The following is a 144179-nucleotide window of genomic DNA, read 5'->3' on the forward strand; positions in this document are numbered from 1 at the left end:
CTAACATGACCAACCTTAAGACAAACAAAACATACAATCTCACTTAACCATCTATTTTAATTTCCTCTAAAATATATTCTTATGCAGTTTTAGAAACATGTCCATATACCTTGCAATAGTGACAACCATATCTTGTGTTGCAATCCCAATTGTATGCATTGTCATTATGATAAGCCTTGGTTTGCTTCTTGGATCGCCACTTGGGGTTTGGATCTATATTCATATGCCTTGTGTCTATGTGTCTAAAAATTGTAACAATAACCTTCAAAGTTTTGATTGTTGGTGGTCTTGTTCTAGCATTCATGTGTTTGATGTCCTTTCCTTTTGTAGTTAATGTAGTATCCTCTATTTTTCTACTTAGGGTTTTGATTTCTAGCATTGCTCTTGTAGACATTTGTTGTATAACCTATTTTTCCACAATGATGACAAGTGGTTTTATTTATATTTCCCTTATTACTCCTTATTTCACCACTCTTAGATGATTCTCCTACCTTAGTAGCATAATATCCCAATCTAGTAGCATCACCATTTGTCCTAGATGATTTGATCAATTTTTCAAAATGCTTTTTGGCTTCACTAGGCTTGTTGATATTCTCAATGAATTCCTTTTCTATTTTCAATTCATTTTGTAGTGAGCCATTCTATGATTTCAATGTTGTGATCTCAATGTCTTTCCTATTTAGTTCTTGATTTGTAAGAATTATTTGATTCCTCATGTCTAGTTGAATGTTTGCATGTTTCTGCACATCTGATGTCTTCTCTTCAAGTTTTTTTGTTAATATCTTTTGTCTTCTTCCATCATGGATTTTTCTTCTTAAACTTTCTTTCTTTTCTTAGACAATTCACATATCATAATTAATTGAGTTTCTTTCTCTCTCTTTAGATTTCTAACTTCTTCATTTAGGGCACCATTCTTTTCCATTAGATTTGTAATTACTTCATCAAATTTTTTAGAGTTCTTGTCTTCAAATAATGCTACAGCATTTATGTCTTGATATTGAGTGTCATTTTTTTGTATGGCTATTTTCTTTCTTCTCTTCAATGATTGTTGCAATTCATATGTTCCTTCTTTCAATTAATGTAAGATAAGTTGTATTTCAATCTTCTAGTTCTCAATGGTCTTTCCCAGTTTGTAGACTTCCATCTTCAAGATTTTACCTCTTAATTGCCAAACTTTCCTTCAAGAGAACATAGCTTTGATACCAGTTTTTGGAAATAACAATGGGAATGTAAGTTCTAAGAGGGGGTGTGGGGGGAGTGGTGGGGGGTTTGGGGGTTTGGGTGAATCAACACTTAAAACCTTTTACCTCTAAAACATATCACCTTCATCCATCTCATAACTTAACATGTAAATTAAAATAACTAAAGATGCATCACATCCATAGCATAAAATAAACAACATATAACATAGTAAATTGATTATCGAGAAACCCTCCAATGAGAAAATAAAACTTGGGTGGAGATGACACCCACAAATATTCACTACTGTAGTAATAAACTATGGCCAATTATTGATACAAAGTTTTGATCATAAACTATGGTCTACCTTGTTAAATGTTTTCCCTGTTAAAAGCTTACAAAGATTGTTAGGTGTCACCTTGATAGAGGATTTAAAATCACAATTGAGTAAGAACTCAATTAAGAGAATTACAAAGTTTGTTTGGACTACTCTATTAAGAGATTTACTCTATACCACTTATTAAAATGATTCAACACCTAATCCTTTAGTTAGCACCATTCTACTTGATGCCAGATCTCCTCTTTACTGGTTGTCTCTTGATCCTTCTGATTAGATCTATCTTCTCTAAACCTTTAACTGCTTCTCTTTTTTCCTCTTAGATGGAGTCTGCATTGCATGACTCTATCTTAGGAATCTTTTCTAGTATGAATTCCTTATACAATATTTGAATTCATCTCCTTCACAAATTCATACACTCATTCTCTGATACATATATCCCTTTAGGGTTTTCCTCCTTAAATAGTAATTATTAATATGGGCTAGGTCAAGATCAATGGTTGTGATTGATTCATATTGCCACCCTAAGCTTCCCTTAATCTAATTGGTTACATGCATTGCATAGAAATTCATAATATGACTCCATACTTATCTCTTATAATTGTAAATTCATGATTATGTCAGCCCAAAAATGGTTTACATAGTATTTTGTGCCATTAAAAATAACTGTCACTCACAATTCACTCAATATCAATAGGCTTTTCTTTACTTACAAGTGACTCTTTACTTACACTCTTTTCTTTCACAAAAACTCTTTTGCAGCTAGCTCAATGATTTCACACATGTAGGGTAAACATCTAGGATGTCATCCCTACACAATTAGGCAATTGTTTCATGACCAAAATAATTCCTTAACACTTTATTCCTCCATTTCTATTGCACTCTATTTTACTGTGTATTTTGTGTTTATTGGTGTTTTACTTGTAACTTTGTCTATACTATCCATACTGATTTACACTCTTAGGTACATCATCAAGATACTTTTTTCTATCTATCGTTAACTATAGGCATGTTAAATATCTCTATAGCCTTCACATTAGAAAAAAAATCTCTTTATTACCAATAAAACTGTCTAACAACCAGATAATTTTCTATCTCTAACTATAGAATCTCCAACTGTACATTCTACCAACTCTTCTTGAGATATATGTTTCCATAAATGACAACCCTAACTCATCTTACCTAGCCATATTTCCAAAATTTCTGTCATCATTTTAATCTTGGTTATGTCATAAGTACTAAATGACTTGACATTCATGTCAATATCTTTAGATAGTGATGGAGTCACCATTGTAATAACTTCATCAACATTTACTTCATATTGCATTAGCTTGAGCCATGAAACTCTTGGTAATACTTCCTATGGGGGTGGGGGGGGGGGTTGCAAATCAGTATTCTAAAAACTTTTTCTCACAACTAGATATTATTAATTACTTTATAACATGCATATCAAAGTAAAAAAATAATGTTGAATAGCAAGTAAAACCATACACAAAGAGAACTCAGAAAACCATTTTTTGATAACTAAGGAAACCCTAGCCAAGGGAAAACCCTGGTGCGGATGACACCTACAAAATGATCCACTAAACAAAAGAATTATGTTAAGGATATTGACCCTATTAGGAGTCTATTAATTACATATATTGTCTTGGTCCTTGTCAGAGGACTAGGCCCTATTAAAATTATCAACCCTATTAGGAGTTCGTAATAAAATTAAAAATGTATGCAAGAAGAGCCCATTTCCCTAACATGAAATTGTACAATATAGTGTCTTTTATACAAAATGAGATAGATACAAAACCTTTGATTTGTAACTTGTTGTACTTTTCATATCTCTAATCTTATATCAAAATTTGCATCAAGGATTTATCATATAAGTTTTCATGTCATATACATAGTTCATATACTCACCATATACTTCACATTTCACTCTCCTATCCATTCAAACACTTTACATGTAGTGACTCTTTAATTACACTCTTTTCTTTCACAAAAAATCTTGTGTAGCTGGCTCAATGATTTCACACATTATGCCAACTTTAAGGTAAACATCTAGGATGTCATCCCTACACAATTAGGTAATTATTTCATGACCAAAATAATTCCTTAACACTTTATTCCTCTATTGCTATTGCACTCTATTCTATTGTGTATACTGTCTTTACTAGTGTTTTACTTGTAACTTTTTCTGTACTATCCATACTGATCTGCACTCTTAGGTACATCATTAGGATACCTTTTTTCTACCTATCCTTAACTGTGGGCATGCTAAATATATTTACAACCTTCGTACTAGAAAAAACTATCTCTATATTACCAGTGAAACTCTCTCACACTTAGACAATTTTCTATCTCTAGCTGTAGAATCTCCAACTGTACATTCTACCATAAAATATATATCTTCAAAATAATTTTGTACAATTGACTTAGGTATGCTCATCCTATTTTTCATCTTATTCTTAAATTCTTCAAAGTAATTGTCCATTATAGCTGCAAAATTTTCTTCGAAATGATTGATCAAATCACTTATTTGCTCAATAGTTTTTCTACTTCTCTCCCATGAAATTGTTCCTATTATGGGGAATGAATCCTATACATAGAAAAATATGTAGACAAGTATGGAACTGAACTTACATGATTTATTCTCTACATTCCTTATCTCTCCTAGTTCTCATATAAATGTTCTAGTTGCAGCTTGACAAGATCATAACTATGATATTCCTTTAATATCTTATATCCTAGGTCCACTACAATGCAAGGTATGTAATTTAGTTGACTCAAATGATAGAACTTGTGTTCAATCAAACATATTTCAAACTCAATGAATGGATTTGTAATCTCATTAATCGACATACCATGACCATTCCATTTTCCCTTTATTTTTGATGTAGAAGAATCGAGATTGGATTTTCCTAGAGTTATTATATTCATGGTTATGGATGTTTTGGATACACATTGGGAACCTTTCCTCATGATTTCATAGAGATTGGATGGATTGAGTTGAAGTTTGAGTTGTTTGAACCTTGTTGCTAAAACTGTGTTTTTCTAGTTTCTAGGTGCCTATTGTGGGTTGTATAACTATTTTTTCACAATGAATGAGATTTTTTGCACTTCAAAGATTGAAGAGGACTTAGATTAATTCCTTGAATCAATGATGAAAATTCTAATGCCATATAAGTTGGGAGATATGGAAAGTCTCCTAAAGTATCAATTTTTGGGAGTTCTAAATGATAGTTTTCTATGCTTGACTTTCGGGATGGATGCACACTTTCACTTGGGGAATAAAACTTTGTGCATTTAAGGGGTTATAGAGGACCTAAATTTCTACATGAGTTCTAATCCAATAAAAGCTAGGATATATCATGATTTTACTTAGACATCAATTTTGGGCATTTAATTTCTATTAGAGACTGACTTGTGGCATTTAATTTATGTATGGGCATTTAATTTGTGTTCTAGGATGACTTGTGGCTTAGTTGGGTATAAGTAGGGGGTATTGTGGAGTATTTTATTCATTCATTCATAGGGGGAGTAAATGTAGGAGTAGTTGAAGGGAAAGTTTTCTTGAGTTTGTGGACAGATCACTGAATGTGAGGCGGTTTATAGTAGGATGTGAGGAAGTTGTGAGTGTGTCGACATAGCACCGAATGTGAGGTGGTTTACACTTAGATATTGGATGTTGGAGAAGAGCTAGGGCTATGACTAGAAAAAAATGAGGTTTCTTGGTGGGCTTGCAAGCACAAGTTTATATTTGCTTGTTGGTTTCTTCCAAATTGTTGTTATGTTACAGATCTAGGGTAGCTAGGATTAGTTTTTGTAAGTTGGATCTTGAGGGATCTTGCAGAATTGATTTGTAATTGCTATTTGTATTTGGTCCTAACCCAAAAGGCCTTATAGTCAGGCATATTACATGTAATCAGTTACATATTTTATGAACAAATTATTGTGAGTTGGTATTAGATCTTGCATTTGTTGCTTCTTGCTATTGTGTTTCCATTGCATGGTTATATTTCTTGGGGCTAGGACATCTCCTTTGGAGATTATCCTACCTTGTGCTACATCAATTTTCTACTTGAAAACATCCCTTGAGGCAGTTCTCATCCTCTTTGGGCTATCCAAAGTAGAATAACTAGTAACTTAGTGAATGATAGCCTTGTTTATCTTCACTAGTCCACCTTCTAGCCATATCTTCATATTGTGTACTCAACTCAAAAAAATCTTTATCCACTCAACCTTAAAACCCCTTGGAAAGGCTAGGTCATAGGTCAACCCTTTCTTGACAACTATTTTTTTCTCATCTCCTAACACTTCATTGTCACACAATTTCTCATATGCTCGTTGAACTTCATAATCTCCAATTTCTACAACTTTGCACATGTAACATGATCTTACATTGTCAATCATCAATACTCAAGGTGGAATTGATGATAGGGCATCGAATTTATCACCAATCAATGAAATGTTAAGATATTCCTTGAAATTTGGTGGAGGAAACTGATCATTCCTCATAATTTGTGCATTTCTCACCCTCAACATTTCCTTAGTAGACATAGATGTTGAGGATGTCCTTTGCAAACTAGGGTTTGGACAAATTTTCCTCAACAATTTCAAAAATAACTTAGAGATTGAATACTTTACTTATTGAGTTCTTCCAATTCACCAATGACACATTTTAATTCTCTTGTTATGTCACTAAAATTGCCTTAATAATCTTGAATCACTTATGCACTGAAAATTTATTGGTAAAATAAAAATAAATACCAAATTTTGATATATATGTCTTCAATCTTGTCCATTTAGGTCTTTAATAAATGTGTTTGTACTCTTGCAGTTGCACAACAATTATCTCAGCCTTCACAAATTGTGTTCATCCCTCTTTTCAATCAAATACTCTATCAGTATCACTTCTCTTGGTTAATACCATTTCATTTTTCCAATACATTAGCCTGATCGATGTAAGCTCTTAGTCTATATTGCAATGCTCATTTAATACAAAGTATATTATTGATGCTCAACACTTGTTTGTGTAACATATTCTTTTACTCAAGTCTTCTCTTAGATCTATCCTAATACATCTTGATTCATGCTGATGTAGACTTTTAATCACATTTCTTGTTAGGAAATGATGTATGATATAACATTTAAGTATATAGTCCCTTACATACCTCTTTGCTTAGTTGAATGTGGTATGATCACTTGATCTATTGGATTGGATGATCTTAGTTTCACTTGATCCACTACCTTTAGCTTCTACTATCTTTTTCCATGATTTACTCATCTTGACTTCCCCTTTTCTTTTTTTTCTTTCATTGTTTGGTGTTGGTGCTCAGGTCCTACAATTGTTACTAATATGTCCAACCTTGAGAAAACTGAAACAAAATAGGTTTCCATTTAATCATTTCTTATAATTTCCTCTGAAATTTTTCTTAATATAATTCTCTAGAATGTGCCCATACTCTTCACAATAATGACAATTATACCATGTGTTGTAATCCCAATTGTAAGAGTTACCTTTCTTAGGTGCATGTGTTTGCCTTTCAAATATCTAGTTGGATTTTACTTTGGATTTGCATTCATGAGCTCTATGTCCATATTTATGATAGTTGTAATAATATCCTTTAAATAATGGTGTAGTAGGTGCATCACTTGTCATTGACCTGCATTCATGTTCTCGGTGCCCTTTTTTCTTGCAATTATAATAGTTACCAGTAAACTTAGATTTAAATTTTTGCATATCATTCTTGCTTTTACAAATTTTGGTAGTGTGTCCAAGTTTACCATGATGATGACAAATAGGTTTTCCTTTGGATTCTACATTTTTTTTCTCTCCAATCTTTGATGAATCTCCTTCCTTAGTAGATGAAGAGTGTTTGATATGTCCTAGACTAGAAGTATCACTAGATGACCTTGGTGATCTCATTAGTTCTTCAAAGTATCTAATATCGTCACTTGGTTTGTTTATTCTTTCCAATAGTTCTTTCTCATATCTCAACTCATTCCTTAGTTGGTCACTTTGTGATCTTATATTTGTGATCTTCATGTCCTTTCTCTTTAACTTGCAATTTACAATTAATAATTCATTCATTATTTCAAACTAATTTTTTGTAATATTATTCACATCAAATGATCTTTCTTCAAGTCTTGTAGCCATTTGTCTTTTTTCTTCTTCAACCATCATCTTGTATTTACCATCATCTTGTATTCCTCAACTTTCTTCTTTTGTTTAGTCACTTCTCATAGTCTTACTACTTTAATTTCTTTTTCTCTTTTGAGTTCTTTGAGTTCCTTAGCTAGAATGTTGTTCTTCTCTAATAGATATTCTATAGATTCATCATTATCATTACTATTTCCCTTGTTGAGAAAATCCTTAACATCAACCTCCTTATATAGTGTGGTATTCTACTGAATGGAAACATTTTTCCTTTTCTTTATGTATTTTCTTAACTCCTCTTTTTCTCCTTCAGCTAGCTATAGTATGATATGGATTTCAATCATTTGGTTCTCAATGATATTTCCCAATTTGTATTCCTCCATTTCCAAGATCTTATCCTCTCAAGTTGTTAGACTTCTTTCAACATAAATAAGCTCTGATACCAATTACTATAAGTCTTATTGAGAAAATAGATACTAAGAGTGGGGGGGTGAATCAAAATCTATAAAAAAATTCACTGATAAAACAATTAACTATATTCACATGTAATCCATCTCATATTTTAGATATCATACCATATAATCATAACTTGTAATATTGAAATGAAATCTATCTAAGAATAACATCCATGAAAACATAAAAATATAACACAATGATTTTGGTAACCTAGAAACACTTCAAGATGAAGGTAAAATTGAAGTGGGGATGAAGCTCACTATAAATATTTACTATTGTAACAACAAAGTTTTCTTGTTAGGGCTATAATTTGATCATATCTGATGATCTACCCTGTGATGGATCTTCTCTTTTAAAATATTTTAAGAATCTTAGGTCTTACCTTGATTAAAGAATTTTACACTTGCAATAAAGTAAGAACTCTGTTAGAATATTTAAATACGTATGTTAAAATGACACTATTAAGAGATTTTCCCTAACTCAATCTGTCAAAATTGATTTAGTACTTGATACTTCAGTTTTCTCTAAAAGTTGTTAATAAATATCCTCTCTTCAATATGTCAATGTGATCTTCTTATTTGATATGCTCTATTTTTTCTTTGATGCTCTTTTTCCTCAGTATGAACTCCTATCTAACTTAGTCACCTTTCTCTATACTTTGCTTATTTTCTCCTTCAAATCTTCCCCATCATTGATCTCATCCACATAATGATTTATGGTTAACAACCCTTCTTAAATAGATAATCATATAAAGTTATAGATCTTGATCAATGATCCATATTTCATCCTTTTGTCATTTTAATCTTCTAATTTTTTGATTGGTTAATATTCTTTCTTGGGAATAATGCCTTCTAAAAAAATACATAATCCACTCCTTAACTATCTCTACAATCTTTAAATGTTTTCTAGAAGTAAGCTAACATTATTTACATAAGTGTTTCTACCATTGCAAACTCATATGTCAAAGTTGGTTTACTCAACACTTGAATGTTCTGACACTTGGTCATAACTAACAGCCATGTTGGCATTCATCTTCTATACACTCAACCTATACTAATTCTTTTGACATTAACTAAATTTTCAAAAGCTTAGTTTTTATTGTATTACTCGACATTTATGTTGACTTCATCTCTACTGGGGTGTTTGGCAACCTTTTACTTGCTCAACATATAAAGAAATCTAAATAAGTCCTTTGTAGCTTAACCTTTTCTAGATGGCTCACTTGCAGTGATGATCATCCAATGCTACCTTGATAATAATTAAGTCTTGGACACTAATGGGCAACTTGGGCTTAGAGATCAAGAAAAAATACACTTCTTTATATTTATCATCAATGTTCCCTTCCCCAACCTATCAAAACCCTTACAAATCTACATCAAATGTTTCTCCAGTGTCTTACTAAATATTAAAATATTATCTAGGTAAACAATAAGAAACTTACCTAGAAACAACTTTATTGTCTCATTCATAAACCTCATGAAACTTTTTGGTGCATTGGTTAGGCCAAAAGGCATGATTAATCACTTATACAATCCTTCTCTTATCTTGAAAGAAGTCTTCCACTCATCTCCTTCTTTGATGTAAATCTTATGGTACCCACTCTCTAGATCTATGTTTTTCTAATACATGGCTCCAGTCAAAGAACTTGTAATATCATCCTTTCCACAATACTCTTTGGTGCTAATACTACTAGTATGACACATGGACTCAAGCTCTCCTGAATTAACCCCTTATGTTATAACTCATGCATTTTTCTATTGAACTCCTCACTTTCTATTGGTGTCATTTTGTGTGCTACCTTATTTGGAAAAATCACTCCTAGAATCAAGTGCATTTGGTGATTGATCTTTCGCACTCAAGGTAATCCATCAGGTACATTATCTGACACAATATCAACAAGATCTCCCAACAAATCAAAAAATTCTACAAGTACCTCGTTAACTTCTTCTTTACCATCTTTTATGATTACAAAAAAACACATATGTTCATGCTTCATACCCTTGATAAAATCCTTTCCATCGACAAAACATATTCTATTAGCACTACACACCTTCTCCTCTTTCTCCTTCAATGACTTCAAATTATGTTTCACTCCATCCTTTGTCAGAGTGTAGGTATTTGCATGCCCATTATGTACAACATGCTTTTTAAAATTCCATGACCTACCCCATAAAATATAACATATGTCCATAGGTATGATATCATACAACACATTATCTTGATAACTCCAAATATTTAACTTCACTAAGAATTTCTCATTAGCCATGATCTTGTGGCCATCCTGCACCTAGGCAATAGAGTATGGGCATGGGTAGTTTTTCCTCTTGAGATTTAACTTTTTGGCCATCTATTTTGACACTAGATTTTCATCTCTACCAACATCAATGATCACATCACAACACTTATCTTCATATTTGCACTTGGTGTGAAACAAACTCCTTGTTTGATTGGGTTCATTCTCAGCATCCAACAATACTCTTTTCTTAACTAAAACTTATTCTCTTTCAGAATCTTCATAATATGATGATTTGGAATCTTTATCAACATAACCTACTATGGCTTGGCCTTCAGTTCTTCTATCAGTCCTTTCTTCATGCTAGAAACACTCAAATTCTTGATGCCCTTCTTCTCCATAGAGAAAACATTTCCCATAGAAGCCTCCTCTTCATAGTCCTTGTCCTCTGCCTCTTCCTCTTTGATCTCTAATATTTTGATGATAGAAATGATTTGAATTTTTTCTCCTCTCACTATTGCTACTTTCCTTATCCTTGTTCTTTTGATCATAATTTCAGCCTCCACAAGACCATCATCTAGATCTTATGCCTCAACCTCCTCTTCTATTTTTTATTATTAAACTTCTTATTTAGCTTGTCCTAAACTCTTAGGGAAAATTGTTATGTCACATCAATAATGGTCATTCAAACTAGACTTAGCTCCCTTGAATGCTTGGCCTTAACCCATTAATATGATGGGAAATTTTCTCCTTATCAGATTCTACATGATCAATTCTAACGAGAACTCGATAGAACTCTGTGGTATATTGTTGAACCAATATTCATACTTGTTTCAACCCTTGTATTTTCTTTAGTAGATCAAGATCATATTCTACATGAATGAATTGTTACCTCAATTTGGTTATCATCCAGTCCCATCTGGTGATTTTTCCCTTCCCTCTTCTATTTTGTTCCAATTGAATCTCTTGCCACCAAATCTTTACATGACCCTTCAACTTAGCCTTTGCAAATTCTACCCTATCCAAATCTTGAATATCTTTGAATTCTTAAAGTATTCCTCCAATTCTTGTTCTAATTAATCAATTTCTCTAGGTTAAGATTTCCCTGAAATGTGGCAACCTCAAACTTAAGTCTTTTCCCAATCTTATAAATGGCCTTAAAAAACCTTTCTTCTTCTAGGTTCAAAGTTGCCTCTTCTTCTTCTTTTTCTTCTTCATCATCATCATCATCATCCTTACTTTCATCTCTTATGGCAAGATTTTATTCCTCTGTGCATTTGTTCTTCCAATTCTTGCATCTATCTTTGTAGGGCTATAAAACCCTCAAGTGTAACACCTATGACTCTTCCATAATGCTCTCTTTATGGAGGAATTTTTTTTTCTTCCATAAAACCCTAGTGCAAACTACCTCACAATCAATGATCTATCCACACACTCAACCCAAACCACAATCCTAGTGAAAACTGCCTCCCAATCGGCAACCTATTTACACACTCAGGAACTCCTTCTCTAATATCACTTGATGAAGGGTTCTCCCCTTAACATCACAAAAAATAATAGAAAAAGAGAAAAATACAAATTATGATAGTAAAATATGGGCTTCTTATTATTGCCAAAAATGTGGAATTATAGAATTAAAATATGAAAACCCACACATGGATGTCTTCCTTACAACAGTCGATAATATAGAGTTGTGGCTATCACCGAGAACTGCCCTAGACAACCTACAAGCCTACCTTATATAGGCACTTTTAACCACCTAGGAAGGTTCTAGACACTAAACCCTAACACTTGAGGCTGACCAACCTTATACTATATTATTCCATTGCACTTTATTACATATGATCGACACAAGTTAATTTACAAATTACATTTTTAGATGGGTTAACTTCTAGAGACCATAACTTATAAACTATTGACTCAATGGTCTATTATAGCCCCATTCTTGAATCATTGGCTAGTGATGCATTATGCCTGATCATGCAAGCATCCATTAGCATATGTTTCACTCCTTTTGGATCTATTTAGGCTTTCATCACTGGACTTGAAATTTGGATAGCCAAAATTCATTTCAAAAATATGTAGTAATTGCACTAATACATAGTATATGACAATAAAAACTCATCCAATAGGATAATATATCAAAGATAAACCTTTATATATGAGATTAGAATAATTAGAGCACATAATACCAACTTACTAAAAATAGAAAGCTCCCACAAATAGAAACTTTGTATAGGAATACCCCTTATTAAAAACACAAAAACTAGAAAACTAGAAATAGAAATATTTTTGGGTGATGCAAGATTTCCCTTACACCTAGGATGCTCCAGTATCACTCTCCCGCTCTCTCTATATATCTCTCTAACTTCCCTACTACTTTTTCTCTCCCACTGGTTCTTTTTCTATCCACCTCACCTACCCTCTCTCACTCTCCCTCCCCTCCCCTACCCTCTCTCTCTCTCCCTCCCCTATTGTTCACCTCTCTTTCTCACCTAATCTCTCTCTCTCTCTCTCATAGTCTTCCTCTCTCCTACTCTCTTTCTCTCCCACTCTTGTCCTCCTACTATCTATCCTACTCTCTCACCCTACTTTATTTTACTCTCTCACCTACTATTTCTATCTATCTCTCTTGCTCACTTACTCTTTATATCTCACTTACTCTCTCTCTAGCTGTCTCTTTTACTTTCTCTTCCCTCCCATACTCTCTCTCCTACTCTTTCTCTTTCCTAATATCATTCCATCTCCTCTTTCTCTCTCTCCCCTACTTTTAATGTCTCTCTCTCTCTCTCTCTCTCTCTCTCTCTCTCTCTCTCCCCTACTCTCTCTTCCCTTTTCTCTCTCCCTCTCCATTACATTTTATAGCTCTCTACTCTCTCCCTTGTCCCATAATCTCTAGCTCCCTACATCACATAGTCTATGTCTCCTTATCTCTCTCTGTCTCTCCTACTCTCTCTTCCCTATTCTCTTCTCCCATCTCTCTCCTATGCTCTCTATCTATCTCTCCTACCCTCTCACATGTGTACCTACCATAGTTACACCACTCTATGAGATGGGGGGATAAGTTTCTAAGATGGAGGAATAGAAGGGACTTAATTTGGTGATGGCAGGGAATGATGGGGGGATGACAATGGGGGATGGGGGTGGCAGGGGGAGCAAGGGTGTATATTCTATACATATGGTACTTAAAATTCTATTTATGAAAAGATGTACTACAATTCTACAATATAACTTGATATAATCATATAAAGATATAGAAAACAATAAACTTAAACAATAAAAAATTAAAATTGAATAGAGTTTTGAACTGGAACATCATGATTCATGATCAAATGAAAAACAAACAATGAACATTGGCATTGAACATCAACAAATATTACTCTACATATTAGTCTTCAGATCAATAGTATGAGTATCTAGATTCTTCTATCTAGAAGTAATCAATAATCATATGATTCATGACTCATGACTCATGACATAAAGATGATTACAATAAGTATCATGTGCCATGAATCATGATATCAAAATAAGTATGTAATAATATAATGCAAACAAAAACTGCAATTCTCCCTACACCCACAATAAAGGAGACTTTATCGCATCCCCCTGCACCCACACAAGAGATGTCTCATTATCTCCGGAAGAGGTGGTGCTCTAAGTGGCACTGTTTGAAACTCTAAGACATCGTCCCCCATCCCAGGGATGTCCCCATCTCTGAGATGACCCAATTTTTTTTGGGGGGGGGGCATCCTTGTGTCACACTAGTATTCACTCTCTGAGGTTTTCTCTCCTACTCTCTAGTACTCTCTCTCTCCCAGATATTATAATTATACTAAATTTAATAATACCTATAATACTAATCTAAATAATATAATAATAATAAATATTATAAGTGAAAACTTATATCAATAATAATAATATGATAGTAATATATATTATAATTGAAAACTTCTATAAATAATAATATAATAAAAATTTAAAAATACTAATGCTAATATCATTATATTAAAATAATAATAATACTATTTTAAAAATATATATAACAAAAATAAAAAGATATTTTAGAATTGGAAATATGAGTGAAATGAAAATATTGAAATTTCAAATGAAAAGAAAATTATGGGTTGTCTATTTAGGGGAGAGATCAAATACTTCATAATTTAATCACATATCCACTTCTAGCTAAAATCAAATTATTATTATTGGTTTTATGTGGATATTCGATTGCTTTTATTGGTATCTAAAACCAAAATATTATTATTTGGATCCCTCAATTTGAGAACCATGTAATTTGCTAAGAATTTTAAAAGATTAGAAATGTGGAGGACAAAAGGAAAGTTTTTCCACCCTTTTTGTTGGAAATTTATTGATTATCAAAAGGTTTTGTATCACATTTTTGGTCTTAACATGGGGGTAGAAATCACTAAAAGCATGAATAAAAGAAAAAGTTTAGAAATGAAGAGATTGATTTGTATAAAGAAATAGACAGAGTTATCTATTAGAAGAAGAGATAATGTATGCTAAATATTAATGAAAGTGAGGCCATATGCCCATCTATAAATGTGGTTTAAAGTGAAGAATAAATCAAATTTAAAATAATTTATTAAAATAATCTTGAAAATGAGAATGTGTGGATTGTTGATTTAAAAACATTAGATTTAAAAATGAACATGTAAATGTGGAAAATGGAAGTCTAGATATTGGCAATGACAATCTTATGATTAAATATTCACATTTAACCACTAGATTGTCATTGCCAATGTCTACACTTCCATTTTCCATATCTAAATTTTCATTTTCAAATCCGATGTATGAAGGAGCTAACAATAATAATTGTGCATAAGAGTGAAATCAATGATATACATCTCTAAATTATGAGAATTACAAAAATGGTTACTTAGAATTTATGAGAACATAATGAGCTATTTTGATGGAAAGAAATCACAAAGAACCATTTGGTTGTGGGCTTTAAGACTATTTTATCTTTCTTTTTTGCCACAAGACTTTGGTTGAACAATGCTTAATATTTGTGTAATTTTTAAAGATGTAGAACATAACACGTATACTAGTCAAATTGAAGATTCATGTGAATGTGAAAATAGAGAGGACTACTATTATTGTGGTAAATAATTGTAGTGATCTCAATTCCATTGGAAAGACTACCAAGAAAAAAGACAAGAGAGTTATTCTGAGGGTTATTACAACATCCTTTGTAATTCATCATTTGAGGAAGGCTCATTTGATGAGACAATATTGTTGACTTGAATCTAAATCATAAAACTTGGGATAGGGCACTTAGAAGAAGAGAAAGACTTGGTGATTCTCTTCAAAATGATGCATGGGCTTATGGCGAGATACTTCCACATTATGACAATAAGATTACTGATTTTGTGAAGGATTAAATTCAACTATTTTGGTAATCTAACTCAAGATTGTCACCAAATGTGAAGGATGTCTTGAATTTAAAAATTGGCATTTGAGACCACACCTCACACCTTACATCTTGAACATTATTTGGAGGTGAGTTAAAAATGTTATTCCAAATTTTTTTTTTCAGACACATCTAGTATTGCAAATATCACAAAGGGATTTTGAAGTCTTCAAGTCATTTTTTGTGTACCTCTTAACAATTGAAATACATTTTATTGCAAATATAATGTGGAGTTTCCAATGTACAATGAACTATAATGATCCCTTTGTTCTACTTTGCATACTAATGAAATATTGGAGGAGTGTGTCGCAAGTACTATTTTGAAATCATCAAGAGACATCATAGATCATTTGTACTATCCTACAAATGATGGTTGCTTCTTTTAAATAGAAATAATTTCTTAAATGACAAGAAACTAAAATGTGGAGGATTAAGAAAGTTTCTTTCATGTTTTCAATGGGCTACAAACACAATTTTGGTAAAGACAGTTATCCAAAAAAATGTATATCAAATAATTACCTAGTTTTATTTCAAATTTTAAGAAGATTTTGTTTACAAATATAGAAATCATAATCATAGGTCGATGTTGCAAAGAGCTATAAATTAATTGTGTCATTTGAAAATAAAACAAATTCATTAATTCTACTTTTTAAAATTGATGATAATACATTTAATGCTAAGTATGGAACCCTATAAATATTTATTCCTTTTGAAACTATATTTTCCACCTAATAGTTAAAGGTGGAATCACTTAAATTCTTACATATGTTTGATAGTCTTAATTACTATTATTTTCACTATAATACCCATGAAGAGATCTAATTGATATTTAACATTAGCATTAAGTTGTATACATACAAATATAAATATATGTGGATATATTCTAGTACTACTTCCTTTATCAACAATTGGCATTCGAATGGTTTATAAAGAGCCCACTAGGAATCAAGTGTTGCTGAGTGCAAGATGGACCCTCAATTTGTACACTTGGAAAACTACACTTCTATCACTATTTGTCATTATTATTATTTGAAATAAAAGAAAGAGCAAGCATCTAACAACCCTATCAAGATATTCTCATTTATTTCTTGTCAAGGGTAATGCATAACTTAAATATAATAATTATATTTGGGTGATTGCCTTGTGTAGTTAATTAGATATTGTGAATATAACATGCATGTGGGGGTGGTTTGTAACTCCCAATTTTATTTGTAACCGTTTGTCTCTGCAATGTAAACAGAGTTAGAGGGTCTAATAATCTAGCCATGGTGGTGCTTCCTATTCCTATCACATCACATGGAATAGCTTTAAATGTTGTGATCTTCATAGGACAAGAATTGGTTTCCTTCGTTGCTAGTGCAAATATGGATTTCTCATCTCTTTTTTTCGTTTCTTGCATTGGATATTCCTTCATAATCAAACTTTGATTTAATCAGTCTTTGTAGTAGATTCACCGCTGGTAAAGTTTATATTACATTGTGTTGAATCATGAAGTATTGCAGATTACAATTCGAATCGTGTTTATGAATGCTAGAAATGCATTCTCTTTGCAGATTCTCTCCATTATAATTGATTTATGTGAGGCCTCACCTCAACCCATTGTAGCATAGTGATACATTACTATTATTTTGATACTCATGACTCAAGATGTCAAGACATTATTTGATGCTTAGAACATATTATATTATTTCATGCTGTATGATGTTACTTTCAGACATTTGATGTTTGTCATTTAATGTTTCATATATATGTATGTTGATGAAATTAGTAAATGTAGGATTGAGACTGTGATTTAAGAGATTTTAAATGGTTAAGAATTAAGCAGGATGAAGAAACCCTTATTGATGTATGTTTCAATTTATGTGAATTTCTTATACATATACATATATGTACATGTGATTTTATGGGACTACTGATGTGTGCAATGAGTGTGTAGATATTTTAGCTGAGAAACCCTACGAAGGAATGGAACTAATCTCTATGTGCTAATTTTGGAAACCTTGTTGTTTGTAATTAAAGTATTGTATTTTGAGATGTATGTATGTATCTTTCTGTGTTCAGTGAATGCTAGTGTTCGTAACTATGTTCTTTTAGTGTTGCTTGACACTCATAAATTATTTATGTTCTTCGGTGTGCTAGTTAGGGTTAGCTATGTAACCCTTGGACCTAAGTCGGATTAATTTAGTGTCTTTTTGATAATTTGGTTCTTAATCAAGTTTAGTCACCCTTAATCTAAATTAGTGCTTAATCTGCATTTTTAAGTTGTTAGATGGTCTTATTTAATTCCTAGCTTTTGTTTGGCTCTAAACCTATTCCTAAGGCATTAAAACATGAAATATTTATACCCAAGGGGTATGGGTATGGGTTGGGGGTCTTTTCCAACCCCTAAGCCCCTTTTATTGACTTTTGAGATCACTCAAAAAGTCTCATTTTACCTTTGTGCGAAAATTGCAAGTGGTTATCTTGAGTTGTCTCACCTCACCTCCACTTAGTGTTTAACCATAGTATGGGTTGAATTAGGAGTTTCTAGAATTGTAAGTGGGTGGGAGAAGTTATTGATCCTTTTGGTGGTTGAGTTGGAGGCTTATTTAGAGGCCCTTCTTGGAGTAGTTTAGGTTGTTACCCAATCTCTACATTTAGAGAGGAGTCTTGGAAGATTGGAGCAAGAAAGGGAAAAGCTCTACTCAAACTTGTTCATTGCCATTACCTCTTTTGAAGGTAGGAATTCTCATCTCCCTTGTGCAGTTTTTCATGTTTGTTTCATGCTTATGCTACCTTGTTTTTGTTTGAATGTTTGTATGTTTGTGGGTAAGTTGGGAAGATTTTAAAACCATGTTATTTTGGATGATTTCCTTTCATGTTTATGTTTACAATTTTGAGATTTTCTTGCATTGGTGTTTTGGTATTACTCACCCTTGGATAGGGCAGAAGTGATCAATTTTGGGAAACGTCTGTTTAGTTGGACTCCAACCAATGTAAAATCTCTTCTCAGGATGAGAAGAGGGAGACATGGTAGGGTGTTATGGGCCCCTACCTATCAGCACAAACCTTGTATGAGTATGGTATGTTAAAATGGCAGAACAGAAGTTCTTGGTTAGTAGCCCCGATTGGGTATCTAATTTGGTGTTGTGCTTGACTTCTCCTATTGGAAGAATCCACCTTTTCCTAGTGTCGATTCATTGTGAATCATATTGTGAAAACCTTGTATGAATATGCATGTTTGAATTGTTCTTGGTCATGCTTTTGGTCACCTGATTAGATTATGTTCCCTCCATGGTTTTAGAAATGGGTTGCAAAAAAATTGTAATGAATTCCCTTGATGAGGGTCATGAAGAAAATTCAATTAAATTGATGTAATTTGGGATTGATATCCTATGTAATTCGTATTTTAAACTTTGTTATTATGGAAATGAAGTCAGGTTTTCTTCCTGATTCTTTCCCGGCTGAGCCTTTGAATCAGGTTTGCCAATAAAATTGGTGTTTAGGTACAATTGTTCATCATGTGATTCAATCGCAATTTTAAATTAGATGGATGCATATCAGAAATAAGATGTTAGGATGATGGTTTAATTAAGCAAAAATTTTAAGTTTTCTTAAATATGAAAACTATGTTGAGAAAAAAAAAATGATTATGGTTGATGGTTCATTTTAAGTTGTTTGAGATATCAATAAATCTTGTATGAATGTGTCACAATGATTAAATCTATGTTTTAAATCCATCAAAAAAAAAGAAAAGAAATCATGTTATGGATGTAGATTCAGCTTTCATGATTATCAGAATCAAACAATTCTTACATTATTGAATAAAATGGATAATTCAAATCCTTGGTTTATTAAGTTGCATCAATCCTTTTAGATTTGTTTTTTTTTCTTAAAAAACACCTCTTCGTAAATATATCAACTTTAAAAATCTATACTTAGAAAAACTTTGGCAAAAAAAAAAAATGTTCTCAAGAGAGTAAAACTCCTTGGTTTTTGTATGGGGAGCAAATTTAAATTCTCCCCTTGAAACAGAGAATCTGAGGAGAATCATAAATATCCATAAATGATATATATTTAAATGTGCTTTGAATATTTAAAATTAACTAACAAATTAATATAATTATTTGGAAACTTAACCTCATGTCCTTATTCACCCACTTTGCTTTATGCATTTAACCCTCCCTTTCTTGGTGCCAGCCTTTGGTGATGTATTGGAAAATTTTTGTAGCTAAGTCAAATTATGCTGCCACATGGTGATGTCACTGTAACCCCCTCCCATCTTATCCTTACACAATGATTTGATTCTCAAAAAAAAAAATTGCACTTCATCCTTGCATTAAGGTTGAAAGTTTGAACTAAATTAATCTTTGTACCCTCCTTTCACCTTTATCCCAAGTCACCACATCTTTTGGCAGGCTTGTGTCAGCATGTACTTTCTTGGGTAGCGAGTTTCATTCCTTCCATGCGTAGGCTTTGCTTTATCATGGCTAAATTTTCCTTTGGTAAAACTTGTTTTTGTCCATCATAACTTTGGACGCCACTTTTATTGGAGGAAGGGCCTACGCCAAATCTCCTTGGGCAGAGCGCTGTTTCTTGGATCAGCACTTGGAAATGCGCAGGTGGCTGAAGTGATGTGGGATGTGTGGTGGGTTTGGGGGGGGGGGGGGGGGGTTGACTTGTCTTGTAGAGAGAGTAGAGTAGGATTAAGGGGATAGGATAGGTGTAGGCTTATGTTTAGGTTAGTGGTGATTAGTTTATATTTTATGTAGTTAAATGTTATGGTATTTAGATAGTTTTAGATTTAAGTTATAATGTTAATTACATCTTTAGGTTAGTTATTTAGTTTTGTTTTAAAAAGTTTTTGTTTAAGAAATTTTTTTTAGTAATTATGTTTGTTCAATTGTTATTTGATTAAAAGTTATTGTTTTAAATTTTAATATATATCTAGTAGAGTAGTTTAAGTTAGTAAGGTATTACTAATGTAATCTAGTTTAGATTTTGATTTATTCAACTTTCGTTATATTATTAATGTCATCATTATCTTAGGAAAGTTCTTAAAATTTTAAATGTATTTAGTTTTAATATTAAAGTTAGTTTAATTTTTTTTGTGTATTAATTAGTTTTAATTTAAAAGTTATTGGCTATTTTTAAAGTAAGTTTAAATGTAGATTTTATTCGATTAGATAATTTCAAATTAATCTAACTCAAAATCATTTACATTATTATATAAATAATTTTAATATATTATTGAGAAATTTATGTAATAACGTACCTAATAACTATTGTTGATATCAGCTTAATAATGAGAGTAAAAATTTAACAGTGTAGAGAACCTATTCTTAAACTATAATCACAACCTTTTTAAACTTAGAGCTTTTCAATTATTAATTTTTTTTTATTTTTTATTTTTTTTAAAAATTGTGTTCTTGCCTCATAGTTTGGGCATGACATTTTGGTATCAGAGCCTGTGTTTCAACACTAGGAACCTTCAACCATTGTGCTTCCTAACCTTAACACAAACTTTTAATTGTGTAGATGCCTCCTGTTACTCGAAGCAACCGGCGAGGCAGAGGTCGTAGGGCTAGGGGTGGTAGAGTGGGACAGGAGAATGGGCCACCTCCACCACCACTACCTCCACCTCCACTACCATTGAACCTAAACCAGGACATTATAGATGCACTTCAGACTTTGATCGGTGTAGTTCAGAAGAGAGTAGTACCTGTAGTTTAGCCAGTTTAGCAAATTCTAGTGGTGGAAGCAGAGGGACCCAGAGGAGGTGGGCCCGGAGTCAGAGAGAGGACTAGGAGTCCCCCATCGAGATAGATAGAGGGTCAGGGTGAGCACGAGGAAGAGTCCATATACCAAAGAGGACCCCCTTTTGACAGACCTCTTAGACATATAGGAGATGACATTAGGGAATTGATTCGACTCGGACCACCATTGTATATCGGTTCCACTAAGGGGTCAGTAGCAAAGGCATGGTTATAGAGCCTACAGTGGTGCTTTGGGTTACACCCTTATGGGAGTAATCTAAAGGCATGCCTAGCAGTTCATCAGTTGAGAGGGGATGCCTCCAACTAGTGGCATCAGGAGGAGATCATAGGTGAGGTGAGGATGGACACCCTCACATGGGAATCTTTCCTAGAAAGATTTAAAGAGAGGTACTTGTTAGAGAATTTTTGATAGAAATAGATAGAGGAGTTCCATTCTCTTTATCAGAGAGGCCTTACAGTGGCTCAGTACGAGAGTAGGTTTCTCAAGCTCCTTCCTTATGTGGAATATATGGAGGATGAGAAATTATGGGTGTATCACTTTATCATGGGTCTAAATTTCTCACTTCAGGGCCCAGTTCGGATGGCCTTCCCTACCACCTTCAGATAGGCAGTGGAGATAGAACTAGTTGCTGAGGATGCTTGAGGTAGGTAGGAGTCATAGGATCAGTCTCAAAACTAAAACTCTTCTGAGCAGAAACCCCCTTGGAAAAGGAATCTGAACTATACAGCAAGGTCCTCTAAGGGCCAGCAGTCTTAGCAGCCAAAACCCCAATAGCAGCAATAGAAAAAACCTTCTTAGGTTTATTAGGGCTTCAAGCCCAAGCAGTGGTAGTCATAGGGTCCCAGGTAGGATCAGAAAGTACAGGGCCCACAATCACAGTCAGTGAAGACTCAACAGTCTTCTAGGGGTGGATATAGTGGATCTAGCAAGTCAGGGGGCCCACAGTAGTCTGGATCATAGGGTGTACGACCTTATACTCATGGACCATGCTATATTTGTGGTGGCATGGGTCATATAGCTAGGGAGTGTCTGCAAGGATAGGCATCCAGTGATCAGAGCAAGGCTTTTTCAGAGCTGACAATTGGTGACATGGGTAGATCCCATAGAGTTTTTGCAGCGGTTGACAATTGCTAGGCTGAGCATTAGGCCACAGTTATCGAGGCTAGAGGTATTATACAGGGCCGTATGGTTGTAGTTTTATTTGATTTTGGGGCTATTGACTCTTTTATGTCTCCATTTGTGGTGGAGCATTATGGGCTAGTGGTAGTTAGATAGGATGTTAGTTGGGAAGTAGAGTTAGCCTCAAGAACTAGAGTGTTGGTTAGTTCCATGGTGCAAAGTTGTTAGATGCAGATTGGAGACATGTCCACTAAGACTAATCTACGCATTACCCCTCTAGGTTCTTATGATGTTCTTGGCATGGATTGGCTTTATGCTTACAGTGCCAAGATGGATTGTCGACAAAAGAGGGTGGAATGTGTGGATGATGATGGTATCTCTAGGGAGATCTTCGAAGTGAAGAGGTTGGTGTCCCTTCATATGATTTCTACTATGCAGCTTAGATGGTGCATGCGAAAGGTTTGTCAATTGTTTGCTATCACCATTAGTGACAGAGAGGAAGATTCAGAGGGGGAGCGGTCCCTCGATGATTTTCCAATCCTGCAGGAGTTTACAAATGTGTTTCCTTCAGAGCTTCCTGGTATGCCTCCACCCAGAGTAGTGGATTTTCACATAGACCTTATGTGAGGAGCCGAGCTAGTTTTGAGAGCACCATATAGGATGACTACTCATGACCTTAGTGAACTAAAGGCTCAGTTGGAGAAACTTTTAGAGAAGGGGCATATTCGACCTAGTGTCACCTTAGGGTGCACCAGTGATCTTCATCAAGAAGAAGGATGGATCACTTAGGTTGTGTATTGATTATCGGCAATTGAAAAAAGTGACCATCAAGAACCGATATCCTCTTCCAAAAATTAATGATCTCTTTGATCATTTGTAGGGTGCCCATGTATTTTCAAAGATAGATTAGTCGGGTTATCATCAGTTGAGGATTGTGGATAGTGATATCCCAAAAATAGCTTTTCGTACTAGGTATGGTCACTATGAGTTCACCATGGTACCATTTGGCCTCACAAATGCTCCAGCTGTATTCATGAGCCTCATGAATGGAGTATTTTGTACCTTTTTGGATAAGTTTGTGGTAGTTTTTCTTGATGACATTCTAATTTATTCTCATGATGAGAGAGAGCATGAAGAGCACCTGAGGCAGGTATTGTAGAAGCTGAGAAAGAATCAGTTGTTTGGCAGTTTTTTGAAGTGTGCATTCTTCAAACCAAAGATACATTATTTGGGTCATGTCATATCACGTGATGGAGTCTCTATACACCCATCAAAGATTAAGGTCATCATGGATTGGCCAGCACCCTCCAGTGTTACTAAAGTGAGGAGCTTTATGGGGCTAGCAGGATATTACCGACGCTTCATTTCAAGATTCTCTAGATTGGCACACCCCATCACATCTCTTCAAAAAAAGGGGAAGAAGTACGAGTGGAAAGAGAAGTGTGGTATAGCTTTTCAAGAGCTCAAGAGAGCCCTCACGAGTGCACTGATTCTTGCAGTACCAAATCCTATTGTAGATTTTGTGGTGCACACCGATGCATCTTTAGATGGTTTAGGGGTAGTCCTTATGCAGGAAGGATGACCTATTTCCTTTGAGTCTAGGAAGTTGAAGACTCATGAACTCAATTATCTTACTCATGACCTAGAACTTGCGGCAGTGGTTCATGCCTTGGTGAGATGGAGACATTTCCTTCTGGGTCATAGATTTGAGCTCCATTCCAATCACCAGAGCTTGCAGTACATATTTTTTCAGCCAAACTTTAATCCTAGGCAAAGAAGGTGGATGGAGTTTCTATGCGAGTACAATTTTGATGTTTATTACATCAAGGGAAAGGAGAATGTGGTTGCAGATGCCTTGAGTAGAAGGCACCATGAAATTTCATCTGTGACTACTTGCACTGACTTGAGAGAGGGGATCCTATAGCACTTACCAGCCGATGGGTTGTATGCAGAAGTGAGTCAGTTAGTACATTCTCAGAGACCCTTGGAAGGGAAGTTTGCAGACTATTCCTTGGAGTCCGATGGACTTTTCCATCATAGGGGACATATGTATGTACCTTCCATTGGGGGTTTGCACGAGCTCATTTTACTTGAGGCTCACAGAGCACCTTATGCAGTGCACCCCGATGTTAAGAAGTTGCATGCAAATTTGAGGTAGTTGTATCATTGGCCAAGCATGAGAGTGAAGATTGCTAGCATAGTTACGAGATGCCTTGAGTGCCAGAGGGTGAAGGTGGAGCATCATCATTCTGGTGGGCTTCTCCAGCCACATGAGATTGCAGAGTGGAAATGGGATACTATATCTATGGATTTCATTGTTGGTCTTCCTATGTCATCTTATCGCCATGATGCTATTTTGGTGATAGTTGACACATTGACCAAGGTTTCCCATTTCTCACCCGTGCGTACTACATTCATAGCACGAGACATAGCTCAGGTGTTCTTGTGGGACATTGTAAGACTTCATGGTGTTCCCTGTAAGATCATCTCTGATAGAGACTCATTGTTCACTTCTTCATTTTGGAGAGAGTTGGAATCAGCATTGGGCACTAGGCTCAATTTTAGTACAGCGTACCATCCTCAAATCGATGGCTAGATTGAGCAAGTAAATCAGGTTTTGGAGGACATGCTACGTATGTACGTGATGGACCATCAGGTCAAATGGGAGGAATACCTACATCTTGTCGAGTTTTCCTATAACAATGGGCACCATTCTTCCATAGGTATGCCACCTTATGAGGCCTCGTACGGGAGACCATGTAGGATACCCTTGAGTTGGGATAGGATCAAGGATTGAGTATCTATTGGTCCCAAATTAGTAAAGGAGATGGAGCAGCAGGTGACCCTAATTAGACAGCACTTGAGAGAGGCACAAGATAGGTAGAAGAAGTATGCTAATGCGAAGAGGACGGATCAAGAGTATCAGGTTGGTGATAGAGTGTTCTTGAGGGTGCGACCACACAAGATTTCGATTCGATTTAGAAAGGGCTCTAAGTTGGCACCCCATTTTGTTGGGTCGTTCGAGATCCTAGAGAGGATAGGACCTGTTGCATACCATTTAGCTTTGCCACCTAGCCTATCACGCATCCATGATGTGTTTCATATTTTAGTACTTAGAGGATACATTTATGATGAGTCTTATATTATAGATTGGGATGCTTTACAGGTGGAGTCAGATGAATAGCTAGCATTGGAGCCTATCCGCATTATTGCCTGATGGACCCTAGCACTTTGAGGCCGAGAGCTGGACCAGGTTAGGGTTTAATGGGATTGTTACGATGAGGTCACAGCGTCATGGGAGGATCCAGCAAAGATGAGATCTTAGTATCCTTATCTTTTTTATGAAATCCAGGAGGAAGTTCATGCCTAGTGGGGGAGGATGTGGGGCCTTGCCCCAACCCATTGTAGCATAGTGATACATTACTATTATTTTGATACTCACGACTCGAGATGTCAAGAAATTATCTGATGCTTAGAACATATTATATTATTTCATGCTATGTGATGTTACTTTCAGATATTTGATGTTTGTCATTTAATGTTTCATGTATATGTATGTTGATGAAATCAGTAAATGTAGGATTGAGACTGTGATTTAAGAGATTTTAAATGGTTAAGAATTAAGCAGGATCAAGAAACCCTTATTGATGTATGTTTCAATTTATGTGAATTTTTGATACATATACATATATGTACATGTGATTTTACAAGACTACTAATGTGTACAATGAGTGTGCAGATATTTTAGCCGAGAAACCCTATGAAGGAACATAACTGATCTCTATATGCTAATTTTGGAAACCTTCTTGTTTGTAATTCAAGTATTGTATTATGAGATGTATGTATGTATCTTTCTGTGTTCAGTGAATGTTAGTGTTCATAACTATGTTCTTTTAGTGTCGCTTGACACTCATAAATTGTTTATGTTCTTCAGTGTGCTAGTTAGGGTTAGCTATGTAACCCTTGGACCTAAGTCAGATTAAGTTAGTATCTTTTTGCTAATTTGGTTCTTAATAAAGTTTAGTCACCCTTAATCCGTATTAGTGCTTAATTTGGATTTTTGAGTTGTTAGATGGTCCTATTTAATTCTTAGCTTTTGTTTGGCTCTAAACCTATTCCTAAAGCTTTAAAACATGAAATATTTATACCCAAGGGGTATGGGTATGGGTTGGGGGTCTTTTCCAACCCCTAAGCCCCTTTTATTGACTTTTGAGATCACTCAAAAAGTCTCATTTTACCTTTGTGCGAAAATTGCAAGTGGTTATCTTGAGTTGTCTCACCTCACCTTCACTTAGTGTTTAACCATACTGTGGGTTGAGTTAGGAGTTTCTAGAATTGTAAGTGGGTGGGAGAAGTTATTGATCCTTTTGGTGGTTGAGTTGGAGGCTTATTTAGAGGCCCTTCTTGGAGTAGTTTAGGTTGTTACCCAATCTCTACATTTAGAGAGAAGTCTTGGAAGATTGGAACAAGGAAGGGAAAATCTCTACTCAAACTTGTTCATTGCCATTACCTCTTTGTGAAGGTAGGAATTCTCATCTCCCTTGTGCAATTTTTCATGTTTGTTTCATGCTTATGCTACCTTGTTTTTGTTTAAATTTTTGTATGTTTGTGGGTATGTTGGAAAGATTTGAAAACCATGTTATTTTGGATGATTTCCTTTCATGTTTATGTTCGCAATTTTGAGATTTTCTTGCATGGGTGTTTTGGTATTACTCACCCTTGGATAGGGCGAAAGTGACCAATTTTGGGAAAGGTCTGTTTAGTTGGACTCCAACCAGTGTAGAGTCTCTTCTCAGGATGAGAAGAGGGAGAGAGGGTAGGGTGTTATGGGCCCCTACCTGTTAGCACAAACCTTGTATAAGTATGGTATGTTAAAATGGCAGAATAGAAGTTCTTGGTTAATAGCCCCGATTGGTCATCTGATTTGGTGTTGTGCTTGACTTCTCCTATTGGAAGAATCCACCTTTCCGTAGTGTTGATTCATTGTGAATCATATTGTGAAAACCTTGTATGAATATGCATGTTTGAATTGTTCTTGGTCATGCTTTTGGTCACCTAATTAGATTTCGTTCCCTCCATGGTTTTAGAAATGGGTTGCAAAAAAATTGTTATGAATTCCCTTGATGAGGGTCATGAAGAAAATTCAATTAAATTGATGTAATTTGGGATTGATATCCTATGTAATTCATATTTTAAACTTTGTTATTATGGCAACGAAGTTGGGTTTTCTTTCTTATTCTTTCCTGGTTGAACCTTTGAATCAGGTTTGCCAATAAAATTGGTGTTTGGGTACAACTGTTCATCATGTGATTCAATCGTAATTTTAAATTAGATGGATGCATATCAGAAATAAGATGTTATGATGATGGTTTAATTAAGAAAAAATTTTAAGTTTTCTTAAATATGAAAACTATGTTGAGAAAAAAAAAATGATTATGGTTGATGGTTCATTTTAAGTTGTTTGAGATATCAATAAATCTTGTATGAATGTGTCACAATGATTAAATCTATGTTTTAAATCCATCAAAAAAGAAAAAAAGAAATCATATTATGGATGTAGATTCAGCTTTCATGATTATCAGAATCAAACAATTCTTACATTATTGAATAAAACGGATAATTCAAATCCTTGGTTTATTAAGTTGCATCAATCCTTATATATATATATATATATATATATATATTTTAAACATTTACCCCTCTTGGTAAATATATCAACTTTAAAAATCTATACCTAGAAAAACTTTGGCAAAAAAAAATATGTTCTCAAGAGAGCAAAACTCTTTGGTTTTTGTATGGGGAGCAAATTTAAATTCTCCCCTTGAAACAGAGAATCTGAGGAGAATCTTAAATATCCATAAATGATATATATTTAAATGTGCTTTGAATATTTAAAATTAACTAAAAAATGAATGTAATTATTTGAAAACTTAACCTCATGTCCTTAATCACCCACTTTGCTTTATGCATTTAACCCTCCCTTTCTTGGCAATAGCCTTTGGTGATGTGTTGGAAAAGTTTTCTAGCTAAGTCAAATTATGCTGCCACATGGTGATGTCACTGTACCCCCGTCCCATCTTATCCTTGCACAGTGATTTGATTCTCAAAAAAAAAAATGCACTTCATCCTTGCATTAGGGTTGAAATTTTGAACTAAATTAATTTTTGTACCCTCATTTCACCTTTATTCCAAGTCACCACATCTTTTGGCAGGCTTGTGTCAGCATGTACTTTCTTGGGCAGCGAGTTTCATTCCTTCCATGCACAGGTTTTGCTTTATCATGGCTAAATTTGCCTTTGGTAAAACTTGTTTTTGTCCATCATAACTTTGGATGCCACCTTTATTGGAGGAAGGGTCTATGCCAAATCTCCTTAGGCAGAGCATTGTTTCTTAGATCAGGGCTTGGAAATGCATAGGTGGCTGAAGTGATGTGGAATGTGTGGTGGGTTTGGGTGAGGGGGGAGGGGGGTGTCGACTTGTCTTGTACAGAGAGTAGAGTAGGATTAAGGGGATAGGATAGGTGTAGGTTTAAGTTTAGGTTAGTGGTGATTAGTTTATATTTTATGTAGTTAAATGTTATGGTATTTAGATAGTTTTAGATTTAAGTTATAATGTTAATTACATCTTTAGGTTAGTTGTTTAGTTTGGTTTTAAAAAGTTTTTGTTTAAGAAAAAGTTGTTAGTAATTATGTTTGTTCAATTGTTATTTGATTAAAAGTTATTGTTTTAAATTTTAATATATATCTAGTAGAGAAGTTTAAGTTAGTAAGGTATTACTATGTAATCTAGTTTAGATTTTGATTTGTTCAATTTTTGTTATATTATTAATGTCATCATTATCTTAGGAATGTTCTTAAAAATTTTAATGTATTTATTTTTAATATTAAAGTTAATTTAATTTTTTTTGTGTATTAATTAGTTTTAATTTAAAAGTTATTGGCTATTTTTAAAGTAAGTTTAAATGTAGATTTTATTCGATTAGATAATTTCAAATTAATCTAACTCAAAATCATTTAAATTATTATATAAATAATTTTAATATATTATTGAGAAATTTATGGAATAACATACATAGTAACTATTGTTCATATCAGCTTAATAACGAGAGTAAAAATTTAACAGTGTAGAGAACCTATTCTTAAACTGTAATCACAACCTTTTTAAACTTAGAGCTTTTTAATTATTAATTTAAAAATAAAAAATAAAAAAATTATGTTATTGCCTCGTAGTTTAGGCATGACAATTTATTTCAAACTTCTCCTTACTGCTGGTCACATCTTATCAATCCTTTTTTTCACGATTTTGGCAGCTTTGATTTCACTTATTATTGTCTGGACTTCCGTTCCATCATTTAAATGGACCAAATTTCCCTTGGTTTTAATTTTTAAGTTTAATAGGCTATTATTTTCCTTCCAGACTTTCACTACTGTGGACCCATCACATCAAAAGTAACATCTAAGTCTATAGATAATAAAATAAGAATCAAAATTAGAACTAATAGCAACTATCAAATAGAAACTAAAACTAAAAACCACTTTGATTAATGTTAATTGTAATTTTTCACACTTATTTTTTTAATTGCATTTTTTTTAACAAACTTGAAGTTAATTTTTCTGATTTTAATTTTTGAAGATATAGAATTTACTGTGTACATTTCATTCCTTGTAGCTTAAGTTAAAGTTTATAAGTCTTACCTTTAAATGTTCTTCCCTTGAACAAGTCCAATTATATATACATATTACTTTTAGGAATTGTATCTTAATTGTAATGTTGGAATTTAGAAAACAAGAATGACACTTATTTATTTTAGGAATATATTCTTTTTTTCCCAAATTCTATACCTGTATTAGCTAGCTCCAGTGAAATATCTCTATTTTTTAGTTAATGTTTAATACAAAAGGTTTTAGGTTTAGCTTCATTTCACTTATATGAAAACTTGATGGTTATGAGTTTCTTTTAGAATGATACTTATATAAGATTTATAGATTACGTCTCATTTGATGAGACACTTGTTTCGGAATTATGGAATAGGTTACTTATTATAATAAATTTAGGTAAATAACGTATAATAGTTTGTAGATTAAAATATCTATTTTGGAATTTTCTAAAAGGTTAAGTACTAAGTTTTAGGAGAATATTGTAATCACCATAGACAGAGTAATTATTTTAATAACCCTATTTTATTGTGGTATTATCAAATTAAAATTGTTATAGATGAATAAAATAAATTATATTTAGTTAACTTTGAGGGGTTGATATTGCTTGGCAATGTTGTACTATTTAGGTTTTTTTTTATTAATAGAGTTTCTTCTAGTAAATTTATTGTACAGTTATAAATTTACCAAAAGTAAGATTGAGTATTGAGTAGTTATAAGTTTGACACAATAATATTCATTTTAGAAATTATAAGGAATGAAATGCTGCTAAAAATAGACCAGAGAAGTCAAATTAAAGGAAAACATTGCTGATTAGAGAGGCTTGTTCAAGGTCTAAAACAAATCTTTGTGAGCCTCTGATGTTCCTTAGGATATCTTTGTGTTGGTAAATAGATTTGTCACTGTAGAAATTGGCCAACGGAGTGTATGTGGCAAATCATTCACAACAACTTTGGATAGGCCCTTGATATTCGTCCTTCCTCTGCGTTTAGAGGGGCAACTCCCTCGTAAGATGAAATTTTAGATTTTTCAATAAAGATAAGAAGAACTTAGAAAATAGGAAGGAAAACCATTGACAGTGAATGCAACACACACCTCTGACGTTTTCATAAAAATGATGTAAACTATTAACGAGAGCTATCAAGGACTACGCTTGAGAACTTTCACCAACACAATGCTAATTCAACCATCCACAAATACTCACATCATACCATGAAAGTAATCATAGATGAATCAACACTTTAACAATCCAGATTCCTTGGAGAGAGAATGCTAAATGTACTTCCTTTTATTTCTTGTACCAAGAAAGAAAGGAATAACTGATTACACAAAAACAACAATTGTACATACTTTCCAAAAATTGCTTTATGATCAGAGCATAAGTGTTCCCCTGTATCCAAGTCCAAAAAGTCCCTTATTACATTGATTTCTAGGAATTTATAGCCAATCTAGAATAACCAACTTTTCGGGTTCGTAACTACCCAAAAAGTTAGAGTTTGGACTACTTGAAGATGATTCATAACCAACTCTAACCCTTGAAGCTTAACCACGGTTAGAAAAAGAAAACTAGAGTTAATTCTAAAGTTGACCTTTTTACAAAATACATCAATAAAATTCTAAGAAAATCAGTGATGAGAATGGTGATCGGTAACAGCAGCTTTGATAAATTTGAAAATTCCACACCTACTACCTAATCTTTCTAGTTACATTCATTGACTTTCCTGAGAAGAACAAACCTCTTTGAGAGCTTGCTTTGTGACTGTTCTATGTATTCTTGTGCAGCAGTTTAGAAGTGCTTTATTGGCATTCAAGGTTGCTCATTTTGTCAAACGAATAGTAGGCACCTTTAAAAATATGTGCTTCTTCTTGATGGCAGGATTGTCTACTTTTTCTTGGTCTTCAAATTATCTCCAAATGTCCTGCTCATGTGCTTGTCTATGCTTTTATAGTGTCCATGCATCTCTTCCCATATGTCTTTTCATACGCTGCACTTATTCTAATCAATTGATGATATTTGGTTGGACCACATGAGCATACTAGCTTTGAATGTATTTGCTCCATTATTTTGCCAACTGTTTGAACTAATTAGTGACATGAAATTCTTTCTATGGATACCATGGGAGGGAAAAGTCGGGGGTTACCCGAGTGTTGGAGATTAAAGAATTCTATCAAACGTTTTAGTTATATTCTAAATGTGCATTCCATCAAATAAGTCAAACCCACTGCCTTTGTATTTCCATATATGATTCTAAACTCAGTATTCAAATGCATTGTGAGTTTTTCAACTCCAAACACTAGTGCTAATGTGGCTTGAGAGTATAATAATACCATTGCTATGCTTTGACAAGTTCGAAATACCATTGTCTTTGATAGTATCGAGTGTCTTGGAGCATCTTCCTACAATTTTTGTTTAACAATGCACATGCTTTGTTAGGGGCAGCTTTTCTAAATAGATCATGATTCTTGATCTACATGGGACGGAAGAGCAATGTGTACATCAAATAGCACACTCATTTTCATGCACAATCTTCCCACGCTTAATACTACTCACTGTACCACAATCTGGAGATAAAGTATTTTGTCAAAAAATTCTCATGCCTTGCTTATGGTTACTTCAATCATCACCTTCTACATCTGCCTCATTTCTTTCTAAGTGCTTGATATCAGCCTGAGCAAGCTTCAAGACATGGCAGATCACACCTCTTGGTTTTTCCTCTCAACTTTATGCATTTCAATTCTATTTTTCTAATGTCACAGGTAAGAATGGTGTGGTTTTTCACAGCCAAGCTTTTAATTAAACCTGTTCGCATATAATATGGTGTATCATCATTATGAAGACCATGTAGTATCTCTGCAGCAAGGGCACCAACAGGATGGCAATGTTAGTTTTAAAATCCGCACACATACTTTAGTAACTTACGAGACAACTTTGATGTGAATTATTTTCTATCATTCAAGAAGCCACCACCTTCTATTGCTAATGAATATTAATAATTTCACTCCATTATAGATTGCATCCTCATCCTCATTTGCACAGACATTATAACTGCCATTTCATTTTCTGGGAAATACAGGAGTTTGGGTTCTTGCAATTTCAAGGCTTCTTCAAACTGGCCTCCAATGAAACAACATACCTAAATTATTTCAAACATCTGTGAACTTCATCTCCAGCCAGTAGTTATCTTCAAGTTGAAGTTTAGGTTAGGAGGTTTGGGTTAGGATTAGGTTAAAAAGTTGAAGTATGGGGAGAGAGAGAGTGGCAAGTATGTGGAGAGAGAAAAAGTGAAACTCAAACTTAAAACCTTAACTTGTACTTCTCTCTAAAGGTTTTAGTACATGGAGAGAGAAAAATTGGAGGAGAGAGAGTCAAAACTCAAACCCAAAACCTTAACCCATACTTCTCTCTAAAGGTTTTAGTACTTGGAGAGAGAAAAGTATGAGAAGAGAGGAAGTTTGAATTTTCTTGAGTATTAATCTCTCTCTTTTCAATTAATTAATATAATTAAACTCTCCGTAAAATGTTGGGGAAACACTTTGATATCTTAGCTCTATGCAGATAATGTATGCTATTTGATGTTGTAACTAGGAGTACTATTAATATTTAAATGTATTTTATGAATGCAGGTAAGCTTGAATGGAGGTGGATAGCAGTGGAAAGAGATATTAAAAAGATGGGGACTACACGTTGGTTTTTAATAATGAAATTGCTAATGCCCCAATCACAGACGTAGAAACAAACGCTTCACGTAATTCTTCTTATAATCAAAGGCATACCCAGCCGAAATCTTCATCGGATTTTTTTTTTGAAAAAGTCATGTAAGAGAGTTTCATGTTTTACATTTGGTAAGGTTAAATTTGGTCAAATTTCTCACATACGAATGTCTACTGTGTACAGCGCGGACATTACAAAGTTCCCCAAAAAGCCATGGAGAGATCCCAGAGTAGATTTGTCAGATTACTTCAACTGCAGTTTTGATGAATACACATGGTGGCAATACTCTAAAATTTTGGTATTTTCTTCACCTTTAATGTTGGGGAAATTTGTTTCATCATATATGAACATACTTTAAGTTTGATTATTTAAACAACACATTAACTTCTATAATATGATATGTACATTAGTGTGATTTGAGATGAGTTATTTAACTAAGTCAAAGTCTAAAGTGTGTTATTCATGTTAAATGTGTAATGCTTAATACAATATAGTGAGCCAAATGTATAGAATCTACAGTTAATCATTAGTCTGGTTTGAGATAAGTTAATTTAGAAAGTTTAAAGTTTAAAATATACTATTTAGGTTGAGATATATTGAAACTATTAATCAACCAATTAGATTGACTTGGAAATACTTTGCAATAGTTACATGAGATTTGTCTGAAAAGATTGATAAAAATAGAAAATATCAATAGGATCTCTCAATGTTTTTGTTATTAGATTATTTATGTATTTCCTTCATCTAATATTTGGTTTAAATGTTATTTGCAATAGACTAGAGGTAACTCTTGAATAGTTGATAATTTTTTTTCCATATAATTTAATCTTGAAAATATCCAAGCTAATGATGTATGGACATACAAGTTATGTGTTTCATTATGTGTGAAATGGGTAATTTTAAACAACATAGTTTAAATTCAGATTTGTTTAAAAGTAGTTCATCTGAAATCATATTAGCTTCTCCAATATAACCCATTTGATTAATGTGTTTTGAACTCTTTATATATCTATTAATCAATCATTATATTCAACTAATTTCTATTATCTGAATTTTTCCTAAAAATACTCATAAACGAAGAAATAGTCACATAATCTAGATTATTATATGAATTTGATTTTGTGAGTTTTTTCCTTCATCAATATTTTAGTATGTGGACTTGTCCCTTATCTAATACAAGAGATGTGTGGGAGAGCATCCCAAGCACAATCTTTGAATATGTTCTACATTAAATTAAATTTCTATATGTACTTGGATTCTATAGCGTGATATTAAGAATTATGGAGCTTGTGGGGATGCATTGTATGCTCCAGTTCAAGGATATAATGAAGGAATTCCAAATTTTTTTGGATTTCCTTCTGATAGGTATGTGAAATGTGATATTTTATCTTTCTAAAATCATTTGAAGCTCCTTTGATTCTTATTCATGTTGTATGTTCAGAACACTTTTTGATATTGATGTTAATGCACTCGATGAGAAGCCTTGGTTGATTCCTAGAGCCGATCCCTCAGACTTCTTTAACTATGGTCATAGTCCTACCACTTGGAATCACTAGAAAAATCTAATGCTACAGAAGCCTAGAAAATGGAAATATTATGGCTGAGAGATCGCTTAAATGAGCTTGTTATTTTATTTCAATTAGAAAATTACTCTTGGCTTATTGTAGATTGATTTGGATAAATTAATTAAAAATACATATAAAATAAGCTTATTATTTTAATTATGGGGATCAAAATGGAGGTCCCATCTCCATCGTATTATCTAGGCTTGAGAGTGTGACATTTTCTCAAGATGTTTCACACAAAAGACTTGTGGTCTTGTAAGCGGATTAGTTGTCATATAATAAGTTTATTAATAAATATTTTGTTATTTTGTTATATTTGAAAAAGTTGTATAATGTCATTATTTCAAAGTTTTATAATAGTGATATTTTCTCTTAGAAATAAAGAATATTTATATACTTACAAATTACATAGATGAAAGCCTATTTTATAAATATATAAAAGAATAAATGCACAATTTTAAGAAATACTTAGTTTAGATTAATTTATTTTCATACATATGATCAAGAAAAGTATTTTTATGATAATTGTTAATTATTTGTAATGTTTATTCATATTGGGCTATCTTAATTTTTTCACCGTTATTAATCACATCCTCATAATCATTTGAATCTTCTAAGACCAAATTATCCATTTCCTATTTGAATCATCTCTTGTAGTTGTTATGGCCTCTAAATTAGTCATATGGTACCATCTTATGTCCATTAATTATTATTTTATCTTAAAAGATATAACAATGTTGAATACTTACAAATTGTACTCTTGAAATATTTTTTTTGTTAACTCACAAATTGTACTCCTAGAAATATATTTTATGTTTACCTAATCCTTAGATACTTTTAGAGCTACTTCACTCCACCTTAATTTGTATCACTTCTTTTTGCTATAGGTTTTTTTAATTTGTGTCCCCTTTGACTAGATACCATCCACTCTTTCTTCTTTACAACATACAATTGTAACATTATAGAGGTTTATCATACTTAGCTTCTAGTCTTGTATTTGTCTATAATATATATTTTATAGGTCATTGGTTTTTGCAATACACTATTTTTTTTATTAGTATCATTAGGACACAACATCAAACCTATATGCACCACCATCCACTAATTCCTTTTCTATTTTACCAACATGTGTCCTCTATGACATACCATTAGATGAATTAATTGAAAATTTGACAATCAATTTTTTCTTAATGTAGGGAACAACATTGTGTTGTTTTTCAAGTATTAATGGGAATATTGTGCTCATAGAGGCATAGGTAAATGTACAAGACTCTATACAAAATGATGAAAGAAGAGTCATTAAGTTGCTCGATGGGAAGAAAACAATTGCAATTATAGTTCATAATTTTTTAAAAATTGGCTTGATCTTATCATGGACTTCATCATATAATAGGATTCATTTTTCATTTATTGAAATATAATATTGTTAGAGTATCTATTAAAGTTAGGTAGGTAACTAAAATTAATAAGCTAGCGCCTAATATGGATATGATGACATCTAAGTAAATTTATAGCTATCATAAAATGAGAAGATCTTAATATACAAATTTCGATCATAATAATTGAACAACAAATATAATATTTTTTAAGAAGCACAATATAATTATAGTTCAATGTTACCACTCATTTTTATCTGGCTCCTTCGTAAATATAGTTTATAGTTTGAATGTAGAAAATGAGAATGATTTTTTATCTTTTGAGAATCCTAGACCAATCACTAACAATAAACTGATGAATGTTGATAAAATATCAGGTGGAAATCCTAAACTTGTATGCTCTATTAATATTTTGACAAAGCTATAAACTTGATGACCTTGACTTGTTCTTTATAATTAGAACTTGACATATTATGTCATTATGATCTCTAAAGAATGCAATGAGTAGCATAACATGGGCCATTTGTGTAATCATAACGTTACTATCCCATGGCTCATAAAAGGATCTTGAGTGTTACCTCTAGCATAAAATTAGAATTTATCATGTATTGTGAAGTGTTATAGGAAAGTTGGACAGTAAGTGAAATATAATTCAATCTTATGGAATATCAATGTAATAGGTACCCAAATATTATTGGTTTAATATTAATGTGGCTTTTAATATAAAAAAGATTATGAAGGTTAAGAGATAAAGATTTTAATATTAAAAATATTAATGTAGATTTATATTGAGAAGATTAAAAGATGCAAGAATAATGATATCATTTAGAGAATTGTATTTTAGCATTAATATTGATAGTAAGTTCTAAATTAATGTCAAATTGCTCTATTTTTCATGGGATAATAGTATATACTTAATAAATTTAAAATGATATTTGGTTAATAGGCTAAAAGATTTTAGATAACTCTTATATATTTATGTTTCCCTTCATGGAATAGTTAGCTCCAACTGATAAACAACTATCATATCAGTAGTTATGATGTCATTGATGTCAAGCCTTAATTGGTAAGACATTATGCTAATTCAATAGATTTTTGTATAATTTGATTGATGAAGAGGATTTGTAGAAAGGAACAAACAAGACACCATATGAACTCTAGTATGGCCATACACCAAATCGAAATTAGGTCAAGATCTTTAGAAGTAGGTATTATATTCATAAAGATGAAAAAAGTGGAAAAGTGTTTAAGGCCTATAGGAAAACTAGTTAAAACTAGTTCACCCCCCTCAATTATTCAACAATTGGTATCAAAGTTGAGTGCTTGAAGAATGGAATTTTTGATCCAAAAGGACACCAAGGTATATTCCTAGGTCACTCTACAAGAAGTAAGGCATATAAATATTTGAATAAAATGGCTGACACAATGATTGAAAGTCCAAATATAAGAATTGATGAGTTTATAGATAAGAATTATGAGGAGAGAAAGAAAGAACATGAAGATTACAATAGATTTTTATATGTACAAGATGATGCACCTAAAACTATACTCATGCACTTAACTAATTCATTGCAATGGCACACTAAGAAACAACAAAGACCTACCAAAAAACATCTAACATTACTCAAGTCATAGATAAAACACCCCTAGTAGAATGTTGAGACTTGACTGAGTGATGATAATGCTAGAGAAAATTGAACAAGGCCATTTTAGAAAATTATGTGAGAAGAAACGATTCAAAAGATCAAATTATTTGAGACAAGAGTGTTAGAGTCATGACAAGAAGTAAGTTGAAGGATAATATATGTTTTATTGCTGATTTTGAACATAGAACTATAAGAGATGTGCTTGAGAATGATGAATGGATCAATGCTATGAATGAGGAGATAAATCACATTGAAAATAAGAATACATGGACATTGGTACTGAGATCCATAGCCAAAATGTGTTTGGAACATAATGAAGATTCAAGAACAAGTTAAATAAGAAAGGAGAAGTTGTGAGGAATAAGGGCAAATTTTTTTTGTAAAGATTATGCACAAGAAAAGGAAATTGACTATAGTAAGACCTTTGCATGTGTTGCTAGATTGGAAGGATTCTAAAAGCTATTGGTATATACATCTTATAAGAGATTCAAATTCTATCAAATGGATATTAGAGGAAGAGGTCTACATTGAACAACCTAAAGAATTTGTGGAGCCAAATTAGGAGCACTTGGTATGTAGAATATTGAACAAAGGCCTTTATGGATTTAAGTAAGAACTAAGAGCATGGTATGAGATATTTTATTCATTTTTTCTTAGAATTAGACTTTTTGAACAAGTGATAATAGTAAATTGTATTTGGAAAGTGGAGTTAAAGATAAGGTATTGATTGCAAAAATATTTTTTGTGCAAGTCATTTGTTGATATGATGAGTAAAGAATTTGAAATGTCTATGTTTGGTGAGATTAAGTTCCTCATTGGTTTACAAGTTCATCAAACAAATGGAGTAATATATGTGGCTCAATCTAAGTACATAAAAGATATATTGAATACATTTGGCATGGATGAGTCAAGATTAGTTGGTACCCCTATGACCACTGGATTGCAAATTATATAAGGAGGAAAACACACATTATAGATCATTAATTGGAAAGTTCTAGTATGTAGTAAATAAAAGACCTAATATTGCACATATAATTGGTATAGTTGCAATAGTTTCAGTCAATCCCAAGGAGATACATATGATTATATTAAAGAGAATATTCAAATATTTGAAAGGGATAGAATATTATGGATTATGGTATAAGAGAGAAAGTTTTTAAACCTAAGACTATATAATAATGTTGATTGGGCTAGAAATATTGATGAAAACAAGAGTACAAAAGGTGGAACTTTATTTTTAGAAAGGTTGGTTACATGGTTAATCAATTTGAGTATGTTTTCATTTCTATTAACTATTCAAATATTATATGGATCAAGTGACTATTGGAAGGTATCCAATAGGAATTCACTAAACTTGGTGCTATCAATTGTGACAATACAAGTGCTATTAATCTATCAAAAAACAATGAGATGCATGAAAATACACACACACACACACACACACACACACACATATACACATATATATATACATATACATATATATATATATACATATATATATACATATACATATATATATACATATATATATATATACATATATATATATACATATACATATATATACATATACATATACATATACATATACATATATATATACATATACATATATATATATATATACATATACATATATATATATATACATATACATATACATATATATATACATATACATATACATATACATATATATATATACATATACATATATGTATATGTGTATGTGTATGTGTATGTGTGTATATATATATATATCTTTCAAGCATCACTACTTGAAAGAGAAAGTATAAGAAAAATGAGTTAGATTGGAGTATGTGAAGTCTAAGGAGAAGATTGTAGATATATTCATAAAGCCACTACCTAAGGATTAGTTTGAGTATTTGAGAGGTAAATTAGGAGTCATTCCGCTATCCAAGATTCCTTAAGAAGGGATGCATATTGCATCAATTCATGGATGATTGAAATATCTTTATGGAATTGATACATGAGTTCACTCTTTAAGAATCATCATAGAGTTGTGAAAATAATTTTAATGTAGAAGATATATTCAATACATGCAAGGTACAAGGTATAACTATCAGGTTTTAAAAGTTTCTTATTAAAGCTTATAGTTACATTTGGCATTTTTTCAAAGGGGGAGGATATCAGTCAAGGGGAAATAAGATATGAAGGGAAGGAAGATAGGAAACAAACATCAAAGGGGGAGAAGAACAATAAGATGGAGTTGAAGTTGAATGAATGAGTAAGTATAAGATGAACTAAATGTGCTAAGTACTACCATTGTATATGGTATGTATTTTCCAAGTGGAACAATCTCTTAGATTAATATATTAAGAATAGGCTATTAATAGAAATGTCCCTTCATGGGACATGTCTAATTGATATTTAGATAGTTAATATAATAATAAAATTTAATCATAGTTATATATATATATATATATATGCCAGTCTCAGATTGGTTTTGACAATTGAGTGTCAACACACTTAACTAATTCTCAAGATGATTTCGAGTGTAATATAGAAGCCAAGCTATAGTGTATGTTGAGTCAGAGAATTCAATAGGTACCGAGTGAACTTCAGGTGCCGAGTGAAGTTCAAGCCAAGTAGAGTAAAGATGTCAAGGCACTACAAATGACAAGTGAAATAGAATTATTATAGGAGCCAAGTGAGGCAATTTTCCAATATGTTTTGAGCATCAGCAACTAGTAAGTTTCGAGTAACATAGAATCAGTATATGAGTTTGTATCTTCACAAACTCAAATGTAAACCATTTTCGGAGCCAACATGGGATGAATCTTGAAGGATCTTGAAGATAAGATTGAATCTTTTGCATTACCTATGTAATTAGCATGCAACCAATAAGAAAAATGGAGAAGGCATGCGACCAATAGGAAAAGTGCAAGAAATGAGTGGAAAATGAAGATTTAATATTGATTGTAGATTCATACCCAACCCTAAGTCTTTGAAATCTTTTAAAGGAGATCAAGACCCCATTATGCAAGAGAGAGGATATGTCAGAGAAAAGTGTATGGGTGAATTATAAGGAATTGCAGAAGGGTGAAAAGACTTAGTGAAGAAGATAGTAGCATTGCAAAATCTAGTTGATGAAGAATAGAGTATTAGAGTTACATAGAGTGACATGTCAGATCAAGCAAGGATCAGAGCAGACAAAGTAGAACAAAGATCTGAAATTAACAATTGAGGATTGCAAGTTATCAGGTCAATTTTTTTTTTTCTAATACTTTCTAGCAATTGTATTAGATATGGAAATCCTATGGACTAAGATTGGCCTAGCATCCATTTGTAAATCCTTTAACAAGGTGGCATTCCAAGTGAATGTACTAAAGTCCTTTAACCAGGCCTACTTTTAGTAGGGTAGTGAAATTCTTTAACCAGATCACTTTTAATAGGGTGTAAAGTCTTTAATAGGACAGGCCTTTCATAGGGCAGACCATTGGAAGTGGTCAAACATTGTAACTTTGAACAAGTTACACATTGTTGCAGTGATATTTTGTGGGTGTCATCCCTACCCCAATTTTACCTTCTCATTTTGGAGGGTTTAAGGGTTACCAAATTTGTATGTTATCTATTTTCATGCATGTCTAAGTTACTTTCATGTTTATTAAATGAATTAGATGCATGTGGATGATATTAGTTAAAGGGTTTTGAAAAGCTTAAAAGTGGTTACTTTAGATTCACCCCCCCACCCTCTCTTAGAAATAAATCTTCCCACTTGTTAATTCTAACAATTGGTATCAGAGCTAAGTTGTCACAAGGAGGAGCCTTACAACTTGTAGAAAAGATCTTGAAATGGAAGTCTACAAATTTGGGAAGATCATAGAGAATTAGGCAATTGACATACAACTTTCTTTGCATGCCTTGGAAGAAGCTAGAGAGGAACTGAGAAAATCCTTAAAGAGAAGAAGAGAGATTGCCATAACTGAGAATGATTCATAATAAAAGGAGATTGACACCACAAATCTACTTTCAAATGGAGATTCCAAAGAGTTTGATGCAACAATAGAAGATTTGATGGAGAAGAATAGAGCTCAAGTAGAAGAAATTAGAACACTCAAGCTTGAACAAGAATCACAAGCCATGATGCTTTGTGAAGTGATTGGATAGAAGAAAAGAGCCATTGAAGACAAAGCTATGCTAGAAGAAGACAAGATAAACCTTGACAATAGATTGGAAGAAAAGTCAATTGAGCAAGAATTTTAAACATGCAGATAGACACCCTAAGCCAGATGATGAATGCACATCATGAACTGAATTTCAAGGATATTGAGATCTCTACACTAAAGATGTAGAATGAACAACTATAAAATAACCTAAAAAGAGAAAAGAAGAATGCAAAAAGCCTCAAGAAACCTAATGAGGCCATCAAGTACTTTGAGCAGCTACTAAAATCACCAAGAGCTAGCAATGATACTTTAGGACTAGGTCACATTAGCACTGAACAAGGAGAGTCTTCCAAGACTGCAGAAGAAAGGAATAACAAAGGTAAGAACACTAAACCTACTTGTCATTTATGTGGAAAAAAGGGGCATACCTCTAATGTATGCAGGAGCAAGAATGCCCATTAGCATGACAAGCCTAAAAATGTAAGTATTGTCATAAGTGCAAAAAGAAAGGACATTAAGCACACAACTACAAGACTAGGACTCTCAAAATACCAAAATTTGAAGGTCACTGCTACAATTGCAAGAAGTATGGACATAGAGCTTTTGAGTGTAGATCAAAACCTATGTGGACATCAAATCAAACAGCTACATGAAATAACCATGGACATCACTTCAATTGGGACTACAACACCAGGTATAGTTGTCATTACTATTAGGAATATGGACGCATTCCTAAAAATTGCATAAGGACACATTTCAAAGGAAACTATAGCAAATGGTTGAGCCAAACCACATGTTTTAGTTGCTTGAAGACTAGTCATATTAGCAAGAATTTCCCAACAAAGTCAAAGGCACCCAACACAAAGAATGACAAAGGGAAAGAGAAGGTAAATGTTGAACACATCAAGGGAGAAATGAATAAGACGTCAAAGAAGAAAGATGGGTGTAGCACATCAATAAAGGGATCACTTCACCTAACAGGTCAAGTGGTCACACTTCATCAAACTAAGCAAAGAGAAGGCACGAGGGACTAATTTATGAAGTTTTATCATACATCAATTCCTAGACAAGTAAGTACTAAAAATAAGAGATCAACGTGAACAAAGATGCAAAGTTAAAATTTCAAGATTTTGCAAGTGTTGTCAAATTGCCATTAGATGCTGAGTAAAAATCTAGTACATGTTGAGTTGTTTGTCAAAATAGTAGGAGCTGAATGATTGGTTGAAGCCAAGTTGGTAGAAGAAGCTAAGTGAAGAAGAAATCTCAGTTGAAGCTGAGTAAAGAATACTCCTATGGAAGCTAAGTAGTGGAAAGGAAATGGAAGCCAAGTAATGTAGAAATTCTTCAGATGCTGAGTGAATAGTTGTAAATGCACTAAGCATTTAATGCAATGAAAATAGGGTATATTATCACATTTTCAATCATTTTTCCTCATCACGAAAAAAGAGCAAAGACAAGAAAGAGCGTAGAGTGAGTTCAAAGAAAAGAATACTGGTGATTAAGCAGATTTCAATAGCATTTTAGCATGATTTCATCGAACTTGAGGTATTTACATCTATGTTGAGTTATGCAATTTAATATTTTCTTCATGTTAAAAACCCTAGAACTAAAAAAATGGCTTCTAGCTCTAGGAAAATCTAGGAGAAGGAACCTTTTGAATTCCAACTAGTGTCAAATGAGGTCAAACAACTAGATTTTTGCCCAATCTCAAAGGTAACATATAAGAATGACCCAGTTGGAGCCCTATCCATCATACCCCCTAAGGTTGTAATGGTTCAAGATGTAAGAAGATGCTACAATTGTAAAATTGGAGCCATAGGTGATATGGAAATGAGGGAAGCCTATGAGAAACTGTGTGAGAATGGAGTTTTGAAGGAAACTTTTTAGATTGTTGGGAAGAAGGATTTGACACGAGCCCTAGAATTTCCCACCATTTTCAAGACTAAATGGATCAGACTAGTGTTAAGCTGAATACATGATGGAAGCTTATGGTTGGAGGATGGGCTAGTAACAATCACCAAGCAAATTTTTCATAGAGTGATAGGGTACCCAACCCTAGATTGGTCGAAGACCCTTAGGAGTGATTCTAAGGAGGCAATTGAGAAGAATACTAGTGCAAAGTGGAACAAGAGAGGGATGACAATTGATACAATTCAAGAACCTCTTGTTGATTTTTCTATTAGAGTTATAGTACAAAAATTCTACCAATCTAGAAGACTCAACAATGTGCCTTGCATTGTAGTGGATGTAAGCTATAAATTGGTAAAGAAGGATCATACATATGATCTTGCAGAACTACAACTGCAACAAATTAATGAGAATCTAGCAACTATCAAGAGAACTAAGGGAGCCCAATGTAAATTTGGTGCCATTTTGATATGTATATTCTTTTATTTGTAGAATTAATTTCTTTCTTTTGGTAAAATAGCCCGGAAGACAACTAGGTCAATCATAGCTCAAGTCAACGAATACATAGAGCAAATGGGAGCTAAATTTGAGACCTTGATGAATAGCTATTTTGAATACTTCAAGAAGTCAATGAAGTAAAGGCTAAGAATTCTAGTGTCATTAGTAGAAAAATATGTAAATTATGTATGTTTTGTTGTAGATATAGACTATACATACATTCAACCTCTTGGTTATGAAATAAACATAGATGAAGCATTAGCAATAATAACCATATTATTAGCAGAGGAGATAGACAAGGATACACCACATTTTGGAACCTATGATGTGCTGAGATCAAAAGTGGATATGAATTTAAAGACTTCCTTCACTCTAATAAAGGAGGGATAAGCTTGTTAAGAAGCTAAAGGCCAAATTTGGTGAGGGTACTACAGAAGAAATAGAAGAAGAAGGTGAAGATGCCGAGGGTGATGAAGAGGAGCAAGGTCAAGGACCACTTGCTTTGACCCAAGGAATGGGGGAGGATGCAGATGAAGAGGAAGGTGCCAAGAAGGAAGCACCCAAGGCTAAGACAAAGAAAAGGAAAGCTCACACATAGCTAGCTACACAACCCAAGGGAAAGAAGAAGGCTACAAAGCCAAGTCTAGCCAAGTCAATTACAAGGATTGATACCAGGGCTACTACTCAAGGAGAAAAAGAGTAGGAAAAATAGAAGGAAATAGAATAAGGAGGGCCTTTAGAGCATAAGAAAAGAAGAAATTATGTTGCACCTCCTGAATTAGACGAAGAAAGAACAGAGTCTGATGAACAACAATTCAGATTGGTAAGACACTCTACCACATCTAAATTGGAAAGCATTTTTAATAACATTAGAGATAATGCTCATTTAACTAGTCTAAAGACCATTGATTTCAATAAGTTGTCAAAGGAATAGTAGAATATAGTGGAAGAATCCATCTACACTATGATGGCTAAGTTCAAGACCACTCCACTTGAATTAGACAAGTCAATGCCTAAGGAGCTAAGTTCATTAGTTGAGAATAAATAGTATTACTATCTCAAAATGGAGAAAGAAATAAGGGAGTCTACATTGGCTCATGTAATGCTAGACCTTACTAAAGGTCAAATTACAAAGGCTAGCAAAAAGCATGGGAGAAAATTTTCACCCAAAGATAGAGCCTTTAGAGATTGCAAAAACAAATAGAAGATGTTGTGCAAAAGTCCACACAAATGTGGAAATTAATATATGGACTAAAAAAAATCAAAGAAGGATAAGAAGACCCATTTGAAGGAAGAAATGATGAAGAATAAGAAGAGAATGAAAAAGAGGAAGAAAGAGAGAAAGAAAAAGAAAAAGAAATAGTGGAGAAGATATAGGGTGAAGAGGCAACAGCTGAAGAGCAGAAGACTAAATAGAGTGTCCAAGACACTCAACTGCCACCACCAAGTCCTCCACATACATCACCTATAGATATATTAATTATAAAAGATGTTCATGACACTTCAGCTCAAAATAAATCCATTGACTACAGAGGATCGCAAAAAGATCCTTCACCAAACCACAATGCAATCATGGCTTTGTGCTAATCTAGTTTCGATGAGTATGGATGAATTAGAAAAGGTTGTAGATAAGATAACAAGGGAGAAGGAAAACATTCAAGTACCACCTAAACAACCTCCCACAACCACATTAGATCAACCCAAAGAGCAAGAGGAATAGGATAAAATTGCTAAGGTTGACTATATAGGAACAACAACAACTGTCAAGGAGCAAGAAAAGGAACAAACAGGACAAGATATTCCTACTGTACAAAGTCAAGGTGCACCTCCTCAAATCATCATTATAGATCAAGGAAATAGAGAAGAGGAGAAAGAAGAGGAGAAAACCCCTAAGGAACTAGAGGCAATACAAAAATTAGCAAACTTTCCTACCTTAGGAACTTCTAATAAGAAGTTGAGCACTGATGTAGCACCATTGCAGATTTCAGCACTAGGCTTGAGCTCCACCAAGGTTGCAAGGGTACTTCACAATGGATACCTTGCACTTGATGAAGAAATAGTTATACCTAATTATGACTCAAGGACTATGAACCTACAACAAATAGATGAAGTGCAAGAGGCACTAGAGAGAAGGAAGAGACGAGAGATACTTAGAAATGAGTATAGGTAGAAGCAAGCACTAGTGGAAATTAAAGATATATTTCTTGATGATTTCAACTTGCAAGTACCTAATGAAACCCAACCCATCATGGATCAATTATCCAATATTGTGGACCATGTATAGAATGAAGACCTAGACACTAATGTTAAATTATTAGAATGGTCAGAAAAAAAGTTTCAGATGAATGTGAATGAGAAAATATCAAGTGAAATAGCACTTTCACAAGTTGAATTGGCTAAGAAGATTGAAAAGGAAAAAAAAGTACTTGGGAATGTATTCTCATTATATTCCAAGTTGTGTGATTCATCCTACTTCATGCAAGAAACTAGCCAAAGGATACTAAGCTTGGAACGAAATCTCAAGATTTCTAGCAGATAGCTACCCAAAGATCCAGCTTAGAGTGAAAAGCATTTTGCAACTAGGCTTCACACACAAAAAGAGTTAGTTGTATTAACAACAAAAGAGGCCAATAGTAAGGCCAAATTGATTCAAATTCAATCTTCCATTACCCCACATCTAGAAGCACTCCATAAAGAAATGGCCTATGCAGAAATTGTTCTAAAGAAAGATCCTAATCTTTCTACTTTAGAAGGCCTTGTACATCTTGCAGCAAAGATAGCCATCTAGCACAAATCATTGAAGATTTCTTTAGATAATTGGGATGCTTCTCTCAAGATGATTATGGAGGTAAATAAAACATTTTTGGAAAAGTATTCAATTCATTATTAGGACCCTTTGACATAAGTGTCAAAAAGGGGGAGATAAGCATTGCATAAAAAAGGGGGAGATAAGCATTGTATAAAAAAGGGGGAGATAAATCATTCTTGCATCAAATAAGAATCGGGAGATATAATTTTTTTGGGGAAATGTGAATAGGAATATCCAAAGGGGGAGATATTCAAGTTTTGAGAAGGTTGCAAAAACTATAAGAAGATGTGAAAGGGGAATAGATATAGAGTACAGGAAGCAAAAACAAGGTACACAAATATAGAAACAAAGGTAGACAAGGCAAAGAGTATCAGATACATCAGCATGAGACACATTCAACACAAGAATTTTGGTTGTAGGAATGAAAATGGCACATCAACCTAAGGGGAGTTAAAAAAAATTTGAGGTATATAGTCTTCTACAAAATTTTGAACAAAATTTTGAAGTGTTGTACATATGTTGAACAGAATATGTAATATACTCATAAGAGTAGATTCACAATATTTAAGTTAAGCGTTTTTGCCACTCATGTCAAAGGGGGAGATTGTTAGTCTCGGATTGGCTTTGATAATTGAGTGTCAACACACTTAACCAATTCTTAAGATGATGTCGAGCATAATACAGAAGTTGAGCTGCAATGTATGCCAAGCTAAAGAATTCAATAGGTGCCAAGTGAACTTTAGGTGCCAAGTAATCTTGACATAGGCAAAAGGATGAATAACTAGGGCCAAAGGGTCACCAAGCTATCCAAACCACCCTACAAGAGTCAACACAATGGAAATGGACACAAAGAACAACAACCAAAGGAGGAAGAAGAGAGAAACACTTTATTGATTCATCAAAATATCTTCATACATGCCTAGCTGTAAGGCCTTCTGAGTTACGGCCAATTAAAAATACATTCACATTTCAAAATCCAACTATAAATTTGCATTTTTAGTTTTGTTCTCTTTAATATTCTCTCTCAAAACTTCTTCTCTTCAAAAACTTACTTATCTCTAAACCTAAACTCTCTATTTATACTTGAAAAAATGGTTTATAGAACATTCTAGAACATTACATAAGAGGAAGCTTGACCCAACAATAGTCTCGACTCATCCCAAGAAAAGATCTTAACATAAATGTCACGAATGAAATAAATCTCGCAAGTCGGCTCGCAAAATCATGTCCAAATATTGACACTCAACATACACTAGGTAACTCGGCACATGAAGAATCACTCGACATCCACTGGGTAACTCGGCACATAAAGGAATGCTACAGTAACTCGGCACATGAAGGAATTGCTATAGTAACTTTGCACATGAAGGAATTGCTACTGTAACTTAGCACATGAAGAAAACAAGGTTACTAGGCACATGAAGAAAATAGGGTTACTAGGCACATGAAGAAAATAGGGTTACTAGGCACATGAAGAAAATAGGGTTACTAGGCACATGAAGGAATTGCTAAGCACATGAAGAACTGCTAGGCACATGAAGGAATTGCTAGGCACACGAAGAACTGCTACGCACATGAAGGAATTGCTAGGCACATGAAGGACTACTAGGCACATGAAGGAATTTCTAGGCACATGAAGAACTGCTAGGCACATGAAGGAACTACTAGGCACATGAAGGACTGCTAGGCGAAAAAAATGAGCAGGATAACAAGGCAACCTAGGATGCTCCTGCATCAAACAATCGGGGTTGAAAGAAATGATTCTCTTGAATCATTGAGATGTCCCAACCTGAGCTAAATCCAACTCAAATTGAGAAATCCATGAAGCATCTTCAATAGGTCTATTCTTCCACTTCACCAAATATTCCTAGTAATCTTTTCCTCTTGTACTCTTGCCAACTCTTTGATCCAATATCTATTCAACTTCCTCAATCTTTTTCTTAGGATAATCATCTGGTGTAACAACTTCATCCTTTGACTCATGATACTTATACAAATCAACAATATTAAATATAGGAGATATATCCATGTCATCAGGTAACTCAACTTCATAAGCATTACCACTATCAAACTTCTTTAGGATCTTACAAGGTTCAAATTTCTTCATCTTCAATTTATTGTATATTCCAACTAAGAATCTTCCTTTATTTAGATGAACCATCACCTGATGACCAACTTGAAAATCATGGCATCTTCTAGAATGATCATCATTCTCTTTATACTTCTAATTGCTTTGTTCCAACCTCAACTTCACTTCCTTATGCAAAGACTCCATAAAATCAGCAAATTCTTCTTCTGTAGCACTTTTCTTTTCTTCACTAGCAACATCTCTCAAAAGGTGTCTTCCCTGTACTCTTATTCATAGAATTGTTGTATGCAAGTTCAGCTTGTGCCAATACCATCTCCCAATTACTCGACTTATTCCTAACTAAACATCTTAGCAAATTTTCAAAGCTTCTATTCACAACCTCTATTTGTCCATATGTTTGTGGATGGAATGTAGAACTAAACTTCAATTCAGTACCCATCTTCTTCCACAAAGTCTTCCAAAAATAACCAACAAACTTATTGTCTCTATCTAAAATAATGCTTCTTGGTAATCCATGCAATCTCACAGTCTCTTTAAAGAAAAGTTCAACAACATGCTTAGCATCTGATGTCTTCTTACATGGTATAAAATGAGTCATCTTAGAAAATATGTCCACTACAACAAATATGGAATCATACCCTTTCACTATTTTAGGCAATCCAAGAACAAAATATATACTGATATCAATCCAAGGTTTCTCAAGAACAGTAATAGGTGTATACAAACCAATATTTTGACTCACTCCCTTTACAACTTGACAAACTCCACAACTCTTTACAAATTTTTGAATATCCTTATACATTTGTGGCCAATAATATTTCTCTTTCAGCAAACTCAATGTCTTATCAATTCCAAAATGTCTAGCTAATCCACCACTATGTTTTTCCTTAATTAGATTCAACCTCATAGAACTTCTAGGAATACACAACTGAATGCCTTTGAACAACATATCTTCTTGAATGAAATACTCATCATACTTACTTATGTGATCTATCAGATTTGGTGCTCGGAAATCTATCCATGCCTTAGAAAAATCAGGATCAGCATCATATAACTCTTTCATCTCATCAAAACCAAGAACTTCAACCTTCATTTCAGTCAATAAAGAATGTCTTCTACTCAATGCATCAGCAACTTTGTTAGTAACTCCACTCTTATGCTTGATCACAAATGTAAAACTCTGCAAATACTCAACCCACTTCATATGTCTTTGATTCAATTTATGTTGACTTCCCAAGTATTGTAAAGCTTTATGATTAGTATACAACACAAACTCCTTAGGCATCAAATAATGTCTCCACTTCTACAATACTTGAACAATAGCATAAAACTCTTGATCATACATAGAATATTTCTTCTTAGCATCATTCAACTTTTCACTAGAGAAAGCAACAGGCTTACCTTCTTGACTTAATACAGCTCCTATTGCATTACCACTTGCATCACATTCAACTTGAAATACTTTGTTGAAATCAAGTAAATCCAATATAGTTAATTCAGCAACCTTTTGTTTCAAAGTCTCAAAACTCTTATCAGCTCAATGTGTCCACTTCAATTCCTTTTTATCTCCCCTCATTATTTCAGTCATAGCATTACAAACAGCACTGAAATTCTTTATAAACTTTCTGTAAAAACTAGCCAACCCATGAAATGATCTTACCTCACTCACATTCTCAAGTGAAGGCCATTCCAAAATTTTTTTAACCTTCTCAGGATCCATCTTCAAACCATCAACTGAAATCACAAATCTCAAATACACAATCTCCTCTTGCATAAAAGAACACTTTCTCAAATTAATCAACAACTTTTCCTCTTTCAACCTCTGCAATACTTGCCTAATATGCTAAAGATGTTCTTCCTTAGTCTTGTTGAATATCATAATATCATTCAAATAAAAAATCACAAACTTACCCAAGAATCTTTTCAGAACTTCATTCATCAACCTCATGAAAGTACTAGGTGCATTAGTCAAACCAAAAGGCATAACCAACCATTCATACAAACCATCTTTTGTCTTGAAAGCAGTCTTCCATTCATCACCTTCTATGATTCTAATATGATGATAGCCACTCTTCAAATCAATCTTGGTAAAATACTTTTCTCCACTCAAACAATCCATTATGGCATCCATCCTTGACATAGAAAACCTATATTTCACTGTTATCTTGTTAATGGCTCTAGAATTAGTACACATTCTCCATTCTCCATTCTTTTTAGGTGCTAATACAATAGTTACAGCACATGGACTCAAGCTTTCTCTGATCAAACCTTTATGCAACAATTCATGCACTTGTCTATTAATTTCTTCATTCTTTGTAAGTGTCAATCTATATGGTGCTTTGTTTGGTAAACTAGCTCCAGGGATCAGATCCATACAATGATGTATACTTCTTACTAGAGGTAAACCATTAGGGATATCATCAACAATAATTTCTTTATACTTATTCAACAACTCTGCAATTTCTCCTGGCACTTGGTCAATACTACCATCTGTCACTTGGTCACAACTATCTGGCACTCGATTAACATTTTTTTTTGGTGCTCAGTCTCCATTGACAAAACTTGGTTTTCTTGGAATTATAGAAAACCAAACCTGATTCTTCTTCACTTCCTTTTCAAATTGTTTTCAATTAACCATGCAAATTTTTATAGCAATACAATTAACCTCATTTAGAACTTCAATCAAAGGCAACAATGTTTGTTTCTTCCCATTTACCCAAAGAGTATATTGATTTAATCTTCCATCATGTACAACATATCTATCATATTTCCAAGGTCTACCCAAAAAAATATGACAACAATCCATTGGCATAATATCACACAAAACTTCATCAACATAGTGTCCAATTTTGAATTTCACAAGGCATTGCTCACTTACCAATATCTTATGCTCATCTTTGATCCATGAAACACTATAAGGTTTGGGATGTTTCAGCCTCTGCAATTGTAACTTTGTAACCAACTCTTATAATGCTAGATTTGTAGAACTTCCACTATCAATGATCACTTTACAACATTTTTCAGCCATCTTACATCTTGTCTTGAAAAGACTTCTCCTTAAAATAGGTTCCTCATCACCTCCCTTATTACATAAGATTCTTCTCACCATGAAATTTTCTCTGCCTTAGGTCCACTTGGTGAACTCTCAATGTCTTCTTGAATCGTAGCATTTCTATTATTCTATCCACCTTTAGAAGATCTACATTCAAAGGATCTATGCCCTTCTTTTCCACATCTAAAACAATTACCATGAAATCCACCTCTAGAATAAGAAGTACCTCTTCCTCGGTAAGAATTACCACTTTTCGATTCAGTCTTGCCTTTGTCATCATTCTTCCATTTAGATTTGCCTTTATCCTACATAGAACTATCAGATCTTCCACTTTCTCCATAAGATCTACCTCTGCCTCTCTGGAATCTACCACCTCTACCTCTCTATCTTTGTTCATGCTTCTTTGTCAAGATCTCCTCAACTTTCAAGGCATATTAATATGCTTCTTCTCCACTTTCTAGCTTCACAAAACTTATTTCATCTTGTATTCCAGATATCAATCCATTAATGTACCTTGTAATTTTTTCAACATCATCATCCAAATGTCTAGATCTGATGTCTAATCTAGAGAATTCCTCGGTATATTCTTTTACAGTCATGTCCTTTTGTTTCAAATTTTGCATCTTTCTCAACAAGCTAACTTGGTAATCAGTAGGAAGCAATTTTTTCTTTACCTTGTTCACCATCTTTGGCCAAGTTTTGATCTTCTCCTTTCCTCTCCTTTGTCTATCAGTTTGCAAGTGCTCTCACCATAGTGATGCATGACCTTTCAACCTAGTGACTATAATCTTCACCTTTCTATTATTAGGAGTGTTTTCATACTCAAAGAAATTCTTCATATCAGAGATCCAATCCAACACAGCATTGGTATCCAATTTTCCATCATAAGGAACAACTTCTATAACAGGCTTTGAATTTTCTCTAGACAGTACTCTTAATAATCTTTCCTCATCTTGATCTTCTTTAGGTTCTAGATTATGTTTTGGTGCTACTGCTTCATCATCACTTACATCATCAAGATGTGCTCCTCTCCTCTAGGATGTCTCCACAACATCTAATCTGGCTTTAATTTGTCTCAACTGATCCAATATAGAATTATCAACATTATTTCCTCTACCATGAACTATCTCCACAAGTTAAGTTCCTGCAAGATCATAACCCTCTACAAGTTATAGGTCAAATTCGCAGATATGCCACCCTACAACCAAATCCAAATTAGGGTTCTACATGATCCAATCTCCACAAGGATGAACCTCAAGCTCTGATACCAACTAATGCAAGAAAAAGGAAATAATTACTAGGGCCCAAAAGGCTCACCCAGCTATCCAAACCACCCTACAAGAGTCAACACAATGGAAATAGACACAAAGAATAGCAACCAAAGGAGGAAGAAGAGAGAAACACTTTATTGATTCATCAAAATATCTTCATACATGCCTAGCTATAAGGCCTTCTAGGTTACGACCAATTACAATTACATTCACATTCCAAGATCCAACTGTAAATTTGCACTTTTAGTTCTGCTCTCTCTAATCTGCTCTCTCAAAACTTCTTCTCTTAAAAAACTTACTTAGCTCTAAGCCTAAACTCTCTATTTATACTTGCCAAAATAGCTTACAAAACATTCTAGAACATTACATAAGAGGAAGGCTGACCTAACAATGGTCTGGACTTATCCCAAGAAAATATCTTAACATAAATGTCATGAATGAAATAAATCCCACAAGTCAGCTCACAAAATCACATCCAAATACTGACACTCGACATACACTGGGTAACTCGGCACATGTAGAATCACTCGGCATCCACTGGGTAACTCAACACATCAATGAATGCTACAGTAACTCAGAACATGAACGAATTGCTACAATAACTTGGCACATGAAGAAAACAGGGTTACTAGGCACATGAAGAAAATAGGATTACTAGGCACATGATGAAAATAGGGTTACTAGGCACATGAAGAAAATAGGGTTACTAGGCACATGAAGAAAATAGGATTGCTAAGCACATGAAGGAATTGCTAGGCACATGACAGACTACTAGGCACATGAAGGAATTGCTAGGAACATGAAGGATTGCTAGGCACATGAAGGACTACTAGGCACATGAAGGAACTACTAGGCACATGAAGGACTACTAGGTGAACAAAATGAACAGGATAACAACGCAACCTAGGATGTTCCTACATAAAATCTTTATGTACTGAGTGAAGTTCAAGTTCCAAGTAGAGTATAGATGTTGAGTCACTATAGATGCTGAGTGAAATAGAATTAATGTAGGAGCTGAGTGAGCTGATTTTCTTATATGTGTTGAGCATCAACAACTAGTAAGTGTCGAGTAACATAGAATTAGCATATGAGTTTGTATCTTCACAAACTCAAATGTAAACCATTTTTTGGAGCCAACATGGGATGAATCTCAAAGGATCTTGAAGATAAGATCGAATCTTTTAGTTTCAAGATAGTATCGACTGAGTTGTCTAGTGTCAACCGAGTTCTAGGAGTGTCGACCAAACTATCCAATGTCAACTAAGTTCCAACAATGTCGATTGATCTATCCAATGTCAACCAAGTTGTATAGTGTCAACCAAGTTCCTGTAGTGTTGACTGAGATGTCCAGTGTCAATTAATTTGTTTAGTGTTGACCAAGTGTGCTTTCATGCATTGAGTGAACCAATATTTGTTGATGCTTGGGTCCTTCATTGACCAAATTTTTTGTGTTTTTGGTTCTTAGTTGGAGCCAAATATTGTATTTAATTTGGGTCATAAATTCAATGATAAGATCTTGTCTAGGGATGAGTATTGACCATTTGAGGTTGACCTTTCTTTTATATAATCTTCTAGAATCTTTTGTAAGACATTTTGGCAAGTATAACTAGAGGTATTTGGTTTAGTTTAGGAGAGAGTGAGGGAGTACTTAGAGAGTTTAGAGCAAATGTTGTGAACATGAAGCTAATTGTAGATCTTGAAGCTGCATTTTGTAGTTGGCCATAACCCAGAAGGCCTTACAACTAGGCATGTATGTTGATAATTGGATGAATCAATAAAGTGTTTGATTCTCTCTCTCTCTCTCCCAGTGATAACTTTAAGAAACCCCTCCCAAAAAAAATCCTAAAATGCTAGCAAATCCAACATTTTGTGGGCAGGAAAATTTTAATGTTGAGGGTGATTTTACATTTTCTCAACACTTACTATGGATTCACTTGGCATCAACTAAGTTTTATTGATGCTCGACACCTATTACTTGCTTGACACCTGAACTTGCTCAACTCCTTTTGTCTAACTTGGCACACACTAGATTTTACATTTGCTTGGCACTTACTGAAAATCTGCTTGGCATGAACTAGCTTGGTTGACTCTCACTCATAAATTTAGTCAAGCTTTGCAGATAGCTTTGTTAGAACTTATCTTCTAGAGTTTCTAAGTGTGACCAACCTTTATAACTTCAAGTGTATTGTCAATACATCATTTTACCAATGTCTTAACTGATCCTTGTACTTCATTAAAAAATCATAACTCAACCTTTTCCTTAGGTGATTTCATTACATCTTATTGATTAAATCCTCTTCATCAATCAATTAATTGATAGTACTTGGATCTTATAAGAAATTATCATTCTAGCAAATAGAAAGTTTGACATCAGTGACAAAACCATGATTGAAAGCATTCTTTATATCAACAATCTCTCTCTTTGCAACAGTCTCCCTTTTTCAGTAATGATCTTTTCAATCAAATTTCCAACAATCTCCCTTTTTGGCATTGATGGAAAACCAAATTGATCAACCAAGTTATCAAAATGCTAATTAGGTTAAAACAGTAAGTCAAATGCCAAAAAGAAATTGTGTTACCATTTGCTATTTTCATCAGCTTTCACATCTTCCTCTTTGTTGATACATTGTCTTTTCTTTTTGTTCTACTCCCTCTTTGATCCGCTATCCTGATTTCCTTGCTTCTACTTCTCCCTCTTAACTGTTGTTTCCTTTCTCTTTCCTTTCTACTATTTCTCCCTCTACATATCTAATTAGTTTCTATATGCCTCCCTCTTTTATATGGCTTATCTTGTTTTGATCAGTTGTGCTCTTGGTTCTTTCTCTTAACTACTATTTCTCCCTCTTGCATTTTTTTCTTTTAAATGTGTCATTTCTCCCTCTACACATTGTTTCTCCCTCTGTATGCATTGATCAATTTTTTCTATTTTTCCCTCTTTGACAACAATGTCAAAGATACATTATTCCAGCATCTTACCATCCAAGTATAGCATTTGCAGGAACTTCAATTTCTTCCTTTGTCACCTTGCTTGTGACTTGTTTGGCATTTAGTACTTTGATTACTTTAGGTAATACTTAAATTAAGTATCCTCTACATCAATTTATAAGATTTTAGCAATCAACTCATTTTATGCAGAGCAATCTTGTTGTTGCTCAAACAATTTTGGATAGGGTATCACCCCTAACTTAGCTCTAAGATATTCAAATGCATCTTTAGGTAGTGCTTTAGTGAATATGTCAAAAATTTGTTCCTTTGAACTAACATATTCCATTATCACTTGCTTATCTCCCCACCAATTCTCTTACATAGTGATACTTAATTGCAATGTGCTTTGTTTTAGCATGCATCACAAGATTCTTTGATATGTTGATGGCACTTGTGTTATCACAATAGAGTATCACAGGTTTAGTCATCTCTTCCTTCATACCTTGCAATAGATGCTTGATCCATACGATATTGGTGCAATTAATAGTAGCAGTAACATATTTAGCTTCTATTGTGGATTGTGAGGTACAACTTTTCTTTTTGCTAGTCCAAGTGACTAATATTTTACCTAAGAAAAGTGCTCCTCCATGGGTGATTTTTCTATCATCTATATTACCTCCCCAATTTGCATCAATGTAGGCTTTCAACTCAAAATTTTTAGTCCTTTTGTAATATAATCCAACGTCATCAATTCCTTTTAGGCATCTCAATATTCTTTTTATAAACTTAAGATGATTTTCTCTTGGATTTGCAAAAAATCTTGCCTCTATTCTAATAGATAATGCAATTCTTGGTCTACTATGCACAACATACTATAACTTTCTAATCATTGATCTATACATTTTTTGATTTACCTCAGCTGACTCATCATTCTTGGATAGCTTATGTCATGTTGCCATTGGTATACTGACTGGTCTTGAATCCTCTAAGCCAAATATTCTGAGTATCTCCTTGATGTATTTTGATTGAGTCACGAATATGCCATGTTTTAGTTGATGTACTTGTAATTCAACAAAGAATTTGATTTCTCCAAACATTGACATCTCAAAGTCATGTTTCATTTTATTCGCAAAATCTTTGCATAGAGCATCTTTTCCTCCAAATATTATGTCATCAACAAAGATTTCAGCTATTAGAATATCTTTACCTTTTTTTCCTTGATATATAGCTTATTTTTTTCATCTATTCTCTCAAATCCTATCTTTACAAGATATTTGTGAAGTCTCTCATACCATGCTCTAGGTTCTTGTTTCAAACCATAGAGTTCTTTATGTAATTTGAAAACCATATCCTTATTGTTTTCATCAAAAAATCCCTCTAGTTGTTCTATGTAGACTTCCTCTTCCAATATACCATTCAAAAAAGTAGACTTTACATCTACTTGGTAGACTTTAAAACCTTTGTAAGTAGCATATGCAAGTAGAGTTCTTACTCCTTCTATTCTTGCAATAGGAGAAAATGTTTACCCATAGTCTAGTCCTTCTTGTGCATAACCTTTACAGACTAGTCTTGCCTTGTTTCTTTTGATCTCACCATTCTCATCTAACTTATTCCTAAACACCCAATTGGTAAGAATCACATTCTTATCAGTTGGTCTTGGAACTAAGGTTCAAGTTTTGTTCTTCTTTATCTGCTCAATTTCTTCTTCCATAGCTTTATACTAGTCATCATCTTGTAGTGCATCTTTCACTATTCTAGATTTAATCCTTGCTTAGTAGACATGATTCATTTCTTAGTCTATTCCTTATCATCGGTCTAGCTTCCCTGTCACCAATGATTTTTTCTGTAGGGTAACGTCTTCTCACATACTTGGATAACCTTGGTTCTTTCCTTATTTCCATGTTTGGTCTTTCAACTTCAGAGTCATTGTGCACATCTCTTTTAGATATTTCTTCATCTCTTTCATGTGTACTAATTTCATAATCAGAATGTGTATTTTCTTCATTCTGCAACTTGGCTTCTAAATGCAACTTTACATTCAAAAATTGTGACTTGACTAATACTGACACTTGTTGCCGATTCCCAACTTGATTGGTAGTTGGTTATTTAGCATGTATTCCTTCACAGAAATATGTAAAGGATCTATATTCTTCTAGTTTCTTAGATTCATCAACTTTAACTTTTGCATGCTCATCAAAATTTATATTTGCACTCTCCACAATTTTATTAGTGTTAGCATTTAAACACTTATATGTTTTACTTCTAGTGGAGTATCCAAGGAATATGCCTTCATCACTTTTTGCATCAAACTTGCCATTTCTAGAATCTTTAAGAATATAATATCTACAACCAAACACTTTGAAATATTTTGCATTGAGTGAGTGACCATACCATAATTCAAAAGGTGTTGTATTTGTACCTTTCTTAATTTGTGCTTGATTCAGGATGTAGATAGTTGTTCTTACAGCTTCTCTCCAATATTTTAGAGCAACGTTCTTCTCCATCATTAATGTTCTAGAAAAATCAATCACTGGTCTATTCCTTCTCTCTGCAATTCAATTCTGTGGGGGAGTTCTTGGTGCTAATGTTTGTCTTTTAATTCCTTTATCATTGCAAAATGTCTCAAATTCTTTTGATATGAACTCTCCTCTTCTATCTAATCTCAAGCACTTTAGACTCTTCCCTATTTCCTTCTCAATCCTAGCCAAATACCACTTAAACATTTGAAAAGATTCAGATTTTTTTTTTAAGAACTTGACAGTCATCATCCTAGAATAGTCATCCACAAATAGCATTATATATCTATCTCCTTTGTAACTTTGCACTTCTATTTGGCTACATGAATTAGTATGGACTAATTCTAGTACTTTTTTGGAAGTGTAGGTTTTTCTTTTGAAACTTGACTTGGTCATCTTTCCTAACTGACACTATTTGCACATTGGATTGTGAGACTTCTTCAGTTTAGGCAAACCTCTGACTTTCTTCATTTTTTTAATGTCAATTAGATTATCAAAGTTGACATGACATAGCCTTTTATGCCATAGCCACATATCATCAAATTTTACAATAAGACAATTTGCATTTCCCATATCTAGGTAAAACAAATTACTCCAAGTTTGACCTCCTTTTCCTATTAGATTTCCATCAATGTCATAGATTTTGACAGTTTTTTTTTCAAATTCTACTTTGCAACCAACAGTACTTAATTATAACACAATCAGCAGATTATAGCTCAATCCTTTAACATAATATGCATTATCACATGAAATTTTCTCTGTAAGCTTAATGGAAACTTTTCCTTTGATTAGACATGAAGCATTATTTCAAAATCTAACAATATTTCCATCATATTGAGTAAAGGTAATAAACTTACATTTATCTCCTATCATGTGATGTGAGCATCCACTGTCTATGATCCATCTGTCATTTTTGTTCACATAGGTTACTAGTGTTGTTGCCTCATCTTCATCTAATTTATCCTTCATGGCTACATAGACTACCTCATCATCATTTTCATCAAAATCCTCTTCTTCAATAATATAGCACTTTTTGCCTTTGTTTTTGTAATCTCTGCTATCATCTTCTCTTTTGTTCTTGTGCTTGTTGCCTTCTCTATAGTTCTTTTTCTATGTGCACCTTATAGCAATATGTCCTAATTCATTGCAATTTAAAAAAATGATAGGCAACTTACCTTTGAATTTACCTTTTCCTCTTTGAAATCTTCTGGCTAGCAATGCTTCCAATTGTTCCACATCTTCTTCATCTGTGCTACTATCACTAGATGCATATTTTATCTTTCTTCCCTTCTTCCTTGGTTTCACTTCTTCAGTGTCTTTCAATAATAGCTTGGCCTTGAAAGTAGATTCAACATTCTTAGGTCTATATTTATCAAAGTTGGATAACTCAAATCTAGTAAGTATTCACACTATACCTTCAAGAGTTAGCTTGTTTCCTAGTACGCATCTTAACTCTTGGATGACTAATACTCTAATAGCATAAATAGGAAGTAAGGTTCTTAAGAATTTTCTATTGATAGTATCATCATCTAAATGACCACCCAAACTTCTTATTGAACTTACTACTTCCTTTATTCTAGAGTCATACTGAGCAATGTTTTCACCTTCTTCCATTCTTGGGCATGTGTAGGATCATGGTGTACCAAACTATGGCCTTAAGTGGCAGTGAAAAATCAGCAAATCAGGGTTACATCAACTTGACACATAATTTTGAAGTGGTTATGGACTTTATATCAAAAAGTTGTAAGAAAATAATCTGTAGAAAATTGAATGTAGTTTCTAAACAACTAGGCTTTATTAGGAGAAACAAAAATTCATTATTCAAAAGTTTGAATTTTAATGCAGTACTACGAAATTTTCAAGGCAAAAATAAAAAGTAGGTGTATGTCTAACCACCTTAATCAAAATCAAATGATAATATTTTTTTAATATAATTATAGATATGAAAATTAGACTTATGCTTGGATGTTATGCATATTTTTTGGTATTTTTATTCCAAATAAATAATTAAACATGAATTTTCTACCAAAAACTTTTGGAAAAAAAAAAGTCTCATTTCTGACCAACTTAATTAATAGAAAATTTTACCAAATTTAATTAAAATTTATTTTTTCTTATACTAGGCGAAGCATAGAAAGTGACGCCACTTTTAGATTTAAAAAATGTTATACCATTTGAAAGTTATAGCTATTTTTTAATCAGTATGTCAAACAGCACTTGATGATTAACTAATAAATACTTATTGAACTCAAAATTTGACAGAAATTATATTGATGAAATCTCGACAGCGATATTAAAAAATTCTTTTTGTTTCATTCAATTTTGATCAAAATAACATTATCATACTGCTACCCGAAGTCTGAGTATCACTAAAACCCTCTTCAAACATGTCTTTTGGATTGACCGGGTAAGCTTGGTAAATACCAAGCCTAATCAAATATTCGATTTGAAATTGGATATCCGATATGCTTCACGAGAATATGGGTGAGAAATTTCAAGTCCCAACCCATTTTGAAAGGAAAATTGCGTTTAAAAGTTATAGCTTATGATTTATAAATTATTCCACTTAATATATATATATATATATATATATATATATATATATATATATATATATAAAACGTAATGTAAAGATATAAGATATAATCTATTAATATATAATAATATATTATATTAATCTTATTACAATCTATAAATATAATTTATATTATTATTATTTTTACTAAATATAATAACGTAATATATTATATATAAATATATAATATGTATTATATATTATTATATTAATATGTATGTTATTAATATATATATAATAATGTAATATTTTCATTAAATATAATAACGTAATACATACACACACACAGATATATATATATATATGTTATTAATATATATAATAACGTAATATTTTTATTAAATATAATAATGTAATATATATCTATATATATGTGTGTGTGTGTGTGTGTGTGTGTGTGTGTGTGTGTGTGTGTGTGTGTGTGTGTGTGTTATTAATATATATGTATATTATTAATATATATGAGTCAAAGGGGGTCATAGGTAACCCATTGACCCCCTTTGACGTATTAAATGATGACATATGTTCCTAGGGGTCCTAGGACCCCTAGCGACATATTACAATGGTTAATATGGATCAAGGGGAGTCATAGGGTGACCTATGACCCCTTTTGATCCATTAAATGATGACATACGTCCATAGGGGTTCTAGGACCCTTAGAGACATTAAAATTGTTCATATTAGTCAAAGGGGGTTATAGGGTGACCTATAACTCCCTTTGACCTATTAAATGATGACATATGTCCCTAGGGGTTCTAGGACCCCTAGGGACATATCAGAATTGTTTGTATGGGTCAAAAGAGGTCATAGGGTGACCTATAACCTCCTTTGACCCATTAAATGATGACATATGTTTCTAGGGGTCCTAGGACCCCTAGGGACATATTAGAATTGTTCATATAGGTCAAAGGGGGTCATACGGTGACCTATGAACCCCTTTGACCCATTAAATGATGACATATGTCCCTAGGGGTCCTAGGACCCCTAGGGACATATTAGAATGGTTAATATGTGTCAAAGGGGGTCATAGGTTGACCTATGACCCACTTTGACCCATTAAATAATGAGATATGTCCCTAGGGATCCTAGGATGCCTAGGGACATACTAGAATGGTTAATATGGGTCAAAGGGGATCATAGGGTGACCTATGACCCCCTTTGACCCATTAAATGATTAAATATGTCCCTATGGGTCCTATGACCCCTAGGGACATATTTGAATTTTTCATATAGGTCAAAGAGGGTCATAGGTGGACCTATGACCCCCTTAAACGAATTAAATAATGACATATGTCCCTAGGGGTCCTAGGACCCCTAGAGAAATATTTGAATGGTTAATATGTGTGAATGACCCATTAAACAACGAGATATGTCCCTAAGGGTTCTAGGACCCCTAGGGACATATTAGAATGGTTAATATGGGTCAAAGGAGGTCATAGGGTGAACTATGACCCGCTTTGACCCATTAAATGATGACTTATGTCCCTAGGGGTCCAAGGACCCCTAGGGGCATATTAGAATGGTTAATATGTGTGAAAGGGTGTCATAGGTCAACCTATGACCCCCTTTGACCCAATAAATGATGACATATGTCCCTAGGGGTCTTAGGACCCCTAGGGACATATTAGAATGGTTAATATGTGTGAAAGGGAGTCATAGGTTGACCTATGACCCCCCATGACCTATTAAATGACGAGATATGTATTAGAATGGTATATATGGATCAAAGGGGTCATAGGGTGATCTATGAGTCCCTTTGACCCATTAAATGATGACATATGTCCCTAGGGGTCCTAGGACCCCTAGTGACATATTAGAATGGTTAATATATATGAAAGGGGGTCATATGTTGACCTATGACCCCCCATGACCCATTAAATGACGAGATATGACATATTAGAATGGTTAATATGGGTCAAAGGGGGTCATAGGTCACCTTTGACCCATTAAATCATGAGATATGTCCCTAGGGGTCCTAGGACCCCAAGGGACATATTATAATCATTCATATGGGTCAAAGGGGGTCATAGGGTGACCTATGACCCCATTTGATCCATGAAATGATGACATATGTCCCTAAGGGTCCTAAGACACCTAGGGACATATTAGAATCATTCATATGGGTCCCTAGGGGTTGTAAGACCCCTAGGGACATTAGAATGGTTAATATGGGTGCTTTAACCCATTAAATAATGACGTATGTCCCTAGGGCTCCAAAGACTCTTAGGGGCATATTAGAATGGTTAATATGTGTGAAAGGGCATCATAGGTCAACCTATGACCCCCTTTGACCCATTAAATGACGAGATATGTCCCTAGGGGTCCTAGTACCCCTAGGGAAATATTAGAATGGTTAATATGTGTAAAAGGGGGTCATAGGTTGATCTATGCCCCCCTTTGACACATTAAATGATGACATGTGTCCCTAGTGGTCCTAAGACACCTAAGGACATATTAGAATGGTTAATATGTGTGAAAGGGGGTCATAGCATGACCTATGACCCCCTTTGACCTATTAAATAATGACATATGTCCCTAAGAGTCCTAGGACCCTTAGGGACATATTAGAATTGTTCATATGGGTCAAAGGGGGTCATAGGGTGACCTATGACCTCCTTTGACCCATGAAATGATGACATATGTCCCTAGTGATCCTAAAAAGCCTAGGGACATATTAGAATGATTAATATGTGTGAAAGGAAGTCATAGGTTGATCTATGACCTGCCACGGCCCATTAAATGACGAGATATGTCCCTATGGGTCCTAGGACCCCTAGTGACATATTGGAATGGTTAATATGGGTCAAAAGGAGTCATAGGGTGACCTATGACCCCCTTTGACCCATGAAATGATGACATATGTCCTTAGGGGTCTTAGGACCCCTAGGGACATATTAGAATGATTAGTATGGGTCAAAGAGGATCATAGGTTGACCTATGACCCTCTTTGATACTTTAATTGATGAGATATGTCCCTAGGGGTCCTTGTAGCCCTACTGACATATTAGAATGGTTAATATGTGTGAAAAGGGGTTGTAGGTTGACCTATGGCCCCCCACGACCCATTATATGATGAGATATGTCCCTAGGGGTCCTAGGACCCCTAGTGACATATTAGAATGGTATATATGGGTCAAAGGGGGTCATAGGGTGACTTATGACATCCTTTGACCCATTAAATAATGATATATGTCCTTAGGGGTTCGATATATTAGAATCGTTAATATGGGTCAAAGGGGGTCATAGGGTGACATATGACCCCCTTTGACCCATTAAATGATGACATATGTCCCTAGAGACATATTAGAATGGTTAATATGTGTGAAAGTGGGTCATAGGTTGACCTATGACCACCCACGACCCATTAAATGATCAGATATGTCCTTAGGGGTCCTATGAGCCCTAGTGACATCTTAAAATGGTATATATGGGTTAAAGGGGGTCATAGGCTGACCTATGACCCCCTTTGACTCATTAAATGACGAGATATGTCCCTAGGGGTCCTAGAACCCCTAGGGAAATATTAGAATAGTTAATATTGGTCAAAGGGAGTCATAAGGTGACCTATGACCCCCTTTGACCCATGAAATGATGACATATGTCGCTAAGGGTCCTAAGACCATTACAAACATATTAGAATGGTTAATATGGGTCAAAGGGGGTCATAAGTTGACCTATGACCCCCTTTGATCCTTTAAATGATGAGATATGTCTCTAGGGGTCTTAGGACCCCTAGTGACATTAGAAAGGTTAATATGTATGAAAGGGGGTCATAGGTTGACCTATGGCCCCCCACGACCCATTAAATGATGAGATATGTCCCTAGGGATCCTAAGACCCCTAATGATATATTAGAATGGTATATATGGGTCAAAGGGGGTCATAAGGTGATCTATCACCCCATTTGACCCATTAAATGATGACATATGTCTTTAGGGGTCCTAGAACACCTAAGGACATATTAGAATCGTTCGTATGGGTCAAAGGGGGTCATAGGTACCTTTGATCCTTGAAATGATGACATATGTCCCTAGGGGTCCTAGGATGCCTAGGGACATATTAGAATCATTCATATGGGTCAAAGGAGGTCATAGGGTGACCTATGACCCCTTTTGACCCATGGAATGATGAAATATGTCCTTAGGGATCGTAGGACCCTTAAGAACATATTAGAATGGTTAATATGGGTCAAAGGGGGTCATAGGTTGACTTATCACCCCATTTGACGAATTAAATGATGACATATGTCACTAGGTGTCCTAAAACCCCTAGGGACATATTAGAATTGTTAATATGTATGAAAGGCAGTCATAGGTTGACCTATTACTGTCCACGACCCATTAAATAATAAGATATGTCCCTAGGGGTCCCAGGACCCCTAGTGACATATTAGAATGGTATATATGGGTTAAAGGGGGTCATAGGGTGACCTATGAACCCCTTTACCCATTAAATGACGAGATATGTCTCAGGGGTCCTAGGACCCCTAGGGACATATTAGAATTGTTCATATGGGTCAAAATGGGTCATAGGGTGACCTCTGACCCACTTTTATCTATGAAATGATGACATATGTCCTTAGGGGTCATGGGACCCCTAGGGACATATTAGAATGGTGAATATGGGTCAAAGGGGTCATAGGTTGACCTATGACCTCCTTTGATGAATTAAATGATGACATATGTCCTTAGGGGTCGTAGGACCCCTAGGGATATATTAGAATGGTTAATATGTGTGAAAGGGGGTCATAGGTTGATCTATGACCCCCCACGACCAATTAAATGATGAGATATGTCACTAGGGGTCCTAGGATTCCTAGTGACATATTAGAATGGTATATATGGGTCAAAGGGGGTCATAGGGTGACCTATGACCACCTTTGACCCATTAAATGATGAGATATTTTCCTACAGGTCTTAGGACCTCTAGGGACATATTAGAATCATTCATATGGGTCAAACGGGTTCATAGGGTGACCTATGATCCCCTTTGACCCATGAAATGATGACATATGTCTTTAGGGGTCCTAGAATGGTTAATATGGGTCAAAGGGGGTCATAGGTTGACCTATGACCCCCTTTGATCTTTTAAAATACGAGATATGTCCTTAGGGGTCCTAGGACCACTAGTGACATATTAGAATGGTTAATATGTGTGAAAGGAGGTCATAAGTTGACCTACAACCCCCCACGATCGATTAAATGACGAGATATGTCCCTAGGGGTCGTAGGACCCCTAGTGACATATTAGAATGGTATATATGGGTCAAAGGGGGTCATAGGGTGACCTATGACCCCCTTTGTCTTATTAAATGATGACATATGTCCCTAGGGGTCCTAGGACCCCTAGGTACATATTATAATCATTCATATGGGTCAAATGGGGTCATAGGGTGACCTATGACCCCCTTTGATCCATGAAATGATGACATATGTCCCTAGGGGTCCTAGGACCCCTAGGGACATATTAGAATAGTTAATATGTGTGAAATCACCCGTTAATTTATGAGATATATCTCTACGGGTCCTAGGACCCCTAATAACATATTAGAATGGCATATATGAGTCAAACGGGATCATAGGCTGACCTAGGACCTCCTTTGACCCATTAAATGATGAGATATTTCCCTAGGGGTCCTAGGGACATATTAGAATGGTTATATGGGTCAAATGGGGTCATAGAGTAACCTATGACCCCTTTTGACTCATGAAATGATGACATATGTCCCTAGGGGTCCTAGGACCGCTAAGGACATATTAGAATGGTTAATATGGGTCAAAGGGGGTTATAGGTTGACCTATGACCTCTTTTGATCCTTTAAATGAGAAGATATGTCCTTAGGGGTCCTAGGACCCCTAGTGACATATTAGAATGGTTAATATGTGTGAAAGGGGGTCATAGGTTGACCTGTGGCCCCCCATGACCCATTAAATGATGAGATATGTCCCTGGGGGTCCTATGACCCCTAGTGACATTAGAATGGTATAAATGGGTCAAAGACCATTAAATGACGACATATGTCCCTAGGGGTCCTAGGACCCCTAGGGACATATTAGAATCATTCATATGGGTCAAAGGAGGTCACAGGATGACTTGTGACCCCTTTTTACCCGTGAAATGATGACATATGTCCCTAGGGGTCCTAGGACACCTAAGGACATATTAGAATCGTTCATATTGGTATGTTTGACCCATGAAAGGATTAAATATGTTCGTAGCATTCGTAGGACCCCTAGGGACATATTAGAATGGTTAATATGGATCAAAGGGGGTCATAGGTTGACCTATGACCCCCTTTGAAAAATTAAATGATGACATATGTCGCTAGGGGTCTTAGGACCCCTGGGGACATATTAGAATGGTTAATATGTGTGAAAGGGGGTCATAGATTGACCTATTACCCCCTACGACCCATTAAATGATGAGATATGTCCCTAGGGGTCCCAAGACCCCTTATGACATATTAGAATGGTATATATGGGTCAAAGGGCGTCATAGGGTGACCTATTACCCCCTTTGACCCATTAAATGATGAGATATGTTTTTAGGGGTCCTAGGACCCCTAGGGGCATATTAGAATTGTTCATATGGGTCAAAGGGGGCCATAGGGTGACCTATGACCCCCTTTGATCCATGAAATGACAACATATGTCCCTAGGGGTCATAGGACACCTAGGGACATATTAGAATCTTTCATATGGGTCAAAGGGAGTTATAGGGTGACCTATGACCCCTTTTGACGCATGAAATGATGACATATATCCCTAGGTGTCGTAGGACCCCTAGCAACATATTAGAATGGTTAATATGGGTCAAAAGGGGTCATAGGTTGACCTATAACCCCCTTTGATGAATTAAATGACGAGATATGTCCCTAGGGCTAGGACCCCTAAGGTCATATTAGAAAGATTAATATGTGTAAAAGAGGTTCATAGGTTGACCGATGAACCCCCACGACCCATTAAATGACGAGATATGTCGCTAGGGGTCCTAGGACCCCTAGTGACATATTAGAACAATAAATATGGGTCAAAGAGGGTCATAGGTCACCCTATGACCCCCTTTTACCCATTAAATGATGAGATATTCTCCTAGGGGTACTAGGACCCTTGGGGACATATTAGAATCATTTATATGGGTCAAAGGGGGTTATAGGCTGACCTATGACCCCTTTTGACCCATGAAATGATGACATATGTCTCTAGGAGTCCTAGAATGGTTAATATGGGTCAAAGTGGGTCATAGGTTGACCTATGACCCCCTTTAATCTTTTAAATGACGAGATATGTCCCTAGGGGTGCTAGGACCACTAGTGACATTTTAAAATATTTAATATATGTGAAAGGGGGTCATAAGTTGACATATGGCCTCCCACGACCCATTAAATGGTGAGATATGTTCTTAAGGGTCCTAGGACCCCTAGTGACATATTAGAATGGTATATATGGATGAAATGGGGTCATAGGGTGACCTATGACACCCTTTGACCTATTAAATGATGACATATGTCTCTAGTGATCCTAGGATCCCTAGGGACATATTAGAATCATTCATATGGGTCAAAGGGGGTCATTGGGTGACCTATGACCCCCTTTGACCCATGAAATGATGACATATGTCCCTAGGGGTCCTATGAACCCTAGGGACATATTAGAATGGTTAATATGTGTGAAACCACCCATTAAATGATGAGATATGTCCCTAGGGGTCCTAGGATCCCTAGTGACATATTAGAATGGTATATATAGGTCAAAGGGGGTCATAGGCTGACCTATGACCCCCTTTGACCCATTAAATGATGAGATATTTTCTTAGGGGTTCTAGGACCCCTAGGGACATATTAGAATGGTTTATATGGGTCAAAGGGGGTCATCGGGTGATCTATGAGCCCCTTTGATCCATGAAATAATGACATATGTCCCTAGGGGTCCGAGGACCCTTAGGGACATATTAGAATAGTTAATATAAGTCAAAGGGGGTCATAGGTTGACCTATGACCCCCTTTGATCTTTTAAATGACTAGATATGTCCCTAGGGGTCCTAGGACCCCTAGTGACATATTAGAATGGTTAATATGTGTGAAAGGGGGTCATAAGTTGACCTATGACCCCCCACAACCCATTAAACGATGAGATATGTCCCTAGGGGTCCTAAGACCCCTAATGACATATTAGAATGGTATATATGGGTTAGAAGGAGTCATAGGGTGACCTATGACCCCGTTTGACCCATTAAATGATGACATATGTCCCTACGAGTCTTAGGACCCCTAGGGACATATTAGAATCATTCGTATGGGTCAAAGGGGGTCATAGGATGACCTATGACCCCCTTTGACTCATGAAGTGATGACATATGTCCCTAGGGGTCCTAGGACACCTAAGGACATATTAGAATGGTTAATATGGGTCAAAGGGGGTTATAGGTTGACCTATGACCCTCTTTGATCCTTTAAATGATGAGATATGTCCCTAGGGGTCTTAGGACCCCTAGTGACATATTAGAATGGTTAATATGTGTGAAAGGGGATCATAAGTTGACCTATGGCCCCCCACAACTTATTAAATGATGAGATATGTCCCTAAGGGTCCTTGGACCCCTAGTGACATATTAGAATGGTATATATGGGTCAAAGGGGGTCATAGGGTGACTAATGACCCCCATTGACCCATTAAATGATGACATATGTCCCTATGCATCCTAGGACCCCTAGGGACATATTAGAATCGTTCATATGGGTCGAAAGGGGTCATAGGGTGACCTATGACCTCTTTTGACCCATGAAATGATGACATATGTCTCTATGGGTCCTAAGACCCCTAGGGACATATTAGAATATTTAGTATGGGTCAAAGGGGGTCATAGGGTGACCTATTATCCCCTTTGACCCATTAAATGATGATATATTTATATACTATTAACACTATTGTAGCATAGTAATAATAATAATAATATAAATAAACACTAAATATTAATACTGTTATATCTATAGTAATAATAATAATACTATTATAGTTATAATAATAATATATATATTAATACTATTACGGCATAGTATTAATATATATATTAATACTATTGTAGCATAATAATAATAATATAAATAAACACTGAATATTAATACTGTTATATCTATATTAATAATAAGAATACTATTATTGGTATAATAATAATATTTATACTATATATTGATACTAATAAACCAAAGTCAGTTCCCCTCCAATTATTATTCTAATATTAATACTAATATATCAAAGGCTATTTTCCCTCCAAATCTCATTGGATAAGATCGGATATTTGATTTCAAATCGGATAAACAATTTTCCCTGGCACCAGTTTCCAACATATCCCTGTCCCTGCAGACTCGACAACATCACTTTTTCTGTTCTTTTTTCATAGATTTTGGAAAAAAGTGTGTTTGGGTCCAACCAATCGAAAAAAATTTGATAATATAACCTTAGGTGTTCGAATTTTTCATCTCAATGGGGAGCAGCAGTCGTCGAAAGGATAAATGCAAAAGGAAGATATCCAATGAAGACATTGCAGCATATAGAGAAAGAGACAAAATGAAACACCGAAGAAAAAGACAAGGTATGCTAAATATTAGTCAAGTTGACAATGAATTAGTCGAAGGTGAAATCATAGAGTCAGATAATGAGTATGTACAATTGGGGAATGAAAATGTACCTATTGAAAATGATAATGCCGAAATTGAAAATTTAGAGAATGAGTATTTTGAAGATGAAATGCTACCAAGTCATAATCCAAATTGCATAATTGACCATGTTGAACATGACAATGCACAGGAACCTAATGCACAAGAACGTTACATATCTCCTAATTATAATCAACATAAAGGTTCTAAAATACCAAAATGGATAATTAAAATTGATGAAATGATTATTACTAGTTTGGAAGGAAAAAAATCAGAAAGAACCATTCGGTTATGGGCTTCAAGATTATATGAGATTTTTTTCGGCAACAAGACAGTGGTAGAGAAATGTCAGCTTTTCATGCACTTATTAAAGATGCAAAAGATGAGAGCTATGATTTCCAAATTGAAGATTCGTGTCAATAAAAAGTTGGAAATAAATGCCATTATTGTGAAGAATCTTTTTAGTGCTCTCAATAGCATTGGGAAAAATAACAGGTAAAAGAATAATAGAGCTGCTCGAAGGGTTATTACAACCTCTTTGGTAAGTCATCGTTTGAGAAAGGGTAGATATATGAGACAAACTTGTATTGATTTGAATCTAAATCATACTACTTTGAGAAGAGCACTTAGTCAATGAGAGAAAATTGATGATCCTCTTCAAAATGAAACATGGGCATTTGGTGGGAGACGTCCACATTTTGATAAGAAGCTATCCAATGATGTGAAGGAAGAAATTACACAATTTTGGCACTCTAACTCACGAGTATCACCCAATGCTAAAGACGTGTTAAAGTTGAGAATTGGCATTAGAGACCGCACGCCACATCCTAAACACTATTTGGAGGTAAGTCAAACTATGTTGTTCAAACAATTTAGAGAGAGTCATCCAAGTCTTCATATATCACAAAGGGATTTTGAATCTTTGAATCCATTTTATTGTGTGCCACTCAAAATTCGAAATACATGTTCTTGCAAATATCATATTGAGTTTTCTATGCACTATGAACTATTACGCTCCACCCATTCTATTTTGCATAGTAAATAAATGTTGGAGGATTGTGGTGCTAGTGAGCTTCCAAAATCATCAAGAGACTTGCTAGATCAATTTTTATGTCGTAGAGTTTATGGTTGTTTCTTTTATGGAAATGCTTGCTTAAATGAGAAGTGTTCAGAATGTGGTGGCTTATCCAAGTTTGACACATGTTTCCATGAGGGGTGCAAACAAGATCTTGGAAAGATAATAGTGAAATAAAAGGTATATGAAACAGTGACATACACATTGAAGAGTGGAGGTGAGAGCTCTAGATGTGAACTGGTTGGAAAAGATATCAGTGTGGCTAGTTTTACTTTAGATTTCAAGGAAAATATTTTTTACAAGTATGGAAGACATAGTCATGGGTCTAAGTGGTTAGATGAACAATTTAGAATGTGCAAGGAGACTTTTCCCATTGGCACTATTATATCAGTTGTTGATTTTGCTAAGAACTACACATTGCAACCTCAAAATGAGACACAATCTCAGTATTACAACTCTATTCATATTTTTATTTTTGTTCACATAACATATAGACATGCCCCTGATAGTGCAGAAGATAATCGGAAGATTATTAGAGAGTATCATTTTTATATGAGTGATGATAGATCTCACTCTCATGAGTTTGTGCAACATTGTTTCGAGAATTATTTTGATTTCTTACATGAGCATGCAATTGCTATGGATAGACATATCATTTGGTTAGATAACTATACAGGTCAATTCAAGAATGCTCGCATGTTTTATTGGTTGTGTAGGATGCATGTAGAGAGAGGGGTGCCTCATATTTGGAGTTTTTTTGAGTTTGGCCTTTGGAAAAGGGGAACATGATGGAGCGAGGGCATGTGTGAACAGAGCTCTAGTCAAGGAGCAACTGAAGATTTCAGCAGCAGAGCTTCTTGATGCTCATAGCATTGTTGATTGGTGTAGTTTAACATTATCATAGGGGGGGACTCTTGATTTAGTGGTACACAAATTCTTTTGGTTCTTTGAGGAAGGGTTCGTAGCTGATAGATTAGATTTTTCTACAGTGAGAGACTCGTCAAAAATGCATTCATTCTAGAGCTTTGATTCTAGTACATGGACCATTTGGACACGATAGCTAGCTTGCTTTTGTCCTAGTTGTTTTCAGTGTGATTGGGATCATTGTGAGTCAAGTGAGTGGGTGGAAACATGTGCTCCACATTATCTTACTTCATTGTCTATCATATCCTCTATCAAAAATGATGACATGGAAAGTTCACTTGAGCATAAACATCTATCAGATCTACTTCAACCAAGACATTTCTTTGCATTGTTTGCACCACAAGGAAATGATGAAAAATATGATTATTGGTTAGCACATTGTATAAGAGGTAAACAAAAACTTGCACAACCAATCATAGATGATGATGGATTCACATATCCTACTGGTTTAGTGGTTGTCGCTGGAACATGGCTGTAGACATACATGCTTAGAAGGAACAAAATTCCTGCATTCGAAGACTATCAGAAGCACAAAATAATTCTCATCTTATTATAGAAAAAAATGTAAAGTTGTTGAAGCATCAAGGAAGAGAAAAAGTAAAATAACTTTTTACTATTGCTAATGTTGATCATGAAGCCCTGTTGGAGACCCTAAAACAGAGAGAGGACCCTATTGGAACACTCGACTAGGTATATTTACTTCTTATGTTATTTTCTTCATAATGATTCAATGAACTAATGATTATCTTGTTTAATATAATAAGTTACTAATTTTTTTATGATATTGGAATGTAGGTACATCATGAAGAGTTGGGAAGGGGTGGTATTGGGGAGAATTTCTAAGATTTATGATGTATTATGATGTAAAATGTGAACTTTTTTTGTATATAGTTTTTGTAATAATGAAAAAGACGGGTTAAATTAGTTGCACATTTTAATTTGTATTTTGGTAGGTTCTTTGTAAGGAATTATAAGAGGAAAATATTGAACAAGTTCTTGCAAATCATATTTGCATGTGATACAAGGCTATAAGGACAATTTTAAGAGCATTTATAACTATATGAAAGATGCTTGCAGATATCTTATTACAAATTTGGTTTTTTCCTTATTTGACATAAAGCTAACATTATGATTATTAAAACTATTTTTATCAAACTAATCAAATAAGAAAAATCTAGAAAGTACGGATGAATATTTAGAATACTTGATTTTTTCCATTTTGCAACCAATGATGGCATTTGAAAGCATAAAGAGTCATAATATTGTATAATGTTTTGAAAGACTTTCATATTGAAAAGTTGTAAAGGACCATGAGATTTGAACTTTAGTAATGTCTAAGTTTTCATAGGGTAAGTGAGTCATTACATAGGTCTAATAAGGTCTCATAATAATCTCAAGTCATTTCATAAGTTGAAACATTCAATAAGTCACTTAAAATTTAGCTTATTGCTTTAGAAAATTCAAATCTTGAATGTAATAGCTACATGAGCATTTTGGAAGGAAACTCTATAGTTTAAATTTTATGAAATACAGGGAACACTAGTACAAAGCACCTAATCATTTTTATTTTCTTGATGTAATATGGTCTAGGGATAGATCTAATGATCTCCACGTGACCATCCACATTTGTAATGGACATAAGACCCCATGGTGCAACTATAAGCCTTGGTCATCAATTGGTCCAATAAAGTGGATTTTTGGTAAATTCCATGTTTTTTAGGTAAGGCTAGATGTTTAGAACATTATTAGGGTCCCTAGGAGTTTGTAGAGTCTATTTGCAATCAAATTTGCAATAAAACTTGTCTTAGTGCAAAAATTGCAAAAAGTTGCTTAGCAAATTTTGCATTTTTCTTGACAACTTTTCAAAATCTAACTCCTAATGGCTAGAACTATTTGAATATTCAGTACCATTAGCTCTGAGTGGGTGGGTGAACCCTAGTGACACCCTTGTTCCAACCACGGAGACCCTCTATCATCTGTGGCCACCCCGTACTGAGGAGTCTCCAAGGTTCTCTAAGTGCGTTTTGAGGTCGATCTTCTGAGGGTCATAACTCAGAGCTCATGAGGGATATTGATGAACTATCAAATGCTACCAGATAGTGATTTTGAGGCCTAAAATAACCTATCTCATTTTTGAGAGATCACATTCCATTTGGATTTGGCACAGCAATCTCACTCGATGCCAAAACTCACAGTGTGCCTCATTTCATAGGTGCACCATAGTGTAACTTTGAAACCGCTGATCATGGCATCAAATTGTTAGTGCCATTAGCTCCGAATGGGTGGGTGAACCCTAGTCACACCCTTGTTTCAGCCACGAAGACCATCCATCATTTGCGGCCACCTTGTACCGAGGAGTCCCCAAGGTGCTCTAAGTGCATTTTGAGGTAAATATTTCGAGGGTCATAACTCGAAGCTCGTGAGGGCTATCGATGAATTGTGACAGTGATGTTGAGGCCTAAAATAACCTATCTCATTTTTGAGAGATCATATTCCGTTTGGATTCAGCACAGTGATCTCGCTCGATGCCAAAACTTGCAGTGTGCCCCAGTTCATAGGTGCACCAAAGCATAACTTTGAAACCGCTGATCATGGCATTGAATTGTCAGCGCCATTAGCTCCAAATGGGTGGGTGAACCCTAGTCACACCCTTGTTTCGGCCATGGAGACCATCCATCATTTGCAACCACCTCATACCGAGGAGTCTCCAAGGTGCTCTAAGTGCATTTTGAGGTTGATCTTTCGAGGGTCATAAATCGAAGCTCGTGAGGGCTATTGATGAACTATAAAATGCTATAGGATGGTGATGTTGAGGCCTAAAATAACCTATCTCATTTTTGAGAGATCACATTCTGTTTGGATTTGGTACAGCGATCTCACTCGATGCCAAAACTCGCAGTGTGCCTCAGTTCATAGGTGCACCACAACGTAACTTTGAAACCGTTGATCGTGGCATCAAATGGTTAGTTCCATTAGCTCCGGATGGGCGGGTGAACCCTAGTCACACCCTTTTTTCTGCCACGGAGACCATCCATCATTTGCGGCCACCTTGTACCGAGTAGTTCCCAAGGTGCTCTAAGTGCATTTCGAGGTCGATCTTTCGAGGGTCATAACTCAAAGCTTGTGAGGGCTATCGATAAACTATCAAATGCTACATGATGGTGATGTTGAGGCCTAAAATAACCTATCTCATTTTTGAGAGATCACATTCCATTTGAATTCAGCACAGCAATCTCACTCGATGCCAAAACTCGCAGTGTGCCTCGGTTCATAGGTGCACCACAGCGTAACTTTGAAACTGTTGATTGTGGCATCAAATTATCAGTTCCATTAGCTCTAGATGGGCCGGTGAACCCTAGTCACACTCTTGTTTAGGCCACAGAGACCATCCATCATTTGCGGCCACCCTGTACCGAGGAGTCCCCAAGATGCTCTAAGTGCATTTCAATGTCGATCTTTCGAGGGTCATAACTCAAAGTTTGTGAGGGCTATCGATGAACTATCAAATGTTGCAGGATGGTGATGTTGAGGCCTAAAATAACCTATCTCATTTTTGAGGGATCACATTCTGTTTGGATTCAGCACAACGATCTAGCTCGATGCCAAAACTTGTAGTGTGCCTCAGTTCATAGGTGCACCACAGTGTAACTTTGAAACTGCTGATCGTGGCATCAAATTGTCAGTGCCATTAGCTCTAGATGGGCGAGTGAACCCTAGTCACACCCTTGTTTTTCCCATGGAGACCATTGATCATTTGCGACCACCCCATATCGAGGACTCTCCAAGGTGCTCTAAGTGCATTTCGAGGTCGATCTTTTGAGGTTCATAACTCGAAGCTCATGAGGGCTATCGATGAACTATCAAATTCTACAGGATGGTGATATTAAAGCCTAAAATAACCTATCTCATTTTTGAGAGATCACATTTCATTTGGATTCGACACAACAATCTCACTCGATGCCAAAACTCATAGTGTGCCTTAGTTCATAGGTGTACCATAGCGTAACTTTGAAACTGCTGATCTTGGCATCGAATTGTTAGCACCATTAGCTCTAGATGGACAGGTGAACCCTAGTCACACCCTTGTTCTAACCATGGAGACCATCCATCATTAGCGGCCACCCTGTACCGAGGAGTCTCCAAGGTGCTCTAAGTGCATTTCAAGGTCGATATTTTGAGGGTCATAACTCAGAGCTCATGGGGGCTATCAATGAACCATTAGAGGAGACAAGTTTGTAAGAAGTAGTGGCTTAGTGTTTTATCTAAAATAAGTTAGTGGGAAAGCTTTATTAGAGGTTCTTGGCCAAACTAATGGGGTGTCTACCCACTCTCTAATTTTAGAGACAGTTAGGTTTTGGAGGGAGATTAGGGGAGCTCTACTACAACTATCCTTACCCTAGCTTGGACCAAGGTTGGTATCTCAAACTTGCTTCTTTTCCATTTCTTTCTTTTAGCATGGTTAAGCAAATATGCAAGTGTGGATTTTATCAATGTAGTATGCATTGCATTGCATTGTGGAGTAGCATTCATGTGAGTGCTTGAATGGTGTTCATTCCATGTAGATTAGTGTGACACCATTGTGCATCTTGTTGTATTATGTGGAGTATTGTGAGTATGAGGTTTGGATTTCCTCTATTTCCTTGTTGTATTATGGGTGTTGTATTATCCATTGTATGCCATAACCATTCATATCTTGCTAGGGGTGATAAGGAAAGTATGGTGTAGAAAGGAAGTTTGAGGAGTTACAGCTGATGGTAGTGGGTTTGGAGGAGGAAATGTGAAGGCCCCGAGAGGGCATTAAATTATTGATTTATGATAGCCCCGAGAGGGCATGAAATTTTCTAAATTATGATAGCCTTGAGAGGGCATGAAAATTGTTTATTGCAGATATGGTTTGGTATGGCAAGTCTCCATTTTAGAACACACCTCCACCCTATGTTTATGGTTCCATCTGTGAAGCCATTATGAAATAGCCTTGGGGAGAAATTGTTCAAGTTTGAAATGTAATGTTTATGCATTGAAAGATCGTATGTGTATCCCAGTTTGAGCCTTGTTCCCTAGCGCAGGGGTGGTCTCTTTGAGGCCTATGGTTGGGTGAAAAGCACCCATGGTCCTTGTTATTTTGTTGTGTTGCATATGCAGATTTGTGTCCAAGGGAGCAATGGAAATGGCTTGGAATGATCATCTTGCAGATTTATGTTGGATGAGAAACTTGACATTGTGCCCTCATTTGTGAAGGAGGATTCACCAACTTGTTCACATTCTCAAAGATCATGTTGGACAATGTTCATGCTACTCATTGTCCATATCTTTCAAAGTTCATGTTCCTTATAATTTTGAAAAGTCCCTTATGTTGCCCCATTTTGATGGAAGGAGATTGTATCATTGTTACTTAATGTACGTGTAGAGGAAATGATTGATAAGGTTGTATATGCATGTTTCATTTGGAGTTTATATTATTATGAAGGCATTGGTATGAGTCACATATTTACTTTGACATCATTGTTATCATTTGAAAATGTGAAAGAAAGTTTTCTCCTTGTGGTATTGTAAATGAGTAGTTGATAATAACAATCCATAGATGTTATGTGATACCATTGATTGTATAAATTTAAAACTTAGTAGATTGCTTACAATCTTGTTGTGCACTCAATAATTTGGAAGGAAAATTTTATGTTCATATCACATGCACTCAATAAAAGCCAAGATTGATCTTGACCGCCCTTCTAGAGTAGCCCCTAACATTTCCTAAGCCATCATAATGCAAAAAAATTTCTCCACTCCCCAAGGCATATTTTTAAATCTGACATTCATTATGACATGTCATGTCAAAAATTTTATCCTTGAGCTTGCCTCCTTGAAAAGGGGTTTCATCCCCATTAATATACTTGGGTGCATAGGAGAAAGGGTTTATGTTGCATCCTTGTCTTATGCACTAGTTGTCCCCTCCTTGCAACAGTGGTCACTGTATAAGAGCAATGTTAGTATGCTAAAAAAAATGTATATGAGCAATGTTAGTATACTAATAGAAACCAAATTTAAATAAAGCTTCTACAAACTAAACAAAATTCATAAAATTCAAGATAGACTAAGATGAACTCTCAATTGAGAATATGAGCCATTAATGGACTCTCTCAATGAGAAGCTCTCTTGTTGAGTGGCTGTCTAAATAGATAGGATGTATGCTCAAGCTTATGCTTCAAAAAGGGCTTCAAATGGAGTTGGAATTTGGGTGTGAGTGTATGGTTTTGATGTAAAATGGCTTCTTAAAATGGCATTATGACTTTACTTCATGGATTGTGTTATTTTGCAAAGGGGAAGGATCCAATTTATAGGCAAGAGGCTTGAGGGATTGAGGGCTAAGATGCAAGGATGGGAAAAAGCTCATGGAGGGCTCAGACTGCATGAGAGGAGAGCACATGGATTGTGCTTCCTTACAGCCAATCAGGGAGTGACACATGTCACAGGGTGAGACGATGGAGGAAATGGGAAGGATGAATCAACAAAGGAGGCTCAAGGGATAAAATCTTCATAAAGACCCTCATAATGGCTTGTAAGAGCAATAAAAGGGCTTGGAAGAGTCATTTATGGCCTAGTGGGCTTCATAAAGTTTTATGGTTGGGATATTTTGAAGGAGATGAGAGGAATTTTGACTTGGGCTTGATTAGGAAATTTTTAAGCTTGCTTAGGATTGTGCAAATGATTAGAGGATGGATTAGGATGGTTTAGGATTAGCTTAGGGATAGGCAAGTGGATGGCATTTAATGAGGGTGGGTGAAGGAGGAGATATTTGTTAACTTTGGCTTGGGTTAGTAAGTTTTAACCCATGTTTAGGGAATGTGACAAGGTTAGGAGGGGATTAGGATTAGGTTTAAAGACATCTTCTAGAAGAGTCTAGACTTTAGATGAGGATAAAGACTTTCTAGAATAGTCTAGAACTTCCTAGGATGAGGATGAAGACTTTCTAGAAGAGTCTAGAACTTCTTAGGATAAGGATAAATTAGATTTTTAGGAAATAAATAAAGTTCTATTTATTTCAAGGGTTTGGATTGAGGAGATATTTATTAAAACTTTTTTAATAAACATGAGGATTAATATTTAATCTTAATTAAATATTTTGAGTTGGGATTAGGGGTAGGAAATGATGGGATTAGCCTTTAATCAAAATTAAAGAAGGATTAGAAGATTTTGGAAGAGGTTAGTGGTCTTAAGGAAATTGGCCAAGTTTTGGGCAAAAAATAAATTTTTTATTTATTTTGAGTTTTTTGGTCAATTTATTAATTAAATAATTAATAAATAAGGAAATAATGTTTAAATAAGATTTAAACATTTTTGGGAGGGATTCCTTAATTAAATATTTTTAATTAAGATAAAGGGATTTAATGGCATAACAATAAATTAATTAATTAAATAAATAATTAATTAATAAATGATGATGTCATCAGGAATTTTTCAGAAAATAAAAATACTTTATTTTCTAAAGGTTTTTAGGTGTCTACAGTCACATGTTCCCAAGCATAGGTAGTCGACTTGAAATTTCTTGCAGCAGTGGTCACGTGTTCCCAAGCATAGGTAGTCAACTTGAAATTAAGGGGGAGTGGGATAGCAATCCCAAGGGATTTGTTCTTAGGAGAATGTCAAGTTGACATTTAATATGACTTGTTCACATTAGGATTGCTGATTGGAGGGATGGGAAAAAGATGTCCTAAGGCTTGGATTAGTCAAAATTCTGCACATGACCCATGTGGGACCTTGTGGGGACGACGTGTAGGAAGAAATGTGGCCTTGGTAAGAGTTAGGGAATGATGAGGATTTAAGATAGATAGGAGATTCACCCTTTAGATTTGTTTTTATTTTTATCAGATAATTATTTAATCATTTCAAGTCTTGAGTAGAGGATAATGGCACGTAGTGTATTTGAGCTTAGTTTAAGGGTAATGTTTATGTCAAGGGGCTCATTTAGAAACATGTAACAATTAAACCATATGGTAATGGAAAAGCTCAATATAGGAAAATAAATTAAATGAAATAAATAAGTTTACGAGAATGCATATATAATTGAACATGATGTTAAGTATGAAGGGTTTAATTAAATTAGTGTTAAGACTATAAATTAGGATAGTTGGATGTAGATATAATAGGGTTAATATGAAGTAAGTTTTCGGGATGATTGGATTGGAGAATCAAGGATAAGGATGGATGGTGGATTAAAATAATAACTCAAATCTAGTTTCATCTAGTCAATAAAGAACATTGATAGATAAGAGTTACTAGATAGAATTGAATGCATGGCAAACCTGTGTAGATGTTGGATTTAATGACAAGTGAATTTTATAGTTGGCTTGAGGGAATGTTAGTTAGATAATGAATGTTGTGGATTTGATTGAAGATATTAGTAGAATATCAAAGTCGATAGAATATATATACCAATTTGAAAATGTAGTGTAGGAATAAAGCATTAGTTAGCTAGTATGTAATAAGGGTCAATAGGCACGTCATTAGAGGTAGCTCGTCAGCTCATGTACCCTATGTATAATTAATGATAATATGATTCATGTAAACCACATTTTACTATGTTAGTTGCATGAAATGATGAATACATATATGTCAGAATGACAAGGTATGTTATATACAAACGTTATTTATATGCTTGCACCTAATCCTTGCATAAGCAATTCATCTAACAAATTTAAATTGACACACACAATACGATGATGTAGTAGGATGTGTTTAAATACTGATTGTGAATTATAATTGAGTTAAGTACTTTGAATTGGCCCTTAGACTTACTAAGAGTTTCTCATTTTATGTGCTTACTAATTCGTACTAGGAAACTACTTTGAATCTTAACATGCTTTGATAATAATAATATTGATAGTGAGAAAGTAAGCTTATGGTAAATAATTAGACATAATAATGTAAAAAGTAAATGTAATAGTATAGTAATTATAGTAATTAAAATAGTAAATGTAAAAGCATGGCAATGTAGCTAGATTAGTTAGTAGTTGATGAGCTAGATAGTTAGTAATTGTCTTTTGTTAGAGTGAGTTTAATTTATGTATTGAAATAGTAATTTTTGTGTTTAGGAAACTGTAGTGAGTGCTAGTTTAGTGAGGAAGCAATGTTGATAGAATGCATAAGGATGACTAAATAGAGTAAAGAGGGAGAAAATGACTCAGTATTGGTCCAATCTTCGAGAGGACCGGTAACCAGTAAGATATGGATTCAAGCACATGACACACGTTTGGCACATAAAACAAATTGTTTATTCTATAAGTTGTGTATAGTATGTGTTGAATGATGGATACTATCAATACAAGTGGCCCCTTGTCCATCATGTAGACTTCAAAGCTACCTTTGGGGCATATCTTTTCTAATTTCCAATGGTTAGATCCGATATAGTGTGGTAGATAAGTGCACATTTTCTTATTTGACTAAGGGTGCTCATGTGATGAGTACTAAATCTAAATTCTCTAGATACATGTGTTTAATCGATTAAGATATACTACACTTCCACACCATATAGTAATTGTCACATTAATATATATTGTAATGATTAATGAATGTGTGTACATCGGTAATGAGGATAATAAGTAATTTTGATCCCCTTCCCTTACATGCTAGAATCACGACCTAGTCCATATGATACAACCAACAGACCTTAATAGAATATTAGTATCAGAGGCTTGGTAGGATATGAATTACCTCACTAATTTATGAGTGTTGTATCTTGAACTTTCTCTTTTGACTCATGATGCTAACTTGAACTAGATTGTTATCCAATCTATTTGAAAACCACCTGTGATTAAAATGTTACAACCGCATGACACTATCCACATGAGTCTTGAACTCCTATTCAATGATAACCTTGTTTTAAAATATGTAATTTCTTATGCGACTTCATAAGCTACAAAAAAAAAAATTGTTGTGTTTTTACTAGTAAAATTTAGGGCATGACACATGATCCACGATAAATTGAACAATACTAGATACTAAATTAATATGTATATCATTGTGCACATAAATGACAAAAATATATATCAAAATACATGTATCCATAGAAAAAAATTTACACAAATATATATCAAAGATCATATATCCATAGACAAAGTACTCAAATATATTTCAAAATACATAGATCCATATACAAAATGTGGCTGATCATGCCATCAGAATGTGTATAATATCAATGTTTCTATATACAATGTGGCGTATACCATCTCAAAATGTCTCATGATGCATCCTGCGACAACTATACTATCCTAGGGTGCTGGTGGATGATCAAAATGTAGCCTCTTCGCTGCACTAGGTGGATCAGATGCCTCCTACATAAACAAAAAAGGAAAACCCAAAGTTAGACTACTAAATTTATATGATTCTACGAATCTAACATTGAATTACTCAAGTGCATAATGATCTTTTTTGTAATGGAGATTAACACTATCTAAATTTCATAATAAATACCTCTCTCGTCAACCTCCTGTACCAGTTAGGAGTCCTCTCATATGCCCTCAGCAATGCTAGTACCTCTCTGATTGTGGGTTGTATATGTTCAAATACCTTTGTCAGATGAATCTACAATTTAAACTATAACATTATAATTCATAGCATGCTAAATTTATAACATATTTAATCATGAATTCAAACTACAACTTACTATTGTAGGCTCCTCCTCAGGAGTGAGTGGCTGCGTCATCAAATCTACATAACTCTCCCGTTGGACCTCCTATGCACTAGGAGTCTCCCATGAGATACAAAATAGTAGTTGTTAATATTAAGGAAATAAATTTTGAATTTATTTATGAAGATAAGGATAATAAAAAATAAATGATACTTATACATACAATGGGGCTCTCAATGCGAATCGAAATCCCTGATGGTCTACGATGCGGAATCTGTACAGGCTCATCACCAGTAGCGACGCTCTATATACAATAAAGAATGTAATTAAATGAGATTACCACAAACATTTTACAAGAATGCATCAATATTTAATCAAATAGAAAGCATCTAATTACCTTTCCTTTGTTAGTGAGTGCTGGCTCACCCTTTGCACTTTGTCCCTCTAGGACAGGTGCTACCTGCAAGATAAAAGAAAGATTAGCAACCATATATGCTACAATATCAAATAGAAAAAAAAATGCGAACACAACATAATGTATCGTAGATGTCTCAAGGCCAAATGAAATGGCCGAGAGTGTGGCATCATCAATCTGTCTGAGCTCCTCCTTGGTCATCAACTAAACGTGAATGAAGATCACATACATATAAAAGTCAATATGGCTTAAAAATTAAAATTACTTTATTATAAAAATTAACTTTAAATCACATATGTCATAACAAAAAAATATATACATGTACCGACACCGAAGGAGTCCATCCCTTGGCATTCCCCTCCTCTCTCGCATCAGGGTCTGTAGCCTCTGCGTGTGTGTCTGGTGTATCCTCGTCTAATACAAAATGATACTCAGGAAGAGCACCTATGGGACCTAGGAAAATATTCTTGCACGTAATGCAAGTGTGAGGCACACAAACATGTGATGAGCTAGCCGATGATGAACTAGCACTAGCATCATCAACACGAGGAGGCGAGATTGACCTAGCCTGAGATATCATTAGGCTACTCAGCCTATGAATGGCTCTGATAGTCTGAGAGCTAGCCTCTATCATAATATCTAGATGTTGCACTTGAGGAGGAGGGGAGATATCAGTGGGGGGGACAAAAGTGCCAGCTTTCTTTCGTCAGGAAGAGGGTCTACCTTGAGGAGCTCCTAGTCCTAAGCCCATGTTGGGCTTCATGCTGAAATAGTTCACTTTAAGTTTCAACACAAATTCAGCATATAATTTTCTAAGGAAATAAAATGGTATGTCTAAATTGCCATGTGGAGGGATATCAAAGACCATCCACCAACGATCCCAAAAGTTTGCACGTATGGCATCATTTGTGTACCATTTAATCAATAGTTTGGATTTTTTTGGGTCAACTGGTAAACCCATTTTCGGGTTCGCAAAAAGGCTGGCCAAATTGTCTTTGCTTATGTTGAGGGCCACAACTTCATCATAATCCAAACCATCATCAAACATCTTGTGCATTTGATCATGCCATTGAAGAGCGGCATTTTGTTGGTTTGTAAGGGTTTCAATGTTATCCACTATGGTGTTTAACGTCGATAACATAGGAGCCAATGCGGGTACATTATTATATGTTCTATGCAAACCTCTCAACTCGGTGAGATTTTCATTTATCAAATCCTCGATTCGAGGAGGGTTTTGAGGGGGTAGAGGATCGTTTGGTGGACGGTTTTGTGGGGGTACTAGATTGTTTGGTGGGGGGTTACGAGGAATATTATTCCTTGCCTTAGTGTCATCATTCTAATCAGCCATTCCTATTGAATTGCAAAACGTAATATATATTAAAAAAAAAAACTTAATTTTAAAAAAAAATTCAAAAAAACCCTAGATTCAACTAAAACAAACAAAATCATGCTAAAATCTATCGAATTTAGATTAAAAATTAGTTTTAAAAAAAAAAACCATACCTCAATATTTGATATCCAATTTTATATTTGATATCCGGTCGCACGTTGATATTGGCCCCCAAAATGTGAAAAATAAGGGCCCACAGGTCTGTTCTTTTTTTTAAATGTAATGCTGCAGGTATCGGATATCCGATTACCTATTATATTTTATATATAGGATATATAACATATAGCTTTGAAATATTATATTATATTATATTTTATATATATTATATTACATTAATATATATTATAATATAAAATATTATATTATATTATTATAGTTTATAATATATTATACTTTTTTATTATTATATTATATTATATTACATTACAATATATTATAATATTAAATATTATATTATTTAATATAATACATTATAATATAATATTATTATTATAGTATAATTATTATTATTATATTATATATTTAATAACAATATTATATTATAATATTATAATAATATTATATTATAATGTATTATACTGTTATAATATAATGTTTTTATATTATTATAATATTATTATAATAATGTCATGAATATCGAATATCTGATATTAAATCGAATATCCGATGTTAGATCGAATATCTGATATATCAGATATCCGATAAGGCTCGGCCTTTCCTTCCAAGCTTGGTACCTGGATAGGTGGAAAAAAGTCAGAGTGGATTTTGAAGTGCTTTTAGATGTGTTCAAACTCTATTTTTTTCACATCGCCACTTTTTGGCACACCATGATCCTGCACATACCCTCCCATGTCATCAAACTTTCCTCTGACACTTTCTCTCTTTGCTCTTTGGACATTTTGATCTCCTCCATAAATATCTGTCAAGGCTTTCCACATCTTGAATGAAGTGTCACATCCCTTGATGTCATCAAATTCAACATAGTTGAGGGCATAGGCAATCTCCAATGTTGCTTGATTATGCTCCTTTTTATTCAGATCTTCTATAGTAGGGACTCCAGTTGGATCAACATGTTCCACTACAATTGAGGCTTATGCATGATCACCCATTGATCCAAGGTGTAGCTTTATTAGACTTTGCCATGCAACAAAGTTATCTGTGTTAAGCTTGGGAACTTCTCTCTTGGACATCTTGATCTTTCTGCTTCTAGTACCTTTAAACTAAATTAGTAGATGGATCTAATACCAATTATTAGAAATGCTTTAGAATAACTAAGAGGGAGGTGAATCAATTATTCAACGTCCAAAATGTCCTAATAAAACTTTTTTTTTTCACCAAGTATAGTGAGCCCAATTAAACTAATTATGCATCCAAGCTAAACATTTATCTTAGCAAGTTATTGTAAAATCAACATGCAAGAATAAGACATGAAAGATTAACACATAACATAGTGATTTACGTGGAAACCCAATTTGGAAAAAACTACTAATAACATGCTACTCAATTCTCATTCTTCTGAAGTGATGCCCTATGAAAGGCCTGCCCTATTAAAGGTTACAACACACTGTTAAATGTGACTTGGTTAAAGGATTTCAACCACCTTGTTAGAAGTGGGCTTGGTTAGAGGATTTTAGAACATCCACTTGGAATACCACCCTATTAAAGGATTTACAAATAGTTGTTAAACTAACCTAAGTCCATAGGATTTTACCCTAACTAATACAATTGCTAGAGAGTAACAATAAGGGCTTTTGATCTGATACAACTCACAACTTAAATTGTAGATTTCAAATCTTAGTTCAACTCTCAAATTTGTCTGGCTTTCAATCTCTATAGCTCTAACAACTTGTCCTCCTTTCAAGATTTGTCTCCTTGAGTCTACATGCTCGATGTACCAATGCAATCTCCTATATGGCCACTTATCGAAGTAGAGTCTCTGTACTCTATTCTTTCTTCTCAATACCTTCACCTTGACATCCTTCCAACCACTTCAACAACTTGGCAACTCAACAACTCTTGCTTCTTGACCTGTAACTCCTTAAATAGAAGTCTGGAATACTTTTCCCTCTCGAATCTTCCCACTTTTAATTTTAGTTTGAATGGATTAGGTAGGATTCAATGAATCTACCCCTTATCTTGTTTCTTCTAGAAACATCATGAAGAATCCACCAAAATTTTCCCAAAAATGGTTTACCTAAAATTCTGTGCCATCAGCTCATCAGCCTTATCTTCCATCTAGTTCACAAACTTCAAGGTAACAAACTTGTCAGCTTAGATCTAGTGAATCTTTGACTTTTCAAATAATGCAGCAGCTTGACACTATTGAAATTTTGATCCTTGACACATACTGTGTTACTCGACACCAACTACGTTTTACTAATGCTCGACACTTACTATGGATTCACTCAGCATTAACTAAGTTTTACTAATGCTTGGCACCTATTACTTCCTCGCACCTAAACTTGCTCAAATCCTTCTATCTAACTTGGCACACACTATAATTTACATTTGCTCAGCACTTATTGAAAATCTGCTCGGCATGAACTAGCTTGCTCAACACTAACTGATGAATTTAGTCAAGTTTTGTAGATAGCTTTGTTAGAACTTATCCTTCTAGAGTTTCTAAGTGTGATCAACCTCTATAACTTCAAGTGTATTGTCAATACATCATTTTACCAATCGTCTTAATTGATCCTTGTACTTCATTACAAAACCATAACTCAACTTTTCCCTTACGTGATTTTGTTACATCTTATTGATTAAATTCTCTTCATCAATCAATTAAGTGATAGTACTTGGATCTTATAAGCAATTGTCATTCTAGAAAATAGTAGGTTTGACATCATTGACAAAACAATGATTGAAAACATTCTTTATATTAACAATCTCCCTCTTTGCAATAGTCTCCCTTTTCCAATAATGATCTTTTCAATCAGATTCCCAACATGTTTTACTTGTTGTTTGTATAGTTACTTGATGTATATGTTATGTATCTAATTTTGTATTCTCATGGTGATTAATTAGAACATTAATTGAGAGGATTGTGCTTTAGATGATAGTACTTGTTGTATTTTGAGGATTATGCTTTAGAATGCCTATCTCCTTGATACACATGTTTTTGGTACTCCGTGTTGTGGAGATTTTACTTATGTTTGATTTTGATTAGCGTCTTAACTTGAGCTAGATACTTAATTGTACCCCTTTTGTGTATCAAATTGTATGATGAAATATTGGATGGTGCTTCATTGCACACACTTAAGAATTTCATCGTGTGTACTTAGGGTTGTATTGTGTGATACTAGAGTTTGTACACTATTCAAGGTTGTATCCCACAATAGAGGTCCTTGTATCCCATGTAGTTCCATCTTGTCACATGTCTTGTGAAATTTTATCTACGATGTCATAGGAGAAGCATCATACCTCAAACAATGAGCATTTCTCAACTTTTTTGGAGGTTGCAAATTGATGTTTTACATACCCATTTGGGAGTTGCACCTCCCCAAACTAGAACATATTGCCTATTGGTCATTTTTGGGATTCATTGAAATGTTGTCTCATGTGTTTTAGGTTTGAGACTAGTAAATAAACTTGTATGTTTAACCATGTGGGAATTTGTATTTGGGCATTAAAATGAACGTTGCATATAAGGTTAATATTTATTTAACAAAAAAGGTATTGTTTGTGTATCTTATATCCTTGTTTCTGGATTTCTAGGTGGGGCATTACACAAGATTACTTTGATGGAATGACCGGGTGCTTGTATTGGAATACCTATTTAGTCATTGATTCTGAAATCAATGTGTCAAAGGCTATTTGCCAGTTTAGGAAATTGAATTTGATGGGTGTGCCCATTAAGCTAAATATACTTATAAATTTAATGAAAATTATTTTTCTCTAAAAGACTAACATTCTTACTAATCAAACTTTCTTTCAAGAATTTCTCAATACAAAACAAAACATGGACTAAATTTTCCATTCTTAGTGTTATAAAAATTATTCAAAGCTTAATGAAAGCTAAATGTCTCATATTCCATTACCTCATTGAAGCGTAAAACCTTTCAATTTTCCCTAAAAAATACTCTAATCAAAGATAAAGTTATTTGTTGAAAGCAAAAACAATCCATAGACCCTTGGCATATATCTCTAAGCTTTTTGATCCCCTTCATTTAAGAAACACAAATTCTAAAAATTAGGATCTCCAATGCTGTGGAACTTCAATATAAAAATTCAACTCCATCAAATGTAGAGTTAACAAATATGACAACTTTAAATTAGATAAGAAACAATCTCACCTATATTTGAAGATGTTCAAATGTATTACACAAAAGAACAATAGAGTCTATTCTGTCCCAAATTCTTTATTCATAGTATAAGAAAATCCATAATTTTCTTGTTCAAGTGTAATAAAATCTATCAATTTATTGTTGCAAGCACAAAAGAACACAACTACTAGTAATAGCTTTTAATAAAATGAAATGATATACAAAATGGAGACATTCCAACATATGCAGATGGTACAATGTAAGCTTTCCTTTTCCAGTCATACAATAAAAAATAACAATGTGTGCCTTTTCAAAAGATCCCATATTTTCAAATTTAAAAACAGATTTAAGGGTATGTTTCTTTCTGTATGGATATGGATACACACAACAGCAAGCAAGCCATAATGTTTGAGCAATGTAGTATTTCATAAGGTATCCCCAATTCCATAATGGGTTTACAGTGAGCATAGATAGGAGACAGTAAACCCACTAGTCTCCCCGTTAAGAATTTTAATTTTTTTCGGCATTTGGTACTGTATAGCATTGTTACATTCTCCTGATCAGCAACATCCCTAATATTACCACCTGAAATTCTCAATCAGGATTAGTTAGTTTTCACATACATTCAATGTCATCAAGAACTTTGCAGTAGACCCAACTAGCACTTAACCACACAATATTTGAAATCAATTAAATTAAGAGTGAGAAACTTTCTCCTTTGCAACTAGAAGTGTTTTGGTTGGCGCCAGTACCTGCAACATTCTTGACTTTACAGAAGCTGAAAAAGTTTTTGCAAAGCAAAGAGGAAATTAGAGAGAAGTAAAATAATAATGATAACTGAAACACAAATTCTCATGGAAATGAAAAGAAATCTATCAATAAAATAAAATAAAAATATTAATTATTCTCACCATGAATAACTTTGTAATAGACGGAACTGGCAGTTGGGTTTACAACATTTGAAACCACTTGAGATAAGGGTGAGTTACTTCTGTCCTTGCAATAAGAAGTAATTTGGTTGATGTCTGTGTCTGCAACATTCTTAACCTTTGCAGCAGCTGAAATGATTTCACAAAACAAAGAGAGAATAAGAGACAACTAAGATTAGTATCATAACCAAAATTTAAATTCTCATGAAAATGAAAACAACTATATAAAAGAAAAGCTAAAAACATTTATATATTCTCATAGTGAATGTTCATGTACTTTGTGGGAGCTCCAAAGTTCACTAAAGTTGGGATTGCATTTCCACAACTTGACTTGCTGCTAATAATTTTCTGTTTAAACATGTAAAAATCATCAGAAATAATAAATGGTATCAAAATAATTCTTTGGCTTTCACTTTAGTAGCCAAATGAAGATCTTTCAAAGTAAAATAGGGAGATGTCACAAAAAGATACTGCTAGCAAATTACACAGAATTCTCTATTCTATGAAATGCACAAAATGAAAGATCAATGCCTACAGAATTTTCCATAACAGTCAGTTTTCTAAGCCATTCCAGAAACTTCCATTTTGCAACCAAGAAATATTCTGATATGGCTGAAATTCATAATGAAAAAAACTGCAAGAAAAGCTTCATAGGCTAATAAATACCTGAATTCAATGATTGGGAAACTTGATTTAGCTCATCTGATTGCTTCTGAGCTAATTTGTTTGCCTGCAATTCAATCTCAAGCTCTACAATGCGATCCTGGAGCCTTGAAATTATAACCTCGTGCAAGCGTCTTTCCAAATCCCTTGGTGAAACAGAAAAGGAAAAACTGCTATCTTCTTCTGATTCTGCATTAAACCTAAGCCCATCCTCTCTTAGTTCTCCATTAACAACATCAGCAATGTTATATGGATCAATCTGCCACATCAATAAAATTCTGAGGGTTATGCTGCGTGATCATAAAACACCACTGGAAAATCCTAAACATGAGACTAAAAAAAGCTTCGAACAGCTTTGCAAATATGTTACAAGAATGGAATGGCTGCCACAAATTTTGGGCAGTTAGCAGTAGCACAACTTTAATATCTATCAGAACAAATAAATTAGGTCAGTTTCCAAGAATGATAAGTAGCTAACCTCATTGATTCCAAAATAACTTCTTTGGTGATTAGAGGAACACAAGTTGAACTCTAGCTTCTCCAACTCCGCTTCAAGCTCTGCTTCAATACTGTTCATGTTCTTCATTTTCTTCACAGTGTCATCAACTAGAGTTATCTCATCGGCCTCATAGGCAGCGTCACTTTGCCCTTGCTCTTTTCCCAAGAGATTTTGCCATGTCTCCAAACAATCATGGGCTTCATGAGTGAGGTCTTTCACAGTCCATAAACCTCGCATCTCTACCTCTTCCTCTAAATCCTCAATCAACTCTTCCTTTTGTCTCAACAAACAGGTAAGCCTCTCCACTTCCCTCCTGCTTGAGATAATTGTGGACATTAGGCCAATGCCAACTCCAAACAAAACCAACAGATGGCCTGCAGATGTACCTGTGATGTATAAACATTGTAGACAACCCAAAAGTCCAAACAATTATAATTCGAACTTACAGTAGCGAAATATCCTGAAGCTGAAACAAGAAATGTATTTTAATCGTACCTGACAGACCAGGGTTGCTACTGACATGAACAGCTTTATTTTCTAGAACTTGCGATTCAGAGCTAGAACTTGAGTGTTCTTTCTCTGAGCCTGAGGATAATGAAGAATAGGGTCCTCCATTAATGTCAAACTTGTCTGGATTTGCATCATCCTCTACCTGATCTGCATAAGAATTTAGAGCATTTCTTGTTCTGTTTCTTGTTTTCACTCTAGGTTTCAAATCACCATCTTCGATTGCATTCTTTTTGCAACAATTCCCTAAAAAACCACGCGCTGCAGCCGCTAAACCTTTCCACATTTTCATCTTTCAACCAACTTCAGGCTTGAAATTGTCAATGCAGAGGATTTCTTCATCTCCGCAAATACAATCACATATATTTCTCGTCTCATAACTCACTCTGAGGCATTTTGGCAACGTGTTTACTCCGCCAGCATCGTCAGACTGGTTGAATACTCAGATTCCTCCCAACGGTTCAAAATTTTAATGAGGTGATGCAGTTCCTGAATACCGAATCCTCCAATTTATTCCTTCTGTTGCCGGCAACAGCCCTCGGTATAATTAGCGGTTGATAATGTAAGGAGCGCGAGCGTAAGAGCTAATGCCTGAGAATGTTGGTAAGAGAACACCATGGCACTATTTAGAGAGTACATGCGGTCAGATAAATCACACACTTTAATTAGATTAGATTTTATTACAAAGCAGAATCGTATGAAATTCTCTATAATTGTCCATTGTAACCTGCTAACATCGCCAACACCATCAAGTATTTTAAATGCATTTCAAAATAGAAATCTTCAGCAAAGTTTAAGGACCCCTGAATCAAAGCAAATTTAAACTCCCAATTAATATATTCTTTTACGAACTGCAAAAATCTTGTTTCGAACTCAAGAATCTGTTAACTCTAGGACTCAGATATTTTTAGTTCCCTGCAATATGTTATTTACCAACAAATTATCTATGATTGGGTTTGAAAAATTTTGTTCAGTATATGCATATTTTGGGATTTTAATTTTTAAACTTTTGAGATTTGCTATTTGATCCTAATTAGGATCAGCTACTGCGTTTCCTTTAAAGGCTTTCCTCGTTTCAGATTTTGTTTAAAACCCTAGGTGCTAACAGAGCCTACTGATGTATCATAGTTTTTATTTTATTTGTTTTGTTTTTATTTCTGGAATGCTCTGTTATTCATTTATTTGAATTATTTAGCATTCGGGCGGTTATTGGTTTATTTCATTTTTCTTCAGGATGTTTAATTGGAGATACTGATTCTGCGATTCTCCATGTCAGTACTATCAGCATAACCAGTGCTTTATTGATTAGATATGACTATCACATTGAGATAAGTAGTGTGTAAATTATGCAGTTTGTTTCGTTGTTGTTTTCAATCGGCGTCCGAAATCATTTGCAAGTTTGACTTAAGGCCGTGAATGAAAGCATTCTGTTTTCCGCTTATGCGAGTGTGAAAATGGAAATAATATTGCAATATCTTAAAGGCAAAGAAAACTGGTGCAGGAGCACCCACATAAAGAATTTTGGACATAATTTATGCATGAGCTGATTTGAAGAAATTATCTCGATTTTGTCATTACGATAAGATATTTTCTTGGGATTTGTTTAGACCATTGTGGGGTCATTCTTCCCTATTCTATACTGATCTAGAATTTTCTATAAGTTGTTTTTCCTATTTTGTAATAATCTAGAATTTTTCATAGACCGTCTTAGCAAGTATAAATAGAATTTTAGGTTTAGGTTTAGGTCAAGCTTGAGAGCAAAGTTTCTGAAAACAAAGTTATAGAGAGAAGAAATCTGTAGGAAGAGCTAATGTATGTACGATTCATTTGATAAATTAAATAAAAGAATTTTATTGTCTATCTCTTGCTAGTGCTGGTTCCTTTTCGATATTGCTTCCGTTGAATTTATCTCTGCATCATTTTTGGTGTCAGAGCTTGGGAAAAGATCTTAAGGTGCTTGGAAAAAGCTTGGAGAAAGCTTTTAGCTTCTAAGGTGGATTGGATTTTGTGACAAGTTGAGGAAAGAACCTGTAAGTGTGGCCACAAGACTAGGTTGAGTGGAGAGAACCTAGATAGGAGACAATGATCACAAGAGAAGATTTATCTCATGATCAGAAGATGCTTTTAGATGTATGGGTTTCATATTGTAATTTTCAGAAAAAGAAAAGAGAGTAAGAGAAAAAAAAAAAAAAAAGAGAAGAGGAAGCTAGAATGAATCAAGAGATAGAAGAGAAAATGAGATTCCTAATGAGGCAACTTTAAAAAGGGAAAGAAAATTTAGCGAGACTAAAAGAGGAGTTGAAGAAAAATATGGAAAAAGAAAATAGTGATCTGAAGAAACAATCCTTTGAGGTTACAGAAGCTTGTGAAGATGGAATAGAGAACTCGGTTGCCATTGAAGAGAAGATTTGTCCATTGAAAGGACAAAATGAACAAATAGATGCTGATATGAAAAGTTTGCAACAAATAGTTGTTGCTGAACCTAATGATAAAAAGGATCTTGAAGATAGGAAAGAGGTTGAAGTGGTAATTGTTGATGAGCCTTGTGATGAAAAGGTTCATAAAGATGAAAAAGAGGTCGATGTGTTGGTTCTTGATGGAACCAAGAGATGACATTTGAGGTTAAGAAAGAAAGTGGTATGGCCTATCAAAAGGATAATAGTTGCAACAAGGAAGAAGACTTGTGATGAAGCTACAGGGATAGATAAGGATCAAATAGTGATGAATTTGTCTACAGGCATGGAGATATTGCAGCATAAGGACATTGATCAAAAGGATGCAAAGGTTCCTAAAGTGAACCAAATTGATGAATTCATATATGATGAGGTCCCATTTGCTTTTTCTAATCCATTTATTGCAAGTTTGCAGGAGTTCTATCTAAGTTCTTATGTGGAAGAGGTTTATGAAAATATGAAAGTTGACTTGGGTACTTGGCAAGAGTACAAACAACAAATACCATGAAATTGGAAGACAAGAAAGAGGAAGGAAAATCCAAGGGACTTGGATTTTATTGTCCTAGGGAGTATGGTGCAGGAGCACCCACATCAAGAATTATTGACATAATTTATGCATGAGCCGACTTGAGGAAATTATCTCGATTTTGTCATTACGATAAGATATTTTCTTGGGATTTGTTCAGACCATTGTGGGGTCATTCTTCCCTATTCTATACTGATCTAGAATTTTCTATAAGTTGTTTTTCCTATTTTGTAATAATCTAGAATTTTTCATAGACCGTCTTAGCAAAGTATAAATAGAGTTTTAGGTTTAGGTTTAGGTCAAGCTTGAGAGCAAAGTTTCTGGAAACAAAGTTACAGAGACAAGAAATCTGCATGAAGAGCTAATGTATGTACAGTTCATTTGATAAATTAAATAGAAGAATTTTATAACCTATCTCTTGTTGGTGCTGGTTCCTATTGCTATTGTGTTTGCTTCAGTTGTGTTTTACCTCTGCATCAAAAATGAAACTGAATTCATATATTGGCCAAAGATAATAGTGTTGTGCAGGAGCTTAAAGAGGTTTTGGCAATAAAATAAATTAGTAGAGGATTGAGCTCTAGATAAATATGTATGTCAAGGCACAAATTGATCGCATTTTAACTATTTGACAGATGCCTATTTGATTCTAAGGAAAAGTACAGAGAGAAGAAAAGGAAAGATGGAAGTATGATGTAGCAAATCATCTCCAATATGATGTTCCAAATCTAGGTAAGATCTTTCTGGATCTTCAATATATTGTTCAAAATCTTTGTAAGATACTTGTGGGTGTCACATCAATGTAATTTTTGGAAAGTTTGGGAAAAATACATGCCAAAAAATTAGGACAGAGACACGACTTATTTGACGGAATGCCTATTATTCTAGATTGGCCAAAACCTAAAATCCATTTCTCATGGAGGAGTTGCCTAATGGGCATCTAGTTTTATTTTATCAAAGTAGCAGGAGACACATTATGACGGTGAGCATGTAGGTTTTGGTCGCAGTTCATTTTTTTAACTAAATAATGTTCTAAGAACAAACAATTGTTTCTATTGATTACTCTCTTTCTATTCTTATACTCTAATTTATATTACTAACTAATATATATTCTATATGTAGAATACGCCGAGATACATCAAGGCATTTAATTTTTTCATTATTCACTTTTAATATACATTAAAAAAAAATTCAATGCCTTGATGCATCTTGGCGTATTGTACATATAGAGTATATATTAGCTAGTAGCAGTCGTGGCGTGCATAACACATTGAATAATTAATTTTATTATGTTTAAAATATAACTTTACAATTTATATCATCATTAGGTTTAGTATTAGGATTACTATTACTATATATTTATTATTATAATAATTAGGGATAAGTTTTAGTGTTAATGTGTTTATGATTGGAAATGTGCTTAGTGTTAATATTAAAGTTAGGGATAGTGTTAGGGTCAGGGCCTGGACTTATATTATCATTACGGCTATAGTTTATGTCATGATCAATATTAGCAGCTAGGGTTAGAATAAAAGATTATGTTAATAGAATGGTTAATGCTATGACTATATCTAGAGTTGGTGTTAGGGTTAAAGTTTAACTTATAGGCCTAGAGGTAGGCTTGGGATTATGGCTAGAGTGACTATTTAGATCATGGTTTGTATTGTGCTTAGGATTGAAATCTTGATTAGGTTTGGGATTATAGCTTAGGATTAGGATTATCTTCAAGGTTAGGATTTACATCATGGTTAGTATTATGGTTAAGATTTAGGTTTCAAATAGAGTAAGATTAGGGCTTATAATTAAAGGATTTTCATTAGCATTAGGGTTTGCATTGGTTTTAGTATTAGTGTTAGAATTAGGATAAACATTTTAAGTTTATGGAATTGTTAGGGTCAATGTTTTATTTAGGATTATAATTTAGTATAATTTATGGGTTAATAGTTAGATCAATGGTTAAGGATTTAGGATGAGGTTTTATCATATAGGTTTATGATTTAGCTCAAGATTAGGGTTTAGGGTTTAGAATTTATAATTAGGGCTTAGAAATAAATTTTGAGATCAAGTTTTACCTTTAGGATCCATGGTCATGGTTAGGGTTAAGGTTTGTGTATGCATTTATAATGGTTTTTAAGTATTATGGTTACAGTTAGGGTTAGGGTTAATATTAGGGATTAAAATTTATAAACATAGTTAGGATTCGAATTTATCAATTTTAAGATTATAGTTAGGTAAATGGTTTTAGGGTTAGTTTTTGAATCAGATTAGAGTTAAACTATACATCATGGTTAGGGATAGGGATAGGGTTATCATAAGGGTTAGGGTTAGTGGTATTATTAGGATAAAGGTTATAATTATGGTTAGTATAAGAATTATGATGAGGGTTAGGAGTAAGGGTATTTTCTAACTATGGTTTGGTTATGATTCAAATTGATCTTTTGTTAGGATTCAAATTAGGGTATAGTTATCGTGAATGTTAGGGTTGGGTTAAAGGTTATGGTTATAGTTTAGATTATATTATAGTTAGGGTTAAAATAGGGATATGTTAGTTTAGTTAATGTTATGATTTAAGGAAAATTAAGGTTAGAGTTAAGGTTAGCTTAGGATAAGGTGCAAATTAGAGGGAAAATCTTTGATTTATAGTTAGGGTTGAAGATAACTTTAAAGTTGAGAGTTTGATTATGGTTAGAGTTAATTTATTGTTAGGATTTTATTATACTTTGGGGGGTATTAATAGAGTTCAATTAGGGTAATAAATTATTTATATTACTCTTAGGATAATGTTGAGGTTTTGGTTTCAAGTTGGATTACATATCATTTAAAACAAGGGTCATATTTCATGTATGTACATGTGTTTATGTATGCATGTATCTCAAATGTAATATTATAATTTAGGATTAGGGTCAACTTGTTTCAATTTTATGTAAGTTGGGCCTCAATTAGGTTTTGAACTAGGGTTTTAGTGTAAGGGTTACAATTAGGCTCAATTTTAGGGTAAGATTTAGGGTTATGACATTGTTAGGATTTATATGAGTATAATTTAGCATTATTTAGGGGTTAATATTAAGAAATTAGGATAAGGGTTTAGTATATAAGTTTATGATTTGGTTCAAGATTATGATTTAAGGTTTATCATTTATAATAAGGGTTTAAAAATTAAATTTTAAGATCAAGATTAGGGTTAGGGTTTGGATAATGGTTAGGGTTAGGGTTAGGTTAGGTTAGAGTTTTGATGATGGTTAGGGTTAGGGTTTGGATAATTATTTTAGTTAAGGTTTAGGGTTAGAGTTAGGATTATGGGTAGGGCTATGATTTAGGATTGAGACCTCGGAGGTTAGGACTACAAATTATGGTCTATCAATTAGGGTCAGTATGAGGCTTTAGCATTTAGGATTTAGGGTTATAGTTATGATTAGGGTTAGGGTATGGGTTTATATTTCTATTAGTATTATTTATAGGGTTAGGATATGGGTTGACATTGCTATTAGTATTATTTTTAGGGTTATGGTTTGTATTAGGGTTAAAATTTATGGATAGGATTATGATTAGGGCTTATAATTTAGGATAAGGGTTGGGGCATATCATCTAGTATAAGGGTTTACAATTAGGGTTAGAATTATTATTTAGTACTTAAAATTAGTTTATAGCTTTTAGAATTAGAGTTTAGCATTTAAATTTAACATTTTAGGATTAGTGTACAAAGATTAGGGTTTAGTATTTAGGGTCATGGTTTAACATTTATGATTTATGATTATGATTAGGGTTACACTAGTACATTAGGCCCCATTTTTTACCAAAATGTTCGACCAAAGGCCTATTTGGGTTGTTAAATTCTTTTTTTTTTGAAAAAATGGGCCTGATATGGTCAAAATTTCGACCAAATTTTGACTATGGTAAAAATTTTTAAGTTTCGACCTTCAGAGCATAAGAAAAAAGGTCACGACAGTGTTAATTTTGTTTTGGGGTGCACCGTGACTGCAATGGGCAGGAGTTTGGTCCAGGTTCAATAGGAGAGGAGAAAGGAGGTAAGAATCTAGTCATTAGATATCATTCCAAGTTTGTTATCTATCAGAAAGTTACAGAGGCGGATTCCAAAGCTATTCAATGCTTTTACATTTTATCTATCTCTTCTACTCATCGCAATTTAAAAAACAGAGCCACTGTTAATTCTTTCAAGTCACAAAGTTGTTTTATATATGATGTTCAGGTTCAGGGTTAGCATATATTTAAGTGCAAGGATAAAGCTGTGGAAAATTTATATTTCTGATATAATGCACTATTCATTTTTTGTATTTCTTTTGCATGGAGGGAATCTCGAGATGTCTTGGTGTTGGGAAACTCTGGATCGGAAACAAAGAATGTAATATGCCATAGCTACTCCCATTTGCTTTTTCACTCAAATTAGCAGCATTACCTTTGACAAAATTTGATCTAGACCCATTCACACAGGTTTGTGGCCATTTTACTGTAGATTGCTTTGCAAGACATTAAACAAGAACTCAATCTTTGGGAGGATTGATATATTGTAGAACATCTATATATGCATTCCTTTCCTCTTCATTCCAGTAGTTTATTTTCATCTTTCTGTATGGCTTGCATACACAGCATGACCTTGTTGAGTCAGGAGTCTTTTTCACTACTTTATTTAAAGAAGAAAGGAAGCTTAGCTTGCAAGTTTTCAAAAGAACTTCATTGTAGAGTTTGGAGCCCCAGCAATGTAAAATACTATGAGGAAACTATAAGAGATGCATTGTTATAAGTTATACAAGATTTCCTGGTGCAATCTAGAAGTACCATTTTAAGGAACTATTTCTCCAAAATAGAAAATATAATGTAGTGATTTTAACAGATGACGTGCAGATGGGTATGCTTGTGTAGGAGAAAAAATAAGAAGAAAATAAGCAATTTGTTTTATCATCTCTGGCTAAAGACCCAGCTCATAATCTTGAAGCTGTGTTATATTCTCTCATAGATAGTCCTGCTATAAATAATTATTCATTTTTTCCCTCATGCTTGTGCTTTGAATGAATAGGAGTAGCATGTATCTTGTTGGTGTTTCAAACTACTGAAACTATCAAGCAACAAAATGCTTAATATCATAGTGAAATGACTCACACAATCTAGGGATTAGCCAATTCCCAATATCAACTATATGAATGAATCATTATAACCCAACTTCAACAAAACCAAACGATGGTTTCCTACTCTTCTGGCTTTGCAAAACCAAGGCGGGTATACCTAGGGATAATTCTAATGCAACTGTGTATGAAATTATCTTAGTTTCATTATGATTCTCATCTATTACCTTCACATACATACACAACTCACTTCAATTCTTCAATGCTCTCAAACTTATACACATCCCTTATTAGCAGATCTGGTCATAATTCTCCTAAAATTTACAAATATTCCTGGAAATAATAGCTACCTAAGACTCAGGAATTAGATATAAATGAGTTGAGACCAGCATTTATAATTCTTGAATAGAATTGAAATAATTTTGATTTTATAAGATGACTTGATATGCAACAGAAAAATTCATCCTTGTTTACTTCTGATTTATAAGACCAGTGCCTTATCCATTGGGCAAGAAATTGACTATTGGCGGGAGATCTAATTCAAATAACTTGTATAAAAATTAATCAACTGCAATCAGCCATCTCCATTCTTATGCAATATCCCTTTTATGAACTCATAAACCCTACTAATTTACTAAAGCATTTATATAATTGCTTGAATTAAAAGCAACAATAAAACCAACATACAACCCATCCAGATTGCATTCGGCCAAATAAACCTTATTTAAATGACTTCAAAGTAAAAAAAAAACCCGTAAACTAGAGACAGAAATTGATGAATTAGGCAGGCTTCAAGATTTAAGTTTCTAGGTATTTATTTGACACCATTTCCCTATAGCCTACTTCCACTCTCCCAACTGCACCTATAAACTACAAACTGCACCCTTTAGGACCCCAACTACACCATGGATGTAATATTCATTGTCTAAGCACAATTGGGGGCATCTTGAGTCATTTTGGTCTTTTGGGGTGTAATCTACTCTATTAGAGCTCATTTGGTTCACATAAAGCACCTATTTTGATCAAAATTCACATCTAGGGTTTCAATTTCATGTTAGGACCTGGAGTAGATGACTTTTTGTTACTGATGGTCTATTTACAATGTGTGGCAATAATTGGGAGAACACATTCATTGAAAAACTACTAATGCTTGTTTGCAAGATGTTGTTGAAGACTTGTGTGCTTGTTCAAACTCTATGCATGGTTTTTGTAGATTAGATAACACTTTATTTGGTTCACCAAAATTAACTTTCTATACTACTTGGTGTTTATGCATTGTTTAGAACCCTAGGAGTTGCATGGACATATCATCTCCCCTCGTTATTCATAGATCTTGGGTGCAAGAGAAATTTGTGCAATTTCTATAGAGAGGCCTATCTTGGACACAAAATTCATTACTTGGTGAGCCCTAGGGAGTGACCTTGAAGTGTTGATGGGCCAAAACTAGGTTTCAACATTCCAACCACTATAATAGACTTGATACAATTAATGTCATGTCAATGGTATTGTTGTGTGATAGCTCTCCTCCAGTATTTGTGTGGTGTATCAAATCCTAGTTCTTAGGGCTCGAAGACCTTCTGAGAAAGTTTATCATTCACTTTCCAAATGAAATGACCACACTAAATACCTTGTTTTAGAGACCAAAATCCTTTCTACCCACTAGCTCAAGGGGTCACTAATGCCCATGAAGACATCCCATATTCTCACATCCTTAGTAGAGACAATAGTCCCTAGGGAAGTAATGCCCCTTGGGAACCAAATCTTGGTAGCCCCAAGAAGTGAGTTCACTATAAGGGAGAGCCTATGGTGCCAAGATTCTAAGTTGTCCACTCTAGATAAGCATGGATGAACTTCGGTTCAAGTGGGAACTCAATGGAATATACAGTCTTAAATCCTAGGTTGTGATGTAAAACTATTCTTGTCTTATTGTTCCTTGTGTGTGTGTAAAAAATTAATCAAGATAAAGAAAAACTTACAAATTTACACCTTGGATACTATTCAAACACTCGTCAAAAAATTTCAACATTGTCAAGACATTGTAAACTTTGGTCCAAAACACTTGAAACCTTGAAAATATGGAGACTTATAACCTTAGGACTGCTTGGAATGACTTAGATTACACCTTTGCATAGCATCCACTTACATTTATCATTCTTTGAGCTTCATGCTTGCATCCTATTAGTAAACAGATTTTTCCTCTAGATAGAAAAATAAAAGAGAACTCAACATGCCCAACTACGAAAGACAAAATACACTAATAGTTGGATCAGTTATCATTGATTGATAACTATCCTCTAAATTAAGAGGTATAGCTCCATCATTTATATATTTACAATGAATTTAATGATAGGATATACCTTTAATCCAAAGGACTAAGGTTTTCTAACATTTATCCATAGACATAGGATGAATGCGATTGCTAGATTTATAAACTGAAAGGAAGAGAAAGCCAAATAAGTAGCCACATGATTATCTAACCAATGTTTTGTATTATAGGAGAGAGAGAGAGAGAGAGAGAGAGAGAGAGAGAGAGAGAGAGAGAGAGAGAGAGAGAGCTAAAATTGTTATGTTCTAAAGGCAATTTTTGTATAGTTACTTTTATTTGTTTTTGTTATGTATGATATCATTTTGGGACTTAGAAAATTTTTCCAAAATGTTTCCATCACTGCCAAAGGAGGAGATTATTGGAAATATGGTCAGCTATATGTCTTGATGGTTTTCATTTATGGAAACATACATTCAACATTTCATTTATGCATTTAAAGATAGAAATTGTTTAAGTATTAAATAGTTTGCAGAAATTTAGAGAATAGATCTTAAGAGTATGGATGATGCATTAAGAGTTATGTATAGTTGAGGAAAGCTTCATGAAACTATCATGATGATGTGGTCCATTGCATAGATGTGTATGAACAGTACGACACAAGTTATAGTAAGATTAAAAGTGTGGGTATTTAATAGTGCAAAACATAGCATAGCAGTAAACAAATTTGTATGACTTAAGGAATTATTTTGGTTACAAAATAATTACTAAGTTATGTTGAGCTGACTATGTGGATATTATTCCATAAGTTATTTTATATTACTTCAAGCATGTGAAGACATGAAGGTTGCCAATGCAGAGTTTTGTTAATGTGAAAGGTATAAGTAAAGATCTTATCTTGCGCAAAGAAGGAGGAACTTGTGTGATTAGATGTGACATGCAAACTATTATGAGAAATATCTGCAAGTTTTATGTGATGTGAAATTTGATGTAAGATCAAAGCAATTTTGAGTTATAGTAGCCAAGAAAGTATTGTATGTATACCTATTTTGTGGAGGAATTGAATTGTATAATTGCATGTTAGGGCAGTGAGATATTCTTGCGTGTAATAGTTATACCAACTCCTAACAAGGTTGTAGCAACTCCTAATAGGGTTGAGGCTTCTAACAAGGCCTAGTCCTCTATCAAGGAATTGAAATAATATATGTACTTCATAGACTCCTAATAGGGTCAATACCCTTAATAGGATCCTATTGTTTAGTGAATCATCTAGTGGGTACCGTCCCCACCAGGGTTTCCCTTGTTAACAAATAATGGTATTATGAGTTCTCTATATGCATGTTTATATTTACTATTAAACAATTATGGTTTACTTCCATATGCAAGTTAGAAAGTAATTAACAATATCCCATTGTGCGCAAAAGTTTGTAGAATATTGATTCACCAACCCCCCTCTCAGTATTATGTATTTCTAGCATAATAAAGATCTTTCCAAAAACATAAATAAGAATATATACTTTGAATATATATGCATATATTCCATTTTCATTAATATATAGAATATATTAAACACAAGATATAGATGTTAATATATATACTCCCACACATGACATTAGCAAAAATTTAAATAGAAATAAGGAATGAGAATGATCATTAGCAAAAAATTATGCATTTATACCTACCTACCTTTAATGTGTCTAACTTATTTCCTTCTCATGTATGGCCACACCACCTGGTTAAACACCTAGTTTACTTTTCTACTAACATATATACACTTAGGTCACTTTTAGAGGTCTACCTTTTTTTAATTTATATGCCCGGATGCTTATATTCTAGGTGATAAGGACCAGTCAAACATGCAAACTTGAATGATGTACACGATGTGAATATAACACCAAACCCTTAAATGGGTCCAATCCAAGTGCCTTAATGTGCCTTGATTTTCACCATCAATATCAATTATTATAGTTAGAAGGCCTCCACTTTTCCTTTTTAGTTTCCTGCTCCTGCAATGAGAATTCATTCCTTATAATGTCCTCTGGATAATAAGAATTGTGCTTGACCGGTCCCAACTTGATTCTATGCCTCAACATCTGATTGAAAAATCCCTCAGAATCACAAAAATGGGGATGAGAGACAACCATCATATATAGCTCCAAAATTTTATGCAAAAAGAGCCATCCCCCTTTTGTAATCACAAACTGATGGGCCACTGTGCAGGTATAGAAAATTGACCCTAATTGCCTTTTCAACAAAAATATTTCTTCAACTCCCCCTAACTACCACAAAACTTCAACCACTCCTACCTTCAAAGGTACTTGGTAAGGTAAAACATGAGAACTCCCTTTAAAACCATATATTCTGAAAATAGTAGAAACAGAGTAAGGGATGATATATCCCCTATTATGTGAAACTTTCAAGTCATGGGGTTTATCCTTAGGCCTAATGAGACTCATTAGTGCTTTAGGGATTCTGGGATTGTCACTCAATATAAGGCACCTCATCTTAGAAGCAAAATATCTATCAAATCTGACAAAACTAGCATTACTTGCATCCCAGGTCATATTTTTACTCCACAATTGAACTGGTAGTTTTTCCCCATTCTCCTCTCTATTTAGTTCCATCTCATTACCAAAATATGTCACTCCTTTGAACAAAAACATATGCATTAATAGAGAGTAGTGACCAAAAGTTTTTTCTACCTTGCCCTTCGCAATCCCAACTAAACCAATGTGAATTTCGTCAGCCAAAAAGGAAGCAAAATAAAAAATAAAATCTACACTAAAGGAAGCAATATAAACCATCATGTACATGAAACCAATGGGCATAAGTTCTTGCTCATCTTCACCAATAACTCGGCATAAGGTCCTGTATATCTCTATAGCTAGGGAAGTAAAAAGACTCTTCTTAAAAGGCTCTCTAGAGGCTACAATAATTACTGGCAAAGTTCCTATTGTACCAATATGTGCCCTCAGTGCACCTTCCCTAATTACAACCTTCTTTGTTTTATATTCATTCTCTAATTCTAGCAGATTGATTTGCACATGGTAATTTGATAATGCTTCCAGGTGAAAAACCTCTCTAATTTCTTTAGGAGTAATTGAGACCAGAGGCACACCATCCTTTCTTCTTACAACCCTAATGGCTTGGTCATAATTCTTAGCAATGGCTTCCAGAAAATCATAATCCATGAAAACACTTGGGACTACTAACTTTCCCAAATCAAAATTCCAAACATTAGCATGTGGGGCAAACAACTTCCTTTCTGAAAACCACTTTTTAAATAGGATAAGAATAGTTTGAGTAGTTGTTGCATCCCTTACCCAATTCCCCTTGTCATACAGGCCATCCACAATTTTAAGCCTAGGGTTGAAGGAAATCAATTTTTTAACTTGTGCAGGCTCTACAGTAGACTCTCGAAGTAATTCTAATAAATCATCATGGACATTCCTATCCATATAGTTGATTTACCCAAAAAATGGCTTCTTAGGAGGCATTTTGACAGTATTGAGAGAACTGGAATGCCATAGAGGTTATAGTATGATTACTTACTTGACTTGTTGAACTTGTTCTTCTATGAACCTCTGTAATTGATCTTGAACAACTGAGGAATATTTTTCACATTCTTACCAAGCTGAACACGACGAAATCAATAGGCTCTTGTGCTCAGAAAATTTGCAATCTTTGTTCATGTGGGATTGGAATTAATGAAAATCTCTTGTATTATACTCTATTTTTTCCACACACGAAGCTTTCATTTATCATAAATGCATAGGACAAAAAAATAGAGTGGCGTCGCATTTCCTTTTTTAAACTTGTGTCGTTGATCCATGAAAAATCCTATGACTTGGGAATGACAACTAGGCTGACTTAGCTTTCTTCTTAACACATTGGCAGTCAAACCAATGAAATACCTCCATCTGTACCTTTCCTTCAAGGCTGGTGCTTTGACCATGGACACGTGTCATCAACTCGCTATATTGTTATACATAACTCTCGAGCACCTTTCCACCGCAAGCTAGCAATAACCACTGATCTTACTTTAATCAGGTGGTAGATAATTGAAACAACCTTTAAGAGCACAATGGTGGGTCCCTTGCTCGTTAACTTGCTATACTTATTTATTGCACATCTCCTCATAGCGAGTTAACGAGCATCGTTGATCTAGATTTGATCTTGCGGTCAGCAATTTACTGCAATAGTGATGGGCCACCACTCGCCAACTTGCTATATATAACTTCCAAGCACTTCTTCATAGCGAGCTAATGATGGCCTTTGATCTTGGCTTGATCTCATGATTAGAAATCTTTGTACTTTATACATGGGAAGTGGGTTCATGATACCACTGTCATTGAGCTAGCTCAAAACGTTGGCACATATATATATATTTTTAAATCTCTTGATGACATCACATGTCTTGGGCCTCGCCGTGTTTATGACTTTCAGGTGGGTCGCTATGTCACTAATAGCAAAAAAAACAACAATCTGGCTAGTGACATGGCGAGCTCTGATGAATCAAAGTTTTTCGGCTCAAAGATATTTCAACAAGATGCCACCATGTAATTTGATCTGCACAGCTCAGCCTTATCACGTCACTCATTCAGGGCCCACCTTTGAGGATTTTTTAGTTACATTACCATTTTTTGAGCAATCGCTACATTTCTACTGGCATAAAAAGCATAAATCTAGCTAGTGATATGGCAAGTTCCGGTAAGCACTTTAAAAACAACGCCCGAATAAAGAAACTACAAAAGACAATAACCTGCAGAGGGACAAAAGTGAAATGTGCAACATATCTTCCTTGGGATCCTCAAAATTACTTCTGATCTCATAAAGATGTCATCTTTGGAAAATTTGGGCATTTTCTATATTGCCACCAGCAAGTCGCAAGAGTTTTCAGTTAGCGACCTGGCAAATTGCCAGATAAAATTAAACTCCAGTGACACCACTTACAAATATTTCCACGTGCCTTTCTTCTTGAAACTAACTTGTCTGGAACATAGTACATGGTCAATAGATCTTCCCGCCAACACATTTTGCAGCATCAAACTCCAGTTTTTAGTATCACACATAATTCTTCGATGGTCGCTACCTCGCTATGCGTAACATATGAGCATCTTGCCATAGCGAACATGCAACAACCATAGATTCAAATCAGATCAAATGGCAAGATTAAAACCCCTTTTTCAAAAGACTTAACAATGGCGATCAAGCAGGTGAGAAAAGACTATTCACTCCTTGTTGTTTGTTTTTTCTTTTTTTTAAAAAAAATTCATGCCAGGAAAAACTTAAAAGGACAAACCTAAGGCTTTTCACAAATTTTTCAAAGGTATCAAAATATACTATGCCAAAACCTAAAGCCCTATGACTTATCAGAAACTTCTCATCTAATTTTTTTTATAATCTTAAGAAAATTTGATTCGCAAAAAATCAGACCAACATATCTGATGTACTCATTAAAAGATACTTCGTCCTCAATTAAGGGATCATTTTTTTACAATTTAATGCGAATAGCACACAAATTGTATTGCACATTTATTTGCTAGATGTTAGGTACATTGATTTGACATAATAAATTTCTTAGAGGATACAAAAACTTACTGACTGTAAACAACAGGTATGTTCTTAGAAAAAAAACCCATACTCATTGTAAATAACATGTATGGACTTAATGCATATTTCATGAGTTGTGGTTCATAAAAACCCATACTCATCAGCTTGAATTGTTTGTTTAATACCCAATGCATTGAGGTGATGCTTACAATTTGAATTCATAACAACTATTTCTCATCAACTTAAATGGTTTGTTTAGTACCCATTGCATTGACATGACACTTACAAGGTTGAAGTATTGCAACTTCCTAGAAGGTTTGCCTACTCAATTCCATGATGATCCAACTTTCCTTGATCCTTGGGAGAATGGTGCAGGAGCATCAAGGTCAAGGTTGAAGGCATGAGAAGACATTAAGGTCTCAAGATAACCAACATGACCATGTTAGAATAGTTGATGTAATAAGACCTTGTGAAAGTCTTTTTTGATATGTTTGTAATTATTGTAGTTACATTTGAAAATATTAATTAACAAAAACCATATGTGCAGATATAAACATTAATCACAACATGTCCAATTTATTTGTAGGTATATTTCCCTGTGAAGAGAGACCATGCCTGACAATATGAACCTAGAACAAAATAATGAGACAATGGATACATTGTGGGCTCAGTTATGAAGAAAACCTGATAAATGTTATCATCCTTGCAAAAAGTGTAAGGGCTTAAAGAATCAAATAATTCTAATCACAACCACCCAGAGTCATTGTAGGGAATATGGTCATGTTGAAGGTGGCCACGGTTTTCATTTATTGCTGAATGTGGATTTCCTACTGGAGGAACATGGAGGTGTGAATATCCAAGCTGAGGAAAACACTCCCATGGAAGAAGATGATAATGTGCTAGAGGACATGATTGAAGAAGATGGTATTGAGGCAAGTGATGAAGAGGCTCACAATGATGGTACTAGCGAATCTGATAATAATGATGAAGATGGTCTTGATATACCTTTACTTGAGAAGGCACACGAGCCCTTATATGAAGGCTCTCAAACAACTCTATTGTCGACTATAGTGTTGTTGGTGAACTTAAAGGTTATGAATAGTATATCCAATGTAGCAATGTGACGTATGCTAAGGTATGTCATTTTTGTCATCTTCAATGTTAGCATACAATTACTATTCATTATATTAACAATGCATATTTGTTGTTGTAGGTTGATTAGTGAGTTTTTGTTACCACCATCAAAAAAATTTCCTCGTTCGTACTAAGAATTATCTAACAATATGGATTAGATTGGAATGAAGTATCAGACAATACATGCATGTCCCAATGATCACATTCTATATCATAAACAACATGAATTTGCAATAGAATGCCCTGATTGTCATGTTAGTAGATATCGGTCAGATCAAATAACAAAAAAAGTGCATCACAAGTTTCTTTGGTACATTCTCATTATTCCATGTCTTGAATGATTATTCAGGTGCACTAGCTTGGCACAATTTATAGATTACCATACACACAATAGAAGTCATGATGACATTATGCGAATGCCTGCCGATGGTTCTACATTTAAAAAGATAGAAGAAACATGGTCACACTTTAAAGAAGAACCTCGTAATTTGAAACTTTCATTGGCGGCAGACGGTGTCAATCCATATGAAGATATGAGATCTATTTACTCAGTATGGCCTATTTTTGTTATTAACAATAACATTCCTCCTTGGATGTCCATAAAGAGGGAGCACATAATGTTGTCAATGATTGTGCCAGGTATTTTTTTATTTTATAGTTATCTAAATTAATTTATAAATAGTGCATGAAAATGGTTATAATAATCACGTAATGTTTATGTTCATTCAATTGCTAGGTAAATACCAAGTTAAAGATATGAACGTGTATATTGAGCCCCTAATTGATGAGTTGTTGAAGTTATGGAATGGTATCACTATGTATGACATCTCTAGACCAATAGGACATCGACAATTTCAATTCCATGCAATGCTTGTATGGACAATACATGATGCCCCTAGGCTAACTCATTTTTGCGGTATGTTATTTTGTTAAGATTACATATTTTTGGTATGTTATAGTGGTTACACATTACTATCAAATGCTTAAGTTGCACATGATCATTGTACATGATCCAATTATACATGATCTTTTAGGTCTTCAGAAAAAAGAAAATTTACATGTCTAGTTTGTGGTCCGAAGATAAAATGTTGTCATTCAAAAAGTTTAGGAAAGCAAGTGTTTGATGAGTTTAGAAACTTTTTCCACCATAATCATAAGTATCAAATTTCCAAAAAACATCTTTTCAATGGGAAAGAAGAGACATCATCAAGGCCACGAAGAATGACACCTCATTTATGGAAGTTGGAATACGATCGACTAAATCATTGAGGTAATGTCCAGTTGGTCATCCAAAGTTTACAATTTGTATTTTGATATTGTCTTATATTTAGTAATGTTGTAATTGATGCTCATGAAGGTCGTCAAGGCATCAATGACCAAATTTCTAGAGGAATGAAAAGTTATCCTACTTAATTTGGTAGCCTACTTAATTTGGTAGGTTACCATACTACAAGGATCTCCCAATCGCACATTTGTTTGATGCGATGCATATTGGAAAGAATGTAACAGAGACACTATGGAAAATGTTAGATGGAAGGCGTGATAGAGAACAAATTGCTAAAATTTTTACTAACATTCATGAATCTAATCATGCACTAAAAGTTTTCATTGAATCAAATAGAATTGGAGACCGCTTAAATACAAGTGCTCTTCCTCAGTTATTACTAGAGCAACAAAGTGACGCATTAAAAGAAGTCATAAAAAAAAAAATTCCAACAGCATTTGTTGCAAATATAGGCACTCTTCTATCAAAGAAAGGTAATTTTGGGCCAGATTTGAAGACACATGATTGGCATACCTTCCTCAAGGTAAGTCATGTTTTCTATTTACAGTATATTTGTAAGATTGAATGTAGTACTAGTTGCATTATTTAATAATATATTGAAATGATCATTTTTTAATGATTGCAATTCCTCCTACCTCTATCCCTTCCACAATAGTTTGACAAAGTATTAAACAAGTTATATATGATCTTGGAAAATACATGAGGTTAGAAGAGTATTTTTTCTTAGATTTGTAGCTTTTTATTTAAAATCTATTGTATAATTTTATTTGAAATCTCCTCTATGTGTTTTTGCGTGTTGAATCTCTTTTAGGTGGTTATCATCTAAAGAAATTGATAAAAAAGATATAAAATATTGGAAGAGAAAAATTCCACAGCTTATGTGTGAAATGCAAAAGTGTTTACCTCCAACATTTTTCAATGCTCAAGAACACCACCTCATACATCAAGTTGAGGAGATTGAATTGTGTGGACCTATACAAGCTAGATCAATGTGGATGGTTGAGAGACACTTGAAATTTATGAAGGGCTTGGTTCGAAAAAGAAAACATCCTAAGGGTTCTATGATAGAGGGATATATGATATACCAAACCATGGTGTATATCAATGAATATCTTCCAAAGTTTGCAGCAGGTATCCATGTAGATCGCATTTGGTATCCCAATTGTAATAAAAAATTCAAAGGGGAGTACCTAACAGGGAAAGGTAGATTGAGGAGGGTGACAGGTAATTATAAGTTTTTTTTGTAATTTAACAATTTTTATCCATCATCAATATATATAAGTTGTTTCTAACAGGTGTAATTGTCTTCTTTATAGTTGGTCATGAGTTGGGATGCACTACACTTGTACACTGCAAACAATCTTGATTGGGTGACAGTGTGGATTAAACAGTCTCAAGAAAATGGTTGCTCATTAAGATGGGATGGTGTTGCATTGCTGGTTAAAGAAGCTCTTTGTAATGGAGATCCCAATGTTACGCCAATGGTACTTGATCTAATATATAGCTTAAGAGATACAAAGGTATGCATAAGATTACTAATCATGAGACATAAGTTTAATATCAACTCACAGATCAATGAGAAGATTCTTGACATGTTTGAATAATTTTAGGTCAAACACCACAAAGCTATGTACTACCATGGCTATAAATTTCGCACAAAAAAGTTAGATGAAACGAAGAAAATGTATGATTTTGGGATAAGTGCTATCTTCATGGTCACTAATATTTCATCTAGAACTGACATACATCCTCAATAATCTAAAAATTGATACTATGGCATTTTGGATGATATACTTGAGTGCGAATTTGATTCATTCAAAATAGTTCTATTTGTCATCAAATAGTTTAGGTTACGAATGAATCAAAATGATCTCGATAGGACTGTTATTGAACGCGATAGTGGATTTACTATGATTAATACAACGTCATTTGAGCCAGTTGGAGATGAGCCCTATGTTCTTCAAAGTCAACGCAAGCAAGTGTTTTACTTTGGTGTTCCAGACAAACCAGGTTGGTCATTTGTTGTTAAACATGACCCAAGAGGAAGGCCAATAAAGTATAACGTGATCGAAGAAGATGATATTGAAGAAGCACAAGAGGAAGTAAATGATTATCAGGAATGACAGTTACCCAGTGATGAAGAAGAAGAAGATGGTGATGATTTTGGTCATGCTAATGATAATGGTGATAATGATGATGACGATCATGATCATGGTGATGAAGATGGTGATGATCATGGCGATGATGGTCATAATGATGATAGTGATCAAGAGGATGATGATGGTGATAAAGATGGTGGTGGTGAAAATGACGATCAAAGTGACAAGTTTGATGATGATGATGATGATGATGACATGGATGAAGATCATGATGATCAATGAAATCTTCAGATACGATCAATGTCAACTATGATAGGTCTTGTATGACCAAATGTTTCTTTCCAAACCATATGTGCACATATAAACATTAAGTAGAACATGTCAAATATTTTTTTAGATATAAACATTAGTTACACTAAATTTTTAACTTAAGACAAATAATTTACATATACAATCTACTTTATTATTAATATTTTTTTTGGTAAGTCTATTACTTTAATTTTGCTATTGATTTCTAAAACTTACTAATTTTTTTCACAGGGTGATATGGATGCACCATCTCAGACACCTTCAATAGAGATAAACATTAATTATTGTAAATTTTAATTTTAATATAGAAACAAATGTCCTATTATTATGTTCTTTTCTTTATGACTTTGGAGTTGTTTTGATGAAAGTATATGAATATTTGATGTCACAAATGATAGGAAAAAGCTACAATGATCGCTGATCAAATGCAATCTGAAATACGAGCACCATATCCACATGATATTGGCCTTAGTACTGACCCTATATTCATCACCCAAAAAATTATGCAAAGATACACTGATGAGCTTGTTAGAATTATCATCAAGGGTGACAAGAGTGAGGAGAAAGAGGCACTGAGAATAGAATTGGACCACAAAATCCAATCTTTGAAAGTAAGCAGTAATAGAAGTTCAATAGATATTAATCTTTTATAGTATCTTATGGATCATGATCTCTAATTTTATGTGTTCTTGTATAGACATATGTGCCAGTTGCGAGGTCACATGGTGAACATGGTCAGGATTGTTGCGTAGTACCTTCGTGTAAGTAACACTTTGTTTGTTTTGATCAACATTATAACACTTTCCTTTTTTTTGTGTGGATGTTTCTCTCTAGTATCCCATTTGATATTTATCCATTGCAAATGTCTTTGCTAACAATATTCTATTTTTTAGCTCATGATGAAGTGCAGACTCCTCCTTCAGTTGGTGGTCCACTATTGTCTGCTGCATTGTTGGCAACAAGGACCATGCAAACATCATCGTCTATGCCCAGTAGAACTGGTAAAACTTTGTTTTGCTATATTTTGTAATGTCTTTCTACAAGTTGATGAACAATGAAGTAGCATATTAGTTCTTAAATGATGTCTACAAAAGCTTGCATACACACAAACACATGCATACACACACCATGCATACATACATACATACATACATATATAGCCACACAAAGAGAGATATGGACATAGGTAGGGAGGTAGACCAATAGAGAACAGTACTAAAATTGTCATTTAATTGTATGATGTTTCAGTTGATAGAGCAACAGAGAGAAGTACTATTGAAGCTGATCCATTTCCTGGAGTAGTTCGTGTGATTAGTACTGGTTCATATGGAGGGACATTTTTGCTGAATAAGAAAACTATGTTTCCATTAAGAGAATGAAAGCTTCCAGGTGCTTTAAAATTGATATTATTTAAAGTGTAAATTTATTTTACTTTTACATTACTCATTTTGGATTGATAAATCCTTTATGTTTTTGTAGGTAATAATGCTTTCTTTGATCATCTTTTTCATATGACATTGAGACTATTTGGACCCACCATACGTAAAAGGTACGTAGTTTCATATCATTGCTACATAATTTTTGTTTTCTTCTATTTATTGTAATATATTAAAGTTATTAATCTAACAATCTATTTATTTTTAAAAAGGTGGAATTTACAAGCTGTGGAATAAAAAAATAAGCTGATTGCATTCATTGAGGAGAAATTTCGGAAAAACATTTTTGACATTGGCCTACTTCTGAAAAGAGAAGCAAAGCATATAAAGACTATGAGGGATCAATATAGAAGGGCTCTTAAGGATAACCCAAAGTATGACCATCCTTCTATGATTCCACCGATGGAGTGGAATGAAATAATAGAAGATACAAAGGAGAAAAGGCTATGTGAAGATAGAGATAATGAAGCAGCACAGGGAAAAAAGAGGTATGTCATTATAGTATTAAGTACATTGTAATCATGCACTAATTATTGATATTTGTAAATATATAATCTAAGATGTTTGAAATTGTTCATAGATTGCAGGACACATCCATGGCTACAAAAGAGAGAATAGAAAAGGTTGGCCAACACAAACTTGGCTCTGGTGGCTATGTGAATTTGCAGTCTCAAGTTGTAAGTAGAGCAATGAATATTGTATTTATTTTTTAATATGATGTTGCAAACAATTTTGTTTAATGAAACCACACATGGAAAACTGACGTTATCAAGCAAAAAACATAAGGCACAGATTTCAATGTGGAGGTCACAAATGAAGATAGAAAAATAGCCCTGAAGGAAGGCTATAAAGTTATGGTTGCATGCCTACGTGAAGAATCTGTAAGCCTTGCCCAACAATCTAGTGCACCAAATGATATCTCACAGGTAAATTGGTCAGATGAAAAGTAAATGAAATTAAATAGTTGAGAAGATTCTTTTTTGGTATTAGTTTTAAACGTAAATTGACTACATAACAATGTGCATAACATTTTACTATAGCCTTCATATCCTACCACAAAACCTACTCTTGACGAAGGCCATGATGTGCATTATAGTGGTGGAGGTATTAATTTTCTATTGGAAATTAACTATGCAATTATGAATACAATTTGACATCTTCAATTGGAATTTGACGTGTATCCTTTTTTTGAATATTTCAGAGCATGTTGAACATCATGCTGAAGCAGTGAACCATGTTTCAAGTGTGAAACATGTTGATGCAGTGGTATATCAAAATGTTAATGTAGATGATATGGCATTGTCAGGTAAGAAAAATGCATTTTATGTTGTGCTCGTACGTAATTACAAAATTGTAACAGTTAGAAAAAGAAAAAGAGTATGCCAATTTATCGCATTCACTTGTTCTTGCAACAGACCCCCCTTTAGTGCAGCAACCTCGTACTCCTCCAAAAAGAATGAGCCATCGTAATTTGACATTACACATGCCAAAAGAGGAGGAGAATGAAGCAAATATGGATGTTCCTATAAGTGCTTTTCTTAAGAGAGCTCAGAAAATAAAAAAAAGAAATGATGTTTTAAAAATCTTCTTTGATATACCTCGTTGGATAATGAAAGAGCTTTGCTTTAAGTAATTTTGTATGAATGATGCGTATTAATAGAAATTTTTACTTTATGTTAATGAATATTGCTATGTGCTAATGAAGTTTTGATTAGTATTGTGTATTAATGAATTTTATATCATATTAATGAATGTTATGTGATTGTATTGATTGAATGTTATAGTTCATAAATGGATGAATGAATGAATGAAGTATGTAATTAAATGATAATGGGTATTTTAGATTGGTGTTAGGGGGAGGGGGGTGAGGCCAGATGAGCTTCCACCTTCATGTGGTTTTCCTTGTTAAGTAGAGAATATTATAGTATTCTTGAAACCAAGTGAAGCTCAAATTTGTTAAGTATTCAAACACACATCCCAATTCTCTTTAACGAGACTGAAGTTTTTTCGCTTGTAATAGTCTCATTGCAGTCATCTTTTGGTTCCTTGAACATATAGTTCTTGCTTAGTTTAAATCCTAATTATTAGATATTTCTCCACATTGGAGTTAGTTTGGCATAGAAACCTGCATATTTTATTATATATATTTAGTCAACTAAAAGCAATGTAGAAAGCATTCACATAGTTGATGTCTAACAAAAGAAGACAAGATGCGTATACTATTTAGCATGGAAATCCTTGTAGGTGAATTGTGTGTATGTACACACACACACACACATATATGTAGGTATGTATATAACTTCAAACAAATGTGTAGACTCAATTAGCAAGAGACATCAACCTCAAATCCTGCAATGCAGAAGGAACTGACCTTTGAAATGCAAAGTGTTTATAATGTAGGTAGATTTTCCTTAGATCTCCTTCGAGGTCTTCAACAAATCTACCTTGTAATTATGAATAATCCACCAAGATTTGAAATAGTGGGTAAAAGCACAGATCTGTGTCACCGTTTGTGATATCAAAACCTATTTTGGTCAAATTTCATTTCTCTATCAAAACTCAATTTTATTCAAAAACTAAAAATACCCTTTTATAGATTTTAGATTCAATATCATCATTATATAAATTTTTTAGTGTTTTGATTAGTTATAATATGTTAGAATTTCAAAATATTATAAGTCGATATTTCAACATTTTAGAAGATGCTCACTTTAAAAATGGAAAAAAATAGTAAATCATACCAAAAAAACAAAAAAATTATATTTATCTCTAGAGGAGAGAGTCCTCTTCATGAATATGTAATTTTTTCTCAAGAAGGTGTAGATCTGATTGGGAAGTTTTCACGAGAGGAAAAAACTATTGGCTTCTGAGAAGGTCGAGCTTGAGTACTTATAACAAAAAAAATATAGATAAAAAATAATTATTTCTTTTTTTGTGCACTAGATATACATGTCATCTATAAGATATTTTCAAATCAAAACAAAAAAAGATGATTTGCATTTTTTTTTTGACGGGAACTACACCCTATATTTTTTATAGTTAAAAAAGGGACTTCAAAATAAAGAAATGAATAAATTCTTACTCAAATTTTTTTTTAAAAATGATAGGCATAAAGTTCATCCAATTCTACACATTTCATCAGTTTACATCATTTTCAAATTCTAAACACAAATACCATTTTTTTTGTCATTAATGTTGAACTGTCACATTCTGATATCACATTTCTTCATAAAAGGTGACACTGGTTTGTGATTTTACCCTAGTATTTTTCAATAAATGCTCTAAACTTGGAATATACCTCCATCAAAATTTTGCCTTAGATCTGCTCATCATATTAAAAATAAGCCTTCACATGTCTATTCACTTAGATCTGATTTACGTCTTCCACAAATTTGGCTTATAATTATGCTCTTGAATCTCTTAAAATCTTCTTTGTATTCAAATGGTATTTAATGAATTTATTGATACAAATTTCCTCATACTTGAATCCAAATATCATTATCACTGTCAAACATAACACAGACATAAAATCATTTTGGTTATTTGCTTGTTATACAAGTTATTCTTATCTTTTTAGTTTTGACAAGTCATGCACTTATGCATCTTTGGGATATCCACAAGCTATTAGAGATGTTTGGATGGTTCATGTCCTTATTTTTTTTTGTGTTGTTTGTAGGTTTTTTGCCATGAAGTCTAAGGACAGACATGTTGGATGTTTGTGATAGACATGTCCACCTATAAGAAAAGTATCAAATGTAGAAAAAATGCAAAGAAAAGCTTGTAAGGGTTTTAGGTGTCTTTGGAAGGGTTAGTGAAGTTATAAAACCTTAGAAAAGGTTAGTAAAATATATTAAAGGAATATATGATTGTAAGTTGTTGAAGTTGACACTTTGTGTCAACTTAGACAACAAATTTTAGTTTATAACTAACTGGTAATAGTCAGATAGTTAGACAATAGTGGTTGTTTACTGTTTTTTGGTTATTTAGAAGGGATTTGTCGAGTGTTTGGGGGAGAAGTAGGGTTGATGTGGTGAGACAAGCCATTGTGAAAAAAATTTAATCAATAAAATAATCCTGTTCTCTGCAATTCAGTATCTGTCCCATGGAACAGTGAGTTCCTATGATGTATCAAATGCATTTTGACTAAAATTTAATGTGAGAACATTTTATTATTATTTTTATCTTGTCCACACATTCTTTTAATTTTCATTGCGGGTTGAGTAAGGAATAATAGACTAGTTCATTCAAACCAGTGACTGGTTAGGCATAGTCAACTGTACTTATTTTGAAGTTTCCAATGTAGATTCTCTCCTACCACCAGTAGTCATTGTTATTGGTGGGAGAAAATGAGGTTGTGATAATTTATTTGTACTATATTAACCAAATGCAGGAGAGTGGGAAAACTTGGTGTAAGTGCAGTGTTGGATGGTAATTGCTGATGGAGGTTTAGCCTGGATTAGACACAAGTCTAATAGACAGTGGATCATTTCATGTTTGAAGATGTTTGGGGGGTGAATCCTTCATGTTTGGGGGGTGTCTCTGTTACCAAAAATGAGACAGTAGAGCACTGCTAGTGTTATGATGGGAAAAATATGTGTTTCATTGTGATAGACTAGTTCTAAGTCATCTATGTTGTTTCTAGCTATTGTCAAGCAATATTTGTTTTCCTTGAGACCATGAACAAAATTATCTACCATTTTTGCTAATGATAAAATTTTTACTTGAACAATGATAAATTTTATTATTAATCATTATTGTGGAACAAATTTTGACTTGTTCAAAAATTTTAGTTGAAGGTGTTGGAATTGATAGTGAACCCCAAGCTCCTAGAAATCACCTACAACCAAAATGCATGTTACATCTGTGTTTGAGAGAGAATATGATCCAAAAAGCATGCCTACTTTGGTGATTTGGCTATTATTACAGCACTACAAAGTGTCTTATAGTGTTTCTCATTTTCTCAAATAATAGGCAATTAGTTCATGATTTCATCATATCTTATAGTGGAACAACTCCAGGAATCTTGGGTAAATTGCTTGCTATAAGACTTTCTTGTATAGGACACTCAATAATGTGGGCTAAGTGGTGGGCACAAAGAGGAACAAGAAAGTATCTCTACAAGTGCACGGTGCAGTAGAATTCAAAAATGAAATTGAAGTGCTCTCATATATTCATTAGAAGAATCTAGTCAGGCAAATTGGCTTTCATCTCCATTCATGATGGAACTTACAATGATGCATATCCACAACAATATTTAACTTACAACAAACAAGTTAAACCTAGAGATAAGCTGTTTGAAGACCTGGTTGACTTTGCCAAGGTAAAAAGTAAAACTTCACCCAGTAAAAGTGAATTTTTTTTAAAATTAGAGGTTGTTCTCTGGGATGGTTTGTACTACATATCTTCAAGTAGCTTGCTACAAGTGATGGTTTAGGTGTAGCATCAGTTTTATTGAAGCCCCTGTATAGTCTTTTGTTCAATTGAGGTTTAGTATTCATTATGTGTTATATTATTCCTAGTGTACTAGAATTTAATTTATTTCTTGTTACTTTTTTTTATTCTGATATGAAATTCCTTTTGAAGATTTGTATATTGAAACAAATTTATGTTCTTACTTAGAAGGTAAATGATTTTAGTAACAGTGCCAAAAGATCCATATATATATATATATATATATATATATATTGCAATGTATTGCTGAAGCTTGTTCTATTTCAGATCTCAAGTAGTGTGTGAGCTGTTGGTGTTTCAAATTGCTGAAACTATCAAGCAACCAAATGCTTAATATCACAGTGAAATGACTCACACAATCTAGGGATTAGCCAATTCCCAATATCAACTATATGAATGAATCACTATAACCCAACTTCAACAAAACCAAAGGATGGTTTCCTACTCTTCCGGCTCTGCTAAACCAAGGTGGGTATACCTAGGGATAATTCTAATGCAACTGTCTATGAAATTATCTTAGTTTCATTTTGATTCTCATCTGTTACCCTCACATACATAAATAGCTCACTTCAATTCTTCAATGCTCTCAAACTTATACACATCCCTTATTAGCAGATCTGGTCATAATTCTCCTAAAATTTACAAATATTCCTAGAAATAGCAGCTGCCTAAGACTCAGGAATTAGATATAAATGAGTTGAGACCAGCATTTATAAGTCTTGAATAGGATTGAAAATAATTTTAATTTTGTAAGATAATTTGATATGTAGCAGCAGAATTCATCCTTGTTTACTTCTGATTTATAGGACCAGTGCCTTATCAATTGGGCAAGAAATTGACTATTGGCAGGAGATCTAATTCAAATAACTTGTATAAGAATTAATCAACTACAATCACCCATCTCCATTCTTATGCAATATCCCTTTTATGAACTTATAAACCCTATTGATTTACTGAAGCATTTATATAATTGCTTGAATTAAAAGCAACAATAAAACCATCATACAACCCATCCAGACTGCATTCAACCAAATAAACCTTATTTAGATGACTTTGAAGTAAACAACCCCATAAATTGGAGACAAAAATTGATGAGACAAATATAGTGTAAATACCCCTTTGTATTTTCCTTTTCAAATGACTAATACAATAACCAATAGAAAACCAATTGAATACCGAGAATAAATTGCCATTTCTATCATTTCAATTTGCTTATTAGAAATTACAATGGAAGCAAACTCAAAACCTCTGTATACTATTGGACCGACTGAATATGTACTCTTCTTGAAAGAAACAAAAAATTGTACAAATCTCGAACCATCACAATGCCTTGAAAACTCATTTATATAGCATGAGTTGCAACAAGCAAAGGGAAATTGTTATCTGACAAGTGTCCAAGGAACAAAGCATCATACAAAAGACAAAAACAATCACAACAGAATGCTAGGCATATCAAATATTCCTTTAGGTAGGCTCATTCTAGTTTCTATTGTGAATCATCAACTTTTGATTTGTCTCTCATTATTCTAGCTCCTCAGAATACATGGCTACCAAGCGGGCCAAAGAAGGATGATCTTGTGATGCCTCCAAATCAATTTTCTCCTGCGGATTCTCACTTATTTCACCCTGAGCAGGCATTATTACCGTTTCCCCTTCTTCTTTTTTCAGTTCTGGTGCAGAGGTGTTAATAACCTACTCCTCACCTTCTTATTTCTCATCATCATTTGAACTATCCTCCTCTAACTACTTGTCCAACAGAAGATCTACCATCCAAGTGTCAAATTGTATATCATCCGGCCAGCTAAACTGTAGGATATCATTTTTCTTTTTTAAAATATAACTAGCCTCCTTTTCAAAATCAACAAATTCTTGCTTCAAAGAATCAAAAAATAATTAGAATTTAACCAATTCCTCTGTCGTGGTGGCCCACTAGGCATGCCCCTTTTCATTAATAACTTTATTTATCCTTGTGCAGAAAAGGTCATCCAATTCTTTACTCCACTCTTCCTTTTTTTTCAATTTCTTCTTTCTATCCAAGGCACAAGGAAATAAATCAATTTTTTTATTCTTGTACTTATTCAAATAAGAAACAATTTTCAGTTGCAGAGCAACTCTCCTGTTATCAAAATATGACAGGTCATTAGGAATATCATACAATTTTTCAACATGGTCATTGGAAGACTTTATAACTAAATAACATAGAATGGTGATTTACTTTTCCCTTCTTCCCCATTTATTAACAATAGGCTTCAGGGTATCATCATGAGTTTTCAATTCCTCCCATATATCTATTACTTTTACCAACTGATCAAAGAATAAGGGCCATTCAATTTTGTCCACTAAATACATTAGAGCCTTTCTAAGCTTATCCTCATACTGCATATTTAACTCTACATGTAAGGCCCATAGTTTTCTCTTCTCTTCTTCAAATTCCTGAGCTATATAATATTTAGGCCTTTGAGGTGTGTTTAGTATCTCTACAAGGGGGGTGGATTTAAAAGGTTCCACTAGAGGACGGGGGTATGTTATTCTTGGCCTTGTGGATTTCCCCATTGCCTTGTTTTCAAGTTCGATTCTCCTTTTTACCTCCCTATTATAGGCCTCAAGAAGTGTTTTATATTTATTCTATAACTCAGACATAACATGTTCCTCATTCTTAGTAGTGTCCAACACAAACTTAGAAGAATCCACATTCCAATATGCTATCTGTACATTTGAAGTGTCAGCAACCCTTCTTACAAGTATATTTCCCATCAACCCAAAATCATCTGATTGTGATGGTGTGGCTCTAGATCCCTTTCTCAACGACCAACTGACCAATGTAGCTTGATCTTCAATGAATGAAGTGCCTTGGAAGTCTCTTCTATTTGGGTCTTGCAACTCCAATCTAATTGAAATAGAATTGAAAATTAATGCATCTGCAATATCCCAATTGGACAATAATAAAATGTTAGATGCCTTTATCATTTTCCTCCCCTCCTCAGGGCTTATATTCTACAATTCCTTCATCATTTCTTCTGTAATTTGGTTTTTCATGGAAGTTTCATCCGTTTCTAGATGCTCTGTTTTCATCTTTTTACATTTCTCCTTGAAAACGTTCATGTTTGTCCTCCATGCAAACTGCTAAAAAGCCCTTGATTTCACAAAATTGTCATCAATCAAAAATTAATGACTTGCCTACTCTAATACAGGGTCCAACTCCCTGCCTCTATAATCAGCTATTGTTAGATCCAAACTTGGGAGAGGAAGTTCTCGACGGCTACCCTCATCTAATTTTGCTTGAGTAATAAAAATATCTCCTTGTGATCCTATTTGTTCAACCTATTCACCAGTGAGCATCTCTTCTCTAATCCTCAAAGGGGACTGGGTGGGTGAATATTCCTCATCTTGAGGCCTTTCTTTTGTCATTACCTTTTGCCTCTTAGGACTAGGCTCTTCAGGTCTCTCCTCTTGGGCTATACTGGTAGATCCTTTTTTTTTTGCCCTTGTCTATAAGAACCCTTTTATTCTAAATTAGAGTATATTCGGGCCTCTTTTGTACAATTATTTTATTAGTTCTCACATTTGGAGTGAAAGCCAACCTCCTCATGACCTTTCTAGCCTTATCAAGATATGAATCAATAAAAAATTGTTTCTTTTCATCCATGACCTCCATTATTTCAGCGAAGGTATTCATGATCTTACTTATTTTGTCAGCCTCTGTAATAGCATTATCCAAAGGATCATATTTATTATCAAAACAATGAATGAATTCTAAGACCCGGGAATAAACTCTCCATTTTTCCTTTTTAGTTTCCTACTCTTGCAATGAGAATTCATTCCTTATAATATCCTCTAGATAATAATAATTGTGCTTGACCATTCCCAACTTGATTCTATGCCTCAACATCTGATTGAAAAATCCCTCAGAATCACAAAAATGGGGATGAGAGACAGCCATCATATATTGCTCCAAAATTTTATGCAAAAGGATCCATGCCCCTTTTGTAATCACAAACTAATGGGCCACTGACCCTAACTGCCTTTTCAACAAAATCATTTCTTCCACTTCCTCTAAATGCCATAAAACTTCAGCCATTCCCACCTTCAAAGGAACTTGGTAAGGAAAAACATGAGGGTTCCCCTTGAAACCATAGATTCTAAAAATAGTAGAAATAGGGTAGGGGATGATATCTCCCCAATTATGTGAAACTTTCAAGTCATGGGGGTTATCCATAGGCCTGATGAGACTCATTAGTACCCTATGGATTCTGGGATTGTCACTCAATATGAGGTATCTCAATTTAGCAGCAAAATATCTATCAAATCTGACAAAACTAGCATTACTTGCATCCCAGGTCATATTTCCACTCCACAACTGGACTGGCACTATTTCCCCATTCTCCTCTCTATTTAGTTCCATCTCATTACCAAAATATGTCACTCCTCTTAACAAAAACATATGCATTAATAGAGAGTAGTGACCAAAAGTTTTTTGCACCTTGCCCTTCACAATCCCAACTAAACCAATGTGAATTTCTTCAGCCAAAAAGGAAGAAAAATCAAAAATAACATCTACACTAAAGGAAGTAATCCAAACCATCATGTACATGAAACCAATGGGCATAAATTCTTGCTCATCCTCACCAAAAACTAGACATAAGGTCTTGTATATCTCTACAGCCCAGGAAGTTAAACGACTCTTCTTCAAAGGCTCTCTAGAGACTGCAGTAATTACTTGCAAAGTTCCTATTTTACCAATATGTGCCCTTAGGGCACCTTCCCTAATTACATCCTTCTTTTCTTTATATTCATTCTCTAATTCTCGCAGATTGATTTGCACATGGTAGTCTAATAATGGTTCCAGGTGAAAAACCTCTCTAATTTCTTCAGGAGTAATCGAGACCAGAGGCACACCATCCTTTCTTCTTACAACCCTAATCGCTTGGTCATAATTCTTAGCAATGGCTTCAAGCAAATAATAATCCATAAAAACACTTGGGACTACTAACTTTCCCAAATCAAATTTCCAGACATTAGCATGCAAGGCAAACAACTTTCTTTTCGAAAACCACTTTTTAAACAAGATAAGGCTAGTTTGAGTAGTTGTTGTATCCCTAACCCAATTCCTCTTGTCATATAGGCCATCACCAATTTTAAGCCTAGGGTTTAATGAAATTAATTTTTTAACTTGTTCAGGCTATACAGTAGATTCTGGGAGTAATTCTAATAAATCATCGTGGACATTCCTATCCATTTAATTAATTTGCCTAGAGAATGGTTTCTTAGGAGGCATTTTGATAGTATTGAGAGAATTGGAATGCCACAGAGGTTATAATATGAGTACTTACTTGACTTGCTGAACTTGTTCTTCTTTGAACTTCTAAAATTTCTCTTGAATGACAAAAGAATAGTTTCATGTCTTTACCAGGCTTAACACGACACAATCAGTTAGGCTCTTGTGCTCAAAAAATTTGCAATCTCTGTTCACGTGGGACTGGAATTAATGAAAATCTCTATGTTATACTCTATTTCTCCCACACGTGAAGCTTTCACTTATCATAAATGTGCTAAACATAAAAATAGAGTGGCATCGCACTTTCTTTTTTAAACTTGTGCCGTTGATCCTTGAAAAATCCTACGATCTAGGAATGACAACTAAGCTGACTTAGCTTTCTTCTTAACACATTGGCAGTCAAGCCAATAAAATACCTCCACCTATACCTTTCCTTCAAGGCCGGTGCTTCAAACCAGGCCCATGGATGACTACGAATATGTGTCATCAACTTGCTAACTTGTTATACATAATTCTCGAGTGCCTTTCCACAATGAGCTAGTGATGATCATTGATCTTACTTTAATCGTGTGGTAGACAATTAAGATAACCTTTAAGAACATGATGGTGGGTCCATTGCTTGTTAACTGGCTATACCTAATTTTCACACATCTCTTTATAGTGAGTCAACAAGTACCGTCGATCCAGACTTGATCTTGTGCACAGCAATTTTACTTCAACAGTGGTGTGCCACACTCGCTAACTCGCTATACTTAACTTTCGAGCACTTCTTCATAGCGAGTCAACACCACCCTTTGATCCTAGCTCAATCTCACAATTAGAAATCTTCGTACCTAGTACATGAGAAGTGGGTCCATGATATCATTGTTGCTGAGCTGGCTCAACATGCTGGCACATATATATATTTTCTAATCTCTACATGACATCACATGTCTTGGGTTGCGCCGTGTCTGTGACTTTCAGGTGGGTTGCTATATCGCCACCGGCATAAAAACCAACAATCCGGCTAGCGATATGGCGAGTTCCAACAAATCAAAATAAGTGTGTAGATTTGTGTATTAATTTAGTCCATTCTCTTTGTAATGTTGCATGTTTTATTTTCAATTTTTTTATAAATTATAATAAATATTTAGCATCTAAGATAAAATTAATTCAATTAAATAATGAGAATATGCAATAATTAGTATTGTAATGATAAAAATGATTTTTAATTTATCTTTATATTAATTTGAGCTACTCATTTTTTTATTATGTGAATAGTTATAAATGCTATAATTTGTGCGTTTAATTTTTTTTGTAAATTGATTAATTATATATATTTATTATATATATAAAGATGTATATTATCTTAGTTTAATTTATTTTCTTATAGTATTTGAATATTAAATCAATTAAAATAATCTCTATTAGTAATCTGATATACGGTTCCTTACTCCTAACATTTTCTACTAACCATTCCTAAACTATACTATAACTATCCCTTACATCTTACTTTACTTCCTACCACCCCTTATCTAATTTTACCACTAATTCCCTATCCACTAGCCATTAACCCTTATATCCTTAAAAAATAAGAATATTTAAGCCAAATCTTTTATTGACTACATTTTACTTTACTTCTATATCTCCTCATACAAATAACATTAATCCACTTAACGTCCCTATAATCCCAACTTGACGCCAACCTTCCCAGAATTCATGTGACTTTTTGTTTTGTGTTTGATGAAATTGACTTACTGCAGGGAGGTTTGTCAATAAATATATGATAATAATAAGTCCCATAAAATACTTGAAAACTTCATCCTTAAAATCATTCACTACACATCCATCTCACAATCTATGCATGTAAACTAAAATACCAAATTAAGCATAACTATTCATAGCTTGAAAGTAAATAAACATTCACACATATGACACAACATATGATTACCCAAAAACCCTCTAATGAGAAGGTAAAACTAGGGTGGGGATGACACTCATACATCTTCACTACTACATTTATAAAGTATATCCAATGAATGTTACAATGTTTGATCATGAAATATGATCTACCCTATTAAAGGTATGCCCTATTAAAGGCTTACAAAGCCTATTACATCTTACCCTATTAAAGGATTTGAAGACCCTATTAGAAGTGTGCCTAGTAAGAGGACTTCAACTTACAATGCAATAACTATTCAAGGATTTATCTCAGCATGTTAGGACTACTATGTTAACAGATTTAAATGATTCACCTATTAAAATATCTCAATACTGATCCTTTTTTAGCACTCTACTACTTGATGTTAGATCACCTCTTTGCATGTATTCTTGATCCTTCTTTGATTAGATGTATCTCTTCTATCCTCTAACTCCTTTACTATGTTCTCCTCTAACATATTCTATAATTCATGTCTCTAGATCATAATTCCTTAGTCACACCTTGATTCTCTTTTTGCATGCACAAAATTCTCTCTCTACTCATCTCCTTACTTACATTCTATATTAGGGTTTACCCTCCTTATGAAGATCTTGGTGACTTAGGGTTAGGTATGAATCAATGATTGTGATTCACCTATTTCTTAATCCTTCTCTTTTTTCTGATTGGTTGCATGTGTTGCATTGGGATAATCAATCAAGATTCATTGTTATCATCTAGGATCTCAAAATATATCCTTAAGTTGGTTCCAAAATAATTTACATAGGATTTTGTGCCATTACAAACAACTATGTCAAAACTATATAACTCGACACTAGAAGTCCCTGATGCTCAACATCAACTACAACTTCAATGCTAGAAATCAACATCTAAATAACTCAACATCCTTTGATTACTTAGCTCTTGAATCACTTGAGATCATCTATCTACTCGACACTTGAGTGGATTGGCACCAACTTTTTACTCAACATACACTAAGAATCTCACTTGATATGCACTATCTGACATGTTATACTCCAAATGTATTACTTGTTCGACATGAACTAATCTTGTAAATGACTTAAGTGTATAAACACTCATATGTCAAAACCAATTTGAGATTAACAATCTCCCCCTTTGACATGAGTAAAAAAAACACTTCGTCATGCATGAATATCTTTAACTTATAAGCATAACTTAGATAATCACCATTTTTACTCGGTATAATACAAAATTTCAAAATTTCAAAATTTTGAAAGACTTGACTTTACTATCATACCTCAAAATCTTATAAATCCCCTTGTGTTGATTATTATATCTTGAATCTTGAATCAATACTATTGCTAAGTAAATATGCATATGCTATACTTTGTTTATGTCTTTGACTCCCCCTTAATTTTGTCTCCCCCAGAACTGTGTCTATTCATCACTTGGAGTCAATGTCACTAAAAAACTTATTATCTCCCCCTTTCTTATTTCTCCTTCTATCTTATTACTCCCCCTTTTTGATACTTATGTCAAAGGGTTATACCTGATAGTGTGTTTATCCAAAAAAGATTTATGGATCTCAAGTATTAGCTTCAAAGATACATCCCAATTATCACAACCTACCTCTAATGATTTGATTTGGATGGCCAAATTGGCAACAAGATAAACTAAGCCTTCTAGTATAGAAATATGGGGATCTTTTTGCATTAGTGTCTCTACAAAGGCTAGCTCCTTGTAAAGTATTTCGATGTGTGGGGTCAACATGGATTGGATGCTAATCAGTGTGGCCCAAATATTTTCTTCTTGAGCATGCAGGTCAACCAATTGACCTTGGGAATTCATGAAATTCTTGAAGTGCTTCTAACTTTGAGCTAGAGAATTGGGTAGAGTAATACCTGTTAGCTTCATTTTTTCCTCCAAATTGTCAATATGGCACTGTACTTCTTGTGTGAACAAATTTGTATCACGCAAATTGGTGTAAAGTAAGAAAATATTCTCTAAGATTTTATTAAACTTTTAGTCTTGGTTGCTAACTCAACCAAGACTAAAAGTGTAATAGAACTTGATACCTTGTCATTTACCTTTCCTTGAAATTTTCTCTTAGACCATTCAAGTAGTTTGACATTTGAATCTAGGTCTACATCATTGATGTGTTCTACAATGAATACCAACTATTCCATGATAGGCTTGTCTTCTTCAATAGCTGGCAGGCTGAATGCATTAATAAATATATTCTTGATGTCTTGCAATGATTGCTTCTACCTATGCTCCCTTCTGAGTAGCTCTTGATGCTTTGTCCTTGCAAGTGCATCTTGTAGTATGCCCATTTGTTCAATTATGATTGTTGCAAGGTCAAACTTTGGTAGGACAATCACTTCATCCAAGTTGACATCAATAAATGATGTAACCTCACCTACCTTGGATGTACTAGACCTTGGTGATTATAATGGTGTCGCTTCTATACTCGACCTTTGAAGTGCTTAACTTGGAAGAGTAGTAGTTGCTGGTAAGGTAACCAATGTTTTTATTAACAATTTCTCCTCAGGCTTATTAGAAACAATAGTCCACCAAGATAACTGAGGGGGGGGGGGGGGGGGGTGAATTAGTTATCCAATAATTAAAAAACTTATCTTCTTTAAACAAACTAAACCATTCAACCAAAGTAAATAGCAACAATAGAAGGATTCACATAAACAAATACACTAGATATGTTGAATAGGGAAACCCTTGATCAGAGGGAAAACCCTAGTGGGAATGATGCCCGCAAGATGATGTACTAATATAAATATTCCTTGTTAGAGTATAGACCCTATTACGAGTCTGTTACAACATTTAGTAAAATCAGTCCCTATTAGGAGACTTTGAATCCTTGTTAGGAGATTCCAACCCTATTAGGAGTTGTGCTAACCCTGTAAAAGTTGTGGTACAATGTATGCAAGAAGATCCCATTGCCAAAACATGCAATTTCAAGTATGAGAAGAGCTCATTTCTCAAACAAGTAATTTACTGTTATTTATCTTCCTTTCTTGTTCTTTCCTCTATCCTATCAACAAGACCAATTACTATTAGACCTTGTAGACCAAGTCATAAACCTCAAATCCAAATACCAAACCTTGGATCACTCAGAAAAACCTTGGCAATGAAGTTTCCTTTACTTCAGCACTGCTTTGCTTAACTTCACATTCCATACTCTCTGCTACTTTCCAAACATTCATAATTCACATATATCCATGCCATGATAAAGAAAAATATCCTTCCTTTATACAAAATCCATTAAAAAATTCCTTGAGTTGGTTGTTAATCCTTCTCAATTAATTATTATAGGACCACATTAAGAGCATGTTATGCTTAGCGATAACACAAATCTTCCACCTTGCAACTTGAATAAATTTTTGTACACATAATATTATTACAAGTGACTTTAGCCATGCCATCCTTAACATGTCTTCTCCAAGTCCTCAACTTGATCCTCAATATATCAAATCCGCTAAGAGATATAACAAGTTTACCCAAAAATGCCTCTATAAACTCTATCTTAGAACAAACATTACCAAAACTTACATAACTTCTTCTAAACTTAGCCTTTCTAATTCTGATGTTAACTGAATATGCTAGATACTCAAATGTATCTCTCATAACCATGAGTGGTTGTTATGTTCAACTATTCAAGCACATCAAATTGATCTTTCCATTGTTCTTCTGTCAGATACCACATAAGACATCAAACATGCTATATTGACATCAATGACAAACTTAGTCATGAGTGTTACATATTATCATCAAACCAATATTCCAAAAATATCTCCAATCTTCCAACAAGGCTAAGTAGTCAAGTTTGAATCTTCCATCTTTCCTCTTCTTTCTTTTCAATTTCAATTGCATCTTGAACTTGTGTTGTAGGTAGATGAGTATCTACCTGTCTTGTTTGAACTTGTGTTCCATCCCGTGCTTGAGTAGAAACTTTTGGTACTAACAAATTTTGCACCAATTTGTTGATGTTAGCCATGGTGGTTGTTTCTTTCCTTTGATACACTAAAATGGGTAATTTAGGTTGCATCATAGTAAATTAAGGGGTTTTTGATGTCTCGAGTTTCCACCTCTATAAATGTCTTCTCTGCCTCCTTAAGTTCATCTACACTCATCAATATAGGGTGGCTACATAAGTTTTCCTTGGTGGTGGTGTCTAGTAGTATCTTCTTCATGTCCTCCTCTATTAGTGAATTAATGTATTGAGTCATAGTGTTAGCAACATCCTTGATCTATATGATTTTAGTGTCTACTTTTGTCACATGTAGTGGATTGGCACTCAACATTTGTATATTTGGTATACTCTATTCTAGTTGCTACTCATCTTTAGTTATTGCCTATTTTTGTTCCCATTCCTCAGTGCCTTCCATATGTTCATCCTTCTCAGTATCAACTTTAGTAACCTCAATTAATTCTTTCTCATCTTTATCTTCACCTACCTTAATAGGTTTCTCCTCAATTACCTTAGATGTTGTTAGCCCACAAATTACCTTCCAGATTTGGGTACTTTTCTGAACAACATCTTCAACTTTAGTTTGGAGAATATTAAATGCATGATACTTAGGAGAAAATCTCTCTATACACCTCTTTATGGCTTTAGTCATCTTAGCTTTACCTAAATTTGGCATCACTCTTACAAGTGTAGTCTCTCTAATATTCCTTTCTATTGTAAGACTATATTTCCATCTTTTCTCAACTCTATCATATAAAGTATTTGGTAGAGAGTTTGAAATCTCAATTAGAGTCATCTTAAATGTTACCATCATGGCATATACTAACTCTTCTACTTTATCCATTTCTAGCTTTCCAAGTCTATCAAATCCAATATGTGAAAATCCACTCAAATCTACATTATTCTCTATATTTTCACATAGATAATCTAAATTACAAGGATTGTGACTTACCACTTTAAATTGGCTATTATCATAAAATTATATCCCCTCTTCATATGATTTAGTTGGAGCAATGTAATTTCTCCTTTGTCTCTTCTCAGACACATCAAGTTGTATAGCTTTCCTAGCTTTGTTTTGTTTTTGCTTGGCTACTTCTTGAGCTTTCTTAGTAGTAGGTCTTGTCCTAGTTTGTGTAGCTAGAACTACAAGCTTAGGTTTTACAACCTTCTTTAATTTTTGACTAATAAGGCTTTATATTTTCTTTTCTTCTCTATGGCTATGGGTTCTTCACTAACTTCTTCTCCTTTGACACCTTCTTCAAGCTCGACTTCCTCTTCTCCTTGATCTTCTCCCTGACCTTGTGTTAGGGCCAATGGTGCTTGGGATGGTAAATCTTATTCTTCATCATCATTATCATCTTCATCATCTTCCTTTGCCCCTTCTCCATATTTTTCTTTCAATTTCTTGACAATCTTGTTCTTCTTCCTTATCACTAATGTTGTCTTTAGATCCATAGTTATCTTTGATTTTGCAACATCACAATTTACAAAGTCAGTAGCCTTATTATCTACTTCTTCTTCTACAAGAAAGGATGCAATTACTATAGATGCCTCATCCAAATTGATTTCATATCCTAGTGATCTCAACCATTAACCCTTGGAGCTACAACTTGTACATTTGTGAAATCAGTATCAACTAGAAGGAAAACCTCATTGAAATGTTTCTCAACTAGTGACACTGGTATCTTGTGTGTTTGTTTCATTGACTACTTAAATTCCTCAAAATAGATAGTCATAATAGACTCAAAGCTCTCTCCCATTTTCTCAATGAATTCTCCTATTTGTACTACAATGGATTTTTTTGTCTTCCATGAAACTTTTCCAAAGAAAGGAAATGTGTTCTACACATAGAAAAATATACATACAAGTATTGATCCAAACTTGCATTGTGCACTCTTGGTTTTCATCATAGCTTAGTATGAACTAGATTTCACTCGACAACTTAAGTGAAAATATTCATGCTTGACAGTAACATGAAAATTGAAAAACTAAAAGATTTCTTCAAGATTCTAAACAAAAATTTGCATCTTTCTTCATGATAATATAATCTTTTCAAAACTAAGTCCTTGGAAATAATTATGATATATTATTTAAATATCAATCCCACACATACCTCTTGATTTCTTAGTTGGAGGTGGTGTCATCAACTGACCCATTGGGTGAAGAGATTCCATCAGAACTTGATGTGCTACAATATTCCTTTCTCTTCAATGTATTTTTCATTTCATCTTTGACATTCTCAACATTTTCCTTTTCTTTTCCTTTGTTGAATCACTGCTTGGCACTTTTGACCTTGTTGGGCAATTCTTACTTATGTGACCAATCTTCAACCAACTAAAACATGTAGTTGACTCAACCATTTTTTGTAGTCACTTCTAAAGTGTGTTCTTATGCAATTCTTAGGAACATGTCCATACTCTTGATAGTAGTGACAACTATACCTAGTATTGTAATCTTAATTATAAGATTTTCCATTGTGATTTACCTTTGTCTATTTGTTTGATGACCACTTAGGCTTGGATCTGCACTCATATGCTCTATCTCCATACTTCTGATAGTTATAGGAGTATCCTTCAAATCTTTGTGTGCTCAAGGTCTTGGTTTTGCATTCATGTGCCTGATGTCCTTGTTTGTTGCATTTGTGGTAGTGACCCATGAACTTCTACTTAGGATTCTAATTTGCAGTCTTGCTCTTGAAAACATTAGTAGTAAACTTGTAATAAATTAAATTTTAAATAGGAAATTAGGATATTTGGCAATAATTTTAGTATTATGAGTTGTTAATGAGTAGTATCAGATTTTAGATAGGGAAGTTTATTAAATAAATTTATTTTTAAAATAATTAAAAATAATTAAATTTAATAATTAGAGTATAAAATAAGTTTATTAAAGTTTCAGCTAAATATTATATCATTTTTTATTAAAAAAACTATTCACATAGATTTAGCATAGTAGTTCTCCAAGAGTTTATATCAATTAAATTTTAGAAAATTTATTTCAAAAATTTTCTATTTAAAATTTAATTTATTACAAGTTTTCAACTTCACTATATTAATTATTAGTTTTTTTTGATAAATTTTAATTGAAAATAAGAATTAATAATATTTATATAATTTTCAAAATATATTATAAAGGTAAATAGATAAGTAAATTTATTATTGTTTAAGAAGAGATAATTATATGTTGAATTTGGTCTATAAGATACAATCCTAAAATATAAATTAACAATGATACTATTTAATAATACTAACACAACTATGCTTTTAAAGCAATTATTTTGATTCCACTAAAAAATATATATACTAATTAACATCGTTTAAACTAACACTTTATTTAATACAAAACAAACAACTCTATTGCCAAATATCCTAATTTAAAAACATACTAAAAACCTAATTTTTTTTAAAACTATCTAAAATCTGATACTACTCATTAACAACTCATAATACTAAAATTAATAAAAAGTAAAAATAAAAATTAAGACATTAACACTACTAACTTAACTTTCAAACCATAAATTTTCAATGTTTTAAAACATTTAAATTAAACTACCTAACAATTAAAATCTAAATTTTAAACAAGTATTTTAAATAACTAATCTATCTTTAAACTAAAACTAAATTAATCATCACAAACAATAAGATTAATTAAGAACTAAAAACTAAATTAAATTTATACTAACTTAACTTTAAACTAATCTAATACTAATTTAAATTTAAAACTAATCTTAATTTAATATTAATTTAAATAATTTTAAATAAAAACAACCTAACTTAATTCTAAACTAATTTTTAAAAGACACATATTAATTAAATTATATATATATATATATATATATATAAACATAATCAAAACTAACAAATATATATATATATATATATATATATATATATATATATATATATATATATATATATATATATATATATATAAACTAACTTATACTAAAACTAGAACTTACATACATTATAACCCCAAACCGCTAACACTAACCGCTCACGACCACAAACTTCCAACTTCCAACCACGTGGGCTCAGGGCCCCATAAATATTTCTCCCCGCCCTCACGCTGCCCTAGGCCTATTTAAAAGGATACAGCCCAAAATCGTGCAAGGCAGTACATTTTGTAGGAGCTAACGGAAGTAAGGGAGGTAACAGCATTTCCCGTTAGCGACTTGGTGAATCGCTAGATAATTTTGAACTCTGGTGACACCACTTGCAAGTTTTTTCCCACATGCATTCCTTCTTGAAACTGATAGGTCTGGGACGTATCACGTGGTCATAAGATCATCCTGTGAACACATTTCATGGCATCGGATTCCACTTTTTAGTATCACAGGTAATTTTCTCTTGATCGCTATCTCACTATGTGTAACATATGAGCATCTTGTCATAGCGAGTATGCAACAACCGTGGATTCAAATCAGATCCGACGGTAGGACTAAAATCCTTTTTCATAAGACTCAACCATGACGTCCAAATAGGCAGGAGAAGAATATCCATTCTTCGTCCCTTTTTCAAAAAGAATTCATGCCAGGGTAAATTTTAAAAACCAAACCTAGGGTTTTTCACAAACTTTCAGAGGTATCAAAATACACTAGACAAAAACCTAAAACCCTATGACTTACCAGAGGATTCTCATCTAATTTTTTTTATGATTCAAAGAAAATTTGATACACAAAAAATCAAACCAACATGAGCATTATCTTTTCTTATCATAGTATTTGTGGGAAGTAATTGCCTGTGTGGCCTTCCACTATTCTCTAGTTCACAATTTGATTTTGGCATTTTGTTCGAAGCAAAGCTTTATAATTATAAATCTAGGATATTTTAATAGATCATTTACTTGTGTGATGGGATAAAACCCATTTTGGATCCCTAAAATGAGATAACTATATATAGAAGCTCAATCATTGAGACATTTCATACGGACTTGAGCTATCTTGATCTAGGCTGAGATCTATTTCTATGCATTTGCTATAACTATTTTTGGGCTTTAATCTACAATGTGAGATGCTTATTTTGTTGGCAGGTAATTTAAATAGGAAGCATTTTCTACCACTAATGTCTAAGAGTTTGTTTTATAAATGATATATAAGTTTATTATTATCAATATGCATGAAATCTTTAAGATCATACAAGATTTTCTTTCATCTAGAGTTGCATAGGTGTTGAAACTCCTTTATTATATACAGGTTGTTGCTAGAACTAATTGTTTGAAAACATCATAATGTGGGTTAATTTCATATTGCAACACTGTTAGCCAATCAGAAAAGATGTAGATTTGAAATTTGTTTCACTTTTTTTTCATCCTAAATTAAAATACATCTACATTATTAATAGTCATTTTTGTGTTTTAGGTGCAATTTATCAGATAACGCCCTTTTTGATATGTCTTTTGAGTTAGTCCTTTGCTCAAACAATAAATTAAAAGATCATTTTATTGTAAGGCCCTAAAGTCAGAAGTGGAGATCTACCACAGCCTATCATGCTCACAAAGGGCCAAGAGTTTACTTTCACAATCAAAAGAGGAGTGGGCTCTAAAGACTATGTAAGCGTGAATTATGATGATTTTTTGAATGCTATGCAGAAAGGAGACAAACTACTTGTTGATGGTACATTCTCTTGTGCTAGCTTGAAAATTCATTTATTAGCTGAAAAGAACAGAGTTACTAATGTTATTCGCAACATTTTCATAGCTTTCTATTTCTTATTGTTATTTTAATTTCTCTAGGGGGGATGATGTCACTACAAGTGAAGTCAAAAACATCAGATTCTATAATTTGTGAAGTAATCAATGGAGGAGAGCTTAAATCACAATGACACTTAAATGTGCATGGAAAAAGTGCCACCCTACCTTCCATTACAGGTTAAGACCATTTTATCAACTCTCAGGCATGCATAGCAAATTATATTTTTGTTGCTTATTGACATGTACATCTCAATATGCTTCTTTCTTAGGGACTTTGATTTCATTGTGATTTCCCTTTTTTGTACCTAATATTGATTGATTGAAGTTACCTAGAATATAATTGAATGATATGTTTATCAATCTTGAAATATGTGTAATATTTGTATTTTGTTGTTACTTGTATATGTGATGAGTTGTTTTGACCAACATAGCATTTGAGATAGCTTAATTTGGTATTTGATAAAATCTATTTCTTGTCTTTTTTTTTCGCAGATAAAGATTGGGATGATATTAAATTTGGAGTTGAGAATGGCATTGACTATTATGTTGTTTCCTTTGTTAAAGATGCTAAGGTGGTGCATGAGTTGAAAGATTACTTTAAAAGTAAACCTTTGAAGAAATTTTTTAACTTTCCAGTGTAATATAATCCTTTGCATATAGTATTGGGCTTGATATAGCATGTTCCCTTAATTTATATTTTAAATCAAAATTTAAAATGTGATAAAATATCAATGCATTTGTATTTGTAATTATGTGAAGGTTGTGGTTCAGATACCCATGTGACTATGAAGATTGAAAGTGCTGATTCAATACCAAATCTTCATTCAATTCTTTATACATCAGATCGGGTAAGTATAGTCTCCCTAGATCAGAGGTTTTAGTTGGATAAGTTGTTACTTTATGATTGTTGATATTGCTTTCAATGGGGTTAATAAATTATGTGAAGTCATGCTTGTCAAGCATTATATAGAAAGTTAAATGCACATACTACTTTGTTTACTATTTAGTCATGCATGTATTTGTTTGGATGTTGGTGCTTTTCCATTTTTGGTTTTTGATAGTTTTTGTATAGGTTTGATGTAAAATACAAAATATAAAAGCTTTACTTGTGAATATGTTATAATCTTATTTAAATTGTTGGCAAGGACTATGAGCTTCAGTAAAGATGTGTTTAAATCAATTTTTTTGATTGTCTATCATTCAGTGAAGTTAACTAGAATGAGACCATCATTTAGCTACCTGACTAATTCCTAGCTATTGAGTTTTCAAATTGTAGTCTCCTCATAGAGCTCAAGATGGCTCTGTCAAGAAACGAGAGAGAAAAACTTAAACATGGATAGTAATATCTAAATTGACACTTTGAAAGGAGGGATAGATATATTCTTTATGCTATAATTTTCACATGAAATAAATTAATGTGATTTTTTTCCTGTGTGAGTAAAATCTGTGAGGCCATATAGCCTTTGGAGATTTTTCTAAATGCGAAATAAGTTGGTTAAAATGGCATAACTCTCAATTGTGAAAATCTTGACATCTTCCTCATTCTGAGACTGTTTTCTTCTAATGGGCATTTTTATGTCATCACAACTTGTCATAATTGATTGCACTAGGTACATTCCCATGCAAGACTTGTTGATATCTTATGCTTATGAAATTTTAGTGTATGTATTTGCACATGGCATTCTCTTTAGATTCTACTATTGTAATTCATAAATTTGACATTAGTTCAATCTCATAAATTATGCCTTTGTTATCTTTGTCCTCTTCATATTTTAGCTTCACAACAAAGGTCTTAGAAGTTCTGAACTGTCAAGAAACATTTTTCTGTGAGAGGAAATGCACTTTTCCAATTCCTAACAGAGATGTTGTGGCATGCAAGGGCTATGGGTATTTTTGTGCAGCTGTCATACCATGCATGGGAAAAGATCTTCTATTTGCCATAATTTTTGTCAGTGCTGCCTTGAGAAGAATTTAGGGTTACCTTTAGGTTCATTCTAGCTCTGATTCCATCTTGTCACCTTTTTTTTGGGTATGAGATGCCAGATTTTGAATACATAGGATACAAACTGGGTTTTAAAAGCTAAGAAACATTGTCTTACAAGTTAGATTTCAACAGCAAAGAAACAATGATCTTATTGTTTTGTTAATTTTTACCTTCTTTGTTTTGTCTCTTGTAAACACCACTTAATAGTATTTGGCTAGTCTCTAGCATATCTCACACACCCAAATATTCAATCGGCTCAGTTGAGGTTGAAAGATATAGCCTAGAGGACTGACCAAGACAGTTTCCCCAACAACAAAACCCTTGTATTTTGTTTCTATTCAAGTAAATATTTAGCTTTATAGATGTCCAGAGTCCATATAGCAGTTTATATGTCAATATGATTAAACTGTGAATGATCATGCATCTCTTAGTATTCAGGGCTCCACTATTTGTCCAGACACCAGTGTCAGAGTGTAGAATTGTTGTGGAGTAGTGTTTCTACAAAATAGTTTGTGTTCTCAATCTGTAGGATCTCCATTCTTTAGTACATGTGTCCAGTTTTGTGTTTTGCAGAGGGAAGGGCACCATTCTTTAATGCAAGTGTCCATTTCTGATGGCCATACAAGGTTGGAGCACCCAAATATTGTGCAAGTGACTTGTAGTGGTGAATATAAGTTGTGTGTCTTTGTCCTAGTCTCTATCCTACAGAAGCATCCATCTTGAATGCTAGTGCTCCATTTGATTCTTCAGAATAAAAAATTTCTTGGATCCTTGTTCTTGTGTTTCTATTCCCTTTTCTTCTATCTACTACTACCTACAATATATAGTTGTATAAGCTTACAGTTTTATGAAAGTACTTCCTTGGTGGTTTTTTGATATTTATATGCTAGTGGTTGCTTGGACATTATTGAATGTTTTCTTTCATTTAGTTTATTTATGACAAGCATTTACACACTGCTTGCATGCGAATGGTCATAGCCACCTTCATTTTTAGCCACACTCATTCAAGTTATGCATGTATTGTTTTTTTTATGGTATTTGTATGTTATTTAGGATTCTAACAGTTGTCTCTTCCTTCCTCTTCTTTAGGCTATGGTAGCTCAAGGGGATCTTGGAGCAGAGCTTCCTATCAAGGAAGTTCCTTTACTCTTGGTAATTTTATAGAGTTTTTTTATCATTAGTTAAAATGTTCCACATATCAATGAAATTCATTTCTTGAATATTGTGTTTGCAACCATTCTTATTGAATTCCCTATTTACTACCCAAGATTAGGCTAATATTTCAAATCACACTAGGTATGATACAGTCTTCCATGCTGACACAAGCAGTGTTAACTTGGAAGGGCTTTCTATGCTTCCCTTATCACAAGGTGCACCTTCTTCTGCCATGGAAGTCCAACTAGATGCTCTTGGGCTTGGAATTCAATTAAGCTTCTTGACATTATTCATCTTACTTTTTAATTATTTGCAAGCCAAAAAAGCATAGATGGAGGCTAGTTTCAAAATGCCCTCTAATTTGTCATCTTGCTTGGTTTTTTAAGAACTTTTTTATCCTTCATTGTACTCATAATGTAATTTCCTAAATAGAATTTAGTTTTCACTTGCTTGATTCAATAGAAGAGTAGAATTGGGTCTAGAAGAATAGAATTTAGTGTTAAATTGTTAATTCAGCTAGCTGAAGAGAACTACAGATTACTTAGCAATCAGGTTTGGAAGCCTATCATTGGATCCATGATGTAACTTGTAAGAGTGAATGGCGGATTTAACATTTAGACTTTGATCTATATTTTAATTTATTTTTTATAATTTCTAAAATGAAAACTACTTTTATCTTTTTAGTATGTAAAGTTTTGATATTTTTTCATAGCAAGTTAAATTATGATACTTCTAGAACTAGAATTTAATTATGTAGTTTTTCAGTTAAATTTATTGGTCTATTTTTCATAAGTAATCAGTGATAAGAACCCACTTAACTGATCCATAATAACTTGTCCATTTATTGCCTTCCTCTTTATTTGTCTTTTTATTGCATCCATCTACTACCATCATTCTCATGAGAGAGATTCTTGCATACAGCTACTCATGAGAAATGTGTTCATAAATTCAACTAAAAAGTCATAGATTTTTATATACAGCCAATCATTTATTCATGTAAATGAATCAATAGATTGGATTCAAAAATTATATAATTGAATCCTAATAATTGTCTTATAGTTGGAATATATTTATACATAAGTAGAAAACATCAGTCCATAGTAAATTGGTACATATGAAACTGAGTTTAACTATGAAAAGCTTTGTGATGCACAATTTGTTTGTTAAATTAATATGTACTGAGAATTGTTCTTTTTATTTCTTACCAGGCCAGTCTTTGCTTGAGAACAGCAGGGAAGGTGGAGGAAAAGCTCATGGAGAACATCAATAAGCTAAAGGCAGAAATGGTGAAATTGGAGGAAGTGGGACACATGACAAGACTAAGAGATTATAGAAACAAATGTGTGAGGATGAAGATTGTATACTATGATGCCTTCAAAGAAGTGATTTTCAAGGAAGAAAAAGAGAAGCTAGATTTTCATGCCAACCTTAGGAAGCTTAACCTTGTTGCCTCTTATGATAAGTTAGAAGATATGGTGGAAACCCATGATCGAATGGGGATTATGAGTCAGACCAATGGGGATAAATATGATGGGTAATGGCTTGATGGGTTGAAGCATGGCCATGGAGTCTATAGATGGGCAGATGGGATTTTTTATATGGGGACCTGGACTAAGGGGCTCAAAGATGGGAAAGGTACATTTTATCCTACATGTGGCAATTAGACTAGGCTATGCCACCTTTTGGAATCCTTGTCTTCCAATGTGGATCGACATGATGATCTCTCTATTGATGAGCAATCTTGTTGGAAGGAGAGAAGCTCTTCTATGTTTGATTTTCAGGTTTATTTGAATACTTCTTGTGCCCCTAGCTCCAAAACAACATCCTCAAAAACCCTTGAATCCAAAATAGTAAGAACCTTTTCCTTTGATGGGATAAGAAGCTCAATTAGTGAGGAATTTGATGATAATGATGAGGGTGTTAGAACTTGTGACCCTAAAATTTTTCCTGTGCAATCTACTGTCAAGAGAGAATATATTCAAGGAGTTTTGATTCATGAGGTATCCAGAATAAATGTGCCTTCCAAGGCTATGAAAAGAGGGCATAAATTGAAGCCAAATGAAAGTAAGAGGCTGGGTGAAATTATCTATAAAGGGCACAAAGATTATGATTAATGCTCAATCTGCAATTGGGAATCAGGTTCACATATTTATTTGCATATTCACGCATATGACTAGTGACTTGCTCAATATTTTACATTTATATGGATATGCCTTGTAATGTTTATTGATTTTGCTAACAAGAAATTTAGAGTCAGACTAACAAGAGAATAAAAATGTATATGTGTAATATTTGAATAATGAAAACAATATGATTTTAAAATGTGTATTTATTTTTAGTCAATTTCTTGTTATTGAAGAAGACTGTATCGAAATATACTATTGAGTTTGTGTGTTTGTCCCTAGACATATTGGATTCACAAAATTTTGAATTTGCCACACTTGGTTTTGGGTGTACAAGAGATTTAAATTTTAAACACCATGCATACTAATTTAGTCTCATCTATGCAATTTTTGCAATTAGTCGAAGAAAGTGGGAGTTATTGTTCTTAGTTTATTTGGCAATTTTTGTCAGCATCCTTAGAAATTGATGCATCTTTGTATCTTAAGATGCTAGCTGTAACTAAATGAGTCCTTTAAGCTATATATTTAGGTGTGGTAGCCAACTAATGCTAGTTCTAAGGTACACAAATTTTATCTTGTGGGATTCCTCAGTTTTCCTTAATGTTCCACAGGGTTTCAGCATCCTATTGTTTTTCTTATCTTCATTGTTTACCAGTGTGACCATTTTACCGGTACTTCTTCGTATGTTACCAAATTACTAAAATCATGTTCATACTTATGAAAGCACATTGATCACTAAATTTTTTGGTCTACATAGTATCAAAGCAATAGGAGGACAAAAGGTATTTTCTATACCTTCTTACTCCATTTTCCATTTAATCGTTGACATAATATGTCAATTTTTAGTAACTAGACGTTATTTTCAAAATTAAACATGGTGAGTGGGCATAAAGTGGCAACTTGGTGGGGCAAGTTGGTGAGCCGACTTAGTGAGGCCACTTAGAGATGCGACATGGCAAGCTGACTTGGTGAGCAAGCTTGATGAGTGGACTTCAAGACTAACCTTGATGAGGCACTTTGGTGGGGTGACTTGATGACCAAACTCAAAGAGTCAACTTGGTGAGCATACTTATATACACCCCACAGGAAGTACGTCTTTGTTTCATAGCAGATCGGTAGTGCAGGGAAAATGTGGGGTACTTGTTGAGGTGCAAATCTTCAGTTATTTAG

Source organism: Cupressus sempervirens, chromosome 5 (assembly GCF_028749045.1).
Source record: "Cupressus sempervirens isolate cs-2001-9-10 chromosome 5, ASM2874904v1, whole genome shotgun sequence".
NCBI classification, from domain to species: domain Eukaryota; kingdom Viridiplantae; phylum Streptophyta; class Pinopsida; order Cupressales; family Cupressaceae; genus Cupressus; species Cupressus sempervirens.